At 37.9% G+C, this 112327-nt stretch overlaps 7 protein-coding genes across 19 annotated transcripts; 5 read left to right on the forward strand and 2 right to left on the reverse strand.

Moving 5' to 3' along the window:
- The first annotated feature begins 3390 nt into the window (after positions 1–3390).
- chd4b (chromodomain helicase DNA binding protein 4b) lies at positions 3391–23476 on the forward strand. Of its 5 annotated transcripts, none has more exons than XM_041044143.1 (40): positions 3391–3635; positions 3949–4158; positions 4605–4729; positions 6359–6613; positions 6726–6841; positions 6965–7064; positions 7195–7399; positions 7557–7678; positions 7831–7954; positions 8116–8288; positions 8903–9148; positions 9450–9653; positions 9823–10034; positions 10406–10537; positions 10632–10731; positions 10950–11141; positions 11532–11732; positions 12003–12140; positions 12354–12475; positions 12578–12751; positions 12972–13113; positions 13240–13489; positions 13604–13728; positions 13821–13913; positions 14035–14176; positions 14568–14737; positions 14911–15100; positions 15792–15878; positions 16752–16843; positions 17081–17214; positions 17470–17614; positions 17706–17862; positions 18693–18778; positions 18878–19136; positions 19217–19273; positions 19475–19645; positions 19754–19862; positions 20179–20311; positions 20419–20614; positions 22211–23476. In XM_041044143.1, exons 2-40 carry the CDS (start codon positions 4095–4097, stop codon positions 22411–22413), a joined length of 5946 nt encoding a protein of 1981 aa, XP_040900077.1. In that variant the 5' UTR covers positions 3391–3635; positions 3949–4094; the 3' UTR covers positions 22414–23476. The 5 variants fall into 5 exon arrangements, with proteins under 5 accessions (XP_040900077.1, XP_040900080.1, XP_040900079.1 ...); XM_041044146.1 differs by having other exon boundaries at positions 14911–15088; XM_041044145.1 differs by having other exon boundaries at positions 14914–15100.
- Positions 23477–24493: 1017 nt separating this feature from the next.
- Positions 24494–42240, forward strand: ptpn6 (protein tyrosine phosphatase non-receptor type 6). 4 transcript variants are annotated; one of them, XM_041044219.1, is made up of 16 exons: positions 26463–27132; positions 27374–27442; positions 29069–29191; positions 30792–30986; positions 34319–34502; positions 35556–35672; positions 36008–36136; positions 36866–36962; positions 37103–37182; positions 37354–37500; positions 38175–38306; positions 38423–38577; positions 39835–39902; positions 40035–40186; positions 40485–40549; positions 41948–42240. In XM_041044219.1, exons 2-16 carry the CDS (start codon positions 27435–27437, stop codon positions 42042–42044), a joined length of 1749 nt encoding a protein of 582 aa, XP_040900153.1. In that variant the 5' UTR covers positions 26463–27132; positions 27374–27434; the 3' UTR covers positions 42045–42240. The 4 variants fall into 4 exon arrangements, with proteins under 4 accessions (XP_040900155.1, XP_040900151.1, XP_040900153.1 ...); XM_041044218.1 differs by having other exon boundaries at positions 26463–27037; XM_041044221.1 differs by lacking the exons at positions 26463–27132; positions 27374–27442 and adding an exon at positions 24494–24706 and having other exon boundaries at positions 40485–40553.
- An 859-nt stretch (positions 42241–43099) lies between these two features.
- On the forward strand, positions 43100–46149 carry rbp5 (retinol binding protein 1a, cellular). The gene is made up of 4 exons (XM_041044349.1): positions 43100–43571; positions 44008–44192; positions 44725–44826; positions 45743–46149. The coding sequence occupies exons 1-4, from the start codon at positions 43496–43498 to the stop codon at positions 45794–45796; spliced, it is 417 nt and encodes a 138-aa protein (XP_040900283.1). The 5' UTR covers positions 43100–43495; the 3' UTR covers positions 45797–46149.
- Positions 46150–46968: 819 nt separating this feature from the next.
- On the reverse strand, positions 46969–56138 carry LOC121185825 (tumor necrosis factor receptor superfamily member 5). Of its 2 annotated transcripts, none has more exons than XM_041044279.1 (8): positions 55646–56138; positions 55310–55435; positions 53558–53704; positions 53356–53449; positions 52938–53014; positions 51405–51515; positions 48645–48878; positions 46969–47847 (listed from the first exon to the last, which is right to left on the reverse strand). In XM_041044279.1, exons 1-8 carry the CDS (start codon positions 55713–55715, stop codon positions 47678–47680), a joined length of 1029 nt encoding a protein of 342 aa, XP_040900213.1. In that variant the 5' UTR covers positions 55716–56138; the 3' UTR covers positions 46969–47677. The 2 variants fall into 2 exon arrangements, with proteins under 2 accessions (XP_040900213.1, XP_040900212.1); XM_041044278.1 differs by having other exon boundaries at positions 51405–51524; positions 55646–56135.
- Positions 56139–56487: 349 nt separating this feature from the next.
- On the forward strand, positions 56488–68762 carry LOC121185559. Its single transcript, XM_041043784.1, has 25 exons — positions 56488–56637; positions 56900–57098; positions 57212–57392; positions 58084–58206; positions 58454–58647; positions 59906–60056; positions 60161–60273; positions 60365–60446; positions 60578–60712; positions 60829–60903; positions 60997–61804; positions 62107–62116; positions 62943–63073; positions 63437–63650; positions 64163–64346; positions 64432–64572; positions 65146–65351; positions 65457–65604; positions 65805–65923; positions 66015–66093; positions 66242–66376; positions 67148–67222; positions 67337–67542; positions 67642–67856; positions 68075–68762. The coding sequence occupies exons 1-25, from the start codon at positions 56624–56626 to the stop codon at positions 68439–68441; spliced, it is 4305 nt and encodes a 1434-aa protein (XP_040899718.1). The 5' UTR covers positions 56488–56623; the 3' UTR covers positions 68442–68762.
- A 2717-nt stretch (positions 68763–71479) lies between these two features.
- On the forward strand, positions 71480–76542 carry tapbpl (TAP binding protein like). The gene is made up of 8 exons (XM_041044258.1): positions 71480–71812; positions 72162–72374; positions 72461–72730; positions 72862–73062; positions 73580–73747; positions 73836–73933; positions 74188–74413; positions 74905–76542. The coding sequence occupies exons 1-8, from the start codon at positions 71761–71763 to the stop codon at positions 74970–74972; spliced, it is 1296 nt and encodes a 431-aa protein (XP_040900192.1). The 5' UTR covers positions 71480–71760; the 3' UTR covers positions 74973–76542.
- A 22-nt stretch (positions 76543–76564) lies between these two features.
- zgc:92912 (uncharacterized protein LOC436805 homolog) lies at positions 76565–82010 on the reverse strand. Of its 5 annotated transcripts, none has more exons than XM_041044357.1 (6): positions 81656–82010; positions 81260–81337; positions 80149–80296; positions 79622–79780; positions 79072–79123; positions 76565–78549 (listed from the first exon to the last, which is right to left on the reverse strand). In XM_041044357.1, coding segments are annotated over exons 2-6 (378 nt in total). In that variant the 5' UTR covers positions 81262–81337; positions 81656–82010; the 3' UTR covers positions 76565–78532. The 5 variants fall into 5 exon arrangements, with proteins under 5 accessions (XP_040900291.1, XP_040900292.1, XP_040900289.1 ...); XM_041044358.1 differs by having other exon boundaries at positions 81260–81314; positions 81471–82010; XM_041044355.1 differs by having other exon boundaries at positions 81471–82010.
- Positions 82011–112327: the final 30317 nt, after the last annotated feature.

The raw sequence follows: 112327 nt of genomic DNA on the forward strand, positions 1-112327 counted from the left end.
TTGGCACTTGTCTGCACTTGTGGGCTACCTGCCTCAGCAAACTGAGGGCAGATGGAATAATCATATCAGGCAGAAACATGACTGCTGTGCATGAGCACGCTCACATTGCTCAGGCATCTCTGCCAACAAAGAGCTGAATGCACTACTGTGTATGAATGTGTGCGGAGCGTGTGCATGAATATTATGGGATGGCGGGCGGTGGTGTTGTCAGGCAGGGAAGTGGGGGTGGCGGAGTGGGCGGTGTGCTGTGTGCACATGGGGGGAGGGGGCAGAGGGAATGGACGACCCGTGAATATTATGGAGTGATGGTGGTGTTGTGGGGTGGAGGGGGGTGGGAGGTGTGTAGCGTGTGTGAGGTGGAAAGATAGCTGTGCATATGGGATAGAAGGAGAAGGAGGAGGTGCTGGTGACGGTGTTGCACGTGAGCTAACGTGTACGCGCATACATGCATGTGTAAGGGGCATTCAAGCGATAGTAACAGACAACGGCCAGACATAGGCCTTTGTTGCTATGCGATCTGCATGTATCGTACAGTGGGGAAAACTGCAGAGTGGCCACTGGAATGGAGGAAGCAGTGGAAGGCCTCTGTGCTCACATTTTGACTGTCCCTGTCCTATTTGAACAGAAAATACAAACTCTGATGTTACAGGAATCCTTGTTTCTATAGACAAGAAAAGACCAAAATTAATGCAGGTTATGTGTGAAATTCTGTTTTCAGTTTTCATCGTCCATAAATGCACCTCTGGCCTTCAGGGAGATAAAGCACGACATACAGATCAAAAGGTTTTGTCTACATAAGAAGCCAACGATTATAGACCTGTTTAACACTGAAGAAAGTAGTGATACCATTCCTACTGGTCACCATTTTATCATGTAATATGAATAATAATCCATGATTGTAAGTCTCAATTATGCCTTAACAAGCAGCAGCCCTCCTGTGGGCCAGTCCGGCAAAACAAACTCATGATGTGCAGCCAAACATTGTTCAAACAATCTGAACTTTATTTTAAATTCTAGTAGAGAACCCAAAGTTTGTTTGCATCACAAATATGTAATGCTGGATTTTTTGACATGCAAAGAAGCACATGGCATCAACTGATAAAATGATAATGCCAGGAAAGACAATTTAAGCTGGAACAAGATGTTATGAAATATACTGGATATGATACTGTCATACAGTGTGGAATAAGTTAAATAAATAATTTGACGAGAAAGCTACTGAGGAGAAGAGAGGAAAAAAAATTCTGTATGTGTGTGGGTATGAAACAGTAACATATTATTTTATTATTGTTGCACATAACTAAATCAGATTCAGTGTGAAGAATCGGATTTGGTTATGAAATGTGTGAGTGTCTCTCACAGTGTATGTCTGTTTTAAAGCATGGTCAGACTGTGGCCTTCAAAAAAATGCTCCTTCTACGATCTTATTTGAGTTCAGATATTTCAGATAGGACTTGTTGCACATTCAAGTGCTTTTACCTTAAAAATCCACCTAGAACAAAACGGACCCTCCTGAGCTGAAACCAACAGTTGGTGGTTATTTATTGGTTATTTATTAATTTTTCTAAAAAGAGTTTTAGTAATCAAGCAGTACAAAGCCACAATGTGCAGTTGCAGCAGGTATGTAATGGACATTTTAGTTAATATCTAGTACAGCCATGAACCAGCCATTTTATCACGGTCATTTTTGTTACTTCAATGGGTTTCTCATATGCAGCAGCTCAAGTCGTGTTTACTGTGCTGCAAACAGAACTTGAAGCCAGCAATTTGTGTGTTTTTCTGAATTAATTTTAGCACTTCGGAGAAACTTGCTCCCTTGCAACCCTGCATCCCACAGCATCGCAACAAGATACTGGTATGATGTACGCTGCCACCGCTCTTGGTGCACTTGTACACCTGTTGGCATATGTTGCACTTGAAAGACTTGGAGGCCTCAGCCTTCTTACTGAGCAGGGTCACAAGCATCCTTTCTGGACATATCTGTAAAAATCTGTATAAATCTGATTCAGTGTGATAAAGAAGTGCAGTTCAGAGAGGACAAATGACTGTCTCTCTCACAGTGTGTCAATAAGTGTCTATTCAGAATCGTTAGACTCTCATGTGACATTCAAGTGCTCCTTTTATGTTCTTATTTGGGCTTGTTGCACATTCAAGTGCTTTTACTTTGAAACAGAGGTAAGACTGGGCCATATGCATTGTCAGGCAGCTGCTTTTATTTATTTTTTAAAAAAAGACTTTAGAAAGTAAGCAGAATAAAGCCACGATGTGCTGCAGCACCAGGGCCAAGCAGACACAGTGTCCAGCTGCAGCAGGCATGTAATGGATGTTTAAATTAATTCTTTTGTACAATATAAGGGCCATTTGTTGTCGATATGGTTTCTATGCACTCAGATCCTTGGATATCCCATTTGGCAATTCTAAAACCATTCACACTCATATTTACTGGTTTTGATGGGTCTCCACTGTGCAGCAGCTCAAGTCTTATTTACCACATAACAGACACAATTTGAAGGCAACATCTTTTATGTTTTCACAAGTCAATGTTCTGACTTATGACTTGCATCCCACAACATCAGACCAAGACAGTGGTATTATGTACACCTGCTATCACTCTTGTGCACTTGAACACCTGTTGGCCTGTGCTGCACTTGATGGACTTGATCAGGGACGATGTGATGACAGTCTTCTTGGTTTACAGGATGCATGTGGCGCAGTCTAGCTGCTCTAACGGCACCATGACGAGGCCTCAGCCTACATCAGGGGTGTCGAACAGGGTTACAGCAGCATCAAAGTATTTGATACACATCCAGTCTTGTTCCACCACCAAGCTCAGCAGGCCTGTTTGACCTGCGCACAGCCCTGCCGGCGTGTCGTCTACCTGTGTGTGGATCACACAGGAACAAGAGTGAAGGCTCTTTGACTTCTTGGAGTAGTCATGCTCACTCCCAGGTGGATGCTCAGAGAATATTATGGTCTGTCACCAGTGGACTTGAGCTCCCCTGGAGACCATGTGACTGGTATTTTTTCTTTCTTGTCTTTTTAGGAGTTGTATATTATGGGATGTATGCTGCTACTGCTGGAGTATTATGGTCTGTCGAGGAGAGCAGGGAGGGGGGTGTCACCATGACAACGGGGTTGCTAAGGGGGCTGGGACTACTAGTGGAAAGGGGAAGGAGTGTGCATGCAATGAGCCTGGTGCATGCATGTCTAGTAGTGGCAGTGTGCGTGCGAACGTGTGCGAGCGCGCGTGCTTGGTGGAGGGGGTGGGGGCAGGCTGAGTATTATGGTCTGTCCGTTGCGAGGTAACTATGCAGAGTCCTGTGTGAGTGTGTGTGTGTGGGGGGGTGGATTATTATGGGATGTCTGCCCCCTTTGTGTGTTTGTGAGGATGTTAGCTAAGCTCTGCCTGTGAGGTTGGGGGAGAGAAAAGGGGGACGGAGCAACGTGTTTTGGGTCATTGACGGCTCATTTTTTTAATTTCGCTGATCATTGGTTCAGCCGGGGCTTAATGAATGAACACTAAATGACAACTACTGCCGCACAAACAGCGTGACTTGTGTTAATTCTTGCACCGAGAAGGAGAGAGCTCACCTCGACCCGGGACTACACACATACACACACAAACACACACTACAGTAAGTTTCCAATGTGTGAAGGTAGGGTTTCAATCCTTAAACTTTTCTCAGATATATTGTTTTAACTCGACAGTGCGGATTTGCCGCTCACACTTGGAAATAATGCTAGATGCCATACTTTGCTTCATTTACTCCTGTGTAGAGAAATACCTGCAAATCAACAACATGTACTGTCAATGCACAGAGAATCTAGTTATCCAACTTGTTTGAGTACGCAGGTGGACAATTAGATGCTATGTAAATAATAAGAAATGAGTAAGGATTAGCGACCAACCAGTGCCATTTATTATTATTATTTATATATTTTTTTCAGCACCCACCACCCCCTCCCTTCCTGGACACCCCCGGTCCGTTCTCCAACAGTCCCACGTCATTTTCCCTCCTCCCTCGCCGACCGAGGAGCAAGGTTTAGGAGGGATTAATTCGACCAGCAAGAAATTAAATTAAATCGCTGGAAAAATGTCGGGCAGCGAGGATGAGAGGGAAGACTTTGGAGCCGTGGACGAGCACTCACTTCTCCACGGTAAGCTCGCTTTTTTCCTCCTCAGAAGGAGGTCCATCTCCCCGTGACTTGAGCTCGCCTTCACCGAGAAGCTAACGTTAGCTAAAGCTAGCCAGGAGTAGTCGGCTCGGGCCGTCCGTCACTCGCCATGATAGATTAGTTAGCTAACTTGGCGAGCAAGTCTTTGTAGTTATTTTTTAACCCCTCGTATTCCTCAGACCTCGCGTGTGTTTGCTTGAGTGCGGGCGTGAACTGTCAAAGTTTCAAAGACAAGTTTTGACCTGTGCTGTTGTGGCATTCACGGTGTGTGTGTGTCTGTGTGCGTGTATGTATGTGTGTGGGCGTGCACTAACATCTGCCAAGCCGTGCCAGTGCGCGGTCCCCTCTTTTCTGGCCTGCAGCAGTGTTCCTGTCCGTGTGTATGTACACTGTGTCTTCTCGTACTTATGAAAGCATGTCACCGGCAGATGAGGACGAGCCGGAGGATGCTGTGTCTGACGTAGACGAGGTACCCAAGTCTAAAAAGAAGAAGAAAGCCAAGAAGAGCAACCGAGAGAGCAGGAGTAGTAAGAGGCAGAGACCCATCAGAGAGGTTAGTTTGCTGGCCTCTGCAAGAACTGCCTAACTTTTCATGTTCAGCACAGCAAAATAAACTGCTAAAAGGATAGGTTGACATTTTTTAAAAGTCTATCTTAAACCAATACTGACATGCCAGAATGTACACAGAAATGTTTTTTGGTTACTGTAAACATTCCCCTGGCCACATAGAGATCTCTTCCCAAAGCAGTTGGGAGTAAGTAAAGTAAGTGACGGGAAACGAAATCCACAATCTTTATTATATGTAAAAATGCACTGTGAGGTTCTGTTGAAACTAATAATAAGCTTCAGCAGTCCATGTTAGAAATATCAAGTGTCTGCCAAAATTTCATCTTTTTCACTGTGAAATTTTGAATTTGTGCTTCCGCAGACTGTGTCCTTACTGAGTGGGTGCTGGAGGGATGACACAAATCTGAAATTTGGTACTTAAAAGACTGTAACTTTGGGAGATTAGCCTTTGCTTTGCTCTTGAATGCATTTTTGTAAAGAACATGGACTGTATATTTTATCCCCCTTTGCTTACTCTGAAAAATCTTTAAGAAGAAGTCTCTTCTGGACAGGATGAATGATTGACCAAAAACTATTTCTGTGTCCATATTGTTTTAAAATAGACTTAAAAAATGCAAACCTGTCCTTCGAGGCTGTGACTCAGATTGTTGGATTTGACTTTGTACAGATTTCTGCAACTGCCAACCCCCCCACACGGGGTGACAGCAACAGCTGGGCAAGCGAAATGTTGCAGATATTGATTTATTTCCTGCCTAATAGTGCACACTAAAACCATTACAAGGACCCCTGTGAGCCCTTGGGCTTATTTCAGGGTCCCATAGATCTACTGGACAAGCACAAAACATCCCAGAGTGATTGATATTTTTGCAGCCACATAATGAGCTAATACACTAGTCCCATTATTATAATTATCATTATTAAGATTTATTCACAGCAGACAGTGAGACTGAACTGCTGTGAAAAAGATGCATGAATTGTAATTGGTGTGCACAGAGAATGTCATAAATATAAAATGTGATGGTAAAGTAAAATTAACATTGACATTGACTTTACATCATCATCTGTAGATTCTTTTGCCAATTGATTGGTAAATTGTTTTGCCTGTAAAATGTCTGTAGATCTTAAACGATGCCCATTATAATTTCTCAGAACCTCTGGTGACACATTCATATTGCTTGTTTTGACTGACCAATAATGAAAAGCCTAAAGATATTCAATTTAAACAACAATGTAAAAACAATGAAAAGCAGTAAATCCTCACATTTGAGAAGCTTGAGGTAGAAAATGTTTAGTGTTTTTGCTTGAAAAATGATTAAAAAGATGAATTCATTATTAAAATGGTTATCAAGTAATTGACTAATAGATTTAGTTATCAGTGGTTAACTTTGTCTGAAATTAATGATGAATCATGCACTGACCAGTTCTGCTTCATGGATGACAGGGCAGAGCTGTGTGACTTTTCATGCAGACCTTAACCCAGCCGAGTAGCGTAATCTTTACAAGGAATAAAATGAAAAGGATGTCATTTTAATGTGTGATTTATAGTTTATATGACACATAAAAAGCCCCACTGCCTTCAGGTAATTAGCATTCTTTGTAATTCTTTGTCATGTAGGAGTTGCCAGTCAGCTCCCCAGAGCACTTGATTGGAGTAGAAACAGCAGAGAGAGATGCAGTTGAGGGAGGTGTACGGTCGGAGAGTGAAGGAAGTGATTATGCCCCTGGGAGGAAAAAGAAGAAACGCTTCAGCTCTGCCAAAGACAAGAAGAAAGGAGGTGCGGCAGCAGAGAAAGGAGGCTCGTCCAGTTCAAAGAGCAAACGCAAAGATCCAGAACCAGAAGATGATGACGATGATGACGATGATTGCCAGGTAAAGGTTCATTCAGACACAGCTGTAGAGTTGATAGCTGCTTCCTTCAGGGTTAACATGGCAAACTAACCTCCCCCGGTTGTTCTTTTTAACCTTTCTCCTCATGCCACAGCCTAAAAGCTCCTCCCAGCTGCTGGAGGCCTGGGGCATGAAAGACATTGATCACGTCTTTACTCAGGAAGACTACAGTTCCCTCACCAACTACAAGGCCTTCAGCCAGTTTGTCAGGTAAGATAACCCCTTTTTATATGAACCTTAGATATTATTGTTTTCCCGTACCTTGTCATTAAGCAGCTAAGCATGTATGAAAACAAGTAATAACCATGTTTCTGATAAAATGAATGCTTTTAGGCCGTTAATTGCAGCTAAGAACCCCAAAATTGCTGTTTCCAAGATGATGACTTTGATGATGGCGAAGTGGAGAGAATTCAGCACAAACAACCCACTAAAGGTATTGCAGTTCTGAGGAAGTTTGCAAGTTTGACTGTAATGAATGAGATTTGTCATTCTTATGTTGTTGTCCTGTCTGTTTGACAGTAGAGAGCAGAGTTTCTGATACTGTGCTGTGTTCCCCCCTGTAGGGTTGCGCCACTGCCAATGCAGCTCTGGCAGCTGCCAACGTGGCTGCAGCTGTGGAGAACATGGTGGTGGTGGCAGGGACAGACGGAGGGGCAGAGACTGGGGCTGCCACTTCACCCACACCTGCTCCTACTCCTGCTGCTGCCCCAACACCTGCTGCACCCCCAGCACCTCCGCTCCGCAAGGCCAAGACCAAAGAGGGCAAAGGTAGAACAGGATAAATTAACAACATATTTATTATAATTATGCGTGAATTAAAATATGGATTGTTATTCATGGACTTGGATGGATAATAATTATCTGGACTTATGACTTAAATTAATTAAATTTTCTTTAATAAACTTTAAACTCTGTACTTTCTCAGGTCCCAATGCTCGCAAGAAGTCGAAGCCTACGCCTAAGCCTCCACCGAAACCCAAACCCAAAAAAGTGGCTCCACTCAAGATCAAACTAGGGGGCCTCAACAGCAAGAGGAAGCGCTCCTCTGTAAGATCCCGTTTCTGTCACTGATTTCTTATGTTTCTAGGACTCCACTTATTTAATCACCAGAATTAGAATAATGATTATTGTATTATTATGTAACCAGGTATTTCTCTCATTCGTGATGAGCCCTCTCTCTCTCTCTGCCACTCAAACAGAGTGATGAAGATGAACCAGATGTTGACAGTGACTTTGACGATGGGAGTTTCTCAGTGTCAGATGGCTCCAATCGCAGCAGCCGTCCTAAGAAGAAGCCCAAGAGCGCAAAGAAAAAGAAAAAAGGTTGGCATGGAAATAAAACTAAAACAAATTGTCTGTTCTGGAGGTTTTGCCTTGTCAAATAAGATCAAAGTCAAGGTCAGTATGAAGGCAATTAGTGCTCTTGTTTCTAATTCCCTGCATCTCCTTTTTTCTGCTACTTTTCTGTAAACATCCTCTCTTAGTGGAGACAGAAGACGGTGATGGCTATGAGACAGACCACCAGGACTACTGTGAAGTGTGCCAACAGGGAGGGGAGATCATTTTGTGTGACACCTGCCCCAGAGCATATCACATGGTCTGTCTGGATCCTGACATGGAGAAGGCACCTGAGGGCAAGTGGAGCTGCCCACATTGTGTGAGTACTGTAATCTCAGCCCTCGGTGCTGCGGAGAAGGCCATTAGGTCGTATGTTAGAGAAGACTGGGCCTGATTCCCGGACTTTGAAACAGCAGGGCAAAAATTACACCTGTCATTAAAATACTGTTGTGTGAAAGTCTATTCCTGGAAAGTTGCACTGATATGAGAGTTGATTGTTGGGAAATGGATTTTGCTGACCAGGATTTTGACCAATTTTTGTGTTCTCCATTTCTCTTTGTCCTCTGCTGCCCCCCCCCCCCCCCCTCAACCCTTTTGCACATGTTCCCGTCTATCCTCTCCTATTCCCCACCACACGCCTTATCCGCCCCCCATCCCCCATTTCCTCTCCTTGTTCCTCCCCTCCCACTCCCTCCCTCCCTGTGCTATGGCTCCACACGCAAACATGCACGCGCACACAATGTGCACACACCCCGCTCCTGGCGCTCTCGAATCTCCCCCCATACCCCTCCCCTTTTTCCTTTCACTCCGTTCCGCATACCTTCCCTGCCTGTCTGCCCCTCCACCCCCCCGCACCCAACACACACACACACACACTCTCACACACACATACACACACACACCACTTCCCTCTGTCTGTAATTCTGCCACCAGGAGAAGGAGGGGATCCAGTGGGAGGCCAGGGATGATCTTTCTGAGGCCGAAGGGGAGGACGAGGAAGACAGGAGGGATGAAGGGGTGGAGGAGGAAGATGACCACCACATTGAGTTCTGCCGGGTGTGCAAGGATGGAGGGGAGCTGCTTTGCTGTGACACCTGCCCCTCCTCTTACCACATCCACTGCCTCAACCCTCCTCTCCCTGAAATCCCCAATGGAGAATGGATCTGCCCCCGCTGCAAGGTGAGCGCTGTGTACTGGTGCATGTGAGTCTGTGCGTGCATGTGTTCGTGTGGGTGTGCACACCAATTGCAGATTCCATCTTGTGAATGTTTGTGCTGGAGATAAAGAGCTGTGGATAAGTTTACCTATAGTATTTTAGACAAACCATGGTAGTAAAACAGTTTTTATTTTGCTGATTTCTCATGTCCTAAAAATTCATCATTCATATTATTTTTAAGAACAGAATTTCTTATCAGCGGTAAATTGCTTCTATTCACTGATACATATCCTGTCCTAAATTATTTCTCGCATTTCCTAATAGTGTCCACCAATGAAGGGAAAAGTCCAGAAGGTTTTGACATGGCGTTGGGGGGAGCCACCAGCCCCCACACCTGTCCCCCGGCCTGCTGACCTGCCTGCTGATGCTCCTGATCCCCCACCACTTGCGGGACGCAGAGAGAGGGAGTTCTTTGTCAAATGGTGCAATATGTCTTACTGGCACTGCTCTTGGGTGCAGGAACTACAGGTACACACTCTCTCTGAAACTGTGTCCACCTGTAGTTGAGAATGTGCTTTGTTAGGCTGTCTTTGTGCAAGTGTGGGACATTTTTCTGTCCTCTCTCCTCACATTTATAAGACACACACTCAGTTCTGTCTTAGCTGGGCCTTTCTTTACCCCCCTGTCACTCTTCCAGTTGGAGCTGAACTGCCAGGTGATGTTCCGTAACTACCAGAGGAAGACTGACATGGATGAACCGCCGCCGGTGGACTTTGGAGGCGAGGGTGATGATGACAAAAGCACCAAGAGGAAGAACAAGGATCCTCTCTTTGTCCACATGGAAGAGGAGTTTTACCGTTATGGAGTCAAGATGGAGTGGCTGATGATCCACCGCATCCTCAACCACAGGTAGGACACATAAACCTCATAAGAAATATGCAGATTACATCAGAAAAGAATTACATTTCAGTTTTGAATCATCAGAGCAGTTAGTATTTTGGTCTTAAAATTGCTGTTTTAACAGATGATTACTGTGGTCTTGAGGTGCATTTTTATGGTTAGTGGAATAAAGATTCTATGTTTTGTCCTAATAACACATAAAATAAGGAACTGAAATTGATAAGTAGAAAAAAAGTGTATGAGTGTCTATTACATATAAGTTGACAATTAATTGTTTTACAGACAAAATACAGAAACTACTTGTTATCATCTTTATTGTACAGTAGTACACACTGTTTTATCATAACCAAATCTTGCCTGTATTTTTTTTTTTATGTTAGTGTTGATAAAAAGAACAACGTACATTACCTGATCAAATGGAGAGATCTGCCTTATGACCAGTCAACCTGGGAGAGTGAGGACATGGACATACCTGAGTATGACACCTACAAACAGACCTACTGGAATCACAGGTATGCAAAGACTGACAAAGTGTCCTTCTCTTTAAGTTATCGACACTGCTGTTGAAAATGTGTTTTCCCCCTGAACTTTCATTTCCTCTGATAGAGAGTTAATGATGGGTGAAGAGGGCAGACCTGGCAAGAAGCTGAAGAAGCCAGTCAAAGTCAAGAAGGCAGAGCGGCCTCCGGCTAATCCAGTCGTAGATGTAGGTATCTTTGAAACTTTGAACTGAAACAAAACAGACTTCCTTATTTCAAAACACAACCTTGGTCATCCTGAAACCGATCCTGCCAAATCTAGTTTTAGCAGTGGACTAATGGATTACTGGTGATAAAGTGAAGGCTCACTGTCAGGTGTGTTTCTTTGGCAGAATAAATCAAGACAGCTGGTGAATTGATATTCTTCCTGGCTTCTTTCTTCCAGCCCACCATCAAGTTTGATCGGCAGCCTGATTACCTGGACAGCACAGGAGGCACTCTGCATCCTTACCAGCTAGAGGGGTTGAACTGGCTGAGGTTTTCTTGGGCTCAGGCCACTGACACTATCCTGGCTGATGAGATGGGTTTAGGCAAGACTGTACAAACCGCTGTCTTCCTCTACTCATTGTACAAAGAGGTAATTAATGTACTGTATAAATGTTTTGCAAGGATTGTGAGCATTTTTTTGTCATTTGAATGCTGGAGTTTCTGTGATTTGTAAGGCTAAAGCTACACTTTGTTTTATCTAAGAAAAGACCTTTATGTTAACAAAATAAAACCAGTTTTCTGCCTGTTTATTTTTACTGACACTGCTTTGTCCAGTCTGGCCTCCCCTATCAATCAGTGTTAGTTGGTGGGTTTCAGACATGTGACACATAGTAATTCTGTCCAATAAAGGGGATGAGTTCAAAGTAAGGAACTCTATCCTAAAGGCAGGGCAAGACAAATATCTTGTGGTTTGTCTAATAATAAATCTATAGCATATTTACTTGTTAATGTTGATTCCACCTGTCTTCCATTGGTACAGGGTCACTCCAAAGGTCCCTTTCTGGTCAGTGCTCCCCTGTCTACCATCATTAACTGGGAGAGAGAGTTTGAGATGTGGGCCCCCGACATGTACGTGGTGACCTACGTAGGGGATAAAGACAGCAGGGCTGTCATCAGAGAGAACGAGTTCTCCTTTGAAGGAAATGCTATCCGAGGTGGAAAAAAGGCATCCAAGATGAAGGTAAGAAAAAAAAAAAGGAGTAAAAGGAGCAAGAGAGATGATACCAAATGTGATGTATTAGTATTAGTATAGTGTATTATTAATAATCGGTATGAATTTACATTAAAAATATTAATGTGGCAAAATTTTGCAAACCACTTCTTTTAGTTTATGGCACTATATTGCCAGTGGAAACAATTATTAACAGCCCTGGTAATTGGTAATAATTGTTTTTACTTCTTTCCCTGTTTGGCAGCTTAACTAATGTCCCTGTTTCTCTGTGTTTTACAGAAAGACTCACCTGTCAAGTTCCATGTTCTGCTGACCTCCTATGAATTGATTACCATTGACCAGGCTGTGCTGGGCTCCATTGAATGGGCCTGTCTGGTTGTGGATGAAGCACACAGACTCAAGAACAACCAGTCCAAGGTAACATCAAAAACTGCTTTACATAAGTCTTTGTTTTCTTGTGTTTTGAACACGTTTTTATTTTAGAAATCAGTTTGTGTGTGTACCTGCATACCGGCTATTTTGCACACAAAAATGATAAGTACTATATATTATTGTATCGTTTTTTTTGTTGTGTTTTTATTGTCAGTGTCCAGAATTCAGTGCTTTCCCTGTACCTTTATTTCTTACTAGTTCTTCAGAGTATTGAACAACTACCCGCTGCAACACAAGCTGCTGCTGACCGGAACTCCTCTTCAGAACAACCTGGAGGAGCTCTTCCACTTGCTGAACTTCCTGACCCCAGAGAGATTCAAGTCAGTATGGGGCCACAGCACATGTGGCTTGTCTTGCAGACACACTGTAGACGCCCACACTGACTCTGTGTGTATTTATGTTTCTCTTTTTTTTTTCTTCAGTAACCTGGAGGGGTTTCTTGAGGAGTTTGCAGACATTGCCAAAGAGGACCAGATCAAGAAGCTGCATGACATGCTGGGACCACACATGCTCAGGAGGCTGAAGGCTGATGTTTTCAAACATATGCCCTCTAAGACTGAGCTCATCGTTAGAGTGGAGCTGAGCCCTATGCAGAAGTATGTGATAAGAGGAAATTTAGTAGTAATAGAAATTAAACCAATCCACAGATTGAAGATTGAACATTAGCATTTTAAAATGTTATTAGTTTTAAGGTTTTGCATAATGTGGTGTATAAAGTCTGAATTCTCTTGATGTGAAAAATATATTTTCCTTTGTCTGACCTTTGTTGCCTCTTTTCTCATTTTTTGTTTTAATTTTTTCTTTGCTGTAACCCAGGAAATACTACAAGTTCATCTTAACACGTAACTTTGAGGCCCTGAACACACGTGGAGGAGGAAACCAAGTCTCTCTGCTCAATGTGGTGATGGACCTCAAAAAGTGCTGCAATCACCCCTACCTCTTTCCAGCAGCTGCCACAGTACGATCCATGTTTTTGCACAATTATATAGGAACACGGTGCATGTGGTGTTGTAGCACGGCGTTGTGTCTTGTACTAAAATTTGTTAATACAGTCATTTTGCTTGGTTTGTCTGTGTGATTGCAGGAGGCGCCAAAACTTCCAAATGGCATGTACGAAGGCACTGCTCTGACCAAGTCTTCAGGAAAACTGATGCTGCTCCAGAAAATGATGAGGAGACTGAAGGAGGGAGGCCACAGAGTTCTGGTCTTCTCTCAGATGACCAAAATGCTGGACCTGCTGGAGGATTTCTTGGAGAATGAAGGTTATAAATATGAGAGAATTGATGGAGGCGTCACTGGCAACTTGAGACAGGAGGCCATTGACCGTTTTAACGGTGAGACATGTACATAGGCTGTTTGTATCGCCTAAAAACAGCTGCTATGGCATGCCATCAATGTTCTAATTTTGTTCCTCTCTGTCCTTCTTTTTATGTTCTTCATTCCAACAGCTCCTGGTGCTCCGCAGTTTGCTTTCCTCCTCTCCACCAGAGCTGGTGGTTTGGGCATTAATCTCGCCTCTGCCGACACTGTCATCATTTACGACTCTGACTGGAACCCCCACAATGACATCCAGGTATTCAAACCTGAACTGCAACCCCTTATCAACGTCACTATGTTTATTTATTTGGATGACAGGCGATTATACTGCTTTCGTGTGTGTTGTAGGCGTTCAGCAGAGCTCACCGTATTGGCCAGAACAGGAAGGTGATGATATATCGCTTTGTCACCAAAGCGTCTGTGGAGGAGAGGATCACACAGGTCTGTGAAAATTAACACTACATTAAATTATTTATACCTCTTAAAATTGTGTCAGCCATGTCAGGATTCTGTGAGAACCTTCTCACCACTTGTTTGTATTCCACCTACTTTGCTCCACCAGGTGGCAAAGAAGAAGATGATGCTCACCCACCTGGTGGTGCGACCTGGTCTTGGCTCCAAGACGGGCTCCATGTCCAAGCAGGAGCTCGATGATATCCTCAAGTTTGGAACAGAAGAGTTGTTCAAAGATGAAGTCGGAGATGGTGAGTTGACTGTAACCCGCTACGAGAAAATTTACAACAGTAAAATGAGTCACAGCACCTGAAAAGAGTAGCCGAATAATTTGCATTGAAAACAAAAGAGGGCTACGAATCATTTGTCTTGGGAACATAAGAGACCATTACTGGATCAGATGAAGGTAAATTGTAATTGGTTTTAGTTATATAAAACAAAATCTTGTTGCAGTGTGGCATGTTATAGGATAACAAACCTATGGAGTGAAGAACTCTTTAACTGAAAATAAAGGCAGCTGTCTGAAAATGGGGAGAGGCTGGAAAGATTTCTCCACCACTGGGATGCCAGTCTGATCTGACAGAGGGGGTGACTTTAGTTTCCGTTTCCTTCCCCTTTTTTTTTGACTTGCCCTGCTTTCAGGGGACAACAAGGAGGATGACAGCAGTGTCATCCACTACGACGACCACGCAATTGACCGCTTGCTAGACAGGAACCAGGATGCCACAGAGGACACTGAACTTCAGAGCATGAACGAATACCTCAGCTCCTTTAAGGTGGCCCAGTATGTGGTCAAAGATGAAGACGATGAGGTATGAGTTATTCTAAAACGTGTGTGAATATAAAACCTAATTGTATTGTTTCAACTTAGATGTTTGACAATTGAGTGGACATTATTGTTCAGCGGTAGCTTTGAAGCTAAATCCACAAAATTAATGTGCATCCTTAATCTACTCCATATAAATGGCTGTTTTCTTTGTTTGAGGAGGAGGAGGTGGAACGGGAGGTGATCAAGCAGGAGGAAAGTGTTGATCCTGACTACTGGGAGAAGCTGCTTCGACACCACTACGAGCAGCAGCAGGAGGATCTCGCCCGCAACCTGGGCAAAGGCAAAAGAACTCGAAAGCCTGTCAACTACAATGACGGCTCCCAGGAGGACCGAGGTATAAGACAGGGTACAGAACAATATATAATGCAACCTCTTCTTGTGTGTGCGTGCTGTGCAGTGCTGTTGGTGTTTGTGTGGTGTTGGTGTTTGTGTTGGTGTTGGTAGGAGATACAGTGAATGTGTAGCATGACGTTGTAATTTCGTTTTCTGGCCCTGGCTGGCACTGGACGTAGTGATGTGTTACAGTTGGTTGTGAGTTATTTTGAAGTGTGTACTTTCTACTTTCTCAGGCCAAGCATCTTTAAAAAAAAAAAAAAACCCTGGGGCCTGTCTTATGACCAGAATTACGAAGTTGTATCAGAATTTGCAGGACTGAGATAAAGACAGTATCCGATCACTAGCAAGTCTTTGTTTTTGTGCTCTGGTTTGATTGGGCAGTGACAAAGGAATCAGACCACAGGTGTAACTGTACCTGTTTTGGTTTATTTAGTTGTAAGGTCAGTGCAGTGTAAACTCATTGTTTGTTTATTGCTAAACATTTTTTAACATCATACCAGTTCGTATCAACATTGGTACAGTTTATTTTTCCAAAAGTGAGAATTAAATTGAGAAAACTATTTCTGTTGTTCATTTTTGAATAATTAGTAAAAAAAAAGGGGTTCCCCCCCTGTCCTTTATCTCATCTCGACTAGATTCTCTCCAGACAGTGGAGTTTTTTTTGTCCCTCCGTAATATTTTTTTGTCTGTGCTTTGTTCAGATTGGCAGGAGGATCAGTCTGATAATCAGTCTGATTACTCTGTGGCTTCAGAAGAGGGCGACGAGGACTTCGATGAACGGACTGAAGGTAAGGCTCAGTGTTTTGATCAATGCTGTTTAAAAATAGGGTATGTAAGTGTGTCCTTTGGTGGTAAAACGTCACTGTTTAACCATTTACTTTCTGGAGACAGAGACGTAGACCTTCCTGTTTAACGTAAGTCTAGATTATAAGAAATCTCAACTGTCCGAGCCCCAGTTGTGTCATTCACTAACGTCCTTCAAACCACCCCTGCAGATTGTTCAGATTCAGATGACAGCTATGATATCCTCATTGACAACATCAACAACTCACGAAACAGCACTTGTTGCTGCATCATCTGCATTGAGCGTAGAGAGGCAAGAAAAGACAGAAAGAAAAAGGAAGAAGAGAGAAGGAAAAAGGCAAAGAAGCAGGGACAGAATTTTAAAATCAACAGTTTCTCGACCAGCTGAACTGTCTGCTTGCACTTCAAAGAGACTGTCTGTGTTCATATTAACTGCCAAGTTGGTTTGAAGGTTTGTGTAAAAAAATATTACCTATTGTTCGTTTCATTCATAAGATGTACATGTTCAGTACTGATTTTATATTTTATTAAATAATAATTATGGCTCCTGTTAGTTCAGTTTTATTAAGTGAAGTATACCAAAGCACTGCTTTCAGTTACAAATGTTCTTAAAGAAGAAACGCGTAATGTAGAAGTGCAGCGAGATTGTGAGGAGAGACAGCTTCAGCAGGATCAGAGTGTGGCGTGATGAGCTGTAAGTGGAGCAACTTCACAGAAAAACCTTAGGATGTTAAGAGCACACGTGATCATCAACAACAATTCAGTTTTAATGAACATTCCTTTGCCTCAGTGGATTCTGTCTTGGCTTGAATGTACCCTGACCTTCAGATAAGCTAACAGTGTTAATTTTGTCCTAGCTAATGCTCGCAGACCAAACCGTAAGGGGCTGAGGAACGACAGGGACAAACCTCTACCTCCACTGTTGGCCAGGGTCGGTGGGAACATTGAGGTGAGTTTTCTGCCAAGCCCACAGTCCTCTGGTCTCCTCTAAATCCTCTCAGGTACAGACATTACTAGAAACCTGATAAGAATCATCCTCCAAATTAAACACCAGCAAGAAACAACGAAAGTTGACTGTTATTATTATCTTCTTGAAAACACAATCGTGCTAACAAATGCTAGGTTACCTTTGCTTCTATTAGACAAAGCATTTAATTTATGTCTTGACCTCTTTATTACCTGTCAGGTGTTGGGCTTCAATGCTCGGCAGAGGAAGGCTTTCCTGAATGCAGTGATGCGTTATGGGATGCCTCCTCAGGATGCTTTCACCAACCAGTGGCTGGTGCGGGACCTCAGAGGGAAATCTGAGAAAGAATTCAAGTGAGTCTCCATGCTTCAAAAAATTATATGTTTTTTAAGTATATGTATAGCACAGAAATTATTTTTTTGTAGATATGGATGAGATATTTGCATTAGAAGCTTCTGAATGCTCTTTAACAGTCCTGAATGTGGTATATTCACCATTTTGTTTTTGCATCTTATTTCTTTTTTGTGCATTTCTGTGAAACGAGGTCCCGGTTCACAAATTTATTTATGGGGACATCCCTTCGCCTTGTCCTTCACACATATTTGCAGGGCTTACGTCTCTCTATTCATGCGTCACCTTTGTGAGCCGGGGGCTGATGGAGCTGAGACCTTCGCAGATGGCGTTCCACGCGAGGGTCTGTCAAGGCAACACGTGCTGACTCGCATTGGTGTGATGTCTCTTATAAGGAAAAAGGTATGTTTCACAGTTAGAAAATAAAGAGTGCAAATGATGCCATTCAGAGTCTGTTGCACAATAAAATGGCCAATTTACGTATTGATAACAGGTGCAGGAGTTTGAGCATGTGAATGGTCAGTGGTCAATGCCCTGGATGGCAGAGCTGGAGGAGAACAAAAGGGCAGCAGCTCTGGCTGCTGGTGAAGACCCCAAGACTCCCTCTACTGGGACCCCTGCAGACACACAGCCCAACACTCCTGTTCCAGGTACATATACATGTTTGTTTATGTACCAGGCATCAGGCATCAATCCCAGCCCTCACCCTTAGTGTGTGGATTGTATATAGTGTGACATGATATTGTAGAAACTGTTCTACCAGTTGTTTCTTCTCTGAGCTAAACCTCATTCTAAGTGTTCAAATGTTACGTTTGAAAACCTTTGAAGGGTTTCACACACTGTTGTATAATACAGAATTATTAAAGCCATATTTGTGAAAATGTTAAAAAAAAAATAGAATGCAGGTGAGTGAGTACATAATTAAACAAACACGCTCCTCTTTCTTCGGTCAGGTAGTTTCATTTCAGTTTCATGATGTGTAGTTAAACACTTCAAGAGACATTTCTGTCGCAGAGACACCAGCACACAAGCATTTATGTTGTAACACTGTCTTTATGGGGATGATGTGACAAATTCTTAACCTCAGAACCGCATGCTTAACCTCAGTTTTTACACCAACCAAAATGTAATATGAAGTCTAACTTTAAGCCCCAATCCTAATCGTAATGCTGAAATAATCCTGGAAGTTGTGAGAACCATGCCTTTCTGGTTGTGTTGCATTGAAAGCATGTCTGCTTTATTCAAGGCCATACAGGCATCTACCCTGACTGTCAGCTTATTCCTTGGCGCCCTCTTGTGGCTACATCCTTGAAAACATGAGACAACTAATTACTGGCCACTTGAGACTAATTTAATTTTTGAACCATTAATCCTCCAAAATTAAATGGGATTTTTTGTGTCAGTATAAGACATAATAGAGGACAAATATCAATGCACTATTTGAAAATCTGTCTTTTGCATGTGTTCTCTGGTTTTACAGAGGACTTGTCTAAATCAGATGACAAGGAAGACATGAAGAAGGAGGGAGAGGATGGGAAAGGGGTCAAGAAGGCAGATGATCCAGAGGTAAATTCTGCTATTACCTTATTTTGTTTAAAGTATTAACATTATTCTGGAGTTGGCTCACAGATTTTTCTAATTTGACACTGACTACCTCTCCTGTAGATTATTGAAATCCCAGATGAGTCTGAAAAATCCCCTGTGCTTGAAAAGAAGGAAGGAGACATAGACTCTGCTACAGGGAAGGAGGAGAAAGACAAGGAGACGGGAGATGGAGATGAAGGGAAGGAGAAAGAGGCTGAAGACAAAAGCAAGGAGAAAGATGAGAAGGACAAGGCTTCTGATATGGGGGAGAAGGACGCTCCTGCTGTTAAGGGTGAAGGCTCAGAGGGCAAGATGGAGTCAGAGGAGGACAAGTCCAAAGGTGAGATAGATCATAATACTGTTTTTACAAAATCTTCCAGTTTCCTTTCTCTGACTCTAACTTTGCTTTTCTTATTCCAGCTGAGGAGGGCAAAGATGAAAAGATGGACACCACCTCGCCCACAGAGGAGAAGAAAGGTACATATATAAAGTCCACGTCAACAAGCATACAGTACATGTCAACACAGACACACTTTGTAATTAAGTGAATTTCATTATAAGCTTTTAAAATGTTCCTTGTGTGCTATGAATGAATTTGTAAGATAAGGCTAAATGTCAAAAAACAACATTTTTAAACTTTGTTGCCGTCATGTTTGTTTAACTGTTGTTTTCTCGCAGAGCAAAAAGAGGAGAAAGATGGCACGAAGACAGATGAGTCTGGCAAACTGCAGAATGGAGAGAACAACAAAGAGGGAGGAACAGCTGCACCAGTGGTTAACGTCAGCGAAGAGAAGAAGAAAGCCACAAAGCAGAGGTTCATGTTCAACATTGCTGATGGAGGATTCACAGGTAGACACACACAGACACGCACACGCACAGACAGTTTCTTTTGTGTCTTTTCTTTTCTCTTTTTTCACTTTTATTTCTGTCTTCTGACCTTTCTGCCCTCCTTTCCAGAACTTCACTCTCTGTGGCAGAATGAAGAGCGAGCGGCCACCGTCACCAAGAAGACCTTTGAGATTTGGCACCGTCGCCATGACTACTGGCTGCTGGCTGGCATCATACAGTATCCTTTCAAAGAAAGACCTTGTTAAATTCTCATGTGCGATTGCTGTCTTCCTGTCACGTTAGTCACATGACTCTGTTGCATACTCAGCCCTCTGTTTCTTCTTTTATTGTTCTTCTGTAATGAGAGTGAAATGTTTGCTTGGGTTAAGAACAATAATCTGTTGATCCCTTCAAAAGACAACAGGCAAAGTATTCAAGCCAAGCCGAAAAAAATCCCCAAACACAAGGATGTGCATTCAGCAACTCTCCCTTACTAGATGATTATATGACCCTCATGACATGATGTTGTCGGACTTGACCTCAGCGTCTCTCAGACACGGCTATGCTCGGTGGCAGGATGTGCAGAACGACGTGAGGTTTGCCATCCTCAATGAGCCCTTCAAAGGGGAGATGAGCAGAGGAAACTTCTTGGAGATCAAAAACAAGTTTCTGGCCCGTAGGTTCAAGGTGAGCCGGGTTCTCGTTGTTGTCATGTTCCCCCGTGTCTGTTTGTATATGTCTGCGTCTGTCATGTCTCACTGGGCATTTGTTGTCTGCCTGTGTTTCCTGTACAGCTGCTGGAGCAGGCGTTGGTGATCGAGGAGCAGTTGCGCAGGGCGGCCTACCTGAACATGACAGAAGACCCAGCCCACCCCTCCATGGCCCTCAACACTCGCTTTAGTGAGGTGGAGTGTCTCGCGGAGTCCCACCAGCACCTCAGCAAGGAGTCCATGTCTGGAAACAAGCCAGCCAATGCAGTGCTGCATAAAGGTAACACATATGGAAGAACCAGGAACAGAGAGGGTTCTGATGGACCTGGAAAACGTGTGGAAGATTCTGGATTTAAGCAAAATTAAGTGAGGCTGTAACAGAAGTTCACGTTTAGCAGACTGTGTATTCTCTACAAGGAGGAGCTGTACATCATTAGCGAGGACATTGCTATGAAAAAAAAAACAGAACATTTGCTGTTACCAAATGTACATATGCAAAAACCACAACGCATGTCCTATGGGCTTTTATGCCGCTGCAGCAAATTTCACTTTTAATGACAGGATAGTATCTTCCATTGTGTTGACCACAGAACTGTACCAGGTGTTGGAGCAGCCCTTTTAGCCATAAAGCCAGTCTAAAGTGCTTCTGTGGTATTGCAGTGCCTGGAAATCGGTCACCCGGGGTTCAGATCATGACAGGAGCTTTGTTTTAAATATTCTGCAGCGTTATCTCACAATAATATTTCTTTAGCTTGAATCATGACAATATGTTGTGTTTATGGCGGCAGGTTTCGTTCCTGTAGGAAACTTCTGAATAAGAGGAGCTTGAGTTTGAGTGTGAGAAAGAGAAGCATTGACTGCCATCATGATAGTATCAGTAGTATGGAAAAAAGAGCTGTTGTGTAAACAAATATTTTAATGTCTTGGTTCCAGTTATAGCTGCTAACGTAACCAGTAACCACATCAGGTGCAACACTGTGGTTAAATATAGGGCAGCTTCCATGTTTGAACAAGGACAGCTTTTCATTACCTCTTGTGGAAAACAACACTCGTACCACCCAGTGATCCATCTGTGGGGTTAGAGTGAAACCTGCCTCCACAGCTCTAGAGTTTCTACTATCGATTATTTTCATTCTCAATTAATCTAATGTTCTACATCCTGAAATGTCTAATTTTATTCAAGCAACAATCCCAAAGGTGAAAACCAGCAAGTGTTTGTCATTTTTGCATGAAAAATACTTCTCTGTCGAGTGACTAATTGAGTAATCAGATAATCCTCTCTAAAGCTCTAGTTTAGTTGTTGATCAACGGCAGGGTGTGTCTTTGTTGTCACAATATTCTCTGGTGATGAAACTGGGTGGTTCGTAACAACCACCACCAACTTAACAACATGTGCCTTGTTCACAACAGGATTTAATAAAGGAAAAATATCCATCTTCCTCTGAATGGGTGGCAGAGAAAAAGTTGTGTTGTTGTAAATTGATCAAATTAGAACACTTGTGGTGATTGTTGATATTGATTGAGTGTTCATACTTTTGTTTTATGACTGCATGGCAAATTAATACAAACAACAGACAAGGAAAGGTGCGGTGATGGAGGCTAATGATAGTAAAATGTTTGAGAAAACACTGTATAATTTGCAGTTTTGTGGACTTCTGTTGTTAGCCTGCTAGCCAATGTAGCTCCTGCAGGTTGTGCTTCCAACTCTACCTACACTATTTCTTGTCCCCTCTTATTTTTGCCACGCAAGTGAATTTTGCAAGGTAAAATCTGGACGACTGCATCTTTAAAAAAAATATGTCAGTTTCAAACCCCTGAATTTCACTAAAATAAAAAGCAGTCCTTCATTTGAATTATTTCTATGTTGTATTTCCAGTTCTCAAACAGCTTGAGGAACTGCTGAGTGACATGAAGGCTGACGTCACGCGTCTCCCGGCAACCATCGCTAGGATACCCCCAGTCGCGGTGCGGCTGCAAATGTCCGAGAGGAACATCCTCAGCCGACTGGCCAGCCGGGGGCCTGACGTCACCGCTCAGAACCAGTCACAGACCTCACAGCAGATGCAGGTACCGCGCTGACCAACCACCTCGCACATTTCACGCTCACTTACTGAGGCCAGTCACCCTCACCTCACCGCCATGTAGCAGACGTCCCCCTCAACCACACCGGTCAGGTTAGTCCTCCTCGCTCTGCACCCACAACCCATCTCCGGACTCAGAAGAACATCAGCTGTGCTGCTGGACTTTGATTTGAAGAAGGCTGAAACTGTAGATGTAGGATGGGAGTGAATGAAAGAATCAGCTCTCTTTCTGTGGCAGACTAGAAACACTTCCTTTTCCTCCACTGGGATTCAGATTTAACTCCTCTAACCTGAGCACTGTCGTTGTGACTGTACTGCGGGCAGCTCCACTGACCTGTCCTGTTCTGCCGTTACAGCAGGGTCAAATATGTGTATGTAACTATGTGTATTATGAAGCTGTCGAGGATAGACAGGAGAAAAAGCAGCATGTTTGGAGTATACTGGTGCTTTGTAGTAATTTTTGGATTATTAAAGAAATCAAGGGATTTTATTGTGCTCATTTTCACCTTTAGGAAGTTGTGAAATTTGAACTGTTTTTTTTTTTTTCAGCTCTAATGTCCTCACCTGTATGTGTGTGGAGAGGGTGTGTGGGTGTGTGCGTGTGCGTGTGTTTCCAGGGTGTATGTATCTATTAACAGGGCATATTGATGTGCGTCTCTACTGCAAAATGCCCCCACACTGAGAGACTGTTACTGTCACTTTTCTATCAGTCAGTCAGACCTGTTACCTCTTCCGGCTTCCTTACCCTCCATCCCAGACCTCCACCTGCAAAACCAGGTGAACCCGATATGGGATCAGCTCTCTGTGCTCACACCCCAACCAGCACCTCGACATTCCTACATTCCTAACTGCACCACAGATTTGATCCCTGGAAATTTGTGTTTGCTTCAAAATGTGGACATGCAATAGCCTCCTCATCTTTTAGGTACATGGGATTGTGTTGATGGCAATCTTAAGTTAATTTAATTTCTCACTGTCTATTGTTATGTTGTTTTACATTATTGAATATTATTATTATTATGGTTACCACATTGTTGTTTTTATCATTGCTGTTTGTTTTTATGGACTACAATAAAGTCAAAAAGTTGACAGTTTTTTTTAGGTTTTTCCATTGTATTTAAACGGAGTATCTATTTTGTAATTACTTCGGTGATTCTCCCACTTTTCATCTATCGCCATTATCAAGTCAAACTTTTAATTTGTGTAATTCTTTGCTTAATGTCCAAATAACCGCAAGACCAATGACGTTCTCAGCTGTACACTGTGTGTGGGTCTAATTACCAAGTGCTAGCATGCTAACATTACACCTCCTAAACATCAGCATGTGGACATTGTCACTGTGATCTTGCTATGCTGATGTTAGGATTTAGTTTGAAGTATCGCAGTGCCAAAGTCCAAGTTCACTGAGACTCTGGAGACTTGTTCATTAGACAATGTTAAAAATTGGTAAAAATTAAAGAAAAAAAACCCCCAACTTAGAGTTTTAGTAAGGTATTGCAGATTAGCAATTAACTGCCAGATCAGCTTCAGTGCTCCTTGGCATAGATTTTTTTTCCCATAGGTGTTCCGCTGGATTGAGATCTTGGTGAGTATGAAGGCCACAGCATGTGATTCACACACTGTAGTTCTTATACTCCCTACATTTGTTATATTTCCACTTATTTACTCATTTTTTTCTTTGCACCCTTGTTCATGTAAGAAATAATTTTATGAGCGCTGATCCCAGTTTAGGAAGCTTCTTTGTGACGCATGATGTACTTTGCATACAAGCCACGAGAGGTGAGGTGTAATTTACATGAAAGCAAATGCTGATTTCCAGTAGAGATGGAAAATTCGAAGGACAGCCTTTGTGTATGGAAGAGGCCTTGTGAGGAAGAGCAGGGGAAGAAGGGCACAGGAACAGGCAGATTTTCTCCCAGAGATAGTTTGGTAATTAAGAAAATTAGAGTAAATTACAGGGTGGGAGGAATGGCTGGGCTGGTAATGAGGCCTGATATCTTATCATGAGAAAGAGTTGTAGGCTAAACACAAGCCAGGCCTGGTGCAAGTGAGTGCAGAAGGCAAGAGCAAGGGGAACTGACCTTAACTCAGAAACGTATGAGCTGCTGTCAATGTAACCTGACTCTTTTTGTGAGTTTGATTTTGTGTGGAGGAGGAGAATCACTGAACATCATCATAGACAACAGCCCAAAGGGGAGACTGATCTCAACCCATCACTTCCCTGTGCAGAGGAGCTTGTACTACCAGTGATCCTGAGTGCACAGAGGAAGAGCTCAAACTATGTCTTGTGGGTGAGTGTATTCAGTTTCTGAAGTGTTTACGATAAGGTAAAATAACCTCCTGTAATGTCATTTCATTTTGTTCTCACTTGTTTACAGTGTTTCTGAATGTTTTTGTCCTTGTTTTAATGTGCGCTTTGGTTTTACCTTTGCTTCTCTCCAATGTCATTGTTTACTTTTTCTGTTACTTAATTTTTCCTAAGTGTTTCTTCTTTCTGTTGTTCATTTCTACCATCACTGATGTTGACATATTCTAGTTCGAATTATCCCAAGAAATATTATCAGATTTACAAGAAACTGAGGAATAAGTCATACAGATCCAGATGTGGATCTAAAAATGTTTTATTAGCGGAGTGGTGTATAGTGCATCTTTAAACATTTTCAGTATTTCCTCAAGAATTTCAGTTCTTCAGTACCCATTATTCTCAGCATGTCAGTCAACTCTGGATGCAGATTAAGTAATTTAAAACTTTTTTTAAATTTTTTAACATGAAACCAAGTGTAGGAGTTGGTGATAAACTACATTTTCTGGGGAAAAAATGGGAATGTTTGTTCCTCCACTTCCACTGAAAAATCAAATAATATCCATAAAATCCAATGATGCCATAAAATATGCATTGCCCACAATGGCTTCTCACACCTACAAATATTAAAGGGATAGTTACCTTGGAAGTAATATGAAATATCTCATTGTCATATTGTCTCTATTGTTGACTCCTAAACAAGCCAAATGGCAGCAACTAGTTAACATAACTTTCACATTTTCCCAGACTCCAAGTGATGCTTTCAAAAAGCTGCCTGACAGTCACATATATTAAATTTACAAAGATGTAAAACAAAGAAAAGAAGAAAAACACATTCAAGAGGGAAGATTAATGCAGGTATTATTATTATTATTATTATTATTATTATTATTATTAGTATTAGTATTATTATTGTTTTACATGTTTAAGCAGGAGGGAGATAGCAGAACGTGCAGTAGAGAAACAAACCCTCGGTGTATGTGCGAGTGTGTCGTTTGCCACAGTGCTGCATTTAACCTGCAGCTTGAAAAGTGAAGCTCTGTTGCGTCAAAAGGGAAGAGAAGTTAAACCAGCGTCAACTGGCGTACATGAGAACATATGAGAAGAGGCATTAACCACGATGAGCGGCACCTGCAGTTTGCTGTGTGTGTGTGTGTGTGCGTGCGTGTGCATAGAGTGTGGGGAGGGGCTACAGTATTATATGTATATTGTGAGTTTTTCCAGTTTTGTTCTCCCCCTGCATATTTGCACCAACACCACAGAGAACAAAGTTTAAAGTTCACAGTCTAATGAGGAAGTGCTTGGCCTGAGAAAAGAACTGATATATTTAACTTAAATTCAAATATGTCCCCTCAGACCTCTTGTCGGGGGAATGTGATTTGCAAGTTAAATGTGAATTACCTGTGTTTGTTTCACTGGTTGTAAAATGATTGTCCTTGTGTTCATGACACTTATTGACATTTATTTTGTGTTTGCAGTGCAGCCAAACCTTCCTTAATAGTGTAGGTGTATGTGGATTTTTGTGCATTATGGGGAAACTGGTGTCTCCTGCAAGTTTCTACTTGCCATAACAGAGTTATTGGTGTGATAATGACACGAGTTCACAGTTGCAAATGGTTTACCGGTTCACACACACACGCACACGCATACATATATAGAGGTGGGAAGGTTGAACTGCAAATAAGGAAGTGCTTTGTGACTCTGACCTTTGTATGCTGCATAAACACACACAAAGATAGTCATACACACCTGGAAGTAAAGAACAAACAGCTAACAGTAGTAACAGACAGGTGGGCAGGCAAAGAGGAAAAGCTTTGCAGACGGCAGACTGAGAGACCAAGTGTGGGCTTGTTTGCAAAGGTGCGAGAAGCTGTAACTCGACATTTTTTGGATCTTTTTGTTCCTGCAACCAAGGTGGAATAAATGGACAGGCGGTCTCACCCATGATTCACCTCTGAATGGAACAATTTGAACCATCACGGCTGCTTTTTTTTTTTGTTGAGATCTTTATAGAAAACTAAATGACTGATCATCCGAGATCAAGTTTCCAGAGTTTAAACCTACTCAGCTCTTAATAAGGATTTTTTGCTTTTGTTGTGGTCGAGAGAGATAAAGCAAAAAAAGGTCTGTATCTGTTGGAGGAATTCTGGCCTGTCAGCTTTTTTTGGTTCCTTCTTGCTTTCACTATTTTGTGAAAGGGGACGTGAAAAGGAAGGAAGGAGAGAGCAAGCGAGAAAACGACAGAGAGGAGGGGAGAGAGACGTATACAGTCTGAGCGTCTCAGTGAGGTGTCAGTTGTTTTCAGAGGCAGCTGAGAAGAGTAAGTGTTTACATTCTTTCCTATTGGGACAGAAAAGGGTTGGATAGAGGATTGGGTGGAGGGAAGCGTAGAAGGAGAAGAGGAGGAGAGTGCAGGTAATACGAGTGGCTTAGTGAACGTGGTGTGAGACGGAGAGATGGAGTTGATAGTTTTCATTTGTGTTTGAAGGATGTTAGTGTTCAGTATGTGTGTGAAAGAGCAAAAACACGAGCATGAAAATGATCTCTCTTCTATTTAAGCTTCCTCAGCTCGTGTGAACTGAGGAAGTAGTGAGGAACAGACTGTTTCTTGATAATGTTAGAGATGAAAAAAATACTCATGTCTGCACATGTTCAGGTACAAGCGACTCTTCACAAATCATTCTCCTCTTCGGTCCCAGAAGAAGTGAAGAGACAACATGGTTCGGTGAGTCAGGCCCCCGTTGGACAATACAATGCTCCATTAGCCAACTCTGGTTGTATTCGACTCTGTTTTGTGCAAGGCGTGATGACAACTTCTCTGTTTCCATTCCTTCTTCTCTTTCTTTCCCCAGCTGTCAACCCGTCCTGCTCTGTTCCTCTATCATGTGATTTTCGTGATGTCTTGCGTGCTCTTCAGTGTCTGTTTGCTCAAGGAATATGTGTCATAAATGATGTTTTAGTTCAGCAGTTGAGTAAGAAACCCCGTTTTTCTCACCTCAGTACGCAAATTCTTTAAAGGTTCTTTACACGGTTCCTTTTGCCTCAAGTTTATTCTTGTTTGTTTCTGTGCTTATTCTTTTTAAATTGTCTTTCTCAGTCCGTTTCTTGTATAAAAGTTCTCTTGAGGTAACCCAGAGTTAAAGGGGAACCACATAGTCAAGTACAAACTCAATCTAATTGTCAAAACTAGTCCATAAACAAAACGCACCAAGCTTATCATTTGTATTACATGACAATTTAAGCTTTATATTATGCATTTTAACTTTACTGCCACAGTATAATGATGAAGAAACCTTTTCTGGTGCAGCATCACTTAAAGTGTCTTCGTCATTGGCTACACGTTGAACAATTTATGAAGATGTTTTTGCTACTACAATGAGAAATAGCCTATAGATAATTGAACATTTGGCGTTTTTTTTTGTATTGGTGGCTCCTTCAAAAACAAAAAACAAACAAAAAAAACTTATCAGTTCAGTTCAGTAGGATTTTTTAGGTGAGCTCAGAGGCTGAGCTGAGCTCCAGGAAATGATAAAATATTACATGTTTGGACTGTACTGATGCAATTGTGTTGCACGGAGTAACTCAGCTTCACAATATTGCTTAAATAGTGTTGAAGCCAGAGCTTTACTCTGTTGCAGTTGTGTAGACGTACAGTATAGTGTGAGGATTGCTGTCTATTATTTGCTCTTCCCTTAAAAGCGGGCATTTGTGTTGTTTTTGTACATTATTCTACATAGTGAATAGTAAATTAGGCCTCTGTATGTCTATAGGCAAAACTGAGTTTGCTACAGAATAAAGAACAAGCTTTATTTTAAAGAACAATGACTGCATAATGACATGTGGACTGGACTAGAAATACAATCAACATTTTGTTTCAGTATCAATTATATTATCTACAAATCAGTTATTTATTTAATCTAGAAATGTTAAACATAAAAACAAACATCACAAGTTACCAGATTTCACCTTGAAATGGGAAACAAGGAAAAATTGATAATTTTCTGTTATTCGACTACTAGTTTAATATGGTTTGTGGACAGGACGAGACTGTGATGACATGTGGCTCCTGCGGTGAAGCTACACAGGAGGTTTATTCTGTTGAATGGAAAAACTTTAATTAAACTACAGTTGTGCTCAACTATTTTGTATTTTGACTATAGAAAAACTTTAGGTTCACTGTGATCCAGTGTACTTAGCTGAATATTGTGAGGAAATGATACTTGGCGTGGACATTAGGCACACGTGTATTAATTTAGTCTTATATTTTAGCTCTTTGTGAGAAGATGGTGTCAGGTGCAGCTGAATTCATATCGAGTGTATTTTTACTGTGTATGTATGTGTGCGAATGCAGGTGGTTCCACAGAGACATCACAGGCTTGCAGGCCGAAGAAATGCTGAAGTCTCGTGGCATTCATGGCAGCTTTTTGGCTCGACCCAGCAAGAGGAACGTAGGAGATTTCTCCCTGTCTGTCAGGTAATAATGTCTGCAAATTACCCCAAACCCCTGATAAAGTTTACAAATTCCACAACTAAGAAGAAATCTTACTTTCCCTTTTTATTAAAGTATATTGGAAATCCTCCCTCATCAACTTACCAAACCGTAAAGCAGAACATACATGACAAATGTGTTAATATAGAACTTGACAGACTGTCATAGCAGATCTGTGGCTCAACTCAGGACTCTCATCTGCACTTCTTTTTCATTTATTTCCAAAATTCATCTGCTGCCTTTGAAGTTCACTGTTTATTACAAAACTGTTTTACAACCAAAAAGAGATGAGCTGAACATACAAATATTCTGTGTAGACGGAAATCAAATTTTCCACTCCTTTGTGGCTGCAATAAAATCACACCTTGCACTCATATGCACTATATTAAACTGTAGATGTGAATACTGATACTTTGATAATGTGAATCAGAGGGAATGAGAGATGAATAAAATATAACTCCACCGAGAGGATCAAATACAGACATATGTGACAAATGAAATGTCACACGCTTTCCAGTAATCTAAGTAAACATCCTGGAACCTTGGCACATTAAATTTGATGGATAACATGTTTTTGTGTTTGTGTATGAGGTTTAAGTGATGTAAAGCCTCTGCCCAGTGCCTCAGATTTTAAGATCATATTATACACGAATCACAGTACTGAACTGCAGTTAAAAGAGGTAAAAGTTGGATTTTGTACATGTAACGTATGTGATTATGCTAAACTGAGTAACAGATGTTTACAGTGTCGCTGACAGATCTTTTGAGCTAATACTTCGTAAACATAATTGGGTTACGGCCTATTTATATGCATATGCACTATACTGTGCTGTTCCTGTGGTAGTATTTCTTATGTGAGTCAGTGTGGTAATCCTGAGTTTGTGAATATATGAGATTAGTAAATTACTGATCACAGTACAGCAGTCTGTAGTTATAAGGAGTAAAAGTTCAAATCAAATTGTGTATTTTATGTCACTGAATAAATAATTACACCCATGATAAAAAAATAAAATAAATAAACAGCAGGATCTTATGCTTACAATCTCCTCCAGACTCCTAAGTCACACAGACATCTGAAACCTACACCTCAAAGCTGTGAAAAACGTTAGGAATTATGACTACTCTAAGTAAATTTAGCTTCGATTTTGCTGATGATTTATGTGTAAACCTACATTTCCCCAATGGCGATATACAATAAAATGTAGACACGTGGCACGAAAATATGAAAGGGAAAAACCAAATGCACAAAAGCACATTTCTTACTGAAGTTAAAGAAGCCAGGCAGCCAGAGAACTAATGTGTTGACTGCAGTCTTTGAATGATAGAGAACAACACATACTGAAAGTTCACATGTATGTGTCATAGAAAAACACGGTTACCCCATACAGAACATATAAAGCCTGGTTTGTGGTCGAACACTGGAAACATTTTGTGCCATCCTTTTTTCTTCTGAAGCAAAGAACGGTTGAAAGAATATTAATGTGTTTTTTAATCTTTAGTAGCTATAGAGATATTCGCTTTACTGCCACCAAGAAGGAAAACTTTGAGGGTTAGTTGGTGTGCCCTGACTGTCTTTTCTCCACAGGGTGGGCGAGACGGTGACACACATCCGGATCCAAAACACAGGGGACTTCTACGACCTGTACGGCGGGGAGAAGTTTGCCACCCTATCAGAGCTGGTGGAGTACTACACAGCAGAGAATGGCATCCTACAGGACAAGGACGGCACCGTCATCGAGCTCAAATACCCGCTCAACTGCTCCGACCCCACCACTGAGAGGTCTGTGCATTCTTATTTATGTTCATGCTGACCATGTGACCCCCTGTAGGTTAATGTGGCCCACATCATTGGCTTCTCTGAGCTGCCTCCACCTACATTCTCAGGTTAAGTGTTATAGTGTTTGGTTCGGTGGTTAGGTCAACTATAGTCAATGGTGATGAGCAGTGTTTCCTCTTACTGCTTTTTTATTTACTGAGAGTAAAAAGTGTAATTTGTAGGTCTTATATTCCATGTGGTTTTAATCTTTTCCTATGGGGGAAAGGCTTTTCATCTGAAGCCACTTTTAAATAATCTAGGTGTAATAGCATCTTTGTCAGTGTGAGTCAGTGAAAATAAACACCCACACTGCAGACAGCATTATTCTGCTTGCTCTGTCCTTTTGTACCTATTGTAGCCTCCTTCTTCTTGAACTCTTGTAACCCCTAATTTTCCCCTTGGGAATGAATTAAGTGTTATCTTATCGATGACGGCTTTCCAAACTAGTTGTATAAACCTTCTACTGTCAAACCCTGCACAAGGAAGCTCAAATATCCAAGTGAAATAACAACAAGCAAAACACATTTTTCAGCAGATGTGGATTTTCCAGTGAAGAACAGGTAACAGAACAAACCTTTACACATAAAAGTAGCTAGTGATAAATTTAGACCAAGAAACGGAAAACGGAAAAAAGTACAAATAAAATACAACATGAATAAGACAAAAATGGGACGTTTGCATTTACTTTCCTTGATGTTTCCTTCTTTATGTTTAAAATGTCTAAAATGTCTAATATCTATATTTTAAAATGAGACCAAATGTCTCAGAAATTAACATGATTATTTGTCTTTGAGATGCAAAAGAGACCCATGTCCCATGTCCAGAGTCATTTATTTTAATCATTCAGCAAATTCTGGCTCTCGTCACTCCTCCACAGTAGTGAAGAACGAAATTTGAAGCCACGAATGAACCCGTCAATGCAAGTCCAAACGTTTGTTTGGCTATACCTGGAGGTAGGAGAAATTCTGTCAGTGGCTTCCAATATTTTTGATCACTTGTTTGCAAAAAGGAGCCACTAAATAGCATCCCCACATTAAATGGAGAAAAGTACCTGCTTCGTTTTCACTACCATCAGCATCTGTGAGTATTTTCTGTTAGTTGTAATTACTACTTGCTTTGCAGGTTAAGATTTTAAATTTAACATTAGATTAAAAAATATAATTGTTGGGAGGACTGTCTCTAAAATGACAACTTTACAGGAAGAACTTTGCTGTTCTTAAAGGGCTTTTCAACTCACAGTATAGAGGATTATGTTATCGTGTCCTCAATTGATCAAAAATCTACAATTCACAAAACAGAATTTGAAAGGCTTTTAACTCAACATACGCATATGTTTCAATTTGGGGCATTTAAAATAGGAATAAGTCTCTGACCAAAGCTTTTCCACACAATGAGTTCTTTCACGTTTTACTCACATTGCTACGGAGCACATTCCTGTTGTGGCATTGCTACTTCAGATGCCTTTTTGTGTTATTTTTGTTTTTACTGATAGCGGCTACCATTTTTGCGCATCTCTGTTCGCTAAATATAGTTATGAGATAATTTTCTAACATCTCCGTCTCTGTGCACTTCGCATAACAGACTCCTCCAGGCTGCCGCTGTGAATCAGATACAAAATCTTAATCTATTTGCTGTTTGTCAAATGCAGGTTCAAAAACAGGAGCTAATATTATTGTTTTTATTCAAATCTGCCCACGTAGAACATTTGAATTCCATGACATTGCTGCTGGAGGTGGAGTTTTTCTCCCAGCTGGAAACATTGTGCTAATGTAGGCAGCTTAAAGTAGGTTAATGTCCAGCTATTAGCGATAAACTCACATAGTTCCATTCCTTTTATGAGTCAAGGAGGACACTACTTTCTATCGTGTGTGTGCAGTTGCGTGTGTGTTACTATGTACTTCACCCGAACTGGAAGCTCTACCCTCTGTGGCCCCCCCCTCCACCCTCCCCTCGTCCTTCTCTCTCTGTCAGTTGTCTAACTTCCCTTTTGTTGCTGCGGTTGGAAACTTTAAGTTTTGACACTTTTGAAAGCAATGGCCAGACCCGACTTGTCTTCCTCTATTGCACACTCCATCATGTTCTTGCTCACTCACTGTCTTCCTCATCTCAACCAGTCTCTCTCACATCTCAGCAGAGCATGATTGCACACACCTCAACAGGTCACAGTGTGGTGCAGTTTTCTTTACGTCTGTTCTTGTGTATCTGGCAGATAATCTCTTCTCAGAAAAGAGGATAAATAGCGTCTGAAGCCATGAACTTGTTTGATATCATAATATGTGTCTGATAAGGGTTGCTGATGTGACTGTAGCCAGGTTTGTTCCAACCATAAACCTCATTAAGACAACAATTTAACCACATGTGCGTGGGTAAATTGTCGTCCACTGGTACAGTCGTTTGTCAGTTATTCCTCTGCACAGGCTGCTTTAGCTTCAGCAAAATTGCATGGACACTACCTTTTTTTTTTCTCCTTGCTGCAGGTGCTTCATGCAACCTGCTGCAAACAAAAAATGTTAGGTGGGGTCAGCTTTTGTAAAAGCAGAAACTGTGATTTGACTAGTAAGTAAATCAAAGAACCAAATCATAAAAAGCATGAGAAAAAAGTATAGACAGAGTAGGTGCATGGGGTGGGGTGGGGGGGTTACGGTATGTTATCTGTAGATGTTACTAATCGAAGTTGGGGGGTGATGGTGGTGGTGGTGGTGGTGACAGTCTATAAATACCTTGTCCTCTACAGCCACGAAATCTGTCATCAGAAATTTTCCGACCACAAAGCAGGAAGTTTAGAAGAAGAAATCGAGAACTGTGCCTAAAATTAAGTCACAACCCAACCCGTCTGAGTGTGCACTCACTCATTCACACACACACTTAAACACAAGCACAGATAGAGCACAGTGGTGGACATAAATATGACCTGCCTGTAAAAACAACATCGTTACATGCTGTTTTTAGCCATCCATCGTTATGATTCTGTTTTCTATCTTCTGTCTGTCTGTTCAGTCTATCTAGACTGATGCGTGTCATTCACAGTGCAGTGACATCCCTAACGGTAGTTGCTCACATACAGTGAGTAGATGGCAGTGAAAAAAGGAGATGTTTTGTTGGTGTTTTCCAGTTTCTGTGTGCAAAAGACGTTTTTTCAATAAATGCATGTAACGGTTAAATATCTGCACGAGGCAGAAGATGTTTTTTAGTCGTGTCTCTTTGTGCAGGTCACAGCAGCCAAGATTTAGCTCAGGGCACGAATATCTTTAAAAATGTGTCACGTTGGCTGCAACATCAGTGTTTTTCTGACTCAGGTGGTACCACGGTCACCTGTCCGGGCCAAATGCAGAGAAGCTGCTCAATGCACGAGATGAGCCGGGGACCTTCCTGGTCAGAGAGTCCCTGTCCAAACCTGGGGACTTTGTCTTGTCTGTTCAGACGGACGAGAAGAACAAAACAGGAGGAAAGCGGGTGTCCCACATTAAGATAATGTGTAAGGTGGGTGTTTGTCCTTGTGTATGTGTGTGTGCATGTGTATGTGTGACCATGAGAGTGTTAAAGATAATACATGCATGAAACTAGGGGTTTAATTTTGGTCAGTCTTGTGCTTTGAATGTACAGAATTAGTCCCCGAAACAGATTCACATCACATAAAAATACAGAGGGGTATTCCCAAAGTTGTGCAGTGCCTTTTGAAATTGTTTTAAAGTCTCATTTCCCCTGTGTTGTGCAACAACAGACTGTTGCTCATATTTCAACAATGCAATTGGTCATACGCGTCAGGGCCAGATTTACTTCAAATGTTTGCCAACAGTTGTTCACAGGTGTAAAAAACAGTTTTGTTTCTACGGAAAATGTGAAACCACAAAGAATATTCTGACATTAGTGGGTCTTTGTACACTCACTGTAAATGGCTTCAAACAGTACTGACAGTACACCAGCAAGTCACGCGGCCAGCTCTCAAACTCATTTTCACAGATTGTGTCGTTCTATCATCAGTCAACATCAGGGCCTTTGCATTTTATTTTTAGCTGTGGTTGACCTCGTAGAAAACACCTTTTCATTCATCATTTAAAGAGGACCCATTGTTTTTGTGCTTTGCTGGGACGCAGAAGATTAATGTGAGATTACGAAAAGGGTCACTAAGGCCTTTTCATAAGCACGTGGCAAAGATCAGGTGAATTTGTCGACCGCACTTGGTTCCATTCTTTCACTGCAGTTTTTACTGAAGTGAAGCAACCTCTATATACGCTCATTTAAAATTTTTATGACCTATAAACTGTCATTTATTTGATCAAAACAGTCACAAAAAGAGAATTTTTGTACTGTACTGTAATAATTGCGCTATTCTGTAAGTTTCTGTTCCAAAAACCGTGTATTTCTATTTTAATTAAAGGAAATGTAAAAGAAAAAAAAAAAGTTGATACTGCAAAAGATTATTTATACTATTTTATCAAAAATATTGCTTGTTTTGTAACTTTCCTTTTACACCAGACAGTTTTGGTACAGTGTGTCCAAACTGACATGTTGTATGTTTTTGTGTGTGTCCAGAATGACATGTATACAGTGGGGGGCTCTGAGATGTTTGACACACTGACGGACCTGGTGGAGCACTACAAACGCAAGGGCATCGAGGAGATCTCTGGGAACTGGGTGCATCTCAAACAGGTAACCTGGGTTTTCTCACGGAAATGATGTCGATAAAACAGGGCACAATGTGTGGGATCTCTGAATTAAATTCCAAAGTTTAACTTTGTTCAATATATTAATACAACAAGGTGAATATCAGCGGGGTGTGAAGAACAGAAGTGGGGCCGATGTGAATTATTTTAAAAACCGAGCAGCGACGCCCACAGATAGGAAACATTACTCACATTTTGGTGTTCGTAAATGTGGCCTGACTGATGATGTTGACAATGTTGTGTTCTGCGTTCATTAGCTGGTCTTTTTCTTTTATCTCTATTATAAGATTTTTCCCCTCACTCTTTCCCTCTCTCTCTCAGCCTTATTACTCCACCAGAGTGAACGCAGCAAATATCGACAACAGAGTGAAAGAGCTGAATCAGACCACACAGCAACAGCAGGAGGCTGAAGGAGAAAAGAGCAAGGCGGGCTTCTGGGAGGAGTTTGACGTAAGATTTGACCCAGCCTTGGTTATATTTACCACCACTGGTTTTTACTATGATTGTTTATCTTTGAGGTAAGAATCACAGGATTGTCCTGTGAGAGTGGGGAAAAGGAAATTATATGTCAGACATCTTATTACAATGATCATCAGCCTTGTATGTCTCAAAACATACTTCCTTACTGTTCCCAAGTGATATAGTACCATCTTGTGGTGATGGACTACATCAACAGTGTCCCAAAGTAATTTTAGAAAGGCTTTAGATTTGTAATGTGATGATTATTTTCTCAACTAATTAGTTGAAATAGTGAAAAAGGTTGCTCATCATTTCCCGGAGCCCAAATGTCACATCTTCAAATTGCTTTTTTTGTCCGACCCAAAAATAGAACCCAAAAATATCCAGTCAGTGCTACAGAAGAGTAACAAGAAATGAAAACTGTCAGAGCCAGGAAACTGGAACTGGAAAATGTGACATTTTTGCTTAAAAAAATCACTTAATTAATCGATTAAAAAAAAACAGCCTCAGTAAGATCTTACAAGATCTTGTTTCCCTCGGTGAAGTTTTATTTGTAGTTGCACTATAAAGTAACATCTGAACTTATGTGTTGATTGCTTGTATTCTGACAGCAAAACCTGTGTACTGTCACAATATTATCATAAATACTGTACAATATTCGTATGTAGTATTGAGCTACACATCAGCGGGTATCACACAGTCATATCTCTCTCCTGCCAGGCCCTGCAAAAGTTGGAGGCAAAGGTGAAAAAGAGCAGAGAGGAGGGACAAAGACCTGAAAACAAGAGCAAAAACAGATACAAGAACATTCTTCCCTGTGAGTTTTTAATCTCGGTGGTATCATTATACTCTAAATGAATAAATCCACATTCTGATAGTGCTAACTAACTCAAACCAAACATGTTTTCCTTCTCTCCCACCACATCCTCTCTCCATCCACTTGTTTTCTCCCACAAGTCAATGACACCAGGGTCATTCTGCAGGACACTGATCCTAACGTTGTGGGTTCAGATTACATCAACGCCAACTATGTGAGAGTAAGTCTGCAAAGTCTCTGGCCTCGCCTCAACACAAAATGACAGCACACGAAACACAAAAGAAAACTATCAGATATTCACGTCCTCATCATACACACTGTTGTTAGTCTTCAGGCTTGTTGTGTTGATTGTGTTTGTGTATTGTTTCACTGGGTCACTCTGTGTTTGTAGAACACCCTGTGGGAGTCTGGAGATCAGAAAGTTTACATCGCCACTCAGGGTTGCCTAGCAACCACTGTCAATGATTTCTGGCAGATGGTGTGGCAGGAGAACACGAGTGTGATCGTCATGACAACACGAGAGGTTGAAAAAGGGCGGGTCAGTACATTTTGACACTTTTCCTTGTACTCATTGAGTGAGCGAGGTTGCTGCTGTTTCTAGCTACAGTTTTAATACATAACACTATATAATATTATACATAATATTTACAGTTTCAATATGGTTGGCAAAGCTGGTAAAAGGCTTCTCTGAGGATGCAATGTTGAGGAAAGTCATGAAAAAAAAAACCACACACACACACACACACACACACACAAAAACCAAAAGAGATCTGCACCCAGTTTAACAGGCTCCTCCCTGACTCGTGCCCCATCCCCACCAAGTTTGGTGCAAATCAGTTCAGTACTACTGAAAACATACCCTCCTTGGTGGAGACGATCATAGTTGACTTGACTTTTGTAAAATTCAGTGGAGTTTGTTTGAGTTTACTTATTGCCATTAACAACAAATATTAGGAATTTGGTAACATACCCATTACAAAATCATCATATATTAAAATACCATGAACATAAAAGAAATGTGGGAGAGGTTACAATTAACCTAAACGTCAAATAGTCAAAAGTCAAATAACCTAAACATATTTAAAATTCACAAACTATTGTAAATAATTACAACCACACCTAAAAACACAATGCACAGAGGTTTCTTGGACATGAGGTGGAGCTTTCAGATGAGGTTGGAATTTATTCGAGTATGTCTTTATTTTTGTACAGAACAAATGTGTGCCATACTGGCCGGAACTTCACAGCTCCAAGGAGATGGGGTGCTACGTGGTGACCTGTGAGTCAGAGCGAGAAGCTGCTGATTATAAAGTTCGGGTTTTGGAGATTGCTCTTGCGGACAAGGTAACCTCCAAACACCAGCCTCCGACCTCACTGCACTCACTCATCTCTGTGGATGTGGCTGATATTAAAGTACAATTCACTGATTTATTTCCACCTTATTTTTTTCTCTTTGACAGCCAAAACAATCTCGTCAAGTGTGGCACTACCAGTACCTCAGCTGGCCTGACCATGGCGTCCCTCAGGAGCCAGGCGCCGTCCTCAGCTTCCTCACTCAAGTGAACTCTAAACAGGCTGAATATCCCAATTCTGGACCTATGATCATCCACTGCAGGTATTGAACAGATAGAATGCTACCAGGTATTGGAGACCCCGTGTGAAGACTGAGCTGAATGTACCAGGGATCACAGGGTTCTTGTGATCAACGTGCATAAAAGTTAGAGGCTCAAACTCAAACTGTGGAGGTCTGTTTTCCTTGATCTTTTAAATCGGTTATTTCTCAGTTCCCAAGAAGCCGATGATGCATTTGGAGTTTCAAAACTTTTGCAGGACAGAACAATAGGTTTTCCAGAGGGAGGCTTTGTCAAATGTTGGCTCAATCCCTCAAACTTTAAATGTGTGATGTGCTGGAACTTCTAGAATTTTTCCTTACTTGTGCAGTGTTTAGAAAAAAAAAAATCACAGCTCTTAAGTTTACCAGGCGCAGGTTTCATAATCATAAGTTAGGTGATAATACTTATAAGTTGAAGATTAAAATGATCATATTTTCAGGATTAAGATTAGTAGTAGTCGAACAAAAGGTTTTGAGTCAACTGACAGTTTATCCTTTTGGAATTTTCCCAGTGTGATGTGTTGGATACTGAGGCCCTTTGTGCTTTTTTAAAAAACTTGTTGGTAAAATGATTATATGGCTCTTATGTAAGTATTTTGGTATGTAAGTATGCTAACAAAGCTGCACAGCAGTGATAAGATGTTCCATACTTCCCCTTCACACAGCAGTTCCCAACATTTTTGACATGTAGTGCTTTAAATCGAGGTAATATTACGAATATGACCAAACCACAGGTTGCATACTGTTTGTCTGAATTGCAAGTTTAGTGATGTTTATAAGTTTTTAAGGGCCTGAAGAGCTAAAGCTCTTTAGTGTTTTACAATAAAAAAGCAGAGATGCTTACTCTATTTTTAATCAGTTCACAACCCCTCAGATTTATCTCGTGCCCCCGGGGAGAGTCCTCATCCTCAAGGGGCAGAGGGAGGAACCCTTGCACTACTACTATCATGGTTTCAAGTCCATCTCTTAACTGCCAGTCCCTGCAAATTAAAAATGATTCTAAACATGTTCAATGCAGCCGACCCTTAAGCTCAAGAACAAACTGATGAATGTAGATTTGGTGCTTTGCAACGAAAAAAAAATTCCCCCAGAGATTTACTTTCCTTAGGGATTTAGAGTTTAGCACAGCTTCACAGAGCTGCTAGCATAGCTGTAGACTTGTGTTTTTTTTAGTACAGTTAATGATGTTCAGTTTTTGTTTAAATGCATCTTGTTTCGATTGATGGAAAGATATATTAACTTCATTTGTTCTTTGTGCAGTGCTGGAATTGGTCGGACAGGCACCATTTTGGTGATTGACATGATCATCGACACCATTGACACGCTGGGTAAAAAAAAAAAAAATGTTTGAAAGAAATCAACCCCAAAAAACCCATTCAAAATTACTGAAATTTATTAGAATTTATTGTTATACTGTCTCCATCCAGTGCTTTCCTGTCTCACTTCCTTTTTCTCCGTAGGTCTGGATTGTGATCTTGACATCCCGAAATACATCCAGATGGTGCGGGAGCAGCGCTCTGGTATGGTCCAGACAGAGGCCCAGTACAAGTTCATCTACCTGGCTGTGTCTGAGTACATACAGACCACCAAAGCCAAAGACAGCGCCTCCATGGTGAGCAACAGGGACAGAAAAACCAGGAAAAAATAAAAAATATATATGTATGTATATGTGTGTGTGTGTGTGTCTCTAGGCCTTTGCACTTTTGACTGCTGGTCTATACACCAGAGCTGACTAGTTCAATGCCAACAGACTGATACGTTATCAGACAGTGGCTTGTGAAAGATGAACATTGACCCTGAGAAAGAAAACATTCATTCACAGAGACTAGACCAGTCGCATGATCTCTCTCTGTGTTTGGGTAATTCTGTATCGGTCATATCTGAACCGTCTCTGTTTTTCCCTTCCCCAGGAAGCCGAGACGGAGTATGGAAATCTGCAACTCAAACACCAACAAGTGAACAGGAAGCCCTCAAAGTGAGTGAGAGTGCATGTGTGTTTCTGTGTGTGCACGTGAATTGGATGCCCCAATACATTCACATCGCTCCTCTAGATCTCACACTGCCGTCCTACTTTCTTTTAAAAACCATGACTTAGTTACCAGCCTCATGTCAGCAGTTTCTGGAGGAAGAGCTGAGCTGCACAGTCTTGTTTTGAATAGAGAATGAGCCATGTGTGGAGGATGCATTGTGATTTCAGCTCCACATTTTACTTATAGAATATTGTTTTCCATAAAACACACGCTGTTTGTTGTCTAGTTTACTTTTGCAGCTGGAAAATTAACCCCTTGGTATAATTTGATTAATGTGCCTCAGCAACTGGTGGAGGTAGAGCGGTTACCAGCAAGGTGGCTCAATTTTTTTTTTAGTGTTGGTGAGTATTGGAGGATGAAACCAGCCATTGTTTTCCTTACATGCATCAAGCTGTCCAGGCTAACTGACAGTCAGATTCAACCCGAGCTTCTGTTTTTCTTTGTTTCATTTGTGATTCTCAGCTCCAGTACCAGTGATGGTCACCTCTATTTAGAGAAGAACATACATTCTTTTTCTGTTGGGATTAAAGAGTCACTCCCGTGAATTAGGGTTGAGTTATGCTTGATCAGTTAGTAGTTAGTACAAAGTGTTGTTGAAATTCTAACAGTTTATAGATGCTCTGAACGGGGGAATGAAAAAGCTTGCTATCGTAGAGAGTGATGCAGACATTATTTACATATGGGCATAATGGTGCACATGCTCAGATAGGAAGATATTAATATTGCTGCACTCAGAAATAGTTTTTGCTTTCCCACTTCTGCATAGCTGACATTCACTGCCCCTGTGTGAAGTGGGTGTGAATGTTGTCTTTCATAAAGGTTTGGAAATGCTCAGATACTAGATGCATCAATCAAGAAAACTGAACTTCACGTGTAAAATCAGTAATGGGTCACAGAGGTTAAAAAAAAAAAAAAAAAGATAGACAACAGACATTTTTTACAGTGTACAAACAAATTCAAGACACTCCTCTTGTCTCTGTTTTATTGTCTGAATAATGTTTCTGTGACCTCTGGGCCTGGGAGCCACTCACATATAAAGTAGACAATGTTCTAATTAACCAATTAGGAAAGATAAAACAGCACACATACACTGGATAATTCAGCCCAAAACACTGTAAACTTTGACCCACTTGGAGCTCTGAATAGTTGGCTGCCAGCTTTGAGTGATTGATTCATGGTTGGTTGGTCTGTTTAAATCGTTCTCATGCAGCAGCCCTGTTCATTAACCTCTCCACTGTCTATGATTCACAGGTCTTTGTCTAATCAGTGTTAGCTGGTTAATATAAATACACCCTTGAATTGCTAAGGAAATTGCTGATCAGATTTTTTTTTTTAATTTTCAGAAACCAGGATGATGTTTACGAGAATCTGTCAAAAGGAAAGAAGGATGTGAAGAAGTCAAAGTCAGATAAGAAAAGTGGCTCAGTGAGAAAAAGATAGAAGAGACTAAGGAGGTTGATCAAAGTATGTTGTGTTATTATATTTATGCAGGCACTCTTTTACTAAAGAAGTCTTTTACTAAAGACCTTATACAAAATAAATTTAAGGTTTAAAAATAGAGACGAAATGACCCGTTGACATCTCAAATGACACATGAAAGCTTGGTTATTAAAAATAAAGGCAGAACATGTGTATACACTTGTGTAACAGTTTCTTCATTTTAGTTATTTTTTTGAACAGACACCATAATCTTTATGGGATCTGACACTGATAGGAGCTACTTTTAATCACCTGTTTGATGTAACAGGTCTTTACCACTGTTTTTTCAGCAGCAAATTTTATCCACTCTAATGTTAATCTTCTGTACTCTGTGTAAAGGTATACATTTAATATATGTGCCATTGCACCACCAATAACACATTTTTGGTTTGTTTTAGTTTTAGATTGAACTGTACTTGAATTATACTTGTGATTGCTCCCCTTCTCCCTTCCCTAACAAATAACCCCGTGAGGCACATGCATAGATCTCAGGCAATAGTCCAGCAAAGTTTTAGAAAAGCACAAAACATATGGAATAAATATGGAATAAAACATGGAACACTTTACTTTTCCTTGAAGTCCAGGAATTTTAATTCATCATTATTTCTCCTCTAATACCTGCACTGCTTTTTGCCCATGCACATTTGTACTCACACAGTGACCTGCTCTCACTCCCAAACTGATGAACAGGTCTCATAACAAGAACAGCAGGCAGCCTGATGCTGTTTAAATGTTTGATTACATCGGTAATTTAGTCTTATCTGTGTTTCCTCAGCTGCCGTTGCCAAGGTCAAAAATGGACTTTGAACCTCAGTTTTTAAGCCGATGTGGACGAGAAGTGTCCCTAAATCTGAAATAAACCTTTTACTCTTGCCTCGCGTCCCTCGGTGATTGTTAACATCCCGGTCTGCTAACAAAATGCGATGCCCCCCGCCCTCCTCCAAGTCTCTAATATGTATGCTCAGCACATCTCTATCCCACCCACCACATGTTTAAGGGATCCGAAGCACCGCCTCTGTGTGAAACTGATCCCTCTGAGTCAAACATTAGGAAAGATGAACGGACCTCCCCCTGCATGTGGTTCCGCGGTAGAAACTCCGCTCTCAGGCTGAGAGAGCCACAGCCGATTGGAAAGGATTTCATAAATCCCGAGTTGGTCTCCACCACAGGGGATTTACATATTTCGACCTGAACGTCAAACACGGGCAAACAAAACAGGAGGAAACATTTCGCTCATCGCAGTTTCATTTTACGCACTGTTCCGTCAAAACTACGCATTTTCCAAAGAAGCCGCGTAAGAGAGACTGATTTCAAACAAGGAGGCAGCTGATCTGTGGGACCCGGCTTGAAAGAAGAAGAAAGGAAAGTTGAGATTTCTCATCTGGATTTTTGGAAGGAACAAAAGGAGAAACATGTCCAAGCCTAATTACTCCGGGACGTATCATATGGTGGATCAGGATAACATGGACACCTACCTCGCAGCTTTAGGTAAGTTGCATCACAGCGTCTTTTACACAGCTGTAACCCGTTAAAGAAATTCATTTTCTTGCGCAATACAAGCACAGTTAAATCCCTCCCCCCACAACTTCCACATCTACACTTTGTTGCCCTTTATTTTAAACAGACTCGCGTGTTTTATTGCGTTAAAGTAATCTGTTTAATCTTCAATCACTGATTTCATGATGTGGACCATCTTCATTTGCAGCAGCGCATTAGTGTAATGAAATCTCCACCTTGTCCTTTAGATGACCCCAGACTCATTCACTCACACACACACACACACACACACACACACACACACACACACACACAGAGGGTGTATTCACTGTCTGCACTGAGTGTGAGAAACAAAGCTTCCCTGTAATAAAAGTATAGCTCATGGCCTGTGTAATATTAAATGCCTCTCCTCTCTGTCTTCTCTCAGATATTAACTTTGCTCTGAGGAAAATCGTGTGTCTCTTGAAGCCCACCAAAGAGATCAGCCATGACCCGGCCACAGGGGCCATGAAGATCCGCACCATCACTACCTTTAAGAACTTCAACATGGATTTCACTATTGGAAAAGAATTTACTGAGGACCTGGGGCCGGTGGATGGACGTACCTGTCAGGTGTGTGTTTTTGTTTTGAGTATGCACGCTGACATGTTTGGACAGGTGTAATGGCTTAGGCTGAAAGTGAATATGCAGTATCATTACTTGTCATACAAGTTAGGGTTAAGGTGTTAATTAATGTGTTTAATTTGGAGTCTCTGAGCAAAGTTGAACCACCTACCGCTGTGATTTTGTGCTGTAACCACCTCCTGCTGCTTAAATCCCAGCCTCTGCCTACAGCGAGGGATTTGTGTGAGTGTGAGAAAGAGAAAGCAATGAATAAAAAGAAAAAAAACACGAATAATTTTCAGCTCATGAATCTTTTCAGAAACTGTTGCATGATCAGAATTAGCAGCATTATCTTACTGTGTCCAAATCTGAAAAATGAGCAAACGGAAGCAACACAATGGAAAAGCAGAGACTCAAACAAGAGACAAAAAAAAAGGTTTGAACTCCTGGCCAACATTCTGCTTTACACAAAGGCTCTTGTGATTGAATGTGTGAGCTTCTTTACATACTAATTACACGCAACATCTCTGTGCTTATGCAGACCACAGTGAGCTGGGAAGGAGACAAACTGGTCTGTGTACAGCGAGGCGAGAAAGAGGGCCGAGGCTGGACGCACTGGCTGGAGGGTGACAAGCTGCACTTGGTAAGGATGTATGGATGGAGTGAAAAGAAATGAGGAAGAGGCCAACTGTATGATGGATGTATGGAGGGGGATACGGAACAAGGAAAAATAAAAGCATAAAGGGACAAAGATGCTCAAATTGATATGCTAAATGAGGGAGAACATGCAAATAAGATAAGGTTTGGAAGTTAATCATTGCCAAATTCCATGGCACCATGCTATCTTTGTGGGAAGATTTTTAAAAAAATTTTTTTTAATTATTATTAAAAGAGGGTTTGCCTGTGCGTGCCTGAAGGAAAAAAGGAGAGCTCAACAAAGGGGCAAACACAAGAGGCAGAAGACTCTTGAATGCATGTTTCAATAAAATGAAACAATAACTGTCTCATTGTGGTTGTAAAAGAGTTTTAAGATTATAGATTATGTGTCAGTGCTGATTAGGATTTCACACAATCAGCATTGTTCCACTAAATAGCTCATTGGATTTGTAATGCCTCTGTTTCAGTCAGGACAAAACAGCACGTTGTTGATGCTGTGTCCAGATTCAGGAGGAGAATTGGGAAAGAAATGCCAGCAGGGATCAGGCTTTAAAATGGTGGATTTCCGAGGTTTCACAAAGCAAGAGAAGGGAACAGCGAGAGACTAATGCAGAGTGGGTGTGGGGGAGCCGGAGGAGGAAGAGGGGGGAGTTGGCTGAAAAAAAGAAAGAGATAAGTAGACGATGAATGAGAGGGAGATGGATTAGGAGGTCAAAGGATGAGGAGAGGGAGAGAGGGGGCAATGGAATAGTGTTTTGGACACAGTCCCAGGTTTGTGCATCACTCATTTAGCTCTCCTTTGATGTGCCAGACTGTCATGTTGATTCCCACCAGTCATTTATAACACCCACCCCCTTTTTCCCCCCCATCTGCTTCATGGTCTCTATTTTTTCTCTCTGCAGGAGATGAGAGTTCAAGGCGTGGTTGCTAAGCAAGTCTTCAAGAAGGCTGATTGAAGTCCTGGAAATGTATGTTTAGTAAATAACCTCAATTTATTCTTAACAGAAAATAGTCAAAGACTTGGTGCAAGAATTAAAATGTTTATAGCTTTTTTTTTATTATAATCAATACAAAATATTACAGTACAAATGAATATCTATGAGAATACTATTATGTACTTGTTAATCGTTTGTGATGGTACTAACTGAGAAGACAGCAGCAGAGCAGAATGACTCGTGACAGTAAACATTCCCAACTTACTTCCTCATATTGCACTATCTATCTTTGCAATGTTATAAACAAATCAGACATCTGTCAGGCATCAACTGCTCCATCTTTAATACAGCACATTATACTCCATATTTCACAATTTATGTTATCTGTGTGTGTGTGTGTGTGTGTGTGTGTGTGTGTGTGTGTGTGTGTGTGTGTGTGTGTGTGTGTGTGTGTGTGTGTGTGTGTGTGTGTGTGTGTGTGTGTGTGTGTGTGTTGCTGTTGCTGCATATTTAAGAGTTTTGTAAATATTGAAATTCAGAGGTCAAAATGTGCATCATGATGTACTTAAAAAGAAGACAGACACCAAAAAAACAGAACAGTTCAAATGTACAATCCTACAAACCTGAATCATTTGCTGAAGTTGAAATAAGTTAAATTAGATATCCTTTAAAGCATAATTATAAAGACATAGTTTACATTAAAGGATAATGTTGGAATTATTTTATTTTTTCCTTATTGTCAACAAATTCCATGAAAAGTCTAAAACCAACAACATGTTAGTCCGTTGGTCTATACTTTTTGACTTCTTCACCATGTCTGTGACACTCTACCCAAAGCCAGTTTATTCCTAATGAAGATGTAAGTCTCAAAAACAAAACAAAAAACAGGTCACAAATATGCAGTTTAACCCTGTGAGACCTGAACTATGAAAGAATGGTCAGAAAATTCTAATTTTTCAAATATGAACTCTTTATTTGTCCCTTTGACAAAATGTAAAAAAAAAAAATTAAAAAAAAAAATTCTAAGTATATTTTTTGTTTGTATCACACATGTCAAAACATTTAGAAAAGTGAGGAGTGTCTACCAGGAGTCAGTATACGAGCATAAGAGTTCATCTAAAAGGGTTAAATGCAAAGTTTATGCTTGATGGTGATGCAATGAGTCCCAGAAATGTGGGTATCATATATGATACGTACGGGCTCACAGGGTTAATTTTTTTTTTTTTTAATTCTCAGTAATTTCCTGAAAGATCTGGGCAATGTAGTTTTTAGAAAATGCTACTCGTTCTGGTTCTGGTGGTTTTAATAGTTTTTGGACAAGAGTGGAGCTATGTTTCACAAAGGAATAAAATATATCAGACTGTTATTATGCAGGCAATACTAAAAAAAATGAAGACAAAATAGTAGGATTAATTTGTTGTTGACTTTGGTATTTTCATGGGATTTGCTGACAATAAGAAAAATACTAATATAACAAGACATATCCTTTGATAAAGACAGCACTCAGCTGTTACTAAAGACCACAGACAGCGCTGTTTTTACTTGTGAAGCTCTTATCTATGACAAATTCACATCAAAGGGAATAACTCAAGTAAAGAGCTGCACCAGTGTTTCCATTCAACAAGTCTGCTCTCATGATGAATGTTCTCTTAATGACTTGGTGTCAGGTTTGTAGCTGTTCGCTGTAAATGCTACACAGAATTATCTCATTACCCAAGTTGAAGTTCTCATAAAAGTCCTGCAGGAGGCGACAAATGATCAGCCAACTTCAACTCTCCAGAAAGTAAAATCCTACTTTGTTGTAAGTAGTTACAGTTTAAGGCTTATACAAGAAGTTGCAGCATCTTCAAACTAGAGAAGGACTCTTAGCTCCATCCTTGTACTGTCAGAACAAAATTTACTTTATGTCCCACACCACTCGTCCTCCTGTGGCTCTGAGTAGGTCCTAAGAAAGTTGGCGGTGTGGTATCTTACACTTCCGTTGTTGTGTTTGGATTCAACAAATGAAACTGAGGCCTTCAGTGGTGTTATAGGAAGGCTGCTGTCCTTGCTGCAATTCACCAAATCATCATCTGAGGAGGATAATAAAATCAATAATCAGTGTGACCATCCTTCAAAAAAAAAATGTTATGCTGCTGTGTGAAGCTTACATTGCACTTCACAAAGCATGATGCAATCTTAGTGGGTCTGAAAGCATGAGTGATTAATATAGATTTGTGATGTCCAGTTTCAATCTGGAGGGATGAACAATATTTTTCCAAAAGATGTTCCCCCATTTGGTGTTTTTGATGATGGTGGTAGAGAGCATTGTCTTCCCACTTCCCCACCCTATACTTTGTATGGAAGTCTCTACATCGGTCCTGTTTCTCTTTCTTTCCTTTAATTTGTCCCCTGTATGTACATCTTCCATCCTCTTAATAATCAAAAAGCAGCAGAAGACCCCCCCCCAAAAAAAAAAAAAACCCAGAAAGTAAGAACTTGGAGACAAGAGTAGTATCAATCATTTTCTGAGACCTCACATTGCTGTTGTGCAGAACGTATTGTATGTGTCTATGTGTTTTGCTCTTCAGTGTTCATACATCTATACATGTGTGCACTTAAGTAGATTTTAGGGTGCACCTGTGGCTTCAGAGGTTAAGGTGACCATGAATCACAACATCCTTGGTTAGTATCTGGCTGGGGACACTTGTTACATGTCATAACCCATCGTTCTCCAGTTGTTTTCTATAATCTCCCTCTAAGATCTCTAATATAACTCAAAAAATACTTCAAAACAAGAACATTAAAAAAACTTTTTACAGAGCTGGTATAAAAAACACTGTAAAGCTGTTGTGTATTTGCATGCAGTAGTTTTCAGCTGTGATTTTACCTGTGGTAAAAAGCCGTATCTTGCATTCATCCATGGCGCAGCTCTCTTGGCAGTGGCCGTTCAGCTCTTGGCAGTGGCCGTTCAGCTCTTGGCAGTGGCCGTTCAGCTCTTGGCAGTGGCCATTCAGCTCTTGGCAGTGGCCGTTCAGCTCTGTGGATGGTAAATGCAGGTCCAGCGAAGTGACATCTGTGGTGGGAACCATCTCTACCAGAGTTACAGGAGCATTGGGACTGGCTTTAACACAGAAAATACCACAAATAGGGAAAAAAATAAGATTATTCTGCGTCATGCACACAAGGATGCCTCTTGTAATCATGACAAACAGTTAGAGAAGAGTCAAATGCATCAAGTATGCTGCAGATTAATAAGTAAACAAGCTGAGGCAACTCATTATCTGGACGCAATGTAATTCATTGGCCTATAGGTGACACTATACTCTTTAAAAAATACAGACACCACTCTGAAGCAGCAATACTCACTCAGATGTGATCCTGATAAGAATTCACACACACTGCAGAACATTTACTAATTAAAAAAACCTGTAGTCAGTGTGACTCATATATTATAGTGATACTCCCTGAATTTATCTTCTGAGCATGAAAGACTCATATCCTGCCGACTTGAAAGGCAGTTGTAAAAACTTTGCAGTTTCCCTTTTCAATGAGAATAAGTTTTTAGTCAGTTTTGACTCACAGCAGTTACAACAGATTCCAATGGGGTCAAGTTTTTAGAGTGGAAAAAATATAAAAACCTTCAAAACAAACCTGTCAATCCACCTCTGCAGTACAATGTGCTTTTCAGCTGTTCGTATGTATGCAACCATCTACTAACAACTAACAACCATCAATTCACCATCTTTTGGCTAAATATACTGCTTTTTATGTACTTTTTATGTACACTCCACCGTGAATCCAAGCTGACCTCAACTGCCTTCTCTGTAGCACTGTTAACATTTTATCTTTAAAATCTTCAGAAAGTAGGGCTGAATTACCCACCAGTCAAAACCCAAGAAACCCCTGGAGCCCCCAAAGACCCCATATTAATTGTTTGTGGTTTGTGGTAATTTGAATGGTTGCAAATTTGCTTGATTGTACACACAACTAAAGCCCAATGTCACCTGATTAATGATTATCTGTCTGGTCTAGCTGCTTAGTAGAGGCAAACTCTGTCCTATTTTACATGGTGTATGTAATCATACCAAATAACAAACAGGGCTACCAGTTGGGGCCCACACAAAAAGGTTCAGTTACCTTGGTAAAAATCTAGAATCTATGAATATGTAAATATTTTTTCAAAAGCTGAATTCTATTCCATTTCAGTGGAAGGTCCATTCTCACTATATTTGCGCTGGAGGCTTCAGGTTTCCGCCTCACACTTATGTAAGTTACATTTTTGACCATACATGTGATGTAACCAAACCCTGCTTCTAATTTCATATCTCAAGCTGATACTTTTGGTGAGCACAGAGAAACATCTTTCCTTCATCAGGTTAATATGAAAACAGCCTTCAAGTGTCTAACTCAAGTAAATTCACAAAAATCAAAGCAGATTTTTGAGTGGAGGGGGGACTTCAACTCAAAAGAAAAATCACGGTAAAGAAACCTCAACGGTTTTTCCAGATAAAAAGTCTTTATTTCTCTGTTTTCAGAGACTTAGGCAGTTTTCACTGTCTTTAGAAACAGTGCTCCCTCCAAACTGTACAAAGTAAATTCAGCTGGCAGAGAAATTCTTAGAGACTGAGCTCAAAACCTCAGCAGATAAAACTGAAACTATCATGATGGTACAAAACCACTATGAGTAGGAAAACATTTCTTTTAGTAATTTGGGTGGAAATAAGTCTTTGAAGATGTGGAGAAAACACAGATTCTGACTGGAAAAAAGACTGGTACTGGGAATAAGTGACATGAGTGTACCCTCTGTTAGAGTGAACATCTGAACTTTATTAATTACTGCATACATAACCAAAGTGACTATAAGAACATTTCTACACCTGATGTAATCTGTTAACTGGTACATTTAATCTGTAACCCACATCTTATTACCAGTCTTGGAGGACGAAACACTTGTTCATGAAGCCTGACTTAATGAACTGTATTTCATGTGTAAATTCCAGTATTTGCCCATTGCTTTGCTGGAAATACAGTAATTGTCAATGAAATTACAACACGTCAGCCAAAATATTCAGTTATGGGACTGTTCTACATACGCACCACCAGTTTCTCAGTATGAGCTAGCTGCCTGTGAAGCGTGCGTCACATTATACCAAAAAACTGTGTCAGGCTGAATATGTACAGGATGTGGTTTCCCCATTCAGTTTGTCATGCTCATCGCGCTTGCCTAGCATCACGTTACACAGTTCCTTATTGAACCTGTTTGACTTATACTAACTGATATATATTCTGCTTTTGTGCAAAAAAAAGAAAAAAAAACAACAGAAATTACACTTCATTTTACATAAAAGAACTCCAGACCACATATTAACATAAGAAAACCAGGTTAATTTGACCTTACTCAGAGTTTTTTTAATTCACTGTAAAGGAAACAGTGGGAGTGTAGACAGATAAGCATTGACCTTCAACTGTACTACTTTGAAGTGCCTCACAGTTGTGGCTAACTGCGTGCATACTTACTGCCACTGAGTAGGCATGCTTGCACGCTGCTTTGTTCCCTCTTGAGGAAGACTTTTTTTTAAGCATGAGAACAAAAGTACATGAAAAACAGTGATGAAACACCTACATGTGTGACGTGTGTTGCACCCACCTGCTCTGTATGATTTACGTTTTGCCCTCCAGCAGATGACAACAACAAACAGGAAGAGTGCTGTCAGCACCAGTCCTGACCACAGGCTTGCAGGCAATATCCAGGAACAACCTGGGGGACCTGAGAGAGAGAGAGAGAGAGAGAGAGAGAGAGAGAGAGAGAGAGAGAGAGAGAGAGAGAGAGAGAGAGAGAGAGAGAGAGAGAGGGGGTGAGTTCTTAGAGGGGCCTATATGCATTGCAATCAACTTTATATACGTAAACCGCATCTTCTGGGAACTGCAGAGAGGGAGGGAGTGATCACTGAATGCTGCTCTTTTTCCATCATTAGTTATATTGCCAGGAAGGTAATGACTAAAATGACTATAAAAAAAGACTAAAAAGGCTTTGTGCAATTTCCTCAGCAACAGCTAATATGAAATATTCCCTCAGTTTCTATTTCATTCAGTAATTGATAAATTGTGGTCACATGAAAAGCACACCCTTTTCAGTAATACTTCATTTACCATTTGAAAGCAAAACATAAACACACACTAAGTGGTTTATGACACGATTATGTAGTTGCAATCTAATGTTATTAATGTATCTGTCAACAATTAAAACTCCTCACATGATGCATCAATAACTGATATATAAACCGTTAATAAATGCTTGATAACGCAGCTGTATGATTATACACATGGACAAATGCTTACAATATGTTATTAAGCATGTATTAACTATTTCAATACGCTTTCAATACAGATCTGTCACAGGTTTAAAAAAAAATGTATAAATGTGTTCATGCGTCCATCACCTGTTTATACACCAGTTGTAGCTGCTTCATAATAGGAGTTACAGCTGTATGACAATACATTCATTAACAATTAGAACTGTAATTTTATCTACTACGTTACAGTATGTTATAGACTATTATTTGATTATATACTCCTTACTGATGCCAGACAGGTGGGGTTAAAATAAAATGTTGGTGTTGTCTCCTGTGGTTGGAATAGGTCTGACTTTTGTTTCCAGATTAAAAGTGTCACAGGTAAATTTCCTACTAGTTAGATCTGTAGTAGTAGTAGTTACCTCTGTGTTTTATGCCCACTTTATGTGTTTCACTACTTATTTGACTTGATTCAGACACTCATCTCACAAAAATGTAAACTATGAGAACTGTGTAAAGTTCAAAAACTCACACAAAGGAAACTGTTAACGTTTCAGATGTAAAAGGAAGTTTTTCTGACCTTTATTCTCTTAAGGTGAATTTACCTTTTACTACCAAACACAACAAGACGTACTAACTGCAACAAGTTTCTTAGATTAAATTCTTCCTTTGAAATGATTTCCCATCAGTGCTAAATCTATTTTTTTCTCAATAATCTGGTCGTATGACGGATAGAAACTGAAGGCTAACAGGAACTCACTGAGCCACTCTGGATAAGAGCATCCACTGCATTGCACAAGTTCATTTCTGTTAAAAGCCAAAAGATTTTAAGATTTGAAAAGAAGACACGCATGTGAAACAATCTAAAGTTAAAACTGAAGACCTACGAGGTAAGAAGTCACCACAGACGGCATTAGTTGTTTTGGTTCCGTGAACTTTCAGCGTCCTCCCTAACACCTCACATCTGGAAAAGACATACAAAGACAAAAAAAACCCAAAACATTAAATTTGACAATGTTTGTCCCAGTAAAATCCACTGAAAGGGATGTATAAAAACCAACAGACAAGCCCTAGAAAATATTACCGCACCATTCCTACAGTTTGGATCAAATACAGTTACAGTAGGTGTGATATGGGATGTTTTGGGTTTGTAGCCTGAGAATGTCAGCTGAAACAAAAAAACATCTGTGCTGCGTGTCCATGGAGGCCTAATGTGTCACACACTGTTCACCACATGACATAAACTGACATCCTCCTTCTGATTTATTAATAACAACAACAGTAGCAGTGGGGACACTGTCTTACCTAGTGTGTGGTTTACAGGGTGAGAGGAAATCTGTTACGTTGCTGTAGGTCCCTTCTTCACATGGAGCACATTTTGTATCACTGGTGCGATTGGCTGCAAGAAGGAATGGCATGTAGAGTTATTCCGATTGCCACTTAGGATTGTACTTTGGCAAGATGTGGATGCTCGCTGGAGCACTTGGTAATTCATATTGAAACCTACCTGGATTCTTGACTCCTACACCCACAGAACAGGGGGTCACTGGCTGGCAGTGGTCACACTGATCATTACTGCAGTACAAACCAGACTTACACTCGCACACTGTGTTCTCTGTAGCTGAACATTCTTTTGCTTTCCTCTGGTTGTTATCTGAAGAAGTCAAAGAGAAATATAAACAGAGTCAGACTTGGAAGGAAGAAGGACCAACCCTCTGTTGCTCCTAAGCAGGTTCTCTCCCATTTTTTTCCTGTTCGTGAGTGTGTGTAAACATTTGTCCCATCTGAACGGAGAAGTTAAGGAAAGATGGACAATAATGAGATAATGGGCCCCGGACATGTAAACAGTTATGTAAAAGCACATAGAACATAGAAGCAAGATACCCATACTGAAAGAGGCTCCCAGGTCATTTTATGTTTGTGATTTATTTTCATCTGTTTTATCTACAAATATTTTCTTTCTATCAACATTTCCTTTCTCTTTATTTTGTGTTTTTCTGGTTGGGTTGCTTATCTTTGTAGTTGTTTTGTGTCTCTGCAGTCATTTTGGGCCTCTTTTGATCCATTTAGTGTCTACTTGCAGTTGTTTTGCCTTTTTTTCCCCAGCTACATGTACTTTGTGTTTATAGTCATTTTTTGTCTCTGTGTAGTCGTTTGATTGACTTTCTGCCAAGGAATATAAACTATCACTTCATACAGAGGCTCTGGTCCAGGGAACCCCGACTGTCTGGGCTTCTGAGCCAGAGTCTGGTTGGCCTGTTCATTTACCCATCCATGGGTAAAATGTTCTGCATATTGAAAAGTCCTCTGAGACATACATCAGATAAAACTGACTGGATGAGATTGGACTATGGTTCTGCTTGAAAGCATATCTTGCCCCGCTGCCTTACAAATCTGAGTCAGCAGGGCTAAACCTGAACAATTAGTTCAAATTTTTGTCATGAGTTGTGAAAATGTCAAACTGAGTTTAATTCCCTGAACATCAGCACAAGTTAAATATACTTAAGCTATTAAGTTTCCTAAATGTGTTTAGCCTGATGGACAAAGATCAAAGATAGGTTTGCTTTTCATTCAATTTCTACATTCTTAGTCAGACTTTCATTTGACACAAAGGTTTTACAGCCATCTGTTACTGCCGGAGCCACTTTTGTACCAGAGTTAGTACAAAGACAATACATAAAGCTGCATCCAGTATCTTTGTTAAACTGAAAGTGTATAGATTAATTACTTCAGTGTTCAGTGTTGAAATCCTCTTATTCCCCTTTTACAGTATCACAGTTACATGTATGGGCTCGTACCCTCTCATTATTCAAACTACATGGTGTTCAGACTGAAATATTAAAAGGGATTTTTTTATGGTTGCACAGTCAGCCAAGAATCTTCCAGATGTCTTGTGCATCATCTGATACACATTTCCCCAAAACTCAGCCTGACATACATGGTCTCTTTTGAAACTTTGAGATCTCGGCTAAAATTTAAAATAAAGCTTGAACACTTCTGAACAAAGTTTAGCTACTCAGCATCACTAAATGTAATGACTGACCCAACCAGGAGGCTGGTACATTTAAAAGAGCAAGCTGTTAAAAATGTAGATATGTGGTTGGGTTCACATGAAGAAACATCTCTAAAACATCTATTTTTATTCTAAAATGGCAGCTGGGGGGGAGAAGAGGAAGGAACTGTGTTTGTGTTTTGCACTTCTAGCAGAAAGAGTGTGTGTGTGCATATACAGTACTCTATGTGAATGTGTGTTACTTACGGGAACTGCACTCGCGGCAGACTTGGCATTTGTTCAAGTGATTTTTTGTGGCTGTATAGAACCCGTCAGGACATTTAGCACACACTGTCGGCTTTTCGCCATCACACTCAGCTTGCGCATACGTTCCTGATAAGAATTGAGAAAACAGAGATATGCAGAAGAATAAGACGTCAGGTAATGCAAATACAGTGTATGAGGTACGCAGAAAAGCTGAATATTGTCACAGACCAGATACACAGTAGATACTGTTTAGTGGTTTGCGCAGTCCTATATATAAGTTTATTAACCAAAGAGAAAAGAAATGCTGGTAACTGAAACTTTTTGATATTGACTGACCTGCGGGACAGCGATCACAGCATCTTCCATCTTTAGAGTACGAATCCTTACTGCAATTCACCTTAGCCATGTGTAGCCCATTCGATTAGTCCACCACCTGTGTGCAAAATATCTAAGCTTGAGACTATAATGACTCTCTGCCTCTACACTCTTTCTCTGATCTTGCTCCTAACCTTTGAAATTACCACTCTTTTAGTTATCTTGGCTCAAAGTGCATCACAGATGCTGAAATCTCTTTTGCTGCTCTCTTTTTTCTGATGTTCACTCATTCAGTGCTCACATTTGTCTGTATTCACTCTCTTTTTGCCGTCTGATCTGTCTGTGACTACACATATGTTTACCCTCCTCAACCTTACCAACTTCTCATGTCTTTTCTAGTCCTACACAGTGGAAAACCCCAGTGACCCTCATTTGCTGTTTCCCCCCTCCGTCTCTCTCTCTGTCTCTCTCTCTCTCTCTCTCTCTCTCGGTCTCTGTCTTCGTCTCCGTCTCTTCTCATTTCCTTCCTGCCCTAGCCCTCTCATTGTGAGCTAAGCCGAGGGGGTGTGCGTGTTTCCATAGCTACACCATAGAAAAGTGATTTTTGGCACTGAACAAAGCAAATCAGCACAATGACTTATTTCCTTTCTCCAGTACAGCCTTTCCTTTCACTCCATTGCCATTGTCTCCACTGAACCTTTGTCCCAGTGGTGCAGGAATGTTGTTAAGCCAAAACTACAGAGATTTTGTAGCTCAAAGTTTTTGGCTCAGTCTGTCTTCCTGCCGTGTCACTTACCCAGAGTCACTCCCTTGTTACTGCAAAAGTACGAAAAAAAAAACAGTCCACAAATAGATTTATGAATGCTTACGGGTGCAAAATATTAGAGAGACAGGAAGGGGGTCAGCAAGCCAGAATGACAGAAGGAAAGTAAATTAATAAGAAAAGGGGAAGGAGAGATGTGAGGTAGTTTATTTGAGAGGAGATTTGATCGGCTCACAATGTTAAGATTAAGGTAGGTGTAGATTTTAATACTACAAAAGATACTGACTGCACCATAGTGGTTTGCAATTGATGAGTAAAGTGCTAAAGATGTTCATGTACCTGCTTATTGCATTGTGATTTTTTTGATTTTTTTTAAATGCATGGCTGACTTTCTCTGTCTCACATTAAACTGTACATTAATTCTTTTCTTTCCTAACTTTGTGTTCTTCATATTTGATCTACATCTTCTCATTTCCCCCCTGAATTTTCTCTTCCTCCGTACTTCGCTTCAGTCTCCTGCTTACCCTGCTCTTCCACTCGACCTACTCGATGCTGCTGGGATGGGTGGAGTCTCCAGGTTATCCCAGTGGATACTTGCCCCATGCCAGTCTGAACTGGAGCAGATGTGCCCCCAAAGGTCACATCCTCTCCATCAGGCTCATCCACCTTGACCTGGAAGACAGCATAGACTGTGAAAATGATGCCGTGAAGGTCAGGGGTCAAGATCAACAAAACATTCTTGTATTTAAATAAGTTAAGGTGACTACTACTGTTTCTATACTCTTTGTTACATAATTTTCCGGCTTTGCTATCTCTTTTTCTAGGTCTTTTCAAATGGAAGTTTAATTTCTGTTCTGTGTGGCAAAAGGGAATTTGAGGATCTTCAGTCCACTGTAAATCCCTTGCTCCTCTCCTCCCCGGGCGGCTGTCTCTCTCTTACTTTCCACTCCGACTACTCAAACAACGAGAGGCACACTGGCTTCAGAGGCTTTTACACTGTACAAGGTGAGACGCAGAGGAGAAAAACAAGTACAATTTTGAGCCATGTGCCGCCAACCAAATCCATTCTGTTATTGTGTCCACTTTATTTCTACCCATTCAAGGAGAGCTCAGATTGTACTGGTGAATACTTTGTTAATTGTACTTGTTTGGATGGTCATATTTTCAGACAGCAAATATAGATGAATATAAACATGTCATGTAAAGACTGTCTGGCAGTGAGACTTTCAGTTTCAGTTCTAAGGAGCTGAAAGGACTTCAGTGATTGATGTATGATGTAAATCCTTTTTAACAGGCTCAGGCAGCACAAGCTTGGCTCTTCAGTAGAAAATTTGTTTCATTTCACTTATACGGTACAAATTATTAACCTTGGATGAAGAACTGATCCAATAAACTGTCTTGACTTCGACACTCGACTCTTTCACAGAAAGATTCAGCTCAAGTTTGACTAAATGTGTCCTCCACTGAATACCCTCTGTTACAAATGTTAAACCAGGTGAACAGATACAGTGGGTAGTTCTCTAACTCTGACCAGAAAGTGTCAGTTCCCATTGAAAAAGGTTCTGGTTTGTGAATTCTGTTGAGATAACTGAATGACATGTTCATTGCTGACAAATGTTTAAAACTGATCACTAAATTTACTGTCAGTAGATTTTTGAAATGTGTCTAAAATAATTCAGTCAATATGCTCTCTCAGACTTTGACGAATGTGAGGACCCAGATAATGGATGCACCCAGTTCTGCCACAACTTCGTTGGAGAGTACTACTGCTCCTGTCGCCATGGTTACCACATGGACACAGACAAACACACTTGCACAGGTACAAACAGTGCACTCTTATTATCAGTAAAGGGTTCACAGAACGACGCATTAAGAGACAGAGAGAGGAAGAAGGAACAAAACTGAAAAATGAAGTGAAAATGGGAAAATAGAGGAAGCAGAAGCAGGCAAAAGGGGTGGAGGAAAAAAGGAGAATCATATGAGAAGGAGACTGATTGTGTAATGCTTGTGTCTATGCAAATTAAAATGATGACGGAGATGATAATGAACTCTTGTTTTCAACACAGTGAGTTGTAACAAGGATCTGTCTGGGAATCACAGCGGCGACATATCCAGTCCCTCCTGGCCTGATTCATATGCAGAGAACGCCAATTGTCAGTACACCTTGTCTGTGGAGGCCCACCTGGAGCTGGAGCTGCTCTTCTCTGAGGGTTTTGATGTGGAGAAGAGGTCCGATGGCCAATGCATAGATGCATTGAGGGTAGGTGTTGAGTCAGAATACATACATACCACATGGAGTCATATTTCATCTAATAACTGTCTTCTATTAATTGTCTGTTACACCTAAAACAAAAGAGAAGCAATTAAAGAGGAAGTTCGGACAAAAATGTTGCAACCATAGATTTGACAATTACGGTAATTCACACCCATTTTGACCATTTTCGTAGTCTCTCTGTGCTACACATCTTGGACAAATTTCTTCTTTGGCATACAGTGCTGATAAAAATTATTCACCCCCTTGGAAGTTTTCATGTTTTATTGTCTTATAACATCCAGTTAAAATACATTTAATGTGCTATTTCTGCTGCTGATATTCAGATAATACATCTTCAAAAAGTGATCTTAATTAATCGCAAACATAAAACGAAAACAAACTATTTTGTGTAAGTATTTACCTCCTCCAGCTCAGTATTTAGTAAATGCACCTTTGGCAGTAATTACAGCTTCACACAACTGGACACTGCAATTTATTTCCATTGCTCTGGATCTGGGCTCTGACTTGGCTACACAAGGACAGTACATGTTGTTCCAAAGCCAGTCCTGAGTAGGTTTGGTTTTAAGTTTCAGGTTATTATCTTGGTGAAGAATAAATCTTCTACCAAGTCACAGGGTTCTTGCAGACTACATCAGGTTCTCCTCCAGCATGTCTCTGTATTTGGCTTCATTAAATTCACCTGCTCACGTGCTATCAGGCAAACTGTAGCCAAAATGTCATGTGGGATTAAAAAAAAAAAGACTGTCCTCCTCTTTTTCCCATGAAGCTGCAACTTGCAAAGCAGCTGTCCCATTGTCACTGTATACACTGTCTCTTAAATTTTCAATTTTCAACTGGGAGCTGGTCTGTAACCAAAGAATTTCCCTACTGGGATTAATAAAGTTTTTCTGATTCTGATTCTGTCTCAGGATCTGAGGCTTGTAACTCCTTCAGAGTTGTCGTACGTCTCTACATTCTCCCTCACTCATGTCCCTCTTGCACAGTCATTGTGTTTATAAGGATTGTCTGCCTCTGACAGATTTACAGTTATGCCTTTCTCTTTCTTAATGGCTGATTTAAGTCTACTCCAAGGGATTTTCAGTGACTGAACATTTTTCTCAGTCTCACTTTTCACATGTATTTTCATAGATACGGTACATGCCAGGGGACACATACATCTGCATGTTCCACCAGAGGAAACAGAGCAGAGAGGACGTCAGGAATCACACATTGTGAGACATTACCTTTCCTGTTTTGTTTGTAGATCGAGACTCCCTCTAGGACTCTGGGACCATTCTGTGGACAAACGCCTCCCTCAAGTCCCCTCCTCACTCACTCACATCGTGTGACAATCTACTTCACCTCTGACAGCTCTGGCACCAACAAAGGCTTCAATTTCCACTTCAGGATCAGAGGTACTGCAGCCTCCTCCTGTCTGCCATAGTGGGGAAAGAATATTTGTTGTGAAGTTTGTTGTAAACTCATCTTAAATAATTGCTTGTTTACATGTTCATTGCAGATAAGGTCTGTACAGCGGAAACCCCACACTCCACTGTGACTCCTCAGAAATCAGAATATCATCGGGGCCAAACAGTGACAGTAACTTGTGATCTTGGCTATGTTTTAAACACTGTGAGTGTACTAAGAACCTGAACCTTTAATACCGCTATATCTGATGTTTAAGGCACTGTTAAACTAATGAAGGTCTCCTTTTGCAAAGTAGCCAGGCATCCAGACCCAGGCACCACAGCACGAGACCACATGCCAGAGTACAGGAGAATGGTACCCTCCTTACACCTGTGAAAGTGAGTCTGACTCCAACCAATTTCTGTTATTTTTCCCTTTTTTTTCAGACATCAGTTCTCTTGGATTTCTCTCTCTTTCTTTCTTTCTTTTCTTTTTTTTTTTTTTTACACTGTTCACATTGTTCTTCTAGTTGTGGATTGCGGTTCACCTGATATCCCAGAAGATGGCATCCTTCAGTTGGTGAACTCTCATGATGCACACACTAAGTATAAAGCCCAGATCCAGTTTAACTGCAGTTCAAAGTACTATACACTAGAAGGAGAAGGTGATTATAGGAAGTTTTTACATTTTAATTTTATTTAAAAGTTAGTTTTCTTGCTAATTTTTAAGAAAGCAAAGTTTTCTGGAATCTTCTGAAAACTGGTTTCTTCAATCTTTCAGACACATACACTTGCAGTGAAAGTGGTGAATGGGTATCAAGTAGCGGAGAGAGAGAAATGCCAAAATGTACTCCAGGTATGACTTCAAATATGTTTCTTACATTTTCAATATTAGTTGTCATTTATTTGGAGATGATTGAATCTATTGATGATGTTTTGTGTATTTCAGTGTGCGGGATACCTGAAAAGGACTCTTGGAGTGCAGGCAGGATTCTGGGAGGTCAGAATGCAAAGCTGGGACAAATACCTTGGCAACTTCTCATAAAAGAGCCAAGTAGAGGAGGAGCATCACTGATCAATGACCAATGGGCTGTCACAGCAGCTCATGTTGTGGAAAATTCAGAAGATACCTCTTTGCGCCTGTTTGGTGGACTGGTAGATGGAAGGACAGCAGATAGCTCGCCTGATGTAGTTGTCATGGACAGTGAGAGGATCATAATTCACCCTGGCTACACCATAGGCACTCCCCCTGAACAACGCACTAATTTTGACAATGATATTGCTCTTATCAAATTAGCTTCCAAGGTGAATTTTGGCCCAAACCTCCTTCCCATTTGTCTGCCAGAGGTAAACAAGGGCTTGATAGAATATGAGCAAGGCACAGTTTCAGGATGGGGATTGACAGATAAGAAAAATGGACCGGACCTGGTCACGTCTCGTATGTTGAAATACGCACATATTGGGGTCCAGCCCCTTAACCAGTGCCAGGATACACCTTACTCACCAACCAACAACCGCATGGTTTTCACTGAAAACATGTTCTGTGCTGGAGCACCGGGGAAGGACAGCTGCCAGAAAGACAGTGGAGGTCCATTTGTTTTACCTGTGTTGTCGGCAAGCAGAGGGCCGTTTTATCTGGCAGGCATTGTGTCCTGGGGACCCCCCTGTGAGCAAAGAATGAACAAGGGTTATTATACCAAAGTGGCGAATTATGTAAACTGGATTAAGGAGACAATAGATCAAGAAGAAAAATCTTAGCAAGGGGAAAGATGAGGGGTTGAACACTTTCTTACTAACCACGATACTGTAATCCATTTCAACACTGATTCAGATCTCTAAAATAACCTGTTTTTAAATGAATGTAACACTATAATCTTGTAATCAGTATACCAACATTCATAAAAACAATATTGACATATATACAATAACGCATTATGACTTCATACTTCACTTTTGCATTAAAGGAAATGTTTGCAAATCAACAGCAGGGAATTTGTGTTTCAATTATCTTACCTTTCAGTGCAACTTACACTCTCCAAAGATATCCTTATCTCCTCAGTCCATCGCAAGTAAATAGAGACACCCCTTATAGGTCCAGAACACTGAGAATCATCACGTGTTTAAGTTTTCTTCAGTATCAAAGTAATACAGTGGTAGTTGACTTTGCCTTCATGAACACAGTGCAAACAGAAACCATCAACAGTTAAATCGGCATACTTTTGATGGTTCTCCTGAGCCAACATGTAGATGAAGATGCTATACAAAAGTTTGTAGGACACCGCTGTTGTACACACCCTAAAGCCCTCAGTGTTAGACTTAAACTGGGATGGACATGGTCTCAAACTGATGTTTCTTTGAAGGCAATAGGGACAATGTGCTCAAAATAATCCTATGTAATGTTAGGCAATAATCAAATCCATATACTGGTGTTTTAAATATTGACTTACATTATCCCAATCTATCGAGTCAATCAGCTGCCTTGCCCAACGTTTTGATGCCCCAGATGTTTCATCAACATGCCTGCCGGGTCTCAGGTGAAACATTTCTATGGGGATGCTGAAAAAATATAAATCACCCCCTCTAGTGGTGGAATGAGGGTTGTGAGTGAATGAGTCAGAGTTTGAAAGAATGATATAAAATCTTTTTAAAAATAAAATCTGGCAAGTCCTTTAAATTTTAAGATATTATTATTAGAATTAAATATAAAGAATAATAGTTACACAAGTTTGCATTTCATTTGAGATTTTCTAATTCACAAGACCATCCTAATCCTCTATTTTAGAGGAATTATTTCCAGCATCGACCATGTTTCTCTACAATTCAAAGCCAAGCCTTCATTTGATTTTGCCAAGACAAACAAGACATATTCCTGGCATTAACGCAATGAGTTGCTAAACACTGGAAACAACAGACTTTGTGACATTAATGTTTCACTTGAATGTGAGGCATTTGCTCCTACAGCAGCAGATCAGCTCACTCACAGAGATATTTAATCCAGAGATGGAGTGGAGCTTCTGTGTCATCTGGTAAGTTAAAGTGAAAATTTTTTTAAGCCATTTGTATGTTGCACCAAAATAGTTTTTGTCATGAATTAATTGCTTGATTCCAGAATTCACAGCATATATCTGTTGTGGAGCTGCTTCTTATATTGTTGCATGATAACTTCTGTACATCCAGTATTACAGATGAGATGTGTTTCATAGGTTGAGTGAGTGATCCATGTCTCAGTATGCCATATATAAAGCCTAGATAATTTAATGTGGCAGCCACAGTTGTGTTGACTGTGTCACTGTTTGTTCTTCTCTGTTTGCATCAACTTTGAACCAGCAGCTCATATGACCACAGACTGATAAACAGATCGAACTGACTCTGTTCATGCACCTTTCTAGGTTTCTGTATGTGTCAGTGTGTGAGTGCGTTCAGCTGCCGGACTCCGAGCCTCTAATGCATGGGGAGGTCCATTCTCCCCAGTACCCCCAGCCTTACCCTCCCAACCTGCTGAAGCAGTGGGACCTCAGTGTACCTGAGGGCTACCAGATCCGACTCACCTTCACACACTTGGACATTGAAGCTTCTGCAGGCTGCTACTACGATGCCCTCACAGTCAGAGTCATATTTCAACACATATACAGTATTGCCATTAACAACAGTGATCTAGTGCTTGAGTTTGAAACTTAAGTGTGACTCAAAAGCCAGTTTTGACAACCTGACCCAACTATTGAAAACTTGAACTTTGCTCGGACACTCAGACACTCTCTACCAACTGCATACATACCTTTTCAAGTTTCCGTCAGGTTGAACATGATCTTCTTGTTTGTTACAACTACAACCAAGTTAATGCTATGTGCCTATATCCACTAAAACTAGACCGGGGCTACCCCTTCTTGATTCTTGTGTTACAGATTGGATGATGAGAGTTAATCTTTGATTTCTGGTCTTATGAGCAACCACAGACATAGTATTCATTATGGACAATTTGTGCATAGAACAGAAGACCAGTAGCAAAACACAACTACTAAACAGTTTCTTGCAGGCAGGTCTCAGACACACTTGGTGTTTTCACAGCAAATTTTCCTCATCGTGATTAAAATTTCATCCTTTGTGCAATCCTTCAGGTTCTCTATGACGAAAAGGTCTTGGGAAGGTTTTGTGGCAAAGAGAATTCTGCTGATGGGAACCATCCCAGCGACCAGCCCATCCTGTCACCAGGCAACAGACTCACCCTCATTTTCCAGACAGATAACAACAACCCAGAGCAGCACCAGAACATTGGCTTCTTCGCTCAGTACCAGGCAATAGGTAGCACTTCTCCGTCTTGTGTCAGCCTTTCTGTCACTTCGCTCTTCTCAATACTTAACCCCCTAATTTACTTTTCAATCACCAGACATAGATGAGTGTTCTGCTCCTGCACCTGGAGATGGCTCAGATCCTCTCTGCTCTCAGATCTGCCTCAACACCCTTGGCTCGTACCTCTGTTCCTGCAACCACGGCTACGAACTTCGCTCGGACCAGCGCACCTGTGTGTGTGAGTATTGACGCAGATGAATGCCTCCTGTGTGTGTGTGTTCTCATGCTGTGTCAAACTGTTGTGACTCAAGTTTTGACTACTCTCACCTGCACCCTTATAGTTAAATTTGGCAGAAAATGTGCTGCTCTTTGAGGGAGCTCTCAAAGAATCCAAGTAGCAACCAGGAGTCTGCTGGGAGAACTGATCCCCACATTACTGAACATTTGATGTTAGTAAAGTCAACGACACTAAAAGCAAAGCACATACGGATCTGGTTGGGGTTGTGGAGATAGCAGCAGCACCCAACACCATTGATAGAGAGGTCAGTGAGATATGTCAGGTAATCATCAGGTTAACTGGACATTTAAAACTCAGGAAGAAGTAGCAAACATATTTTTTAAACAATTTAACTATGTTTTAGTACTGGATTTACATCATTGTGTTACTACTCTGCTGAAGTATCACCAAACTCTCAGAAAAGGTTTGAATGACACAGAGCTGAGAGGATGATCAATGATTCTCCATTTTGGGTAAACCTTTTCTTTGTGTGTATATACAATACTGTAATTTCTTCTTTTTCTTCTTGTCCAGTGTCCTGTGGTGGTGGTATTTTTGATGAGCCAGAGGGACATCTGTTCAGTCCAGGATACCCTAACGCCCCACCTTATTCCGTGTCCTGTCAGTACATCATTTCTGTAGAATCTGGTTTCACTGTGTCTCTCAGTTTCGCCGACAACTTCCACATCGAGGGCATTGACACTGAGCAAGGCCCAAACTGTCCCCATCACTGGTTGCAGGTCATAACAAGCAGCGTCCATACACTATCCATTTTTATATATATTAAAGGCAATACATGGACTTGTCATATATAAATGATCGATGTACTGCTACTTTCTTAAAAGGTGACTGTTCGAGACAAAGAGCCCATAAAGCTGTGTGGGAAAAAGAGTCCAGGTCTGATAGCTACAAACTCCAACACTGTCAAGCTGGACTACTACATTGATGGCGAAGGCCTAAGCAACGGCTGGAGTCTGAACTACAGCACACACAGTGAGAGGGAGAAGAAAGAGAGCAGAAATAAGCTAATGAGCAATTAAACTGCAATTGATGGTCTTTCCAGGTTATGAGTGCCATCGTTAAAAAAAAATTGGGTACTCTGTGATTTTCCACCATACTATCTGCTTAAAACAGTTGGGCAACTCCAGATATGCAGTTGATTTTTAATGCCTGCTTTTCCATGGCCTTTACAGGAGTGAAGTGTCCATTCCCTGGTAAAGTCACTAAAGGCAGGGTCACGCCTGTCATGACAGAGTATTTCTACAGAGACTACATCTTTGTGCGCTGTGACCAAGGATACAAGCTGATGATGGTTAGATGTAACAAAAAGCAAAATGCACTTTGTCACTGTGTAACATATGTGTGAGCTGACATTTTATCAGTTCCTCTCTTCTCTTTCTCAGGATGGTCAGGAGATCGAGAACTTCTCCACCATGTGCCAAAGCAATGGACAGTGGCACCTCCCTCTGCCAGAATGCCACAGTGTGTCACCCTTAAGCTCAGACAAAACATCCATTGTAAAATTAAGGGAAACTGTACTGTGATTTAACCACAAACCAAGTCCTCTTGATGATTTGTGATGTGTCTCACTGGAAACATATTGACATGTCCTTGTTTTGTTTTTCTGCAGTAATTGATTGTGGAGAACCTGCACCTTTGCTGAATGGAGGGGTGACCTTCCTGACTGGCTTTCAGAATCAGTACCTTTCTGTTGTTCAGTATCGCTGTAATGAACCGTTTTACTCTCTCCTTGGGAGCATAAATGGTGAGATACTTACATGTAATGTCCTCTAATGTCCAATTTGAGATTTTTCCTATTATTACCACCAGTCTGTGGTTTCCATTAGCAAACTCTTGAAATTTGTTTCAACTGTGTGAAAAGCATTCATTTTTGTCAGTGTTACCTCATATATTGTGTTGTAGTTTAAATGCTGATTGATTTCTCCACTGCATTACTGATATGTAACAATTTGCATTTCAACGTGATAAGGACTTGTCGTTTAATATGATGAATGCAGCAGATTTTCAATAGCACAGAAATGAGTGGAAACCAATGGAAGCCTGGAATATATACGTATTTAAATATGCTTTGTGTTACATATGTCTATATGTAACACAAAGCATATTTTAAAAGTATTTACATGGATGCATTTTATAAAGCATAGAATAAGCAAAGTGTTTAGCTGCGGTCCAATATAGATATGATTTGTAGAAGTATCGGATAAAACATGCAAAACTACTGGTCCCCAGAGAGTAACTTAACGCCAAGCTGAAAAACAGTGTTTCACAACTTTCCTAACATCACTTATTGGTTATGGTGGGATGTGTGCTCTGTTAGTAGACCACACACAGCTTCAACATTGATGTTGTGGTCCACTAACACATCATAGAGCACACGTCCACATCACTGCAGCAAGGTGAGACAGCCAGTATTTAAGATTGTCAGGTATTTAAGATTGTTAGCTGGTTTTAAGTTGCTCCTATGTGAAAGATTAACACCAATCTGTTTTTTCCTTTGGTTCCTGTCTCTCTTCAGTAACCTTCACCTGTGAAGCAGACAGAAAGTGGAGATCCAACAATGATGTTATTGTCAGTCCAACATGCATACCAGGTATTGGTTTTCATTACAAAAACAAAAGCCTTCTTTACAAAAACTATACCCTGTAAAACCTAATATAGACTTGTTTGTTGTATATATGTATGTTTACATCTATATCTCATCCAGTTTGTGGCCAGCCAACAAAGCACCTCTCTGCCTATCAGAGGATCATTGGAGGCAATGTTGCTCCAGACAATACCATCCCCTGGCAAGTGCTGCTGAGTATAGATGGACATAGAGGAGGAGGCATGATAATTGCAGACCGCTGGATCCTGACAGCAGCTCATGTTGTGAGAAATGAAGGAAAAACAGCATTAAACGACACTGTACGGGTGAGTGGTCCACTATAGTTGTTAGCTGCATGCTGCTAGCCTAATTGTTTTAGTGTTTTTGCACTGACATTTATTGGCTCCTGTGCTGCTGATTTGCAGATTTACATGGGACTTAATGATGTGCAACACTTGATGAGCTCTCCCATGTATGCTGCCTCAGTCCATGTTCACCCTGGTTACAACAACCCCAACAGCCTAGACTACAACAATGACATTGCCTTGATCAAACTGCCAGACCCCCTCACATTCAGCTCATCCATAATGCCCATATGTTTGCCAGCAGAGGATGCCACATATGTCACTGGCATGATGGGGTAAAGAAACAACTGTCAGATTTAACAATACTGTGCAATCCTTTTTAAATGATACTGTATAATTCTTTTGTGGTTAACTTTGTGAACTCAATCATTTTACCTCACATTTCACTCTTCTTTTTGTTTTTGTCATGTTTAGACAACGTGAATTTTGTCTCTAGACAAAAGACTGACTTGTTTTTTACTTTCACAGTAACTTTGTCCTATATCTTTTTCAGAGTGGTCTCAGGCTTTGGCATTACAGACATCGGTAAAGCACGGATTTTAACAAATAAGCTGAAGTATGTGCACCTCCCTGTGGTGGAGCAGGAGACATGCAGTAGATCAATCACTTCGATTAAGCAGAGAAGGGACAACGTGCCAAACCTGACAAATAACATGTTTTGTGCTGGAGTCCCTGAAGGTGGGAAGGACTCCTGCCAAGGTGATAGTGGAAGTCCCTATGCCCTGATGAACAACGGACGGTTCTGGGCTGCAGGGATTGTTAGCTGGGGGGTTGAGTGTGGACAGCAGGGAACATATGGAGTCTATACCAAAGTCACCAACTACCTGGACTGGATCAACAAGACCCTGCACGAGAACTGAAATTTACAATCATTTGTTACAACCTGATGCAAAGATTATTACATCTACAATGAAATAAGACAAAATATAACAAATTTTGCTCTAAATATAATCTCAGCTGCAGTGTTTGCAATACATATTGTGCTACAAGAAAAGCTATGAAATAAGATAATCTTCCAGTTGATGATTAAGAGCAAATTCCTACTTATCATGATCTGGGCCATTTCAAAACTAAAATGAATGAATGAATTAATGTCATACAGATTGTCAGTGCAATTTTTCATCTTTAAATCTTCCAAAAGCATTTTTTCTTCAAAATGGAATAAAGCATAATAATGCAGACCTACACGTGTCTTTTCATGCATGTATCTCATATGAGTCACAGATCTGTCCTAAGGTAAAAGTTATAACCATGATTCAGATTAGTATCCATCTCAACCACTCCTTGCCTACTTGGTATTTTTGTCAATGTCAACACCTTGAACTGTGACAGATTCACAACAACACAGTTTTACTCTTTATTACCCCAGTTTGGTTAACAACTCCTGTTTGAATTTATTTTTGCCAAGACAAACAAAGACAAATACAGGAGGTTAAAGTCCAATGCAAAGTACTACAAACCACAGCCTGCACAACATTCATGAATCATCTGACTATTAAACATTTCACCCAAAACAGTAAATCATACACATATATGCGTCTTCCAGCAGTTATGAGTTCGACATACTGTGTCATCTGGTAAGTATCAAGATTTTTAATTTGCAGGTTGTATGATTCAGTGAATTCGTCTTTTCCTTGCTTTCTTTCTTTCCTTTTTAAAAAATAAATTTCTATCTTGATTCACAAATTGTGCTGTACCTGCTAAGAGAAGACCTTCTTATCAATACGAGAAGACCTTGTTCCTGCACTATGCATTGTCTTGAATCAGTGTTCCATAGATGGACTTTTTGAAGGTCGACTGGGTGATCTCTTCATCAAAGTATCATACAGCAAAATCAAAGCAAAATTGAGATTGCAAAAGTTAAAAAAAATATTGTGTCACTGTGTTTGTTCTGTTTTGTTTGCATCAACTTTTTCAAGGTCTTTCCAGGTCTCTGTTTGTGTCAGTGTGTGAGTGCTGGCAGCTGCCCGACTCTGATCCTGTAATGCATGGGGAGGTCCAGTCCCCCCCTTACCCCACCAACATGCTCAAACAATGGGACCTCTGGGGTCCTGGGGGCTATCAGATCCAGCTGTCCATAGCACACCTGGATATTAAAGCTTCTGCAGGCTGATTCACTTCGCTGACTTTACAACTCTTCTCCACTTGTGTCACATTTCACCTCACAGTTCACTGTTCTTTTTGTTTTTGTCATGTTTTGACAACGTGAATTTTGTCTCTAGACAAAAGACTCTGACGTTTTTTACTTTTGAGTTCACAGTAACTTTGTCTTCTATATCTTTTTCAGAGTGGTCTCAGGCTTTGGCATTACAGACATGGGTTATGCACGGATTTTAACAAATAAGCTGAAGTATGTGCACCTCCCTGTGGTGGAGCAGGAGACATGCAGTAAATCAGTTTAAGCAGAGAAGGGACAACGTGCCAAACCTGACAAATAACATGTTTTGTGCTGGAGTCTCTGAAGGTGGGAAGGACTCCTGCCAAGGTGATAATGGAAGTCCCTATGGGATTGTTAGCTGGGGGGTTGAGTGTGGACAGCAGGGAACATATGGAGTCTATACCAGAGTCACTAACTACCTGGACTGGATCAACAAGATCATGCAGGAGAACTGAATTTAATATATGTCATGACAAGTTCATTAAACTTTATGCTCTGAACGAAGCCAGAGACAAACTTGATTCAAAACTCTTACAATAAAATGAAGAAGGTGAGGTACACTGTTGCCCATAAAGTTGGAAGTTTTCAGACACAGGTCCTATTTACACGCATCAGTAATCACATTGGAAGAGACTGATCAATAAATTTTTGAGAAGATATACACTTTATCTATCAAGAATAACTCACATTGCCACAATCATTTCATGTACAATCATTTTCCACATGCCACAATTGTTTCAAAGGTAAAATATATTTTATTCCAACTTTTTGGGGGACAGTGTATACATCACTTGGGCAGCCAGATGAACAGGTTGATGAAACTAAAAATTTTGTTGTGAACATTTTTTTCCTCTTTTGAGTTAGAGTCCTCTTCTGAGCACCATAAAGCATGCGAGTGTGCCGATCAATAACCCAACAGCCAAGTGTAACAAATAGCCGGCTACCACGTGGATATGAGGTTGTCTAGTCACAGATGTTTACTAAATGAAAGCAGCATAAATTGTCCTTTTCTTCTCCCTTTTGGCTACTTTTAAGCAATACAAGTTGTAAACACAACAATTATTATGACTTCTGGTGAACACTAGCAGTTTTTTTTAATGTGTCAACCAGGCACAGAGCAGTATTGGCATTCATTTGGCCTGTAAGATCTGGTTACATTTACCTCTTTGTGGAGTCATCACTAAAACCAGCCGCTCTTACATGATCTGTTGTTAGTATCCTGTCAATAAACTGTTATCAGTGTCCCCTTAGCTTAGTTCAAAGGCTAGAAGAACAAACAAGACAAAAAATAGTCTGCCAAACTCTTTATTCAGTCAGCATTCTTTACATAAAATGCTATTAATATATCAAATTTTAGGATACATGGAATATCCTGCTTTCCAAGTACCTTGAAAACTCTGCTCATGTGCATTGAGGAGAACTGGTGCTGTTTTACACGCAAAGGAGCTGTTTCACACTGAATATTGATTTGATTTGGTTTGATTAGATTTTGATAAATAAAACTATTAAAAAACTATTCATGACATTATTTTGGAAAGCCTGGAAGAACCTGTGTTTATTCGTAGTTCTGAACAAATACAAGCGTTCAAGTACTTTTGTAATTGTATTTTTTTGTGTGTGGGGGGGGGGGTATCTAAAAACGAAAGAGGTGATTCCAGTGTATCCATGGTGACCGATGACCCGCTTCTTGCTGCTCTGTGATTGGACGAGCCCGTATGCTCAATTTTACTTTCACTCTTCCATTGCTGCGTTACGCGCGTGCACCCGGAATACATCTGCTGTACTTCCTGAAGAGTTTACTATTATATTTTATTATATTTATCGTTGTACAGCTATCGTACATTATCAATGGGGTGAAAGGGAGAAAGGCCCTAGAAAAAACTAAGACTGTAGCGACGCAATGAGCTGCTGATAGTCGTTGAAATCAAAATCGAAAGTGCTTTTGTGTACTCGGATGACATTTCTGTTATTTCACTTTATCTTGTCGTAAAAAACATACAACAACACGGACTCCAGACTCCATGAAGATGATTGAAATCATTTTATTTGGATACCTCATGACGTGCGTTTTCGGTAAGAGTTTTAATTATGGCATGTTGATGCTGGACGTATAGTGCCAATGAATTAACGTTCATTCGACTGTGAAGCTTAGTAATAAACTTATTAGACAAGTGTTCATTTCAGATTGTCTGATAGAGCTTGTTTTGGTAAGCCATTTGGCTGTGTGAATTTCTAGGAAGTTTCCTGGAAGGAACCATGTAGTTGGCACAAATTATATATAAAATAGAAACAGTTTACATTGAATACACTTATAATTAACTGATTCAAACATGCAAAATATTTTACTCATCATACTTTATTCATCAATATGATAAGTGAACCTTTTTAAGAAGTCTTTTTCTGTGTACCCCTCGTTTCTAAGCTGATGGGACTGTAGATGTGGTACTATCCTGCGCCCTGGTGGAGGAGGGAGCCGGATTGGGTGGAATGGGAGGTGGAGCAGCCTTCAAACGGACCCCAGCTACTCTAGTCTTCAAAGATGTTGCAGTAGCTCCTGAGGAATCACTCGAATCCCTCACTCCTTTCGTCCCGCCCTCAGTCCCTGATCCAGACCTCATCCTGTTTGAGTCCAAAGGTTTTCCCATCCTTCTGTATGTGTAAAGTTTGGTTTAATATAAGCACCACATGTGCTGATCTTCGCTTGTCATTCCTCTGTGGCAGTGTCGTCAGTTGAGATCCCCAACTCAGAAGCGTTGCTCCATGCGGACTGCAATGAGCAGGAGGTAATGTGTGAAATAAGCAGTTACACTCCTCGTGGATCCCAGGAAAGTTCAGACCCAGCCTACTTCATGGTGTCCCTTAATGTGGAGGGAGCTGAGTTCAGCACGGTGATGATTCTGCAGACCTTGCCGGTGGAGAAGGACCACTCGACACTGATACAAAACAAACTAGAGCTGCCTCTTAGTCAGTCGGGCACTCTGCTGGCTGAGGGTGAGATGCAGTGTTTAATATCCCATTTCATCTTTTCATTGAATCTTTCCCATTCTCTGTTTTGTTAGACAGGCAAGAACATCCTTCTCATTACTTTATCTCTGCTGTTGTCTTTGCTTTCTGTCCCCCAGTGATATTCCTGGTGTATTCCCACATAAAGTCTGTATTTGCGCCTCTGAAAGGTGATGTGCTCCTCCACTGTGGTTTCAAGCAGCATGAAATACCGTTATCCCGGGAAGTGGGCATTGAATGGCGACTGCAGCACAGAGGGAAAGGGCGGAAAGTGCTTGAAATGAAGACAAGGATGGGCGATGCAGAGGGAAGCACAGTGGGTAAGTGAACAGGTGCAGGTGGCCTTAATCAAGTGTCTGCAGAGCTGGGAACAGATCTAGAGTAGAGCAAGTTTGCTCCAGTGACATTAGACTCAATGACTAAATGTAAAAATGCTCATTTCTAGTGACGTTTTGAGGACATTTTTTGGCAAAATTCAAAAAACACAGAACCTTTTGTTTTATATCTCAACTGCTTTTGTCATTAAACAAAAATATTCTAAAAGTCTACACACAGTATTTGAGATGTGCAAACATGTTAACCACTAACCAGTAAGTTCGTGTTTCAAAAGAAGCAAAAAATATTTAAAATCATGCAGGTTCAAGTTTCATAAGAGTTACTACCATATTTGTCACTTTTAACAAACGAAGGTTTCATAACCTTCATAATTATAATTCCCAGATTCTGACATCTTCAAGACATCAGTGTGTCTGTCAGTCATCTACTTTAAATGGACATTAACACTTAAACATTTAATTTGATGGATTGATAAATTTCTGTCTCATTTTATGTTTTCAGTGCATGAAGAGAGGAGGGGCTCAAGCATGGATGCTGCCCAGGTTGTTGGTGCGGGTAACGCCTCTGTGACTCTGAACAAACTGAAGGTTTTGGATGAGGGGACCTACATCTGTACAGTCAGTTTAGGCTTTTTCCATGCACAGCAGGTCATTCAACTCCATGTTACTCGTAAGTGTCACACTGATCTGATCTCTTGCAGTTCAGAAGCATCCACAACAGGTCTTTCAATTCTTTCTTGGTTTCTCTTCGCTTTCAGAACCGCCCCATGTTTCACTCTCAGAGGAGAAGCTGGTTTTGAAGTCACCTCAGACACTGATCTGCCACTGCAGTAAATACTACCCACTGGATGCTCAGGTCTTTAGCTACGTTTTTAGAATATTATTAATTTTCTGCCACTGAACATCTGGGCAAGACATAAAATCTCTGGAATCTTCAGTTATTGTTTGACTTTGACCAAAAAAGACTACACATTGCATTGTTCTTCAGTCTTTTACATTTAGGTCAGATCTCAGTGTAAATGTGCTGGTGGCGTGGCATGTTAATCTAGAGAAGAAACACTGATGTTTTAGTTTACAGATTATAACTGTCTACTCTTTTCTCCTTTTCAGATGGAGTGGTTATCCCTCTCTCCTACAGACACCGAGCCTACAGTCTTTCCTGATCAGGGCTCTCTGTCCAGCCATCGACAGCATGGCGATGGAACGTACTCCCTGTCATCTCACCTCACAGTGCCCCCCAGTGTCTCCCCAGGCACCAAAATCACCTGCAGGGTGGTTCACCCAGCCCTGGACACTCCTTTCTCTGTGAGCGTGGTCGTAGAAAGTCCAGAACCAGGTAATTATGTGTGGCTGATGTTTGCTCCCTGATTAACATTAAATTCTTGTTTGTGTAATTTATGTAAAATCTGAATTGTTAAAAGCACAAGTTGTGGTTTTAAGAGGGACTGTCTTGTGTTTGCAGTTATTATGCTAAGCTAACTAGCTGTGGGCTGTAGCTTTTCACAGGTTCATTTTAGTAAGGGAAAAACATTGCTAGACTGAGGAAAGACATGCTTTAGTGTAATTTAATTTCTAGAAATCTTATAATATTATATTGCAATGAAGTCTAATAGTTGATTTGGAAATGCAGCCTGGGTCAGTTCACAACCTTTTATTTGTGTCACAGCAGAGGAATTTTCCTCACTCAACCACCAACAAAATTCTTAGAAATAAAAATGGGATAGAAGTAACAAAAGTCATGTTTATTTTGCAAGTGAAGCTGTGACCTTTCATGTCTTAAGATTGCTGATGCATTACATACTGCTCTCTGTGTCTTTCACTCTACAGATTCCTATTGGTGGGTTCTGGGTTTCCTGGTCGTCACAATACTTTTCTTCCACCAGGTTATGAGATAAGTCAGTAGGTGATTTTCCAGTAGATAATGCTGACTTGAAATTGAGCCCAGACAGGCATCCTCTGTGTCATTTATGAGTCTTTAAGTTATTACTGATTTCATTAAAAGTCATCACTGGTTCTTTTAACTCCTCTAGCCATCTACAGAACAGAAAAATAAACATTTTATTCCTAAATAGGATTCAAAAGGATTCAAAGGCTTTTTATTGTCAATTTCACCATATGTCAGACATACAGGGGAATCGAAATGTTGTTTCTCTCTCTCTGCAATGTGCATACAATAACAATAAATTAAACAATTAGTAGTAGAGAACGTTTTTTTTTTTTTTTTTCCACATAAATTACCTACCTTTTTCTTTTTTTTTAATCTCTGACCTATGTTTGGCCTCTGATAAACATGTGTAGCGTTGTGGGAAGCATAACTTGCTTTCTTACACATATTAATTCTCATCACTGTGTTAGATGTCAACTCATAGCAGGACCTAAGTTTCTATTTTACTTTCTGAAGTTTGCTGGAAGTAAAGACTTGGCTGGACCATACATGTGTAGGCAGTAGGCACTCTCAGTCACTCCAGACTGTACATGACTGATCCACACAATCTTTATTTGAAATCAGGCATGAGATCACTGGCACTATGACCATGGCTGTCTGAGACATTATGTTAGTAATCTGTGTTCAGTCAAATATAGAATATAATTTTGTTTTATTTACAAGACAAACAGCCTTCTTCTGCTTTGACGTTTGGAGTTGTTCACGTTTTACTATGCTGTTGCATAAATCTTCAACAGGAAGAGCAGCTTTAAGTGAATGTAACTGAAGTGATTTGTTTTATAGCATTAGCATGAGCATGGTGTGCAATAACGCATGGTCTGATTCTAACTGGTTTAAGTAATCCATGTCTTGAATTGTTTGTATTCCTACTCATATTTAAAATCCCACAGTGTGTGCACTGAGGATTATTGGGCTACTTCATTCTTCTGATCAGTATGAAGTGGAAAATTGGGGCAAGGGCTTTTTTCTGTGTTTCTGCAGTGGACTTATCAATGCTGGTGACCAGAAGTGATTGGACATTTGTTGTCAGAGCTCAGATTGTGAACTGTGCTGTGGTGTCTTGGTCTAAAGCCTCTCAAATGATTGTTTCAAAAACGTCTTCATTTTTTGTACTGTTTACTTTCAGTTCTCACTGGTACTACTTGCTTGCATCCTGTTTTTATTTTGGTTCTGGTTCTGTTTTTTGGGTGACATTGATATTGTTTCAGTTTTTGTGATTTCCTTTTCATGATGAATGATTTTGCGTCTCAGCATATATTATATTATATTATATTATATTATATTATATTATATTATATTATATTATAATTCCTCCGTTTCTTGTTTTACAGCTGATTGAAGCTATTTTGTAGACAAATCACATGACTGTCTTTTATAAAATTTCAGTCGGGATCCGAATCTGTATATCGACAGCAGTTGGCATCATCTGAAGTGCTGTGAACTGTGGAAAAACACTTTCAAACAACAGAGTCTAACCTGACTCAAAATATCAGGAAAATATAACAAAAGTTCAGCTGTCAGATCTATTGTTTGTTTCTTTATTGGCATCAGCAAAAGTGGTAAGCATGCATTTGTTTTCGCAAATCCAGTTGCATCTCTTACTGCATTTTCAGGTTGTAAATCACACGTTCATCATATTGTTGCACAATATCATCCGAACATTTTGGCTAACCGCTACAGTTATGCACATACTTTGCACATAAGTTTGTTCATGTTTTCATAATTTTATCAACTCTCAAAATCAGTTTGAAGAGAGGAAAATTAACTTTTCTTTTATATTCAGCAACCCCCCCAAAACCTGAAAGAATTTATAAACCCCTTTTTCAGGAGCACAGTCTGACAGATGTGTACTATGGTTCTGCTTGTACAGTATCATGTGTTTAACAGTTCATCATAGTAGCAGTTGTATATTATTTTTCTCTCAAAAGCAAGTGAATTTAAAATTTGACAAACTCTTGAGCATCATTGCATTGCATAAGCAGTAATTATCAGATCAGAAAGACAATATACATAGGTCCTTAAAACCACTAACAAAGGAAAATGTACAATCGGCAGTTAGATTCAGAAATGGCAGATACACAGGTCACACAAATAGGCAAAACTATGGACACTGTTTGCCATGCAAGTTAGAAACAAACACCTCATTTTGGCTGTTACTGTACTGCAGGTGACATTTGAGTCTGTTTTTATGTGAGTGAAAGGGGGGGGGCAAGAGGACCAGGTGGCTCTGGGTTTCAAAATGAAGTCTTTTCTCCCATTTTCCTGCTTTTCTACAGATCAAGTCAACTCAAGCAACAATCAAACAAACACTTTGTCAGCACAACTCTCAAAAGTGGACGTTTGTACCTGTTTAAAATGTGACACTACACATTCATCTGTCTATGGCTGTGACTCTGTCCAAGGCAGAGTTGAGAGACCTTCCTCTGTGTCGGAGTGGTCAATTCATGTATACAGTAGATTGTCTGTTAGTGGCTGCTTGTCTGTTTGCCTTGCTGTGCATTTTACTATGCCACTAAGCATAAAACTATGTCTGTGCCACCACCTGTGGTACAAAAACACCCGTACAAATGAAGCATAGTTATAGAACTACTTTATCAATAATTGCTTATCAGTCCAGAGTTAAGTTTCATTTACTTATACAGAAAAAAATGATGCAATGCTCTTACTACCTTTCCCTGAATCACTTCTTCCTTTCCTTAAATTCAGTATTTTAGACTCACAGTCTCTTTCCCTATGTCAAATTTCTCTTTTCTTGTCATTACTGAATGTTGCAGAAATAAGAGGCAAGGTGGGAGAAAGTTAGGCAGGAAAGGAAAATAAAAAATTACTAATAAAAGCCTAACAGCTAAATTGGAAACATCTATTAGCGACAACGCCATGGATCACAAATACACATGAGCATACAACAAAAATGATCATAATCTTGTTAGTAAGCAGCAATGATGGTAGCAGTGGTGACAGATGGAGTGCGTTAGTTTGGCATGTCAGTATCAATTTACAAATGTAGGATTCTCAAAAAAGGTAATATGAACAAGCTTTGGTGTTTCAGGGATAGAAAGGACTGCAAACTCTTGTTCAATCTCCCTGCACACATCCACCATCTGTACATTGTACATTTCCCCCATAGCTCCGTTCAGTGGGCTTAGCCCTGTGTATTCCCGTGTCACCAGGATTTTCTCTCTCCCTCCTTCCCTTTTTTTTCCTTCCTCTTACACTCTGCTGGCTGCGACCTTCAATAATACATGAGGTGCGGAGGCAGGAGAGAGTGAGTGAGACTTCACCCCAAAACAGTGGAAGAAAACAATGAGAAGGGAGGGAAAGGGGGACAAAGAAAGCAAAGACACCCATAAACACTACTATCATGTATAAGTGCAAGATGGTTTGATGGAAGACTATGTGAAGAGAGGGAGGAGAGGACGGAGAGAAAGAGGAGGAGTGGCGCTTGTTTTTTTTTCTCTTCTCTCTCATATCATTCTCAAGTCCATATCCATCTGTATTGATGGGCTGAGCTCAATAGAAGAAGTACACTGTGAATGAAGGAGAAAAGGTCAATCAAATGTCAGTTAAAGGTCAGTCAAATGGATCTGACAAAAAGTCACTTAAAACAAAACAAAACAGACAAGTTCTTACTCTTATGTAGTATTTACATGTTTGTTTTGAATAAAGAACAGGCAAAATTTGTATCATATCAATGATTTACTGGAATAAGAAGTCATGAATAATTGACAATCAGAGCAGAAGTAGGGAGGCCAGGCGTGGGCTTGTTAGAGAAGAAATTCTGATAAAGTCTTGTACCTGCCAGCATCCTTTAACAAAATAAGAAAAAACATCACCCCATCTTAATTCTGTTAAATTAACAGCATCGATAAATCAACACTAACATATGTACTAACATACTAAAGTGATGTGATGTGCAGCAAATTGGAAGGAAAGCCAACATGTCTTGATCATTTACTTTTTAAAATAATGGTATCTGTCAATAGAAGCCTACAAATCAAAATATCTTTCTTTGTTTTATCAGGATCAAGATGAAACTATCTTCTACTTACAGAATATTATTCCAACCACAATGACTCCAATGATGCCCATCATGATCATCATCTGAAAAAACAAGACAGACAGTTATTATAATGGTACATTCCTTTATAAAGAAATCTACAGTAACACATTGGACACAATTTAGACAACTGAGATTCTTTGCATTTGTTGTGCTTTAGTTATGTAACCTCTTGAGTATTTCTGAGTCCATAGAGAAAACTCTGCAATAACAGACGTCTATGTCCCATTTTCCCTAAAGCATCTGTTCAGTCCTCCACAGTAGCTCATTAACAGACCAGTGTATGGAGAGCAGGATGATGGCATCCCCAGAACACACAGTGTGTAAATGCCTCAACACACCTCAGCTCTAACAGCTGTTTGATGCTTTGAAATAAAAGAGCTGAGGATACACACTTAATCTGAATCCTCCATTAGCTCTGCAGTATATACATACTATGTATCTATGCACCACACCACAGAATGATATGCATATTGCTAATACATTATGAGCTTCTTTCAGTGACAACAGTCTGATTAATGGACCCACATTAATGTCCCCACCTTGCAGTTCTTCCACCAGTACTTGTTCTTTAGCTTGGCTGCGCAGCTCTCAAACTGGGAGGCTCCGGCTTGGAGAGCGTCCGCTCTGTCATCCAGCTCTGAGAGCTTCTGGTCCCTTTCCAAAACCTTGTCCACATTCACCCGCATGATATCCACCACCTAGCCCACAGCAGCGAAGATGAGAAAGCATTTGGCAGTGGTGTGGAGGGGAGATGAAAGAAATGACAAGCATGGTTAAAGGAGAGTTACACAGGGCACAGAGGATTTTCTGAAGTAATAAGTACTAATGACAAATATTAATAAATAAGTAGTCATAATCCATTTCCAAATTATAGGAGAGGCTATTGAGGAGATATTAAGAAGACCAGACCTTTCCAGAGAACATGAGAGAAACAACACAGCATTTTTACAGTTGTTTCTCTCTGGCCCAGTATGAGCACTGTGTCTATAAAGTGAGTCAAGATATTTCACAATTAAGCCCAGCAAATTCTTGCCCAGAATTTTAAGTCTGGCCTAGTTAAGCTCACCTCCTCGACTTGGGCCTGTGTCTGCTGTAGCCTGCGGTTGCTGGTGGTGTTGGGTGGGGCTGCAGGTGGGCCAGCTGGGGCTCCATCTGCACCAGGAGCTCCTGGAGCACCGGGGGCTGCGGCTGGGGCGGCGGCATCTGGGGCAGACCTGAGAAGAAGTACAAGGAGGGATGAAGCCAGTTTGGGGAAATCCAACACATAGCGAAAGAGAAAAACTGCATAAGCAGAGGAGAGTACAGGTGTAGGGTGAGGAATTCAGCTCATAAGATGTAAAGGGAGGAAGAATGGCAGAGAATGAGCAGGTGAGAGGGAAGAATTGGGTTGCGTTAAAACGAAGATGCAGTGGGAAGAAAGAAAATATAGCACACAGATGAGAAGGAAGAAATAGAAAGTCCTGCCCATGAAGATGTCTGGTACAAGAGAAAGAATAATAGAAGATTAGATTTTGGTCAAAAGAAAGAGAGGGGGGACGTTTTTGTGATGGATTACAGAGAGCTGGGCAGAGGAAAAAAAAGATGACGCTGGAAAGTGATGTGCAGAAAAGAGGAAAGGGTTAATCCAGAAGGGGGAAGAGGAATGGGTACAGGAGGTGTAAAGCTGAAAAAACAAGCTCCTCAGGAGAGAAGCTCACTGACTCGGCTTCAGGACAGTTCACTTTGTCACTGCTGGAGAACAAAAAAAAAAGCTAATTTGCAGGTAAGGAACCAAAATGTTCCTCAGTATTAAGCAGTTCAAGACTCCAAAGTCCCTCAAACCGTATAATCCACAATATAATGTAAAATAAACTCTGTTATTTAAATCTGTGGTGTACAATTATTAAAAAAAAAAAAAAAAACAACAACAACAACTCAATTTAAGTCTACCTATTGCTTTCGTGTGACAGCAGTCAACCTTTGAATGCATAATTTAGTGATGCTGGGACGGAAATTTTATACTTGCGTCAGCAAAATCCGTCAAGCTGAAACAAATCAGTTCAGCTGCACATCCACCATTGGAAAACACACAAGGAAATTAACACAGTTGAAGGTATACTTATCCGGTCCCACGCAATTGATGTTTTATGTTATTATCGTGAAAAGAGGGCAGCAGAAAAGCCGCATGAAATACTCACATCTTCTATGCAGCTGTTTGAACAGACTCACGGGCAGCGGAGGAGGGGTGAAGGGCTGTGAGGCAAAGGAGGGAGGGTCTTGAAGTATAGCAGGAAAGAAAAAAACAGTAAGATCACAGCAAAAAAAAAGAAGAGACGTGAATTTCTGGGCACTTGTTCAAACGAAAGTCCAAATTTTCAATTAACAAAGTGATTAAAGTGCCGCACTGACAGTGAACAGGCGGGCGGTCGTGGCGCAGTGGAGCCGATCTTCTAGCGATGCATTTATACTGCAAGCCGTCAGCAAAGTACCGCAATATTGACACACGTAGACGGCTCTGCTGATAATTCACTAAGTGACTGGGCTGGAGAGCTTGGAGTGGAGAAGAGAGCAGTGCCAGCTCAAAAGAAAAGTACCTCTGAATTATAATCCATTCAGGAGAAAACCGAGGAGTGTTAAGGTTCCCGCAAGGCTGCGTCCACCTCCTCCAAGTGATTCTGAATCCTTATAGCTGCTCCTGGAAGCTGAGACGCAGCACTGATTGGCTGGTTGTCGACTTGCCTCTTCTAAAAGCCACTGGCAAATGCGTGCAATTTAACAATTGAGGAAAAAAGTCCAGTCATGAAAATTCAGTTGATTTCTTTCAACCCCTCCTCTCTCGCTCTCTCTTTCTCTCTCTAGCTCTCTCTCTCTGTCTCTCTCTCTTTCTCTGCGCGGACGGACGTGCGTTTTGTGGGAAGTGCAGGAGTTTCGCCCGTGCAAAGTGTTATGGCACTGTGAGCTACTGCAATAATGCGTCTCTCCTCCTGCCTTCTCCACTTGGACTCGTAACGACAGTGCGGTACCCCCCCACGCCCCACCCCCTCCCTTCCCCTCTCTCCCTACACACTTTGCAGTACTGCAGCTCTCTGTGTCGGATGGGGCGGCAGGACGACACTGCGGTACAGTGAATGCCTACAGAGTGTTGACTCGACTGTTTCCTGCCTGGCCTGGGATTCTCCCAATTCCCTCCTCCTCCTGCTCCTGTATCACATTCCCCTTTGCAATCGCTCTTGTCTAATTCCTGGTGGAGTCCTACCTTTGAGCCTACAACCTTTACTCAGTTTCCATTTTGATTCTCAATTCTCGGTATATTAGAGAAGTGAGAGGAGTCAAGTCTGTCCTTGGAAACAGGTAAAAATCTCAGGACCAATTGCGCAATAAAGGACGGAAATACATTAGATACTATTTATGGCTGTTTGTACTTTGGCTCTGGGGCTGTATTTTAATGTTTTGGGCTGGAACCATTAATTCAATTTAAGGAAATCCTTAATGCTACAGTGTGCGATGATGTTTTAGACCACTGATCCCTAAACATTTTTGCTTGAGAACATTTCAATCAAAGCAATGTCTAATCACAACCCGAGCTGACACGTCTCTGAGTTGAAAGTAGATGATTCTCTTTGTTTCTTCATTGTATGGGTTTTAGAGGAAAAGAAAAACTATCCAGTAATTCACAATTTAAAAAATGAAAGAATGAAATAAAGAAATAAAAATGAACTTTTTTAAAAAAAATTATCTTTTAATCCCTCAGATTTATCATATGATCCTTTAGAGGTTCTGACCCCTTACTAGACACTAATGTGTTTTCAACTTCCTGCCTGCAGTTTGTGTTCTTTCCTGTTTCATTATAGCAAAGCTCCAGTGTTACTGGGCTCTTGTGCTTCAGTGGGAGAGAATCTCTGCAGCCAGCATCTACAGTCTCAGTAAATGTCTTCTCAGAAGAATGGAGGATGTTTTAATGGCATAACATGAGTACTTTTTGGATAACATGTTCATCAATCACAAACACTATGTTTGGGTGTCCATACTCTTATAGCCATATAGTATGTGACCTTATACAGGAAAAATATTAATAAACACATCAATTAATGTTTTGAAAATAGTCTCACTGACTTTAGACCAAACTCAAGCATGAACACCTCTAGGGGTGGTTAATCGGTCCAATTTCCTGATTCGATTCGATTACAATTATTGAGGTCTCGATTTGATTATTGAGTTTCCACTTGACAACAGTAACCCAAAATACACCATAAATGTACTGCACCATTTAAAAAAAAACAGTCAGCTGCTGAATTACTCAACTTCTCTTTTATTGAGAAACATCTCAAAGCACCTTCAGTACTGTGTAGTGTAGCTGTAACTTCCAAATTAATTTTTAACTAATTTTAGATGTCTTTCACCGGGAATAATTTTGTTGTCAACTAGTGAGGGTATGCTGATTCGGTGGAATGACAGGCTTCAGGCGTTTGTCTTTAGCCCATGCAGCCTCCTCTGGGTGGAAGCGCGACATTAGAGCCCTCATCCGTCCATCCATTTTCTATACCGCTTTATCTGTTAGGGTCACTGGGAACTGGAGCCTATCCCAGCTGACTACGGGAAAGAGGCAGGGTCACCAATCAATCGCAGGGCCGAAAAGAAAAGACAGATAACTAAACACGCACACTAGGCAGGCTTCAAAATCGGCCAAAAAAAGACATACTTTAGAACGGCCTAAAAATATGCCAAAAAATGTCATAGTACAGTAAAGCTTCAAAATTTGGCAAAAAAGGTCATACTTTAGTTTGGCCTCAAAATGTCATAAAAAAACATCATACTATAGTAAGGATTGAAAATCGGTCAACAAAATTCATACTTTAGTATAGCCTCAAAATGTCATAAAAACATCATAGTATAGCAAGGCTTCAAAATATATATATATATAAAAAAGGTCATATTTTAGAAAGACGTCAAAATGTCATAAAAAACTTCATATAGCCATAAGCCTTAAAAAATATGCCAAAAAAATTCCAAAATTTTTTGTTGACCTCAAAATGTCATAAAAAAAGTCATAGTATAGTAAGGCGTCAAAATCGGTCAAAAAAAGTCAAAAATTTTTTTGACCTCAAAATATCGTAAAGAACGTCATAGTTTAGTAAGGCGTCAAAATCGGCCAAAAAAATTCCAAAATTTTTTTGACCTCAAAATGTCATAAAAAACGTCATAGTATAGAAAGGCGTCAAAATCGGTCAAAAAAAGTCAAAATTTTTTCTGACCTCAAAATGTCATAAAAAACGTCACAGTATAGTAAGGCGTCAAAATTGGTCAAAAAAAGTCAAAATTTTTTTGACCTCAAAATGTCCTAAAAAACGTCATAGTATAGTATGGCGTTTTTTTTTCGGGCAAAAAAAGTCAAAAAATTTTTCAACCTCAAAATGTCATAAAAAAAAGTCATACTATAGTATGGCGTTTTTTTCGGGGAAAAAAAGTCAAAAATTTTTTCGACCTCAAAATGTCATAAAAAAAAGTCATAGTATAGTAAGGCGTCAAAATCGGTCAAAAAAAGTCAAAAAATTTTTTTGACCTCAAAATGTAATAAAAAACGTAATAGTATAGTATGGCGTTTTTTTCGGGCAAGAAAAGGCAAAAAAATTTTCGACCTTAAAATGTCATAACAAACGTCATAGTATAGTATGGCGTTTTTTTCGGGCAAAAAAAGTCAAAAAATTTTTCGACCTCAAAATGTCATAAAAAACGTCATAGTATAGTATGGCCTTTTTTTCGGGCAAAAAAAGTCAAAATTTTTTTTGACCTCAAAATGTCCTAAAAAACGTCATAGTATAGTAAGGCGTTTCTTTCAGGCAAAAAAAGTCAAAAAAATTTTCGACCTCAAAATGTCATAAAAAACGTAATAGTATAGTATGGCGTTTTTTTCTGGCAAGAAAAGTCAAAACATTTTTCGACCTCAAAATGTCATAGAAAACGTCATACTATAGTAAGGCGTCAAAATCAGTCAAAAAAGTCAAAAAAAATTTTTACCTCAAAATGTCATTAAAAACGTCATACTATAGTAAGGCGTCAAAATCGGTCAAAAAAAGTCAAAAAAAATTTTGACCTCAAAATGTCATAAAAAAAGTCACAGTATAGTAAGGCGTCAAAATCGGACAAAAAAAGTCAAAAAATTTTTTGACCTCCAAAAGTCATAAAAAAAGTCATAGTATAGTAAGGCGTCAAAATCGGACAAAAAAAGTCAAAATTTTTTTTGACCTCCAAAAGTCATAAAAACGTCATAGTATAGTAAGGCGTCAAAATCGGACAAAAAAAGTCAAAATTTTTTTTGACCTCAAAATGTCCTAAAAAACGTCATAGTATAGTATGGCGTTTTTTTCGGGCAAAAAAAGTCAAAAAAATTTTCGACCTCAAAATGTCATAAAAAAACGTAATAGTATAGTATGGCGTTTTTTTCGGGCAAGAAAAGTCAAAAAATTTTTCGACCTTAAAATGTCATAAAAAACGTCATATACAGTAAGGCGTCAAAATCGGGAAAAAAAAGTCCAAATTTTTTTCGACCTCAAAATGTCATAAAAAACGTCATAGTATAGTATGGCGTTTTTTTCGGGAAAAAAAAGTCCAAATTTTTTTCGACGTCAAAATGTCATAAAAAACGTCATAGTATAGTATGGCGTTTTTTTCGGGCAAAAAAAGTCAAAACATTTTTCGACCTCAAAATGTCATAAAAAACGTCATACTATAGTAAGGCGTCAAAATCAGTCAAAAAAGTCAAAAAATTTTTTTACCTCAAAATGTCATTAAAAACGTCATACTATAGTAAGGCGTCAAAATCGGTCAAAAAAAGTCAAAAAAATTTTTGACCTCAAAATGTCAAAAAAAAAGTCACAGTATAGTAAGGCGTCAAAATCGGACAAAAAAAGTCAAAAAATTTTTTGACCTCAAAATGTCGTAAAAAACGTCATAGTATAGTAAGGCGTCAAAATCGGACAAAAAACGTTCTTTTTTAGAACGGCCTCAAAATGTCATAAAAATGGTCATAGTATAGTAAGGAGTTAAAATTGGTCAAAAAAGTGAAATTTTTTTTGGCCTCAAAAAGTCATAAAAAACGTCATAGTATAGTAAGGCGTCAAAATCGGTCAAAAAAAGTCAAAATTTTTTTGACGTCAAAATATCCTAAAAAAATTCATAGTATAGTATGGGGTTTTTTTCGGGGAAAAAAAGTCAACATTTTTTTCGACCTCAAAATGTCATAAAAAACGTCATACTATAGTAAGGCGTCAAAATGGGCCAAAAAAATTCAAATTTTTTGTTGACCTCAAAATGTCAGAAAAAAAGTCATAGTATAGTAAGGCGTCAAAATCGGTCAAAAAAAGTCAAAAATTTTATTGACCTCAAAATATCGTAAAGAACGTCATAGTTTAGTAAGGCGTCAAAATCGGCCAAAAAAATTCCAAAATTTTTTTGACCTCAAAATGTCATAAAAAATGTCATAGTATAGAAAGGCGTCAAAATCGGTCAAAAAAAGTCAAAATTTTTTCTGACCTCAAAATGTCATAAAAAACGTCACAGTATAGTAAGGCGTCAAAATTGGTCAAAAAAAGTCAAAATTTTTTTGACCTCAAAATGTCCTAAAAAACGTCATAGTATAGTATGGCGTTTTTTTTCGGGCAAAAAAAGTCAAAAAATTTTTCGACCTCAAAATGTCATAAAAAAAAGTCATAGTATAGTATGGCGTTTTTTTCGGGGAAAAAAAGTCAAAAATTTTTTCGACCTCAAAATGTCATAAAAAAAAGTCATAGTATAGTAAGGCGTCAAAATCGGTCAAAAAAAGTCAAAAATTTTTTTTGACCTCAAAATGTAATAAAAAACGTAATAGTATAGTATGGCGTTTTTTTCGGGCAAGAAAAGGCAAAAAAATTTTCGACCTTAAAATGTCATAAAAAACGTCATAGTATAGTATGGCGTTTTTTTCGGGCAAAAAAAGTCAAAAAATTTTTTTGACCTCAAAATGTCATAAAAAAAGTCATAGTATAGTAAGGCGTCAAAATCAGTCAAAAAAAGTCAAAAATTTTATTGACCTCAAAATATCGTAAAGAACGTCATAGTTTAGTAAGGCGTCAAAATCGGCCAAAAAAATTCCAAAATTTTTTGTTGACCTCAAAATGTCATAAAAAAAGTCATAGTATAGTAAGGCGTCAAAATCGGTCAAAAAAAGTCAAAAAATTTTTTGACCTCAAAATATCGTAAAGAACGTCATAGTTTAGTAAGGCGTCAAAATCGGCCAAAAAAATTCCAAAATTTTTTTGACCTCAAAATGTCATAAAAAATGTCATAGTATAGAAAGGCGTCAAAATCGGTCAAAAAAAGTCAAAATTTTTTCTGACCTCAAAATGTCATAAAAAACGTCACAGTATAGTAAGGCGTCAAAATTGGTCAAAAAAAGTCAAAATTTTTTTGACCTCAAAATGTCCTAAAAAACGTCATAGTATAGTATGGCGTTTTTTTTTCGGGCAAAAAAAGTCAAAAAATTTTTCGACCTCAAAATGTCATAAAAAAAAGTCATAGTATAGTATGGCGTTTTTTTCGGGGAAAAAAAGTCAAAAATTTTTTCGACCTCAAAATGTCATAAAAAAAGTCATAGTATAGTAAGGCGTCAAAATCAGTCAAAAAAAGTCAAAAATTTTATTGACCTCAAAATATCGTAAAGAACGTCATAGTTTAGTAAGGCGTCAAAATCGGCCAAAAAAATTCCAAAATTTTTTGTTGACCTCAAAATGTCATAAAAAAAGTCATAGTATAGTAAGGCGTCAAAATCGGTCAAAAAAAGTCAAAAAATTTTTTGACCTCAAAATATCGTAAAGAACGTCATAGTTTAGTAAGGCGTCAAAATCGGCCAAAAAAATTCCAAAATTTTTTTGACCTCAAAATGTCATAAAAAATGTCATAGTATAGAAAGGCGTCAAAATCGGTCAAAAAAAGTCAAAATTTTTTCTGACCTCAAAATGTCATAAAAAACGTCACAGTATAGTAAGGCGTCAAAATTGGTCAAAAAAAGTCAAAATTTTTTTGACCTCAAAATGTCCTAAAAAACGTCATAGTATAGTATGGCGTTTTTTTTTCGGGCAAAAAAAGTCAAAAAAATTTTCGACCTCAAAATGTCATAAAAAAAAAGTCATAGTATAGTATGGCGTTTTTTTCGGGGAAAAAAAGTCAAAAATTTTTTCGACCTCAAAATATCGTAAAGAACGTCATAGTTTAGTAAGGCGTCAAAATCGGCCAAAAAAATTCCAAAATTTTTTGTTGACCTCAAAATGTCATAAAAAAAGTCATAGTATAGTAAGGCGTCAAAATCGGTCAAAAAAAGTCAAAAAATTTTTTGACCTCAAAATATCGTAAAGAACGTCATAGTTTAGTAAGGCGTCAAAATCGGCCAAAAAAATTCCAAAATTTTTTTGACCTCAAAATGTCATAAAAAATGTCATAGTATAGAAAGGCGTCAAAATCGGTCAAAAAAAGTCAAAATTTTTTCTGACCTCAAAATGTCATAAAAAACGTCACAGTATAGTAAGGCGTCAAAATTGGTCAAAAAAAGTCAAAATTTTTTTGACCTCAAAATGTCCTAAAAAACGTCATAGTATAGTATGGCGTTTTTTTTTCGGGCAAAAAAAGTCAAAAAAATTTTCGACCTCAAAATGTCATAAAAAACGTCATAGTATAGTAAGGCGTCAAAATCTGCCGAAAAAAGTCAAAATTTTTTTTGAGCTCAAAATGTCATAAAAATGTTCATAGTATAGTAAGGCGTCAAAATCGGACAAAAAAAGTCAAAATTTTTTTGACCTCCAAAAGTCATAAAAAACGTCATAGTATAGTAAGGCGTCAAAATCGGACAAAAAAAGTCAAAATTTTTTTTGACCTCCAAAAGTCATAAAAAACGTCATAGTATAGTAAGGCGTCAAAATCGGACAAAGAAAGTCAAAAATTTTTTAACCTCCAAAAGTCATAAAAAACGTCATAGCATAGTAAGGCGTCAAAATCGGACAAAGAAGGTCAAAATTTTTTTTGACCTCCAAAAGTCATAAAAAACGTCATAGCATAGTAAGGCGTCAAAATCGGACAAAAAAAGTCAAAATTTTTTTTGACCTCCAAAAGTCATAAAAAACGTCATAGTATAGTAAGGCGTTTTTTTCGGACAAAATAAGTCAAAATTTTTTTTGACCTCCAAAAGTCATAAAAAACGTCATAGTATGGTAAGGTGTTTTTTTCGGACAAAAAAAGTCAAAATTTTTTTTGACCTCCAAAGTCATAAAAAACGTCATAGTATAGTAAGGCGTCAAAATCGGACAAAAAAAGTCAAAATTTTTTTTGACCTCCAAAAGTCATAAAAAACGTCATAGTATAGTAAGGCGTTTTTTTCCGACAAAAAAAGTCAAAAATTTTTTTGACCTCCAAAAGTCATAAAAAACGTCATAGTATAGTAAGGCGTCAAAATCGGACAAAAAAAGTCAAAATTTTTTTTGACCTCCAAAAGTCATAAAAAACGTCATAGTATAGTAAGGCGTTTTTTTCCGACAAAAAAAGTCAAAAATTTTTTTGACCTCCAAAAGTCATAAAAAACGTCATAGTATAGTAAGGCGTCAAAATCGGACAAAAAAAGTCAAAAATTTTTTTGACCTCCAAAAGTCATAAAAAACGTCATAGTATAGTAAGGCGTCAAAATCGGACAAAAAAAGTCAAAATTTTTTTTGACCTCCAAAAGTCATAAAAAACGTCATAGTATAGTAAGGCGTCAAAATCGGACAAAAAAAGTCAAAATTTTTTTTGACCTCCAAAAGTCATAAAAAACGTCATAGTATAGTAAGGCGTCAAAATCGGACAAAAAAAGTCAAAATTTTTTTTGACCTCCAAAAGTCATAAAAAACGTCATAGTATAGTAAGGCGTCAAAATCAGACAAAAAAAGTCAAAAAAAATTTTTGACCTCCAAAAGTCATAAAAAACGTCATTGTATAGTAAGGCGTCAAAATCGGACAAAAAAAGTCAAAATTTTTTTTGACCTCCAAAAGTCATAAAAAACGTCATAGTATTGTAAGGCGTTTTTTTCGGACAAAAAAAGTCAAAATTTTTTTTGACCTCCAAAAGTCATAAAAAACGTCATAGTATAGTAAGGCGTTTTTTTCGGACAAAATAAGTCAAAATTTTTTTTGACCTCCAAAAGTCATAAAAAACGTCATAGTATGGTAAGGTGTTTTTTTCGGACAAAAAAAGTCAAAATTTTTTTTGACCTCCAAAGTCATAAAAAACGTCATAGTATAGTAAGGCGTCAAAATCGGACAAAAAAAGTCAAAATTTTTTTTGACCTCCAAAAGTCATAAAAAACGTCATAGTATAGTAAGGCGTTTTTTTCCGACAAAAAAAGTCAAAAATTTTTTTGACCTCCAAAAGTCATAAAAAACGTCATAGTATAGTAAGGCGTCAAAGTCGGACAAAAAAAGTCAAAAATTTTTTTGACCTCCAAAAGTCATAAAAAACGTCATAGTATAGTAAGGCGTCAAAATCGGACAAAAAAAGTCAAAAATTTTTTTGACCTCCAAAAGTCATAAAAAACGTCATAGTATAGTAAGGCGTCAAAATCGGACAAAAAAAGTCAAAATTTTTTTTGACCTCCAAAAGTCATAAAAAACGTCATAGTATAGTAAGGCGTCAAAATCGGACAAAAAAAGTCAAAAAAATTTTTTGACCTCCAAAAGTCATAAAAAACGTCATTGTATAGTAAGGCGTCAAAATCGGACAAAAAAAGTAAAAATTTTTTTTGACCTCCAAAAGTCATAAAAAACGTCATAGTATTGTAAGGCGTTTTTTTCGGACAAAAAAAGTCAAAATTTTTTTTGACCTCCAAAAGTCATAAAAAACGTCATAGTATAGTAAGGCGTCAAAATCGAACAAAAAAAGTCAAAAATTTTTTTGACCTCCAAAAGTCATAAAAAACGTCATAGTATAGTAAGGCGTCAAAATCGGACAAAAAAAGTCAAAATTTTTTTTGACCTCCAAAAGTCATTAAAAACGTCATAGTATAGTAAGGCGTCAAAATCGGACAAAATAAGTCAAAATTTTTTTTGACCTCCAAAAGTCATAAAAAACGTCATAGTATGGTAAGGTGTTTTTTTCGGATAAAAAAAGTCAAAAATTTTTTTGACCTCCAAAAGTCATAAAAAACGTCATAGTATAGTAAGGCGTTTTTTTTCCGACAAAAAAAGTCAAAAAATTTTTTGACCTCCAAAAGTCATAAAAAACGTCATAGTATAGTAAGGCGTCAAAATCGGACAAAAAAAGTCAAAAAAATTTTTTGACCTCCAAAAGTCATAAAAAACGTCATTGTATAGTAAGGCGTTTTTTTCGGACAAAAAAAGTCAAAATTTTTTTTGACCTCAAAATGTCATAAAAAACGTCATAGTATAGTAAGGCGTCAAAATCGGACAAAAAAAGTCAAAATTTTTTTTGACCTCCAAAAGTCATAAAAAACGTCATAGTATAGTAAGGCGTTTTTTTTCCGACAAAAAAAGTCAAAAAATTTTTTGACCTCCAAAAGTCATAAAAAACGTCATAGTATAGTAAGGCGTCAAAATCGGACAAAAAAAGTCAAAATTTTTTTTGACCTCCAAAAGTCATAAAAAAACGTCATAGTATAGTAAGGCGTCAAAATCGGACAAAAAAAGTCAAAAAAATTTTTTGACCTCCAAAAGTCATAAAAAACGTCATTGTATAGTAAGGCGTTTTTTTCGGACAAAAAAAGTCAAAATTTTTTTTGACCTCAAAATGTCATAAAAAACGTCATAGTATAGTAAGGCGTCAAAATCGGACAAAAAAAGTCAAAATTTTTTTTGACCTCCAAAAGTCATAAAAAACGTCATAGTTTAGTAAGGCGTCAAAATCGGACAAAAAAAGTCAAAATTTTTTTTGACCTCCAAAAGTCATAAAAAACGTCATAGTATAGTAAGGTGTTTTTTTCGGACAAAAAAGTCAAAATTTTTTTTGACCTCAAAATGTCATAAAAAACGTCATAGTATAGTAAGGCGTCAAAATCGGACAAAAAAAGTCAAAAATCTTTTTGACCTCCAAAAGTCATAAAAAACGTCATAGTATAGTAAGGCGTTGTTTTTCCGACAAAAAAAGTCAAAAAATTTTTTGACCTCCAAAAGTCATAAAAAACGTCACAGTATAGTAAGGCTTCAAAATCGGACAAAAAAAGTCAAAATTTTTTTTGACCTCCAAAAGTCATAAAAAACGTCATAGTATAGTAAGGCGTCAAAATCGGACAAAAAAAGTCAAAATTTTTTTTGACCTCCAAAAGTCATAAAAAACGTCATAGTATTGTAAGGCGTTTTTTCGGACAAAAAAAGTCAAAATTTTTTTTGACCTCCAAAAGTCATAAAAAACGTCATAGTATAGTAAGGCGTCAAAATCGAACAAAAAAAGTCAAAAATTTTTTTGACCTCCAAAAGTCATAAAAAACGTCATAGTATAGTAAGGCGTCAAAATCGGACAAAAAAAGTCAAAATTTTTTTTGACCTCCAAAAGTCATTAAAAACGTCATAGTATAGTAAGGCGTCAAAATCGGACAAAATAAGTCAAAATTTTTTTTGACCTCCAAAATTCATAAAAAACGTCATAGTATAGTAAGGCGTCAAAATCGGACAAAAAAAGTCAAAATTTTTTTTGACCTCCAAAAGTCATAAAAAACGTCATAGTATAGTAAGGCGTCAAAATCGGACAAAAAAAGTCAAAAATTTTTTTGACCTCCAAAAGTCATAAAAAACGTCATAGTATAGTAAGGCGTCAAAATCGGACAAAAAAAGTCAAAAATTTTTTTGACCTCCAAAAGTCATAAAAAACGTCATAGTATAGTAAGGCGTCAAAATCGGACAAAAAAAGTCAAAATTTTTTTTGACCTCCAAAAGTCATAAAAAACGTCATAGTATAGTAAGGCGTCAAAATCGGACAAAAAAAGTCAAAAATTTTTTTGACCTCCAAAAGTCATAAACAACGTCATAGTATAGTAAGGCGTCAAAATCGGACAAAAAAAGTCAAAATTTTTTTTGACCTCCAAAAGTCATAAAAAACGTCATAGTATTGTAAGGCGTTTTTTTCGGACAAAAAAAGTCAAAAATTTTTTTGACCTCCAAAAGTCATAAAAAACGTCATAGTATAGTAAGGCGTCAAAATCGGACAAAAAAAGTCAAAAATTTTTTTGACCTCCTAAAGTCATAAAAAACGTCATAGTATAGTAAGGCGTCAAAATCGGACAAAAAAAGTCAAAAATTTTTTTGACCTCCAAAAGTCATAAAAAACGTCATAGTATTGTAAGGCGTTTTTTTTCGGACAAAAAAAAGTCAAAATTTTTTTGACCTCCAAAAGTCATAAAAAAACATCATAGTATAGTAAGGCGTCAAAATCGGACAAAAAAAGTCAAAAATTTTTTTGACCTCCAAAAGTCATAAAAAACGTCATAGTATAGTAAGGCGTTTTTTTCGGACAAAAAAAGTCAAAATTTTTTTTGACCTCCAAAAGTCATAAACAACGTCATAGTATAGTAAGGCGTCAAAATCGGACAAAAAAAGTCAAAATTTTTTTTGACCTCCAAAAGTCATAAACAACGTCATAGTATAGTAAGGCGTCAAAATCGGACAAAAAAAGTCAAAATTTTTTTTGACCTCCAAAAGTCATAAAAAACGTCATAGTATAGTAAGGCGTTTTTTTCGGACAAAATAAGTCAAAATTTTTTTTGACCTCCAAAAGTCATAAAAAACGTCATAGTATGGTAAGGTGTTTTTTTCGGACAAAAAAAGTCAAAAAATTTTTTGACCTCCAAAAGTCATAAAAAACGTCATAGTATAGTAAGGCGTCAAAATCGGACAAAAAAAGTCAAAATTTTTTTTGACCTCCAAAAGTCATAAAAAACGTCATAGTATTGTAAGGCGTTTTTTTCGGACAAAAAAAGTCAAAATTTTTTTTGACCTCCAAAAGTCATAAAAAAACGTCATAGTATAGTAAGGCGTCAAAATCGGACAAAAAAAGTCAAAAAAATTTTTTGACCTCCAAAAGTCATAAAAAACGTCATTGTATAGTAAGGCGTTTTTTTCGGACAAAAAAAGTCAAAATTTTTTTTGACCTCAAAATGTCATAAAAAACGTCATAGTATAGTAAGGCGTCAAAATCGGACAAAAAAAGTCAAAATTTTTTTTGACCTCCAAAAGTCATAAAAAACGTCATAGTATAGTAAGGCGTTTTTTTTCCGACAAAAAAAGTCAAAAAATTTTTTGACCTCCAAAAGTCATAAAAAACGTCATAGTATAGTAAGGCGTCAAAATCGGACAAAAAAAGTCAAAATTTTTTTTGACCTCCAAAAGTCATAAAAAAACGTCATAGTATAGTAAGGCGTCAAAATCGGACAAAAAAAGTCAAAAAAATTTTTTGACCTCCAAAAGTCATAAAAAACGTCATTGTATAGTAAGGCGTTTTTTTCGGACAAAAAAAGTCAAAATTTTTTTTGACCTCAAAATGTCATAAAAAACGTCATAGTATAGTAAGGCGTCAAAATCGGACAAAAAAAGTCAAAATTTTTTTTGACCTCCAAAAGTCATAAAAAACGTCATAGTTTAGTAAGGCGTCAAAATCGGACAAAAAAAGTCAAAATTTTTTTTGACCTCCAAAAGTCATAAAAAACGTCATAGTATAGTAAGGTGTTTTTTTCGGACAAAAAAGTCAAAATTTTTTTTGACCTCAAAATGTCATAAAAAACGTCATAGTATAGTAAGGCGTCAAAATCGGACAAAAAAAGTCAAAAATCTTTTTGACCTCCAAAAGTCATAAAAAACGTCATAGTATAGTAAGGCGTTTTTTTTCCGACAAAAAAAGTCAAAAAATTTTTTGACCTCCAAAAGTCATAAAAAACGTCACAGTATAGTAAGGCTTCAAAATCGGACAAAAAAAGTCAAAATTTTTTTTGACCTCCAAAAGTCATAAAAAACGTCATAGTATAGTAAGGCGTCAAAATCGGACAAAAAAAGTCAAAATTTTTTTTGACCTCCAAAAGTCATAAAAAACGTCATAGTATTGTAAGGCGTTTTTTCGGACAAAAAAAGTCAAAATTTTTTTTGACCTCCAAAAGTCATAAAAAACGTCATAGTATAGTAAGGCGTCAAAATCGAACAAAAAAAGTCAAAAATTTTTTTGACCTCCAAAAGTCATAAAAAACGTCATAGTATAGTAAGGCGTCAAAATCGGACAAAAAAAGTCAAAAATTTTTTTGACCTCCAAAAGTCATAAAAAACGTCATAGTATTGTAAGGCGTTTTTTTTCGGACAAAAAAAAGTCAAAATTTTTTTGACCTCCAAAAGTCATAAAAAAACATCATAGTATAGTAAGGCGTCAAAATCGGACAAAAAAAGTCAAAAATTTTTTTGACCTCCAAAAGTCATAAAAAACGTCATAGTATAGTAAGGCGTTTTTTTCGGACAAAAAAAGTCAAAATTTTTTTTGACCTCCAAAAGTCATAAACAACGTCATAGTATAGTAAGGCGTCAAAATCGGACAAAAAAAGTCAAAATTTTTTTTGACCTCCAAAAGTCATAAACAACGTCATAGTATAGTAAGGCGTCAAAATCGGACAAAAAAAGTCAAAATTTTTTTTGACCTCCAAAAGTCATAAAAAACGTCATAGTATAGTAAGGCGTTTTTTTCGGACAAAATAAGTCAAAATTTTTTTTGACCTCCAAAAGTCATAAAAAACGTCATAGTATGGTAAGGTGTTTTTTTCGGACAAAAAAAGTCAAAAAATTTTTTGACCTCCAAAAGTCATAAAAAACGTCATAGTATAGTAAGGCGTCAAAATCGGACAAAAAAAGTCAAAATTTTTTTTGACCTCCAAAAGTCATAAAAAACGTCATAGTATTGTAAGGCGTTTTTTTCGGACAAAAAAAGTCAAAATTTTTTTTGACCTCCAAAAGTCATAAAAAACGTCATAGTATAGTAAGGCGTTTTTTTCGGACAAAATAAGTCAAAATTTTTTTTGACCTCCAAAAGTCATAAAAAACGTCATAGTATGGTAAGGTGTTTTTTTCGGACAAAAAAAGTCAAAATTTTTTTTGACCTCCAAAGTCATAAAAAACGTCATAGTATAGTAAGGCGTCAAAATCGGACAAAAAAAGTCCAAATTTTTTTTGACCTCCAAAAGTCATAAAAAACGTCATAGTATAGTAAGGCGTTTTTTTCCGACAAAAAAAGTCAAAAATTTTTTTGACCTCCAAAAGTCATAAAAAACGTCATAGTATAGTAAGGCGTCAAAGTCGGACAAAAAAAGTCAAAATTTTTTTTGACCTCCAAAAGTCATAAAAAACGTCATAGTATAGTAAGGCGTCAAAATCGGACAAAAAAAGTCAAAAAAATTTTTTGACCTCCAAAAGTCATAAAAAACGTCATTGTATAGTAAGGCGTCAAAATCGGACAAAAAAAGTAAAAATTTTTTTTGACCTCCAAAAGTCATAAAAAACGTCATAGTATTGTAAGGCGTTTTTTTCGGACAAAAAAAGTCAAAATTTTTTTTGACCTCCAAAAGTCATAAAAAACGTCATAGTATAGTAAGGCGTCAAAATCGAACAAAAAAAGTCAAAAATTTTTTTGACCTCCAAAAGTCATAAAAAACGTCATAGTATAGTAAGGCGTCAAAATCGGACAAAAAAAGTCAAAATTTTTTTTGACCTCCAAAAGTCATTAAAAACGTCATAGTATAGTAAGGCGTCAAAATCGGACAAAATAAGTCAAAATTTTTTTTGACCTCCAAAAGTCATAAAAAACGTCATAGTATGGTAAGGTGTTTTTTTCGGATAAAAAAAGTCAAAAATTTTTTTGACCTCCAAAAGTCATAAAAAACGTCATAGTATAGTAAGGCGTTTTTTTTCCGACAAAAAAAGTCAAAAAATTTTTTGACCTCCAAAAGTCATAAAAAACGTCATAGTATAGTAAGGCGTCAAAATCGGACAAAAAAAGTCAAAATTTTTTTTGACCTCCAAAAGTCATAAAAAAACGTCATAGTATAGTAAGGCGTCAAAATCGGACAAAAAAAGTCAAAAAAATTTTTTGACCTCCAAAAGTCATAAAAAACGTCATTGTATAGTAAGGCGTTTTTTTCGGACAAAAAAAGTCAAAATTTTTTTTGACCTCAAAATGTCATAAAAAACGTCATAGTATAGTAAGGCGTCAAAATCGGACAAAAAAAGTCAAAATTTTTTTTGACCTCCAAAAGTCATAAAAAACGTCATAGTATAGTAAGGCGTTTTTTTTTCCGACAAAAAAAGTCAAAAAATTTTTTGACCTCCAAAAGTCATAAAAAACGTCATAGTATAGTAAGGCGTCAAAATCGGACAAAAAAAGTCAAAATTTTTTTTGACCTCCAAAAGTCATAAAAAAACGTCATAGTATAGTAAGGCGTCAAAATCGGACAAAAAAAGTCAAAAAAATTTTTTGACCTCCAAAAGTCATAAAAAACGTCATTGTATAGTAAGGCGTTTTTTTCGGACAAAAAAAGTCAAAATTTTTTTTGACCTCAAAATGTCATAAAAAACGTCATAGTATAGTAAGGCGTCAAAATCGGACAAAAAAAGTCAAAATTTTTTTTGACCTCCAAAAGTCATAAAAAACGTCATAGTTTAGTAAGGCGTCAAAATCGGACAAAAAAAGTCAAAATTTTTTTTGACCTCCAAAAGTCATAAAAAACGTCATAGTATAGTAAGGTGTTTTTTTCGGACAAAAAAGTCAAAATTTTTTTTGACCTCAAAATGTCATAAAAAACGTCATAGTATAGTAAGGCGTCAAAATCGGACAAAAAAAGTCAAAAATCTTTTTGACCTCCAAAAGTCATAAAAAACGTCATAGTATGGTAAGGTGTTTTTTTCGGACAAAAAAAGTCAAAATTTTTTTTGACCTCCAAAGTCATAAAAAACGTCATAGTATAGTAAGGCGTCAAAATCGGACAAAAAAAGTCCAAATTTTTTTTGACCTCCAAAAGTCATAAAAAACGTCATAGTATAGTAAGGCGTTTTTTTCCGACAAAAAAAGTCAAAAATTTTTTTGACCTCCAAAAGTCATAAAAAACGTCATAGTATAGTAAGGCGTCAAAGTCGGACAAAAAAAGTCAAAATTTTTTTTGACCTCCAAAAGTCATAAAAAACGTCATAGTATAGTAAGGCGTCAAAATCGGACAAAAAAAGTCAAAAAAATTTTTTGACCTCCAAAAGTCATAAAAAACGTCATTGTATAGTAAGGCGTCAAAATCGGACAAAAAAAGTAAAAATTTTTTTTGACCTCCAAAAGTCATAAAAAACGTCATAGTATTGTAAGGCGTTTTTTTCGGACAAAAAAAGTCAAAATTTTTTTTGACCTCCAAAAGTCATAAAAAACGTCATAGTATAGTAAGGCGTCAAAATCGAACAAAAAAAGTCAAAAATTTTTTTGACCTCCAAAAGTCATAAAAAACGTCATAGTATAGTAAGGCGTCAAAATCGGACAAAAAAAGTCAAAAATTTTTTTGACCTCCAAAAGTCATTAAAAACGTCATAGTATAGTAAGGCGTCAAAATCGGACAAAATAAGTCAAAATTTTTTTTGACCTCCAAAAGTCATAAAAAACGTCATAGTATGGTAAGGTGTTTTTTTCGGATAAAAAAAGTCAAAAATTTTTTTGACCTCCAAAAGTCATAAAAAACGTCATAGTATAGTAAGGCGTTTTTTTTCCGACAAAAAAAGTCAAAAAATTTTTTGACCTCCAAAAGTCATAAAAAACGTCATAGTATAGTAAGGCGTCAAAATCGGACAAAAAAAGTCAAAATTTTTTTTGACCTCCAAAAGTCATAAAAAAACGTCATAGTATAGTAAGGCGTCAAAATCGGACAAAAAAAGTCAAAAAAATTTTTTGACCTCCAAAAGTCATAAAAAACGTCATTGTATAGTAAGGCGTTTTTTTCGGACAAAAAAAGTCAAAATTTTTTTTGACCTCAAAATGTCATAAAAAACGTCATAGTATAGTAAGGCGTCAAAATCGGACAAAAAAAGTCAAAATTTTTTTTGACCTCCAAAAGTCATAAAAAACGTCATAGTATAGTAAGGCGTTTTTTTTTCCGACAAAAAAAGTCAAAAAATTTTTTGACCTCCAAAAGTCATAAAAAACGTCATAGTATAGTAAGGCGTCAAAATCGGACAAAAAAAGTCAAAATTTTTTTTGACCTCCAAAAGTCATAAAAAAACGTCATAGTATAGTAAGGCGTCAAAATCGGACAAAAAAAGTCAAAAAAATTTTTTGACCTCCAAAAGTCATAAAAAACGTCATTGTATAGTAAGGCGTTTTTTTCGGACAAAAAAAGTCAAAATTTTTTTTGACCTCAAAATGTCATAAAAAACGTCATAGTATAGTAAGGCGTCAAAATCGGACAAAAAAAGTCAAAATTTTTTTTGACCTCCAAAAGTCATAAAAAACGTCATAGTTTAGTAAGGCGTCAAAATCGGACAAAAAAAGTCAAAATTTTTTTTGACCTCCAAAAGTCATAAAAAACGTCATAGTATAGTAAGGTGTTTTTTTCGGACAAAAAAGTCAAAATTTTTTTTGACCTCAAAATGTCATAAAAAACGTCATAGTATAGTAAGGCGTCAAAATCGGACAAAAAAAGTCAAAAATCTTTTTGACCTCCAAAAGTCATAAAAAACGTCATAGTATAGTAAGGCGTTTTTTTTCCGACAAAAAAAGTCAAAAAATTTTTTGACCTCCAAAAGTCATAAAAAACGTCACAGTATAGTAAGGCTTCAAAATCGAACAAAAAAAGTCAAAAAATTTTTTGACCTCCAAAAGTCATAAAAAACGTCATAGTATAGTAAGGCGTCAAAATCGGACAAAAAAAGTCAAAAATTTTTTTGACCTCCTAAAGTCATAAAAAACGTCATAGTATAGTAAGGCGTCAAAATCGGACAAAAAAAGTCAAAAATTTTTTTGACCTCCAAAAGTCATAAAAAACGTCATAGTATTGTAAGGCGTTTTTTTTCGGACAAAAAAAGTCAAAATTTTTTTGACCTCCAAAAGTCATAAAAAACATCATAGTATAGTAAGGCGTCAAAATCGGACAAAAAAAGTCAAAAATTTTTTTGACCTCCAAAAGTCATAAAAAACGTCATAGTATAGTAAGGCGTTTTTTTCGGACAAAAAAAGTCAAAAAATTTTTTGACCTCCAAAAGTCATAAAAAACGTCATAGTATGGTAAGGCTTTTTTTTCGGACAAAAAAAGTCAAAAAATTTTTTGACCTCCAAAAGTCATAAAAAACGTCATAGTATGGTAAGGTGTTTTTTTCGGACAAAAAAAGTCAAAATTTTTTTTGACCTCCTAAAGTCATAAAAAACGTCATAGTATAGTAAGGCGTCAAAATCGGACAAAAAAAGTCAAAATTTTTTTTGACCTCCAAAAGTCATAAAAAACGTCATAGTATAGTAAGGCGTTTTTTTCCGACAAAAAAAGTCAAAAATTTTTTTGACCTCCAAAAGTCATAAAAAACGTCATAGTATAGTAAGGCGTCAAAATCGGACAAAAAAAGTCAAAAAAATTTTTTGACCTCCAAAAGTCATAAAAAACGTCATTGTATAGTAAGGCGTTTTTTTCGGACAAAAAAAGTCAAAATTTTTTTTGACCTCAAAATGTCATAAAAAACGTCATAGTATAGTAAGGCGTCAAAATCGGACAAAAAAAGTCAAAATTTTTTTTGACCTCCAAAAGTCATAAAAAAACGTCATAGTATAGTAAGGCGTCAAAATCGGACAAAAAAAGTCAAAATTTTTTTTGACCTCAAAATGTCATAAAAAACGTCATAGTATAGTAAGGCGTCTTTTTCGGACAAAAAAAGTCAAAATTTTTTTTGACCTCAAAATGTCATAAAAAACGTCATAGTATAGTAAGGCGTCAAAATCGGACAAAAAAAGTCAAAATTTTTTTTGACCTCCAAAAGTCATAAAAAACGTCATAGTTTAGTAAGGCGTCAAAATCGGACAAAAAAAGTCAAAATTTTTTTTGACCTCCAAAAGTCATAAAAAACGTCATAGTATAGTAAGGCGTTTTTTTCGGACAAAAAAAGTCAAAAATTTTTTTGACCTCCAAAATTCATAAAAAACGTCATAGTATAGTAAAGCGTCAAAATCGGACAAAAAAAGTCAAAAATTTTTTTGACCTCCAAAAGTCATAAAAAACGTCATGGTATAGTAAGGCGTTTTTTTCGGACAAAAAAAGTCAAAAAATTTTTTGACCTCCAAAAGTCATAAAAAACGTCATAGTATAGTAAGGCGTCAAAATCGGACAAAAAAAGTCAAAATTTTTTTTGACCTCCAAAAGTCATAAAAAAACGTCATAGTATAGTAAGGCGTCTTTTTCGGACAAAAAAAGTCAAAATTTTTTTTGACCTCAAAATGTCATAAAAAACGTCATAGTATAGTAAGGCGTCTTTTTCGGACAAAAAAAGTCAAAATTTTTTTTGACCTCAAAATGTCATAAAAAACGTCATAGTATAGTAAGGCGTCAAAATCGGACAAAAAAAGTCAAAATTTTTTTTGACCTCCAAAAGTCATAAAAAACGTCATAGTATAGTAAGGCGTTTTTTTCGGACAAAAAAAGTCAAAAATTTTTTTGACCTCCAAAATTCATAAAAAACGTCATAGTATAGTAAAGCGTCAAAATCGGACAAAAAAAGTCAAAAATTTTTTTGACCTCCAAAAGTCATAAAAAACGTCATAGTATAGTAAGGCGTTTTTTTTTCGGACAAAAAAAGTCAAAATTTTTTTTGACCTCCAAAAGTCATAAAAAACGTCATAGTATAGTAAGGCGTCAAAATCGGACAAAAAAAGTCAAAATTTTTTTTGAGCTCAAAATGTCATAAAAATGTTCATAGTATAGTAAGGCGTCAAAATCGGACAAAAAAAGTCAAAATTTTTTTGACCTCCAAAAGTCATAAAAAACGTCATAGTATAGTAAGGCGTCAAAATCGGACAAAAAAAGTCAAAATTTTTTTTGACCTCCAAAATTCATAAAAAACGTCATAGGCGTCAAAATCAGTCGAAAATAGTCAAAAAAAATTTTTACCTCAAAATGTCATAAAAAACGTCATAGTATAGCAAGGCGCCAAAATCGGTCAAAAAAAGTAAAAAAAAATTTTCGACCTCAAAATGTCATAAAAAACGTCATAGTATAGTAAGGCGTCAAAATCTGCCGAAAAAAGTCAAAATTTTTTTTGAGCTCAAAATGTCATAAAAATGTTCATAGTATAGTAAGGCGTCAAAATCGGACAAAAAAAGTCAAAATTTTTTTGACCTCCAAAAGTCATAAAAAACGTCATAGTATAGTAAGGCGTCAAAATCGGACAAAAAAAGTCAAAATTTTTTTTGACCTCCAAAAGTCATAAAAAACGTCATAGTATGGTAAGGTGTTTTTTTCGGACAAAAAAAGTCAAAATTTTTTTTGACCTCCTAAAGTCATAAAAAACGTCATAGTATAGTAAGGCGTCAAAATCGGACAAAAAAAGTCAAAATTTTTTTTGACCTCCAAAAGTCATAAAAAACGTCATAGTATAGTAAGGCGTTTTTTTCCGACAAAAAAAGTCAAAAATTTTTTTGACCTCCAAAAGTCATAAAAAACGTCATAGTATAGTAAGGCGTCAAAATCGGACAAAAAAAGTCAAAAAAATTTTTTGACCTCCAAAAGTCATAAAAAACGTCATTGTATAGTAAGGCGTTTTTTTCGGACAAAAAAAGTCAAAATTTTTTTTGACCTCAAAATGTCATAAAAAACGTCATAGTATAGTAAGGCGTCAAAATCGGACAAAAAAAGTCAAAATTTTTTTTGACCTCCAAAAGTCATAAAAAACGTCATAGTTTAGTAAGGCGTCAAAATCGGACAAAAAAAGTCAAAATTTTTTTTGACCTCCAAAAGTCATAAAAAACGTCATAGTATAGTAAGGTGTTTTTTTCGGACAAAAAAGTCAAAATTTTTTTTGACCTCAAAATGTCATAAAAAACGTCATAGTATAGTAAGGCGTCAAAATCGGACAAAAAAAGTCAAAAATTTTTTTGACCTCCAAAAGTCATAAAAAACGTCATAGTATAGTAAGGCGTTTTTTTTTCCGACAAAAAAAGTCAAAAAATTTTTTGACCTCCAAAAGTCATAAAAAACGTCATAGTATAGTAAGGCGTCAAAATCGGACAAAAAAAGTCAAAATTTTTTTTGACCTCCAAAAGTCATAAAAAAACGTCATAGTATAGTAAGGCGTCAAAATCGGACAAAAAAAGTCAAAAAAATTTTTTGACCTCCAAAAGTCATAAAAAACGTCATTGTATAGTAAGGCGTTTTTTTCGGACAAAAAAAGTCAAAATTTTTTTTGACCTCAAAATGTCATAAAAAACGTCATAGTATAGTAAGGCGTCAAAATCGGACAAAAAAAGTCAAAATTTTTTTTGACCTCCAAAAGTCATAAAAAACGTCATAGTATAGTAAGGCGTTTTTTTTTCCGACAAAAAAAGTCAAAAAATTTTTTGACCTCCAAAAGTCATAAAAAACGTCATAGTATAGTAAGGCGTCAAAATCGGACAAAAAAAGTCAAAATTTTTTTTGACCTCCAAAAGTCATAAAAAAACGTCATAGTATAGTAAGGCGTCAAAATTGGACAAAAAAAGTCAAAAAAATTTTTTGACCTCCAAAAGTCATAAAAAACGTCATTGTATAGTAAGGCGTTTTTTTCGGACAAAAAAAGTCAAAATTTTTTTTGACCTCAAAATGTCATAAAAAACGTCATAGTATAGTAAGGCGTCAAAATCGGACAAAAAAAGTCAAAATTTTTTTTGACCTCCAAAAGTCATAAAAAACGTCATAGTATTGTAAGGCGTTTTTTTCGGACAAAAAAAGTCAAAAATTTTTTTGACCTCCAAAAGTCATAAAAAACGTCATAGTATAGTAAGGCGTTTTTTTCGGACAAAAAAAGTCAAAATTTTTTTTGACCTCCAAAAGTCATAAACAACGTCATAGTATAGTAAGGCGTCAAAATCGGACAAAAAAAGTCAAAAATTTTTTTGACCTCCAAAAGTCATAAACAACGTCATAGTATAGTAAGGCGTCAAAATCGGACAAAAAAAGTCAAAATTTTTTTTGACCTCCAAAAGTCATAAAAAACGTCATAGTATAGTAAGGCGTTTTTTTCGGACAAAATAAGTCAAAATTTTTTTTGACCTCCAAAAGTCATAAAAAACGTCATAGTATAGTAAGGCGTCAAAATCGGACAAAAAAAGTCAAAAATTTTTTTGACCTCCAAAAGTCATAAAAAACGTCATAGTATAGTAAGGCGTTTTTTTCGGACAAAAAAAGTCAAAATTTTTTTTGACCTCCAAAAGTCATAAAAAACGTCATAGTATAGTAAGGCGTCTTTTTCGGACAAAAAAAGTCAAAATTTTTTTTGACCTCCAAAAGTCATAAAAAACGTCATAGTATAGTAAGGCGTCAAAATCGGACAAAAAAAGTCAAAATTTTTTTTGACCTCCAAAAGTCATAAAAAACGTCATAGTATAGTAAGGCGTCAAAATCGGACAAAGAAAGTCAAAAATTTTTTAACCTCCAAAAGTCATAAAAAACGTCATAGCATAGTAAGGCGTCAAAATCGGACAAAAAAGGTCAAAATTTTTTTTGACCTCCAAAAGTCATAAAAAACGTCATAGTATAGTAAGGCGTCAAAATCGGACAAAAAAAGTCAAAATTTTTTTTGACCTCAAAATGTCATAAAAAACGTCATAGTATAGTAAGGCGTCTTTTTCGGACAAAAAAAGTCAAAATTTTTTTTGACCTCCAAAAGTCATAAAAAACGTCATAGTATAGTAAGGCGTCAAAATCGGACAAAAAAAGTCAAAATTTTTTTTGACCTCCAAAAGTCATAAAAAACGTCATAGTTTAGTAAGGCGTCAAAATCGGACAAAAAAAGTCAAAATTTTTTTTGACCTCCAAAAGTCATAAAAAACGTCATAGTATAGTAAGGCGTTTTTTTCGGACAAAAAAAGTCAAAAATTTTTTTGACCTCCAAAATTCATAAAAAACGTCATAGTATAGTAAAGCGTCAAAATCGGACAAAAAAAGTCAAAAATTTTTTTGACCTCCAAAAGTCATAAAAAACGTCATAGTATAGTAAGGCGTTTTTTTTTCGGACAAAAAAAGTCAAAATTTTTTTTGACCTCCAAAAGTCATTAAAAACGTCATAGTATAGTAAGGCGTCAAAATCGGACAAAAAAAGTCAAAATTTTTTTGGACCTCCAAATGTCATAAAAAACGTCATAGGCGTCAAAATCAGTCGAAAATAGTCAAAAAAAATTTTTACCTCAAAATGTCATAAAAAACGTCATAGTATAGCAAGGCGCCAAAATCGGTCAAAAAAAGTAAAAAAAAATTTTCGACCTCAAAATGTCATAAAAAACGTCATAGTATAGTAAGGCGTCAAAATCTGCCGAAAAAAGTCAAAATTTTTTTTGAGCTCAAAATGTCATAAAAATGTTCATAGTATAGTAAGGCGTCAAAATCGGACAAAAAAAGTCAAAATTTTTTTGACCTCCAAAAGTCATAAAAAACGTCATAGTATAGTAAGGCGTTTTTTTCGGACAAAAAAAGTCAAAATTTTTTTTGACCTCAAAATGTCATAAAAAACGTCATGGTATAGTAAGGCGTTTTTTTCGGACAAAAAAAGTCAAAAATTTTTTTGACCTCCAAAAGTCATAAAAAACGTCATGGTATAGTAAGGCGTCAAAATCGGACAAAAAAAGTCAAAATTTTTTTTGACCTCCAAAAGTCATAAAAAACGTCATAGTATAGTAAGGCGTTTTTTTCGGACAAAATAAGTCAAAATTTTTTTTGACCTCCAAAAGTCATAAAAAACGTCATAGTATAGTAAGGCGTCAAAATCGGACAAAAAAAGTCAAAATTTTTTTTGACCTCCAAAAGTCATAAAAAACGTCATAGTATAGTAAGGCGTTTTTTTCCGACAAAAAAAGTCAAAAATTTTTTTGACCTCCAAAAGTCATAAACAACGTCATAGTATAGTAAGGCGTCAAAATCGGACAAAAAAAGTCAAAATTTTTTTTGACCTCCAAAAGTCATAAAAAACGTCATAGTATAGTAAGGCGTCAAAATCGGACAAAAAAAGTCAAAATTTTTTTGACCTCCAAAAGTCATAAAAAACATCATAGTATAGTAAGGCGTCAAAATCGGACAAAAAAAGTCAAAATTTTTTTTGACCTCCAAAAGTCATAAAAAACGTCATAGTATTGTAAGGCGTTTTTTTCGGACAAAAAAAGTCAAAAATTTTTTTGACCTCCAAAAGTCATAAAAAACGTCATAGTATAGTAAGGCGTTTTTTTCGGACAAAAAAAGTCAAAATTTTTTTTGACCTCCAAAAGTCATAAACAACGTCATAGTATAGTAAGGCGTCAAAATCGGACAAAAAAAGTCAAAAAATTTTTTGACCTCCAAAAGTCATAAACAACGTCATAGTATAGTAAGGCGTCAAAATCGGACAAAAAAAGTCAAAATTTTTTTTGACCTCCAAAAGTCATAAAAAACGTCATAGTATAGTAAGGCGTTTTTTTCGGACAAAATAAGTCAAAATTTTTTTTGACCTCCAAAAGTCATAAAAAACGTCATAGTATAGTAAGGCGTCAAAATCGGACAAAAAAAGTCAAAATTTTTTTTGACCTCCAAAAGTCATAAAAAACGTCATAGTATAGTAAGGCGTTTTTTTCGGACAAAAAAAGTCAAAATTTTTTTTGACCTCCAAAAGTCATAAAAAACGTCATAGTATAGTAAGGCGTCTTTTTCGGACAAAAAAAGTCAAAATTTTTTTTGACCTCCAAAAGTCATAAAAAACGTCATAGTATAGTAAGGCGTCAAAATCGGACAAAAAAAGTCAAAATTTTTTTTGACCTCCAAAAGTCATAAAAAACGTCATAGTATAGTAAGGCATCAAAATCGGACAAAGAAAGTCAAAAATTTTTTAACCTCCAAAAGTCATAAAAAACGTCATAGCATAGTAAGGCGTCAAAATCGGACAAAAAAGGTCAAAATTTTTTTTGACCTCCAAAAGTCATAAAAAACGTCATAGCATAGTAAGGCGTCAAAATCGGACAAAAAAAGTCAAAATTTTTTTTGACCTCCAAAAGTCATAAAAAACGTCATAGCATAGTAAGGCGTCAAAATCGGACAAAAAAAGTCAAATTTTTTTTTGACCTCCAAAAGTCATAAAAAACGTCATAGTATAGTAAGGCGTCAAAATCGGACAAAAAAAGTCAAAATTTTTTTTGACCTCAAAATGTCATAAAAAACGTCATAGTATAGTAAGGTGTCTTTTTCGGACAAAAAAAGTCAAAATTTTTTTTGACCTCCAAAAGTCATAAAAAACGTCATAGTATAGTAAGGCGTCAAAATCGGACAAAAAAAGTCAAAATTTTTTTTGACCTCCAAAAGTCATAAAAAACGTCATAGTTTAGTAAGGCGTCAAAATCGGACAAAAAAAGTCAAAATTTTTTTTGACCTCCAAAAGTCATAAAAAACGTCATAGTATAGTAAGGCGTTTTTTTCGGACAAAAAAAGTCAAAAATTTTTTTGACCTCCAAAATTCATAAAAAACGTCATAGTATAGTAAAGCGTCAAAATCGGACAAAAAAAGTCAAAAATTTTTTTGACCTCCAAAAGTCATAAAAAACGTCATAGTATAGTAAGGCGTTTTTTTTTCGGACAAAAAAAGTCAAAATTTTTTTTGACCTCCAAAAGTCATTAAAAACGTCATAGTATAGTAAGGCGTCAAAATCGGACAAAAAAAGTCAAAATTTTTTTGGACCTCCAAATGTCATAAAAAACGTCATAGGCGTCAAAATCAGTCGAAAATAGTCAAAAAAAATTTTTACCTCAAAATGTCATAAAAAACGTCATAGTATAGCAAGGCGCCAAAATCGGTCAAAAAAAGTAAAAAAAAATTTTCGACCTCAAAATGTCATAAAAAACGTCATAGTATAGTAAGGCGTCAAAATCTGCCGAAAAAAGTCAACATTTTTTTTGAGCTCAAAATGTCATAAAAATGTTCATAGTATAGTAAGGCGTCAAAATCGGACAAAAAAAGTCAAAATTTTTTTGACCTCCAAAAGTCATAAAAAACGTCATAGTATAGTAAGGCGTTTTTTTCGGACAAAAAAAGTCAAAATTTTTTTTGACCTCAAAATGTCATAAAAAACGTCATGGTATAGTAAGGCGTTTTTTTCGGACAAAAAAAGTCAAAAAATTTTTTGACCTCCAAAAGTCATAAAAAACGTCATGGTATAGTAAGGCGTCAAAATCGGACAAAAAAAGTCAAAATTTTTTTTGACCTCCAAAAGTCATAAAAAACGTCATAGTAAACCAAGGCGTTTTTTTCAGACAAAAAAAGTCAAAATTTTTTTTGACCTCCAAAAGTCATAAAAAACGTCATAGTATAGTATGGCGTTTTTTTCGGACAAAATAAGTCAAAATTTTTTTTGACCTCCAAAAGTCATAAAAAACGTCATAGTATAGTAAGGCGTTTTTTTCGGACAAAAAAAGTCAAAATTTTTTTTGACCTCCAAAAGTCATAAAAAACGTCATAGTATAGTAAGGCGTTTTTTTCGGACAAAAAAAGTCAAAAATTTTTTTGACCTCCAAAAGTCATAAAAAACGTCATAGTATAGTAAGGCGTTTTTTTCGGACAAAAAAAGTCAAAATTTTTTTTGACCTCCAAAAGTCATAAAAAACATCATAGTATAGTAAGGCGTCAAAATCGGACAAAAAAAGTCAAAATTTTTTTTGACCTCCAAAAGTCATAAAAAACGTCATAGTATAGTAAGGCGTCAAAATCGGACAAAAAAAGTCAAAAATTTTTTTGACCTCCAAAAGTCATAAAAAACGTCATAGTATAGTAAGGCGTCAAAATCGGACAAAAAAAGTCAAAATTTTTTTGACCTCCAAAAGTCATAAAAAACGTCATAGTATAGTAAGGCGTTTTTTTCGGACAAAAAAAGTCAAAATTTTTTTGACCTCCAAAATTCATAAAAAACGTCATAGTATAGTAAAGCGTCAAAATCGGACAAAAAAAGTCAAAAATTTTTTTGACCTCCAAAAGTCATAAAAAACGTCATAGTATAGTAAGGCGTTTTTTTTTCGGACAAAAAAAGTCAAAATTTTTTTTGACCTCCAAAAGTCATTAAAAACGTCATAGTATAGTAAGGCGTCAAAATCGGACAAAAAAAGTCAAAATTTTTTTGGACCTCCAAATGTCATAAAAAACGTCATAGGCGTCAAAATCAGTCGAAAATAGTCAAAAAAAAATTTTACCTCAAAATGTCATAAAAAACGTCATAGTATAGCAAGGCGCCAAAATCGGTCAAAAAAAGTAAAAAAAAATTTTCGACCTCAAAATGTCATAAAAAACGTCATAGTATAGTAAGGCGTCAAAATCTGCCGAAAAAAGTCAAAATTTTTTTTGAGCTCAAAATGTCATAAAAATGTTCATAGTATAGTAAGGCGTCAAAATCGGACAAAAAAAGTCAAAATTTTTTTGACCTCCAAAAGTCATAAAAAACGTCATAGTATAGTAAGGCGTTTTTTTCGGACAAAAAAAGTCAAAATTTTTTTTGACCTCAAAATGTCATAAAAAACGTCATGGTATAGTAAGGCGTTTTTTTCGGACAAAAAAAGTCAAAAAATTTTTTGACCTCCAAAAGTCATAAAAAACGTCATGGTATAGTAAGGCGTCAAAATCGGACAAAAAAAGTCAAAATTTTTTTTGACCTCCAAAAGTCATAAAAAACGTCATAGTAAACCAAGGCGTTTTTTTCAGACAAAAAAAGTCAAAATTTTTTTTGACCTCCAAAAGTCATAAAAAACGTCATAGTATAGTATGGCGTTTTTTTCGGACAAAATAAGTCAAAATTTTTTTTGACCTCCAAAAGTCATAAAAAACGTCATAGTATAGTAAGGCGTTTTTTTCGGACAAAAAAAGTCAAAATTTTTTTTGACCTCAAAATGTCATAAAAAACGTCATGGTATAGTAAGGCGTTTTTTTCGGACAAAAAAAGTCAAAAAATTTTTTGACCTCCAAAAGTCATAAAAAACGTCATGGTATAGTAAGGCGTCAAAATCGGACAAAAAAAGTCAAAATTTTTTTTGACCTCCAAAAGTCATAAAAAACGTCATAGTATAGTAAGGCGTTTTTTTCGGACAAAAAAAGTCAAAAATTTTTTTGATCTCCAAAAGTCATAAAAAACGTCATAGTATAGTAAGGCGTCAAAATCGGACAAAAAAAGTCAAAATTTTTTTTGACCTCCAAAAGTCATAAAAAACGTCATAGTAAACCAAGGCGTTTTTTTCAGACAAAAAAAGTCAACATTTTTTTTGACCTCCAAAAGTCATAAAAAACGTCATAGTATAGTATGGCGTTTTTTTCGGACAAAATAAGTCCAAATTTTTTTTGACCTCCAAAAGTCATAAAAAACGTCATAGTATAGTAAGGCGTTTTTTTCGGACAAAAAAAGTCAAAATTTTTTTTGACCTCCAAAAGTCATAAAAAACGTCATAGTATAGTAAGGTGTTTTTTTCGGACAAAAAAAGTCAAAAATTTTTTTGACCTCCAAAAGTCATAAAAAACGTCATAGTATAGTAAGGCGTTTTTTTCGGACAAAAAAAGTCAAAATTTTTTTTGACCTCCAAAAGTCATAAAAAACATCATAGTATAGTAAGGCGTCAAAATCGGACAAAAAAAGTCAAAATTTTTTTTGACCTCCAAAAGTCATAAAAAACGTCATAGTATAGTAAGGCGTCAAAATCGGACAAAAAAAGTCAAAAATTTTTTTGACCTCCAAAAGTCATAAAAAACGTCATAGTATAGTAAGGCGTCAAAATCGGACAAAAAAAGTCAAAATTTTTTTTGACCTCCAAAAGTCATAAAAAACGTCATTGTATAGTAAGGCGTTTTTTTCGGACAAAAAAAGTCAAAAATTTTTTTGACCTCAAAATGTCATAAAAAACGTCATAGTATAGTAAGGCGTCAAAATCGGACAAAAAAGTCAAAATTTTTTTTGACCTCCAAAAGTCATAAAAAACGTCATAGTTTAGTAAGGCGTCAAAATCGGACAAAAAAAGTCAAAATTTTTTTTGACCTCCAAAAGTCATAAAAAACGTCATAGTATAGTAAGGCGTTTTTTTCGGACAAAAAAGTCAAAAAATTTTTTGACCTCAAAATGTCATAAAAAACGTCATAGTATAGTAAGGTGTCAAAATCGGACAAAAAAAGTCAAAATTTTTTTTGACCTCCAAAAGTCATAAAAAACGTCATAGTATAGTAAGGCGTTTTTTTTTCGGACAAAAAAAGTCAAAAAATTTTTTGACCTCCAAAAGTCATAAAAAACGTCATAGTATAGTAAGGCGTTTTTTTCGGACAAAAAAAGTCAAAAATTTTTTTGACCTCAAAATGTCATAAAAAACGTCATAGTATAGTAAGGTGTCAAAATCGGACAAAAAAAGTCAAAATTTTTTTTGACCTCCAAAAGTCATAAAAAACGTCATAGTATAGTAAGGCGTTTTTTTTCGGACAAAAAAAGTCAAAAAATTTTTTGACCTCCAAAAGTCATAAAAAACGTCATAGTATAGTAAGGCGTTTTTTTCGGACAAAAAAAGTCAAAATTTTTTTTGACCTCCAAAAGTCATAAAAAACGTCATAGTATAGTAAAGCGTTTTTTTCGGACAAAAAAAGTCAAAATTTTTTTTGACCTCCAAAAGTCATAAAAAACGTCATAGTATAGTAAGGTGTTTTTTTCGGACAAAAAAAGTCAAAATTTTTTTTGACCTCCAAAAGTCATAAAAAACGTCATAGTATAGTAAGGCGTTTTTTTCGGACAAAAAAAGTCGAAATTTTTTTTGACCTCCAAAAGTCATAAAAAACGTCATAGTATAGTAAAGCGTTTTTTTCGGACAAAAAAAGTCGAATTTTTTTTGACCTCCAAAAGTCATAAAAAACGTCATAGTATAGTAAGGCGTCAAAATCGGTCAAAAAAAGTCAAAAAAAATTTTGACCTCAAAATGTCATAAAAAACGTCATAGGCGTCAAAATCGGTCGAAAATAGTCAAAAAAAATTTTTACCTCAAAATGTCATAAAAAACGTCATAGTATAGCAAGGCGCC

Source organism: Toxotes jaculatrix, chromosome 8 (genome assembly GCF_017976425.1).
Source record: "Toxotes jaculatrix isolate fToxJac2 chromosome 8, fToxJac2.pri, whole genome shotgun sequence".
NCBI lineage: Eukaryota > Metazoa > Chordata > Actinopteri > Toxotidae > Toxotes > Toxotes jaculatrix.

Bases quoted from the DNA above. Each gene is read 5' to 3' on its own strand.
- chd4b (XM_041044143.1), top strand. From the start codon at position 4,095: ATGTCGGGCAGCGAGGATGAGAGGGAAGACTTTGGAGCCGTGGACGAG. The intron at 11,142-11,531 runs GTAATTAATGTA...CCATTGGTACAG, and splicing joins TCTACTCATTGTACAAAGAG to GGTCACTCCAAAGGTCCCTT. The intron at 17,215-17,469 runs GTGAGTCTCCAT...ACATATTTGCAG, and splicing joins AAATCTGAGAAAGAATTCAA to GGCTTACGTCTCTCTATTCA.
- ptpn6 (XM_041044217.1), top strand. The intron at 29,192-30,791 runs GTAATAATGTCT...TTTTCTCCACAG, and splicing joins GATTTCTCCCTGTCTGTCAG to GGTGGGCGAGACGGTGACAC. The intron at 30,987-34,318 runs GTCTGTGCATTC...TTTCTGACTCAG, and splicing joins TCCGACCCCACCACTGAGAG to GTGGTACCACGGTCACCTGT.
- rbp5 (XM_041044349.1), top strand. From the start codon at position 43,496: ATGTCCAAGCCTAATTACTCCGGGACGTATCATATGGTGGATCAGGAT. The intron at 43,572-44,007 runs GTAAGTTGCATC...GTCTTCTCTCAG, and splicing joins CACCTACCTCGCAGCTTTAG to ATATTAACTTTGCTCTGAGG. The intron at 44,827-45,742 runs GTAAGGATGTAT...TTCTCTCTGCAG, and splicing joins AGGGTGACAAGCTGCACTTG to GAGATGAGAGTTCAAGGCGT.
- LOC121185825 (XM_041044278.1), bottom strand. From the start codon at position 55,715: ATGGCTAAGGTGAATTGCAGTAAGGATTCGTACTCTAAAGATGGAAGA. The intron at 55,436-55,645 runs GTCAGTCAATAT...AATTCTTATCAG, and splicing joins CTGTGATCGCTGTCCCGCAG to GAACGTATGCGCAAGCTGAG. The intron at 51,525-52,937 runs GTAGGTCTTCAG...TCTCTCTCTCAG, and splicing joins CTGTGGTGACTTCTTACCTC to GTCCCCCAGGTTGTTCCTGG.
- LOC121185559 (XM_041043784.1), top strand. The intron at 58,648-59,905 runs GTAGGTGTTGAG...TTTTGTTTGTAG, and splicing joins AATGCATAGATGCATTGAGG to ATCGAGACTCCCTCTAGGAC. The intron at 65,924-66,014 runs GTTAGATGTAAC...TCTCTTTCTCAG, and splicing joins AAGGATACAAGCTGATGATG to GATGGTCAGGAGATCGAGAA.
- tapbpl (XM_041044258.1), top strand. From the start codon at position 71,761: ATGAAGATGATTGAAATCATTTTATTTGGATACCTCATGACGTGCGTT. The intron at 73,063-73,579 runs GTAAGTGAACAG...TTATGTTTTCAG, and splicing joins TGCAGAGGGAAGCACAGTGG to TGCATGAAGAGAGGAGGGGC. The intron at 73,748-73,835 runs GTAAGTGTCACA...CTTCGCTTTCAG, and splicing joins CATTCAACTCCATGTTACTC to AACCGCCCCATGTTTCACTC.
- zgc:92912 (XM_041044357.1), bottom strand. The intron at 79,781-80,148 runs GTGAGCTTAACT...GCTGTGGGCTAG, and splicing joins CACAGGCCCAAGTCGAGGAG to GTGGTGGATATCATGCGGGT. The intron at 79,124-79,621 runs GTGGGGACATTA...TTGTTTTTTCAG, and splicing joins ACTGGTGGAAGAACTGCAAG to ATGATGATCATGATGGGCAT.